Raw genomic sequence first — 144,179 nt, forward strand, 5'->3', positions numbered from 1 at the left:
GGCGTGTGCCACCACGCCCAGCCAATTTTTGTATTTTTAGTAGAGACGGGGTTTCACCGTGTTAGCCAGGATGGTCTCGATCTCCTGACCTCGTGATCCACCCACCTCGGCCTCCCAAAGTGCTGGGATTACAGGCGTGAGCCACTGTGCTTGGCCTGGACTTCAATTTCTTTAATTATAATTCTGAGGCCATCCTATTTATACTCTAAATTTCTGGCCAAGTTCTGAACTAGGAATTTCTATTAAATTACTTCATTGGATTAGGAGAGATGGGGGTTTCACCATGTTGGCCAGGCTGGTCTCGAACTCCTGACCTCAAGTGATCCGCCCACCTCAGCCTCTCAGAGTGCGGGGATTTTAGTTGTGAGCCACTGCACCCAGCCTCTCATTTTTCTTTTTAAATTTAATCTCAAGCGAATGAGTGAGTCTGTAAACAATTTCTTGGTGTTCATCTTGTCCACTTGGTTGGAAAACAAGGAATAGTGAGATTCAGGAAGTAGCCACAAGAACAGAAGGGGACAGAAGAAAATCTAGAAAAAAAGACTAGTTAGAATCTAGGGGAAAGTTTAATATCTACAACTTTATTCTAAAGGGAACGGATGTGTGGATTCCCTTTATTTCTAAGCATTCAATTCCTCTTTTTATATTACTAATGACAAGTAATAGACAAAGTGGAAAAGCCAGTGAGTTTTTGATAGGCCCTCAAAGATACTAAAATCAAGCCTGGCTATCTCTTCAATCATACAAAGATTTTCTGTGTGTTTGTCTTACATTTTAAGAGTAGATTATCAGAATTATATCTTAAATACTGAGCCTTTGAAAGCAAAAAGAGAGATACCAACTATTCAGACTCACATCAAATGGCTGCTGAGTTGCCTTGGCAACAGCCTGGTGCAGACGGCTGGTGGTGTTGCCGCCCCTCTTGACATGTGGCCCAGCACCGAGGACATGCTGGAGAACACTAAATGCATTTGCCTCTGCACTTCCCACAACAGCACTTTCTGCTACAAAAGCAGCATGGACAAGACTGTCTCCATTCTGTTCTCGGATTTCACCTGGGGCCAGGTTAAGGATAGAGAGAAGAAGAAAACGGCTTGTTCACCATTGGTTTCATTCTCCAGTATTTCCTACAATACAGTATTAACCCACGAGTCTTTTCTGCGGCTCGGTGCTTTCCCCTTGCCATCCTGTCCCCAAACACACACAAAACATATGCTCAAAATACAACACCCAAGCCATCCAATTCTGTGCTGAGACTGTTGAGTAGTAAATATTCAGGCCTATTCCACCTCGACATGCTATTCTAGTGGGGAAATGCCCTTCTGATAAATTAACCCTAACAGAATGAAATGCTTACCTCCACGGTATTTGGCCTTTGCACCAGATAAACCAAGCCCACCCCTCATGTTGAGAAACTGTTCAGCAACTTGCTTTAGAACAGGATGACTCACACCTGTTTAACAGAAGCAAAAACAAAGCTAGAACCAGAATTACTAAAACACAGTCATAAAATATTTTTTCCTTGTTTTAAAAATACGATTGTAAAATCCAAACACTACAAAATAAATAAGAGTCTTCCTGCTATAATGCCACACAGAGATACCCAATTAGAGTTTACTATTACTAAACTATTTACTATATACTTAGTATTACTATTCATCTAGAATTTTTTTCTGTGTAGTTAATATTATCCTCAATTTATTTCTAAAATGGTATCATTCTATTGATATTGTTTCTAACTTATCTTTCATAATTTACAAATTTCTAAGTGAGTAGTCTACATCAAATATTTAATGGTTATAAAGAATCCCTTTCTATGGCTGTACCACCATTTATTTGATCAATCCCCTCCTAATGGACGTTAGCATGTTTCTAATAGTTAGCTCTTAAAACAACATTGCATTGTCCATCAAAGAACACTATATCAAAAAAGTAAAAAGAGGACCCATGAAATGAAGGAAAATATTTACAGATAATATATCTGCTAACAGCTTGAGTATCCAAAATATATAAAGAACCTTTACAACTCAACAATTAAAAAAAAAAAAATTAAAAAATGGGCAAAGACTTGAATAGACATTTCTCCAAAGCTGACCGGGCACGGTGGCTCATATCTATAATCCCAACAGTTTGGGAGGCCGAGGTGGGTGGATCACCTGAGCTCAGGAGTTCGAGACCAGCCCAGCCAACATGGTGAAACCCCATCTCTACTAAAATTACAAAAATTAGCCAGGAATGGTGGCACGCACCTGTAATCCCAGCTACTCAGGAGGCTGAGGCCGCAGAATAGCTTGAACCTGGGAAGTGGAGGTTGCAGTGAGCTGAAATTGCGCCACTGCACTCCAGCCTGGGTGACAGAGCAAGCCTCTGTCTCAAAAAAAACAAACAAAAAAAAAGTTATACAAATGGACAAAAAGCACATGAAAATATATTCAATGTCATTTGTCATTAGGGAAATACAAATCAAAACTACAATGACCGCTTCCCACCCAGTAGTACGTTCATAATCAGAAAGACAGACAATAAGTGTTGGTAAGGATGTGGAGAAATTGAAACCTTTGTGCATTGCTGGTGGGAATGTAAAATGGTGCAGCTACTTTGGAAAACAGTCTGGCAGTTCCCCAAATGGTTAAACAGAGTTACCATATGTCCTGGCAATTCTATTCTTAGACATAACCAAAAGAACTAAAAACGGGTGTCCTAAGAAAAATGTACACATGAATGTTTACATTTACGATAGCCAAAAGGTAAAAACAACCTAAATGCCAATGAAAGAATAAACAAAATGTGGTAATGGGGTATTCTTGAGCCGTAAAAGGGAATAAGACATTGACACATGCTACAATATGGATGGACCTTGAAAACATGATGCTAAGTAAGAAAAGCCAGTTACAAAAGGCCACATATCGTATGACTCCATTTATAGGAAATGTCCAGAATAGTCAAATCTATAGAGACAAAGTAGATTATTGCTACTTAGGAGGCTGAGGTGGGAGGATCACCTGAGCCTAGGAGTTCAAGGCAGTGAGCTATGATTGTGCCACTGTGCTCCAGCTTGGGCAACAGAATGAGACCTCCGTCTCTTAAAAAAAAAAAAACAAAGTAGATTAGTGGATGCCACAGGCAGGGGGAAGATGAGAATGGGGAGTGGCTGCTAATGGGTATGGGGCTTTTGGGGGGATGATGAACACACCCTGAAATTAGGTAGTGGTAATAGTTGAATCTATTAAAAATCACAGAACTATTCACTTCAAAAGGGTGAATTTTATGGCATGTAAATTATATCTTAAGCTGTTATTTGCAAAACAAAACAAAAAATATTACAAATGATATTCTCATACAACTACTTTGTAAACTTGATCTAATGTTTCTGTAAGACAAATTCTTAAAAGTCACTGCATCTACGAGTATGAACATTTAGAATTTTATTTTTTTGAGACAGAGTCTCACTCTGTCGCCCATGCTGGAGTGCAGTGGCATGATCTCAGCTGACTGCAATCACTGCCTCCTGGGTTCAAGCAATTCTCCTCCTCAGCCCCCCAACAGCTGGGATTACAGGCATGTGTCACCATGCCTGACTAGTTTCTGTATTTTTAGTAGAGACGGGGTTTCGCCATGTTGGCTAGGCTGGTCTTGAACTCCTGACCTCAGGTGATCTGCTCACCTCAGCCTCCCAAAGTGCTAGGATTACAGGCATGAGCCACCATGCCCAGCCTAGAATTTTAACAGATATATTCAAAAAGATCTCCCAAAATGTTGTACTAGTTTATATTCCTACTAACAATTTGTGAGAGTGCCTATTTCTCCATACCCTGGTTAATTCTGGGCAGAGTCAATCTTTTAATTTTGCCAATATCACAGATTAAAATTTTCTTAATTATTAGTGAGGCTGATCATTTAAAACAAAGATAGTTGGCTACACATATACAAACATATTTCTCCCATGAACTGTCTGTTCATGCCCTCTGCCTGTTTTTCTAGTAAGCTGTACTTCCTTTTAAAAAAGTTTGTAAAAGCTCTCTGCTTTGAGAAATTCACCTTTGTCACAGGTTTTACAAACACTGTAAAGAATTTAAAGCCAGTGGTTTACAAATTTAAATGTTGGATTCTGCCTTCCAAAACAAATGACTAGCAATTAAAATCCTATGATATATTGCCTGTCTGACATAAATAGAAGGCTGAACTTTTCAAATTTTGTTCAATCCTATGTTCACATAATTACAGTTTAAGGAACTGCTCTTAAGGAAGCAAACTGATAGGCAGGCAATACTCTAAACTTACCAAGTCCAATCAAAGCCATTCTTGCACTTGTGAAATGGTTCTGAACGAAGTAATGTAACTGAGGAAGTTAAAAACACTTATTAGGTTATATTAGCATAAATATAAAAAGCTGTAAAAACATAAAAGTACAGCTTGGAAGAAAATAAATACTTAGCCTTATAAGCTGCTGTAATGAACTACAAGGTACTAACTGAGGTGAATTACCCTGGGATTTTATTATAAAAATTATTGCTTAAAAGAACTAGAACCTAATTGTGGTCACGGTTGCACAACTCTGTGAATATAATGAAAACCACTGAATTGTGTACACTTTAAATAGGTTGTATAGTATGGTGAATTACATCTCAACAAAGCTGTTATTTATAAAAGGAATAAAAAGAGGCTGGGTGCAGTAGCTCATGCCTGTAATCCCAGCACTCTGGGAGGCCAAGGCTGGCAGATCATTTGAGGCCACGAGTTTGAGACCAGCCTGGGCAACACAGCAAAATCCTGACTCTACTAAAAATGCAAAAATTAGCCAGGCATGGTGGTGCATGCCTGTAATCCCAGCTACTTGGGTGGCTGAGGCACGAGAATTGTTTGAACCCAGGAGGCAGAGGTTGCAGTGAGCTGAGATCGTGCTACTGCACTCTGGCCTGGGTGACATAGCAAGACTCTGTCTCAAAAAAAAAAAAAAAGGGAATAAAAAGAAATTAGAGCATACATTGGCCTACACTTGAAAAAGTGGACTATGATTTTTATTATAATGTAGCTTACGTAGTATATCAGGTTTCTTTTGTGTTTATATAGGTAGTAATGAAGCACTATTAACATTCTATAACAGGGCTAACAGAGTTTTACCACAACACCCTTCTCGTCCATCTTTGAAGCCAATCTCTACAAAGCTTTTCTGACCATGAAGTCATTGTCTGTACCAGGGTGTCCAAACACTATGACCACAGAATTACTCAGAGAGCTTGAAAAACAAAAACGGTCACTGTCCCCCATTCTTGGCACTTACCCTACAGACTGATATAAAATATTAAATGTGGAATCCTAGAATCCTTATTTAAAACCAACCAACTACCCATCCATCCAATCAACCACTCAGGTGATCTGAAGATTGGTGAGACTTGGTAATCACTGGTTTATATTACCACCTTAGGCTTAATATACAAAAGTAGGGCTAAAACATCTACTTTCAACAGAAATGCTATCCCTTCCAGATGGGTGAAAATTGGTTTGGGGTAACTAAGAAAAAAAAAAAACTCACGACTTTTATGTATAACGTACAAATATACAGTACATAAACTCTATCTGTGGTATTAAAAGTAAGAGGTTTACAAAAAAATGGCTGGAAAGGCTCCTCAGGAAGGAAAGTGATAACGTTTGAGAATCACTGGGCTAAAGTAATGAAACTGAACTTTTAATCAATTTATCATAATCCGTGCCCTAAAATGAATGGTGTCTATATCTATGGAGTAACCTTGGAAAGTCATACTCTTTTTCTATTTATGTTTTTCTATTGATGCTGCCATTGCTCCAAGTATTCTAGCGCCAATTTCTTTAGAGTTTCCTTTAGCCTAGGGACACATTTAAAAAATACTATTAACTTTGAGATAACCAAGTTATGACAGTTAACATCTTGGTATTTGTCTATAATGCATACATACATACCTTTTATTTAAAAAAGGGACCTTTTGGTATGTCCTAATTCGTAAATTGCTTTATGTGACAATATGCTGTGAAGTTTTATGTATCAACTAATATTTTTGAATGGTTGAATACTGTTCCATTCTATAAGTTATTTAACTAGTTCCCTAATGCTGGATATTAACTTGTTTCTAATTTTTCACAATTATAAAACAATATCACAATAGCCATCCTTGTAGATAAACTTTTGCTATGTTTTAGCTAACTTAATAACACATCTTCATGAGGCTGAATTTGATTTCTAAAAAATTTCAAAACTCATTAGAGTCCAGTCTTATGAAAACTGCTGCCTGTTCAAGTTGGATGATACAAGTTAAAATTTGTAAATAAAAGTGCCATATAAATGGAAGGCATCAAATTGTTAATTGATAAGTCAAAAACAGCAAGGGATACAGTTTAGTTTTCTGTAACAGCTAACTAAGAATGAAACGAGAGTAAAAACCTTAAATTTTTGAGTCAGATATACTTTGAAGGTGTTGATAATTCCCAATTTTTCTCTTAATGTCTTTTGATAAAATCTGTTTTTGGGTCTGGGTGGTAGGAATAGGAAATTAAGATTATATGCACATATCTACACTTGTAGATTCAGCATTCAACGTTTCATGTTTTGGAAACAAAGTTCTAAGATGCACATATGGCTGTGGCATGTGACAAACCCCTACAGCCAGCAAACGGAGGCTGGTGTGCTGAAGAACGTGAATGAGCGAGCGAGGATGGATCGGGAGCTAAGGAAGTGGGCTCAAGTCTTATTTACAAATTCAGAGAGACCAAAGAGTTTTAGTCAAAGGACCTATTTTATATATACGTATACACACACACATACACATACACACACACACATTTTTTTTTTTTTTTTGTAGAGACAGGGTCTTGCTATGTTGCCCAGGCTGGTCTTGAACTCCTGGCCTCAAGTGATCCTTCTGTCTTGGCCTCCTAAAGTACTGAGATTACAGGTGTGAGCCACTGGGCCCAGCCCCTATTATGATACTTAAACATTTAAATACTGTTTAAAAAAGATACACAGGCTGGGTGCAATGGCTCATGCCTGTAATCCCAACACTCTGAGAGGCAGAGGCAGAAGGACTGCTTGAGCTTAAGAGTTCAAGACCAGCCTAGGCAACACAGCAAGACCCCATATTTAAAACAAACAAACAAACAAATAAAAAAGATACATACACACAGAAAAGGGTTTAGAAGAAAATATACCAGGTATTAACACTGAGTGCCTTTAGGAATGTGAGATGTTTTCTTTTCCTTCATTTTGTTTGATTTTACTTTTTAATTTTTCTGTAATGATCATGTCCCTTTAGTCATGAAAACATTTCTTAAAGGATATACAAAAATTGTTCAGATAAAATTTTAGTTAAAAAGCAGGTGGATGAAAAAGCAAGCACGTTGAATTTCTTAAGGTTAGAAGATAAAAGGAAAAATTAACAAACAAACCTGAAATGGTAGATGTTCAATTTAACGTGAAAAACAAGCACATTTCAAAATATGTTTTATTGGTACCTCCTCTGATGTCACTTTTCCAATCCTATAGTCAGGACAATACAAGGGATTAGCCAAGGCATTCCGGTAAGCTGCTGCATGCAAATTTTCAATGACATCTGTGAGATAAGTGAAGAAGCATTTAGGGAAATGCACTTTCAGTAAAGACAACATTTTTAAAACCTAGAAAGCAACAAGCCTATACAAATTTGGTCATCTTCTGGCATTCATATGTTAAGAGGACTTAAAATTTATTATTATTTAACCTCTAGTAACTGCCAGTTTCTGCCAGTAGAATGTGCTGAGAAAAAAAAAAAAAAGATTACAAGGCAGCAGCTTCTATATACTGGAGTCCACCTAAACCACTTTTCTAACTTTAACCTAGCTGGTATCACTTGGAAGGTATACTGGCCTGGGTTTTGGGAAGTCCCCATCTAGTTATGGTTCTGCTGCCATCTTGCCATGTGACCTTGGACAAGTCATTTAATCTGAATTTTACTTACTCCTACGTTTCCTCTCTAGGTAATAAGGAGATTGTCAGGTAGCTTTCAGGGGACCAATGGGAGCTTCCACTGGGACTTACTCCTCCGTGGTGCTTGGTGCTTTCCCTGCTTTCTTGCTTCAATGCCTTTTTGCCTGCAGTATTTCCTTCAGTTGCTCATTACCTGGCAACTTGCCTATGCGAGGCACTGTGCTAGGTGCCAGAAATACAGAGATGTGGAACATACAATGCCTGCCCTCAAATTTTAAGAGGAAAAACTGTGAAATAAAGTATTATGGGTACAATGCCGGCAGTGTGTCAGAAGTGCAGTAGAGGTACAAGGGAAGGGCAGTGGGAATTGGAAAACAATTAATACAAGTAATATATGGGATCCATCTTACAGAACGAGCTGGTGTCTCCCAGGGGAAATCATTTGGGAACATCATTTTAGGCATAGGAAGCAGACAAAACAAAGGCATAAAGTATAACGATAATTTGATTCAAATGGGAATTGCAGCTGGAAGAAGAGGGTAGAGCATAAAGTAAGAGAAGTGGGCTGGGGTAAGATCCTGCAAGGCCATATACGTATATGCTGTTTGGACTTTATCCCACAGATAATAAGAAGGCTTACTTTCAAGTCAGAAGGATCACTGTAATGGCCGTGTGGGAGATGGACTCAAGATGTAAACCTGGAGGCTGACACCAGCCAGGAGACTACATAGTAACTGTTCAGGCAGAATAGATGCAGGCTGGTGCCTCACAGCCGCCAGTGGGGAAGAAGCCACTCTGGACACATAGGTCATCTTTTCTAAAATTGTACTATTCTATCTATTTCTTCAGTAGAAATCCTGAGCAACAAAGATCATGCTTCTCCGTGACAGCAAGCATCATCATGAAATAACATCAGTCCCCAGGCCTGCATGTGGAGGGCAGCCTGTCCCATGCTGAGCCACTGAGTTGAGCTATTTCTACTCTTCCTGCACATTTCTGCTCCCACCAGAAGTTGTATGACTCCCAAGAGTCAGCGGCGCTTGTTTACAGACTTGTATTACCAGTTGTACTTGTCAAGATTATATAATTAGACATTATATAAACATAAAATATGAATGCAAAAAAGATTCCTATTTAAAAAAATTAAGTTACTTACTTTGGAAAGACTCAATAAAGAGGAGATGGCTAAACAATAATAGCAACACAACAGTAAGCAATAATAGCAGCAGCAATAAACTGGTACAGGATTTGGGGTAAGCAAAACAACTCTTAAAAATCACTAGGGGTCAGGCACAGTGGCTCACGCCTGTAATCCCAGCACTTTGGGAAGCTGAGGTGGGAGGATCACTTCAGCCCAGGAGTTTGAGACCAGCCTGGGCAATAGAGTGAGACCTCATCTCCATAAAAAAATAAAAATAAAAATTAGCAGGGTGTGGTGGTGTGTGCCTGTAGTCCCAGCTACTCAGGAGGCTGAAGTAGGAGGATCACCTGAGTCCAGAAGGTTCAGGCTGCAGTGAGACTGTGCCACTGCACTCCAGCCTGGGCAACAAGCAACACCCTGTCTCACAAACAAACAAACATAAACAAAACATTGGGAAGGAAACAGGAAAAACTTCTAGGATCTTACAAACAATTTACTTACCATCAAACATGAAAAATGATTATAAATGTTTAGAAACAAAAGAATAATAAATCTAAATAACAAATTTTTGAAAAAGATATTTTCAAATTCAAGTAGTAAAACATTTGGCCAGGCATGGTAGCTCACACCTGTAACACCAGCACTTTGGGAGGCTGAGGTGGGTGGATCACTTGAGGCCAGGAATTCAAGACTGAACTCCAGTCTGACCAACATGGCAGAACCCCGTTTCTACTAAAAATACAAAAAATTAGCCAGGTGTGGTGGTGCACACCTATAATTCCAGCTGCTCAGGAGGCTGAGGCAGGAGAATTGCTTGAACCCGGGAGGCGGAGGTTGCAGTGAGCCAAGATCATGCCACTGCACTCCAGCCTGGGTGACAGAGTGAGACTCTGTCTCAAAAAAATAAATAAATAAAAATAAAAATAAAATTTTGACAGCAATTTTTTTTCTTCTATAAATTGACCTTCTAAAAAACCCAGTATCTTAGAATCAAATGTGATCTGGAAATGTACTTACGAGTCTGCGGATTCTGAAAGGCCACAGCTTTGTCAATCTTTAGCTGAGGCTGAAGGTTAGCTACTTCCCAACGACGAAATTCTGGTGCTGTGGTGACATTGAGCAGGAACTCCATTAGAATATCACTACAGAAGACATCGAGATAAGAATTACGAGTCAAAAATGTAAAGCCAACATTTGAGATTCTACATAGCTGTAATGCTCTCAATGTGAAAGTTTACGTCTTGTGGTAAGCACAGTGTTTTTGAGCAGTTTATGAACAATAATCCAAAATGGAAGTCAGAGGTCATAATGATGCATTACAAAGACCAGAAGTGAGCAGCTTAGTATTTCTTTCAAAGCAGAAGTCCTAAACACACACAGGTACTTACACATCACCCCGCAGGCATTCCACAGTGTAAGCCATGTTTTCCCTTGTTGCGGTCACACTGAATTGGAAAATAAACTACAGTAAATCATCTGAATCAGGATAGTAAGCTTTCCCTTATAATCTTCTGTTATATCAACCAATTCCTTTGGAAAGAAAATTTCTGAAGTATAAAAGGTGCGAACAATAATATAACAAAACTCCACATATTCACCAACTAAAATTCAAAATTTTTTTAAAAACCAGCAAATAATTCAGCCTTAAAAGGAGTGAAATCTGGTCACGTTACAACACAGATGAACCCTGAGGACATTATGCTAAGGATAATAAGCCAGTCACAAAGGGACAAATATTGTATGATTCTATTTATGAGGTACCTGGAGTAGTCAAATTTGTAGAGACTGAAAAGAGAATGGTAGTTGCCAGAGGCTGAGGGGAGGGGAGAATGAGCAGCCATTGTTTAACAGGTACAGAGTTTCAGGTGGGAGAAGAAAGGAAAGTTCTGGAGCTGAATGTTGGTGATGGTTGCTGAATGCCACTTAACTGCACACTTAAGAAAATGATAAATTTGGGCCGGGCGCAGTGGCTCACACCTGTAATCCCAGCACTTTGGGAGGCCGAGGTGGGTGGATCACTTGAGGTCAGGAGTTTGAGACCAGCCTGGCCGACAGGGTGAAACCATGGTCTCTACTAAAAATACAAAAATTAGCCAAGCATGATGGCGCATGCCTGTAATCCCAGCTACCAGGGAGGCTGAGGTAGGAGAATCGCTTGAACCCAAGAGGCAGAGGTTACAGTGAGCCAAGATCATGCCACTGCACTCCAGCCTGGGCGACACAGCGAGACTGTCTAAAAAAAAAAAAAAAAAAAAAAATTTTATGTTATATACATTTGACCACAATTTTTTAAAATGGCAAATAAAGTTGAAGATCTTTTCGTACCCTCCCAAGGCCAATTCCCTCACTCTCTCCCACTCTGGAAACCACAATCATAAGCACTACATAGTATTTTTCTGCTTAAAAAATTAAAATACCTTAAAAAAATCTTGAAACTTGCTTGTTCACACACTATTTTGCCCTTCAGTTGTGCTATGTTGACGTATAGATCTAGTTCATTCTGTAATGGCTGTGTAGCGGTCTCATCATGACTGTCATACTTTACCCATTTCCCTAAAGACGGACACTTAGATAATTTCCAGTCTTTATAAAGAATACCTTTGTGAATGTGATTAAAAACTGTGGGGTTTTTCAATATTACCAGATATTCTTTGATTCTTTCCTAAGTGGTTGTATCAATTTATACTCTTATCAGCAGAATGAGACATTCTCTATCATCTTTACCACTGACAACACAATATATAAAAAATCTGGGCTGGGTGCAGTGGCTCACATCTGTAATCCCAGCATGCTGGGCTGAGGTGAGAGGATCACCTGAGGCCAGGAGTTCAAGACCAGTCTGGGCAACATAGTAAGACCTCCATCTGTACAAAAAAACCCAAAAAATTAGCCGGGCATGGAGGAATGTGCCTATAGTCCTAGCTAATTGGGAAGCGGAGGGAGAAGAATCGCTTGGGCCCAGGAGTTCAAGGCTGCAATAAGACATGTCTGCACCACTCCACTCTAGCCTGGGCAACAGAGCAAGACCCTGTCTTTAAAATAAATTAATTAAAAAAAAGAAATGCTGTTTCTGTCCTGACTGTTCCACTGACCAGCTGCTCCCCAAGTCTCTCTCCCTCTCTTTGGATCTTCCTACTCCTGAGACACAACAATATTGAAATTAAGCTAATGAATAACCTGACAATGGCCTCTAAGTATACAAGTGAAAGGAAGAGTCTCATGTCTCTCACTTTAAATCAGAAGCTAGAAGGGATTAAGCTTCTGAGGAAGTGAAGAAGGCATGTTAAAAACAGAGACAGGTCAAAAGCTAGGCCTCTTGCACTAGTGCAGTTCTTGAAGAAAACTAAAAGTGCTACTCCACTGAACACATGAATGATATGAAAGCAAGACAGCCTTATTGCTGATAATAGAGAGTTTTACTGGTCTGGATTAGATCAAACTGTATTCCCTTAAGTCAAAGCTTAATCCAGAGCAATGCCCTAACTCTCTTCAATTATATGAAGGCTGAGAGAGGTGAGGTGCAGAAGAAAAGTCTGAAGCTAGCAGAGGTTAGTTCGTGAGCTTTAAGGAAAGAAGCCATCTTCTTAATATAATAAAACACAGTGAAGCAGCAAATGCTAATATAGAAGCTGCAGCAAGTTATCCAGAAGATCTACATAAGATCATCGATGAAGGTGGCTACACTAAACCACAGATTTTCAATGCTGACAAAACAGCCTTATATTGGAAGATGCTGTCCAGGACTTTCGTAGCTAGAGAAAAGTCAATGCCTGGCGTCAAAGCTTCAAACGACAGGCTGACTCTTGTTGGGGACTAATGCAGCTGGTGACTTTAGGATGAGGTCATGTACCATTCTCAAAATCCTACAGCCCTTAGGAATTATGCTAAATCTACTCTGCCTGTGCTCTGTGAATGGAACAAAAAAGCCTGGATGATAGTACATCTGTTTATAGCATGGTTGACTGAATATTTTAAGCCCATTGCTCAGAAAAAAGATTCCTTTCAAATTATTACTGCTGACAATGCCAAGAGCTCTGATGCAGATGTACAAGGAGATTGATACTGTTTTCATTCCTGCTAATAGAACATCCCTTCTGCACCCCATGGATCAAGGAGTAATTTTTATTTTCAGGTCTTATTATTTAAGAAATACATTTTGTAAGGCTATAGCTACCACAGATAGTGAAGACGCTGATGGATCTGGGCAAAGTAAATTAAAAAACTTTCTGGAAAGAATTCACCATTCTAGACACCATTAAGAACATTTGTGACTCATGGGAGGATGTCAAAGTATCAACATTAACATAAGTTTGGAAGAAGCCAATTCCAACCCTTATGGGTGACTCTGAGAGGCAAGACTTCAGGGGGGAAGAAACTGCAACTATGGTGGGAGTAGCAAGAGAACTAGAAGTGGGGCCTGAAGATATGACTGAAGGGCTGCAATCTTATGATAAAGCTTGAACAGATGAGGAGATGCTTCTTATGGATGAGCAAAGAAAGTGGTTTCTTGAGAGGGATTCTACTCCTGGTTGAAGATGCTGTGAACACTGTTGAAATGATAAAAAAGAGTATTACATAATCTTGGTTGATAAAAAACTGGGAGGGTTTGAGATGACTGACTCTAATTTTGAAAGAAGTTGTGTGGGTAAACGGCTAAAAACAGCATCTCATGATACAGCGAAGTCTTTCATAAAAGGAAGAGTCAATCAATGCAGCAAACTTCACTGTTGTCTGATTTTAAGAAATTATCAGTCAGCACCACCTTCAGCAACCACCACCTTGATCAGTCAGCAGCCATTAACGTGGAGGCAAGACCCTCCACCAGCAAAAAGATTATGACTTGCTGAAGATTCAGATAACTGTTAACATTTTTAAAGCAACAAAATATTTTAAAATTAAGGTTATGTACTTTTTTCCAAGACAAAATGTCATTGTACACTTAGTAGACCACAGTATAGTGTAAACATAACTTTTATATCCACTGGGAAACCCCAAATTCCTATGACTTGCTTTGCTGCAATATTCCCTTCATTGTGGTGGTCTGGAACAGAACCTGCAACATCTCTGAGGTATGCCTATATATTGCAGATATCTACTCCCAGACAGTTACTTAAATTTTTACTTTAAGACATAAAGACGTTTTACATTTTGATGTACTCAAATTCATCAGTCTTTTCCTTCTTGTGTTGCTTAAGAAATCCTCAACCTCCTTGATAACAGAGAAAAGTTCCCTTAAAATTGAATATTTTCTGGCATTTTCACTATTTTCTATTACTTATTTAACAAACCTTAATTTGCCACCAACTGCTTCAATTCCACGGGTTATCTTGAAAGATGAAGCTCCTTTTGTCGTCTTGAAAAAGAAAAGAATGATTATCTTTGTAGCTTTTCAATGCCAAGTTTGCCAAACATCACACTATATCAAAATCTGTTGTGAGCAGATTTAAAAAGAATTTTACTAAATTCCTGCATCCTTTTTTAGTTAAGAATTATAAAACAAGGCTCAACAAAAAGCTTAAGTATAGATTTTTACATTAAGTACATTCATGTAAAATTTCCAGTGTCAAATACAAGCTTACTGGATTCATTAGTCTATTCTGAAAGAGACTTGTATATGGGAAAAAAAGAGTTAATTTTCTTTCAATTTATGGCACTTCATTTTAAAAATTTGTTTACTGAATTTCTTATGCTCTAACATCAACATTCATATGGATACTAATTTAGTGCTTCTCTGTGGCAAATATCTTGTGGTTTCTCATTTTACATTAGGGGACTGTACTGGGTTCAACAGTGTTCCCCTCCAAATTTATGTCCAGCCAGAATGTTTGCATGTTACTTTATTTGGTAATAAGGTCTCTGCAGATGTAAGTACTTAAGATGACATCATATTGGATTATAGTGGGCACTAAATCTAATATAACTGGTATCCTTATTAGGAGGAAATGTGGACACAGACAGAAGGAAGGCCATGTGACAACAAACGCAGAGACTGCGGTGATGCAGCTGCAGGTCAAGGAACATGAAGGGTTGTGGGCAACTGCTGGAAGCTAGGAACAGGTAGGGGAGGCTATGTGCCTTCCTAGAACCTTTAGAGGGATCACAGCCCTGCTGATATCTTGGCTTGGCTTAGACACCTTGACTTGGACTTCTAGCCTCTAGAACTCTGACAGGATAAACTTATTTGGTTTAAGCTACCCAGTCTGTGGTAATTTGTTATGGCAGGTCAAGGAATCAAATATAAAGACATTGATTTTAGTTTTTCTTTTTCACAGGACCAAGATACCACAGCATTTCCAAACACTTGAGGTAGTGAAGATACTCACCAGACTGGATGTAAGACGCAGCAAATGGGTGGTTCCTAAATTGTTGGAGTCCTCATATCTACTGCCTGCTTTAATGAACAAACCAATTCTTGATATAGGAGCATAGTTTTCCAAAGAAGCAATCACCAAGCCATTTGGTAACTTGGTAAACTGTATTTAAAATAAAGTAGAGATATAATGAATGTCTTCGTATTACCAAGGAGAGTAAGGCATGTATCGCTTCCAGCGAGCAAGTTAGTGGGACTAACCTCAAGGTCCTGAGGTTGTGGCGGTGCTCCTGCAGGCGCAGCTGTGGCTTTAACTTTGGGGGCAACTTTGAGGGAATAAAATCTCTAAACATAAAAAACACAGGTTACACATATTTCTCACAAGAACAGTGCTTTACATAAAAGCATGGTACCTTAGGGTACCCAAACGACAGAGAGTGTTCAGGGGTAAAAGGAGCAATAACCACCTCCATGGGAGGATTTAGCTGCATAACATTTTTTTTTTTTTTTTTGAGACAGAGTGTCCCTCTGTCGCTCAGGCTGGAGTGCAGTGGCGCAATCTGAGTTCACTTCAACCTCCACCTCCTGGGTTCAAGCCATTCTCCTGCCTTAGCCTCCCAAGTAGCTGGAATTACAGGTGCGTGCCACCATGTCCAGCTAGTTTTTGTTTTGTATTTTTTAGTAGAGATGGGGTTTCACTGTGTTGGCCAAGCTGGTCTTGAACTCCTGATCTTAAGTGATCCGCCCGCCTTGGTCTCCCAAAGTGTTGGAATTACAGGTGTGAGCCACTGCACCCCGCCTAGCTGCATAACTTATTATGGACTTATTAACCCACCAGCTTGCCCAAGCCATTCTTAAACCTCTATTTATTAGTGATTTATAGAGTTCTTGATGCTTATTTTTTAAATGATGTAAAGAATCACTGTATTTTCTTATCTTTCAGTTACCTTATAAAAGTTTCATGGTTCTTTGTAGTTCTAAAGCTTTGGCATTTTTTGAAAAAGTGTCAGATCACCCCATCCACAACCTTTTTTGTTGAGACAGAGTCGTGCTCTGTGTCCCACACTGGAGTGCAACAGCGCGATCTCGGGTCATTGCAATGTCTGCCTCCTGGATTCCAGCGCATGCTGCCACGCCTGGCCAATTTTTTGTATTTTAGTAGAGATGGCGTTTCACCCCATAGCTCCGGCTGGTCTCAAACTCCTGAGCTCAGGCAATCCACCCACCTCAGCCTCCCGAAGTGCTAGAATTACAGGCGGGAGCCACCACACCCGGCCTGTGTCCACAACCTTTTATAGGTTTCAGCTTCTTGTTTTTTTTATCTGCCCAATGAATGTCATCCGTTCAGTCTATTTTCCAACTGAAATGGTTTCATCTCCTTAATCATCTTAGAAACCTTTAAAAAAGTCAAACTAGCTGGGCGTGGTGGCTCACGCCTGTAATCCCAGCACTCTGGGAGGCTGAGGTGGGCAGATCACCTGAGGTCAGGAGCTCGAGACTAGCCTGACAAACATGGAGAAACCCCATCTCTAATAAAAATACAAAATTAGCGGGGCGTGGTGACGCATGCCTGTAATCCCAGCTACTGGGGAGGCTGAGGCAGGAGAATCACTTGAACCCGGGAGGCGGAGGTTGCAGTGAGCCTAGATTGTGCCATTGCAGTCCCGCCTGGGCAACAAGAGCAAAACTCCATCTCAAGAAAAAAAAAAGAAAAACACAAAGTATATACCAACTTCCTCCAAGCCCTCAATATTTTCCATTGTATCTTCACTCTCGTGTGCTGTATTAAGACCACACAACCAAAGGTCTTACTTTTTTTGACTAAATAAAACATTTATGACATGTATGTCATCCTGAGATTAACAATGCTTCATCCATGTCAGATTCTCAATATATAAAATGCAGTTACTGGTAGGGTAAAAGGGTCCCATTAAATATTAGATAATGGACCCAAAATGCATTCATTTTATTCAGTTTGTTTTGGCAAATGTTATACAATACCATACAAATCATTCTGATTATGACTAAAATTCATGAGGTTATTAGAGGAGATGATAAGTGAATAAAACTTGGTGCTCCCGAGACCCAATGAACACCTCCTCGCTGGAGTTTCCCAGACATCCCTGCACAGTCTGCAATGCCTCCACTCTGTGCTGTCCAGAAGGCTGTTTGTTGTACATCATTAGTGCTGTACTAGGTTGGCTGCTAGTTATCACTTGCTTTTAGTACTGCTTTTCAGTTATGAATTACAATTAGCTTTACTTTATCGTCATCAATTTAGTTTGCTGGGTATGGTATAGTTAACCTTCTTTGTAATTTTGGCCTATAATTTTCCAAAAAGTAAACTTTTAAGACATATGGGCATAGCAATTCAAATATGAATAATCTATAATTCTGTTAGCAAGTGAGATTTTAGGTGTTTTCCAACCAAATGTGCCCAAATAGTGACTCTTTGTTGGTAATTTTTTTTTTTTGAGACGGAGTCTCGCTCTGTCACCTAGGCTGGAGTGCAGTGGTGTGATCTCGGCTCACTGCAACCTCCGCTTCCTGGGTTCAAGAGATTCTCCTGCCTCAGCCTCCCGAGTAGCTGGGATTAGAGGCGCCCACCACCACCACGCCCGGCTAATTTTTTTTTTGTATTTTTAGTAGAGACGGGGTTTCACCATGATGGCCAGACTGGTTTCGAACTCCCGATCTCAAGTGATCCGCCTGCCTCCGACTCCCAAAGTGCTAGGATTGCAGGTGTGAGCCATCGTGCTCGGCCGGTAATGTGCTTCTTAATCGTCCCATTCAAATCAGCAAATTATCCTAATAACTGTCATGCAATTTTCTAAATTATTTTGTTCTAATAACAAGATATATCTAAGTTTATTCTCCTATATAAAGTGCTAAAATTAGACACATAAATAATTGCTTTCAAGTTCACTGCAATTTGTTTACTTTGGGCCTCTCCAACTGTTTTCTCTGAGCTTTTTCTATTGCAAAATAGAATGGAGAAGGAAATTTTGGGGTCTTTTGCCAATCTAACCGTGCTTCCCTCCAAGGGTAATCACTGGTGTGTCTAGGTATACCTGGAAGGTTAATGCAATTACAGCCTAAATTGATATAGCCCACAGCACATTTATGTAAACATAAAGCATAAGAACATTCCATGCCCAGGTCTGGTCTTCCGCATCTCCATCTAGGGGGGTTTCTCAACACAGGTACTACTACTGGCACTTAGGGCTAGATAATTCTTTGTTGTAGGGCGAAGTTTAGCAGCACCCCTGGCCTCTCCATGCCAACAGCATCCTCCTTACAAGTTGTTGCAACTAAATATGTCTCCAAACATCGCCACCGGTTCCCTGGGGGCATACTGTCCCTCGCTATAATTTTTTTAAGTGTTCCCCCTTACCCCTCTTAATAACCACTGTCCCACAGTGATATAACCCTGGTGTGTGAGTTTTCCCCAAGTGACAGCTATGTTTAATTTAGGCTTGAAGAGGAAACTTAATTAAGGAGCTTTTGAGGACAAACAGAGACGTCTTGGAGGAACCGTCTAACATACGATCAAGAAAAGCAACGTCAGACTAAGACACCACAGTAATTAACAATGAAGTTCCAGGTACTGTGTTAAGTGTTCTACCTGCATTAGCTCCTTTCTTATACTTTTATTCGCTGGGGAAACTGACGCTCCGTGATAAACCAAGGAGCAGAGGCTGCAGCGGATAAAGTGAAGGTGGGGGGCTAATTGCGCCGTCCTCCTGCTCCCCCTGGGTTTCACGGTCTCTTTCTCCAGCACTTGAGTACCGGAGTGACCTTTAGAAGTCTCTCCAGGGAGTCGCTTCAACTCCGCTCTTACGTCCTGCCCCTCTCTTCAGGTTTCCTGGTGTTAGGTCTCTTGTGCTCACAGCATGAGCTGGGCCTCCAAAGCCTGACCCAGTCTGCAGCCCACTTGGCCCGCAGGGTTCAGCTGAAGGGCAGACCGAATCCCAAGGCCCAGACCCCAGGCCAGACATCTCCGCCTCGTATCACCTTGTCGACACACTACTCCGCAGCCCTTTCCCAAACCCGCCATCTGAACTCACCGAGAAGGACCCGGCTCTGGTTAGTAGCTTCATGATTCAAGATTGTTCTGACACACGGTCACTGCCAGATTAAAGGAAAGCAAGATGGTGGCGGAGGCCGGGAGTTTCCCAGCGTTCCCTGCTAACGCTTTCCCACGTCCCCTTCGTGAGGTACTCTCTATACTGCCGCGCTCTACTGCTCCCTGCATAGGGTTAGACCAGTCCAATTCCTCCGAGACTCAGAATAGGGAGACGCACGATTTCCCAAGTAAACATGCAGAGAATAATGTACGTCACTGCTTTTTGCGTTCTTCTCCTGGCCTGAATATCCAGTATGCACCCCTTTTCTAAGTACGTCTGCAGCAGCCCGTCACAACTCCCCCCGCTGTCTTGGCCTCTTCCGCTCGGGATTGTCCAATGGGACGCGCCTCTTTTGGGACTTCGCAGGCGCTCTCCAGGATGACACCTGCACTGGAGGCCCTGGGTTTCCGCGTCCTTGGACATTGGGGGCTTCAGGAGATTCCTGCCACTCCACCTTTCTGCAGAGGTCTTGGGCATCGAAGCCCAGCGTAGTTGCCTCTTGCTGGGTGAAGTCCTTACTGGATCTTTAGCTCCGTGAAACAGGGGACTTGTTCAACGTATTCGCCGCTGTGTCCCCCAGAGCAGGCCCGGGACACACCGGGAGGGTCAACAACCCGGGGGAATCATCACAAGGCTTTTGGTCTCGTGGAATTTACGTCCTAGGCTGGGGCTACATAGAATATAAAAACTGAGCTATAGTTTTTGTGTTAGGAAAATAGAAATGTTTTGGACAAAAAAAAGATTAGCTGGGCGTGTTGGCGGGCGCCTGCAGTCCCAGCTACTCGGGAGGCTGAGGCAGCAGAATGGCTTGAACCCGGGAGGCGGAGGTTGCAGTGAACCCAGATCGCGCCACGCCACTGCACTCCAGCCTGGGCGACAGAGCGAGATTCCGTCTCAAAAAAAAAAAGAGAGTTAGCATTAGACACCACATTTGTAGCACCAGTCTGTTTCATAAGATTACTTTTTTGAAGTAGCAAAACAGACAATAAAAGTGAAAATATAATTGGGGAACATTATTAATTTCAAATGAATGTATTCTGTACTATTTTGTTATCACACAGGATTCAACAGACATTATGTGAAATATCTTCCTCTACTTACAAAATAGAATCTATGCTCTAAATAATTTTGTAAAGGGAAATGAAGGACATCCCTTTTCCGGCCCAACAAAACAAAATTAAAATGTCCAGAAGAGGTAATCACTGTCAAAATGAGCAAGTAAAATAAGGTCATTAAAATAAAACATGTCACCATCAGCAAATATACATGAATACACAGCATCCAGCCAAGAAAATAGTGATTTTCTTCATATTTAGAATACTAGAGTCATTGTATCCACATATATTTATACAAAATTTAAATAATTTTATGCCTTAAAAAGTCTAAGGATAAAAAGAAATTTTGTAAGCATCTATAGCTAAAGATATGAAGGAAGTAATTTTGATTCCTAAATCTACAGTCTCATTTCCTTTTTGCAAAAAAAAAACAAAAAACTGTGAGTTAGTAGTCAATATCATCTTTTACAGAGAAAGAAATGAAAACGTAGAAAGGTTATGGTGTTGCTCAGGGAAACACCTGGGTTAAACCTGAGTCTAAGAAGCCCATGCTCTTTTTGTGACCTCACCATATGCTATGAATGTGGTTTCTTCTCTCTTCTCTCTCTTCTGTGGAGTTCATTCTAGATGCAGTTGTCAATCCCTAGATTTTCATTTCATTCCATTCTTCTCTTTGTCAAAACCTCCTAACTCACACAGTTATAGAGTAACAGTGGATCAAAACCTGAAGAATATGCTTTAAGTTCATTGATTTTAATTCTTTTGATTGAGAAATTAATAAACTAGGGAGAGAAGCAAGGTGACCTGTACAAGTTACAGTAAAGGGAAAAACTGAGAAGAAACTCAAATATCATCCAATCTTGAGATAAATATTATTCTCTTGCTTTGGAACAAAATCCGAACTTTTTCAGTTTATCTTAGAATGCTCCAAATTTCCTCATTTTATATACTTTTAACTTCTGTCTTTGCTTTAAAAGCATTCTTTCTGTACATTATTTAGCTTTCCTACTGTTTTCCTACACATTTGTTTTGCTTCTGCCTCTCTTCCCACCAACTGAAAAGAGTTTGTCTAGGAAGTCAGTTCAATCCATCACCACAATGACCATTTCTGTTCCTCCAATGTTTCTACAGTCTTTTACAGGTATTTTTTCCTTAAGTTTCTTATTAAGCTGTGTCCTGACTGAATGATTTTCCATCTTTTCATTGTCAGTGTTCAAACTTCTCACTTCCTTTGAATCCCCAAAAGCATATGGTATCAAACATACTAGATTTATTAGAAGTATATATTCAAGAAAATTCTTTGAATAAAAGATGAGATACACAGAATAATCTTTAAATGCTGATGTTCTAAAGATCTCAATATCCCCTTCCACAATTAGAATAGGATTGTGTCTCATTAAAAAAAAATAGAATATTTGGGTAGATAGATAAGCTTAGAATGAAAATTGAAGTAAAATAAAAATTTCTTTCTAAACTTAAACCTTTAACGATTTTAACACTATAATTTTTTTACCACTGAAAAGTAGATATTTTTTCTTGTATATAATATTATGACAGGTATTTTGTACAATAAAGAAAGATTGTTACTTGTCCAAAATTATACAGCTAATAAGTTTTAAAGTCAAAACTGAACCTAAAATTCAAACGGCACATCCTTTAATCCATATGGCTCCCTATGTTAGCTATATTATTATAATTATTAAAATAATGTTTACTATGACTTCTGCCACTATTACTACTATTATTATTCGGAAACTGCCATATAAGCAAAGCTTCATTGGCTTCATAGTTAATCCACTCCTGGAAAATAAGTTTTATCAGCAGCATTAACATGTCATACTAAATAAATGAAAGAAATCAGTCTTATTTATAACATATAGAAATGGCATTTTTTTCCACAGCATCTCAGCCACATTCATTTTTACCTTGAATTTGGCTATATCATGAGAGATTAGATGGCTCTGAGATATTAAAGTTAGCAACATAATGAGATGTCAAAAAACACAACATTCATTTAAAGTGGTTAGGTGAATCTTGGAACCAAAGTCACTTTAAAATAACTTAGGCACTGGAAAGTAAATGCAGCAATTAGAGAACTAATGTTAGCATGAAATTGTCCAAGCTGGAAAGACTCATCAGGAGAAAAGTAACAGAAGTCTCCAGAAGGAGAAATATTGAAAATCTGTATCTTAGTCACATATACCTCTATGACTGCACACTTCACATTGAATTATATTCACCCTATGGGTGTATTTCCTCCGCCAGGTTGTGAACTATTTATTCTCTTTTATATTTTTACTTTGTACTGCCACTGTCCACAGTAGACCATTTATGTGAGTAAATTAATGTTGAAATTGCTTTAAATTACTCACTGTGGCACTTACTAACAAGACCACATTAAAGAATGAGAAACAAACAAACACAGTCATATATTTTTAAAACAGTTAATATGAATAATTTTCATAAAATCAATTCTGGATCATTTAACTTCAATCTCAGATAACTACTCCTTCTTACTAAGATTACTGTTATTTGAAAATGTTAAAGAATTGAATGTAAGTTTTAGGAAAATAAATACCTAAGGAAAGTAAAAATTCAAAGAACTAAAATGACTATTCATTGGGCTTCAAGGAAATGTTTTATGTTTTATTTATTTTATTTGCAAATTGGGGTTATATACTTAGGATATAAAAGACTTCAGATAAAATATTAACCTTTTTAGTCACAGTCTTTTAGCTCATCTCTACTACACTACACTTATTGCGCCATCTTTAAATATTCAGTGTTTAAAGAAAAAGAGTCTTAAAACTTGAATTCATTCCGCCAAACACATAAATTGCTTGTCATAATTTGACAATTAAAGCATCAGGAGAAGGCATCTGTAAAAGCAATGTAATACCAGAAATTCAGCAATATTTAAACCGCCTTCCACTCAATTGCGCTATGGTAATTTTATGTTTTATCATATTCAGTTCTACTGAGGAATTTTTAGTGTATACATTCATTCTCAAATAATTTATATGACATTATTAAAATTGAGCATAGGTAAACTTTGGTTCAGATACAACGACGATTAAATACTATTACAGTTTCAAATTTGTTCTCTATTAACCTCCTTTAATCTTGTAACAGAAAAACTTGAATTTTTATACAAGTTGACATTTGAACTTTAAAACACAGAAGAGTAGTGCATATTTCAAGAGATATATTCTCTGCTTTATTATCAAATGATCTAAAATCGCTACTACCTTTAAAAAGCCCATGAATTAAATTTTACCCAAAATTTGTCAAACACAGAAATACACTCTCATCTACATTTCTTGTTTAGTTTCCATTTGATTTAGGGCTTCCATTAAACATTTATTACTAGGAAAAGAAGAAAACCTGCCAGTCTGGGAAAAATCAAAAAGTATTATAGGGCAAATGGATGTTCCCTTATACATATGTCATGGAATAAAATCACTTAAATCCTTTTTTCTACTTAATTATAATACTCTAAAAGGTTCCCAAGTTTCCTAATTAAAACTGTCAAAAAAAAAAAACACAAAACACTTCTGTCATTTGATGTAGCTGTTGAGTGCATACCAAGTTCATTGTGAAAAAGTTCACATCTAGCAGTTTAGTTCTATAGTTGTTGGTTAAGAGAATGTGGGTATAGCGGTTTCCAGTGAGTTAATACAGTTGGATCTTAAATTTCTAATGTTAAAAGACAATGTTTTACAGATAATCAGGGGCAACAAGGAAATTACATATACTTATATTCTAATATAAGGATTTGATTTGAATAGATACAAAAATAATCAAGATGTCCACAGTATAAAATGAAGTATGAGCTATAAAAAGCTCTGATCTTGAAATTTAAGAGATGTGGGTTCTAATTCCATCTTTTGCATTACTTGCAATGTTGAACACATCACTTCACCTTTTTATACTCTTGTTTATTAGTGAAGAAACTTTGTTTATTATGAATAGGTAAAAATATGAGCTCGCACGGCCCCTTCCAATATTAAATAGTATTTATTCTGTCACTGTTTCCTAACGGTTCTGCAATTAATCATCAATAAATCATGAGATTTGTGCTGAATTTGAATGATACGGTTATTTTAGCATGAACTCTCATTCACCAGCTCACACATTAGAATAACAGCATCACAAAAGGAGGAAGAGAGTATTAAATAGAATTATGAAGCTTAGAGTTTCAATTCTCTTATCAATGCCATAACTTTTGAAATTCTTATCATTGAAAATACAAAATTAGAAAAGAAATAGTGGTCACTAACAAGTTGTTTTAATAATTTTTGCTATATGGGAGATAATATTAAGCCAGTCTACATCTTTTAGAAAAGAATATGAAGAAGAAGATTTTAAAATAACAAAATAAGGCAAAATACAATACCTAACAGATTAAACATGCGACTTTTCACAATGTTTTCAGATATATTTGGGGTCAATCTGTTCCAGTGCCCAGGAATTCCTATCATATTTAATGATCATGAAACTGCCAATTAAATAAAAATGTATTTTTAGAAAACAATAATTCTTTTAAAAATTCTTGTTGTCACTCACCTGTAACTTCCAATAATATTACTTTTAATCATCAGGGATTTTGTCTAGTTTAATACATTTAAAGGCTGAAGAACAATAGTATCTCAACAAATATTGCATAATTGAAAGTAAGTTCTTGCATGTAACTGAAATGGGAGAACCTAGGTGAATTAAAACAGTTGTTCTAAATTCTTGAATATTGCCTTTATATTTCATTTAATTTCAGAAAAAAATCCTTAATACTTCTAAGTATAACATTAATTATTTAAGAAAATAAAGATAAAACTTTATATACTTAAACGTAAATTTCTCACAAAATCAACATCCCATTTCTCTACTATTTATATGATAAATACAAACTCCTGCAACTAATGACATATTTGTAAAACTACATTAATAGACCTGGTTGCAGCTCCAGATACTTTATTACTATCATTATAATATCTCTCGATGAGAACATCTCAGTATTTTTAGCCTCATGATGAATGCTTCTGCCAATATTATAACTCACAAAAGGAAGAGAATTTCAATCAATTTTTTATCACCTATATAATCAGCAACATTTCTCTTCCTAAACATATGCTACATTTACTACTGGATAGTAATGGAAGATGAGATGTTCTCCTTTCTGAGTTGTTAGCAGCTATAAGAATGGGATGAAGAACATCTCTACTCCCTTCACAAAATGTTTAAATATATAATTACACTTTTCCAGTCAATGGTTATGAAAGAGAATTTTTGATCATTCAGATAAATGAAATATTCCTTGCCTAAAATGCAATTGCTTATTTGGATACTGTTCAGTTTAGTCACTTTACCTTTAATTGGCTCCATATTTTCTAGTAAAGATACTAACTATCACAATATTTTTCATAGCAAACTCATAAAATGTATTGGCTTCTTGCTTTTTATCTAGATCTCCGCTCTATGTAAATTGAGTGTGAGAAATATTTGGAAACATGACTGGCATAAGAGGAAATAGGTGAGTCCTGTCAGATCTGTTATGAGAAGGTCATTTGTGAAAATAAATAAATAAATAAAAAGTGGTAGCCATTGGGCAACAAGTTATTTAGATCATTATGAGTTTTTAAGAACCACTTCGAAAAAAAGAAAAATCAACTTTACACCTATGTTTCAAAATGTATCTAATGAAACATTTTTTGAAATGTTTAAAAATGGCAGTGATCACAAGAAATTCTAGCTTAAGAAATACATGGGAAATGAAAATGACTGTAATTTCTTAAGATTCTCACGAATGATAGATCTCACACTATTTTATATTAGATTAAAAATGACAGATTCTTTTTTTTATTTCCATAAAACAGACAATCTTGATTTATTTTTCAGAATTACTCGGTGGCCTCTCTGGAAAGTTCCCAGTTCCCTGCACTGGAGAAAAGAGAAACTACCATACTTTGAACAGCTTTGTAACACTTATGAGCTTGTGTTTGAGGAGGGTGTAATGTCAAAAATATAATATGCACTACTCTGGGATATAAAACTAAAGACCTGTGTTTTAATGTATGGGGATTAATAGACATAAAATTATCTACAATTAGCTGATGCAAATATTTATAACAGGTAAAACATAACTGAAGTTATACAGTGTTGTGTCAAGTTCTTGGGATTCAATTCAATACTTCAAAATAATTTTGATGAAAGAAATCCATTGTAAAACCAATTTTCTAAAAAAGCAAATATATGTTTCCCTTTAAAAATTGCTTTTATAGCCACTGTATTAAAACACTATATTTTGTGTCATTCAATTTAAATAAAATAATTAACTAAAAAGCTGTTTAAGTGTCTTGAAAAAATATAAACTAATAATATTCAGTTTATTAGAACCCTTCTAACAATACACATTTGAATCTCCAAAAATCATAAAATAGGAAAGATATCTTACTTGAGTGGGTAGGGAGATGGAACATAGTTCATAATAGTTTTTAATCTTAAATCTTAAGCATTAGGAGTTTTATATACTTCATTACTTTTTAAAATGTACCTGCCTCTAATGTGGAGTTATTGATTACAAATGGTCAGAAAATAGACCTCTGCAGTGATTCTACTGCTTTGAGCTTCCGACCAGTCTCTTTCCTGCTATAAAGTGTTAAGAAGTTCATGTAACATGTTAGCACAGCCTTACAACACTGTTCTTAATATCTTGTGAGAAACGCATTACTCTCTTACTTTATGCTTGGATTGTCAGAAAGAAGAAAGAGAGAATAAAATCAACTCCTGGAGTCAGAATTTCAAGAAAACAAACTACATGAATGTATGAATTTATTATTTAAAGTAAGAGAAATAAATTTCCAACAACTTAGTAAAAATTTAAAAACCCATATTTGAAAAGAAAGTTCAAAGACAATAGGTAAACAAGATACGTGAGAAAGAATGGATTCAGCAAATTACAATATTGTAAATAAATATCTGAGCCTCATAAAATTCTGGATTAGTTTTTGACAGATGAAGGAGACACTGAACTCTGCTATAACTTTGTTTTAGCCAATCAAACTCTCTACAGTCAAATCATATTCACAGTATTACAGCCATCTAGAGAACTTTTCATCATTTTTATTTTAATCTTCATAAATTATGCCTTTATTTTGTCTAGAAGTAAGACAAACTCCAAAACGCTTTGGCCAGACTGTGCGGGCCCTTTGCCCTTTACTGACACCCTCTGGTCCATATTGCTAAGTCAGTTGTGACAGACAATCACACTTGTACCTCTACCCTGAAAGTGGTCAAAATTTTCTAAACTGCAAAGTAAAAGAGACATTTAAAGAAATACATATTAGCCAAACCTGGTACATTTCTAACAGATAGTGCTACTTAATTGGACACATAAGATTGAAGTAAATTTTCACAAGCTACTAATTTTAATGATTCATCTTACATAAACATATTCTATGTATAGATTCATGATCTGATTTCAGTTTGGCTCCCTGACTAAGAATTGTTTCAGACCACCTAATACTTGAAGTACTAACTGCTCACCTTGAGAAACATTCAAGTATTTCAGCCATTCACTTAAAAATTCTACAACTGTAGCTTTTTTGATGTATTTCCAAAAGCACCCTGGTGTACATGTGCCTCACAACTTATAGACAAAGTCTGGCATTTAGTTAATTTATGGGATTATATTTTTATCTAACTTTTGAGAATCTAACTTTCTGTTTAGTTGTCTATGGAATCAGAAAGAAATTAAAATTAGCAGTTTTTCTCCTCCTTTCTCAATTTTCAGAAGTTTTAAATAATTTAAAGGATACACCAATTCCTAAGCAAAAACACTGGCACTTGTAATAATCATTTCACTGACTTTCTATTTTCAGATAGGCTTTAATATTATTCCCTCACACTCCAGCTATTTTTAAAATTCTATTCTTTATATTGCATTTCCCTTTTTGTAACTTTAACTTTTTTTTTTTTGCTTTTTTCCCTTTAATAGACTTAAATGATCTTTGTATGTAATATCTTTAATTTGTTATCATTAGTTTTATATGACATATTCTTAGTCATACCTCTTTTCTATTAGAGTCAGAGTAAACTTATGCCTGTTAAGTTTAAGACTCAGCATACTAGTCCCCACATAACTTAGAATAATTTCAGCATGAAATAGGAGAACATGCAAGCAACCATGAAAATTGCCCAAAATTGACTACAGGCATTTTCAAAAACAGTTAATGACCTAATCATTATTTTTTAAAATACTTAGAGTCATAATATTAATCATAATGAACTCCTTTAAGCTGCCTGTAATGGTCATAAGTACTTCTGTAGTTCTGTTGCAATTCAACAGTAATCAATGATATCTGCATTAATTTTTAAATTTGACTAGTTGTCTATATTTTTAAATGCTAGTATTCTAATGAACATCTACTTCTTTCATCCTTATTTCCACAGTCGAAATTGAGAATCAAAGTAGAAGTATTGACCCTCTAAATGATTTTCTCTTTTAAATTAAGAAACAAATGAATTAAATGTAGGTAAGGCGTTGAACATACAACAGTTTAAAAGTTTTTTGCTTCTCACCTGCATTTAAATTACCACATGAAATTGTATTCTTGGGAGAACGGTTCTAGATTTAAAAGTAATATAATTCTAAAATATTTAGTGGATTCTGGTTCTTTCGCAAATAAATGTAGTTGAAACAACTTATTGTTCAGGTCATCAGAGTAATTCTCAGCTTACAGTACATCAGGTTTATGTATGTGCAAATTGATATTCTCTTCCATATATGTCCACACAAAACATGGTAAGGATTTCTGAACATAATTTTTTAATCTATCACAATCCTATACAACTTTTAGAAAAAAGCTCAGCATAATCCAAGATACAGTTTTTCTCAGTCTCACGAACTTTGTAGAACTCCACTTATACAGCATCCCTACTGAATTTTAACAAGTTATTGCAATGCCAGATGCCCAATTATTTAGTCTCAGAAACTCATTGCTCAAACATAAGGCATACATTCAGTTCCGAACATTTAGTTTCTTTTGTAGAAACATCCTCACTTTATCCTGGCATTTATTGCCTTACAATTTGCGTGTAGGAATTGTTTACTCTTATTTCGGGTGGCATCAGGAGATATACAAATAGGTTATATTTATTCTTGTTTCAACTTTTTGCCATAAAATCCCAGCGGAAAATAAAATCGTGTTTTCTTTCTTTTATTTAAAAAAGCTTCATCTTACAGTTTTTACATTCTGGCAACATGACAAGAAAGGATGGCTTTGCAGAAGAGAGTGTGTCAAAAATCCTAAGTGGCTGGGAGATGAAGTGCACAATCACAGAACGCAGTCACTGGCAAAGGAATGTCAGCCACTTACCAATAAGATGCCAGACTCCACTGTCCTTCCTCTGTGACTCTCAATTCCTGTCTCCCATCCTCCTGCCCGTCAGCACAGTTCAGAGAGAGAGGTTCCTGGGGTCCTTTGCAGCCTGTGGCAGAGGCGAATTGCGGAGTTCTTAATCATTCAGAGGGAATCCTCCAGCTTGCCGTGCCTCTCGCAGCATAGGGGACCCAGGTAACGCATCCTCTCCGCCCCGAGCTTTAATGGCACTTTCGCTGCCGCCTTCTCGCAGTTCCGCTCCCCCACGCCGTAGTTGGTCATATTGGGAAGTAGGTGCGGCGCCTCCTGCGGCTGGTGTGTTTGGGGCTCACGTGTTTTCCTCCAATGGTCCGCGCCCCCGCGCCCCGCGCCTCTGACTGGCTGTGTCCTCCCGGGGCGGCCCCTCGCCCCTCCCCGCCCGCCCGCACTGTCACCGGTGCCCGCGTCCAGCGCCTCACTGCCTCTTGCTGCAAAGGTTCATTGAGCATGTCCCGAGGCTTAACGAACTGTGTGCCTCCAGGAGGGTTCTCTGTGTTTCTCCACTCATCTCACTAGTCAACCGGCATTTTCCTTCCCTGCTAAGTACAGAGGACTTGTCCCCCTTCCCCCAGCGTTTCTGCTCTGCAACCCCTCCGTATTTAACATTCATAGATTACAAAGCAAACGTGCTGGCTGGAGACAGCATGGGAGATCCAGGCGAGAGTCCCTTCCTCCTCTCCTATCTTCTCTCTGATTGATTCCTGTAGTCCCCGGCTCACACCTCTGACAGCAGCAGCACAGACTGACGCGTTCACTTAGGTCGGTTTGAGAGTGGACTTTTTCACTTTGCAGAATTTTCTTAAGTCCTGAATGGGAAGCACTTCTCTTTTGTTTCTGCACTTACGAGTTTCATCTAAGGACTATCAAGCTCTGCCTGTTTATATTTCTCTTTGATTTGGGGTGTTGAGTCAGTTCTTAAAAAAAGCGAAGGAATGGTCTCAGCAACCTTTTTTTTCTGAATTTTTATATTACAATGGCTGTAATTGGAAAAATAACACAGGTAGTAAATCCACAGTGTGGCAGCTTTAGTGCCATTGTTCTGCCAGTCCTCCTCTCTACTCTTTTTTTTTTTTTTTCCTCTCAGTCTTTGAGTCGTTCTCCAATTCCCACGATTGGGTTGATGGTAATTGGGTATTTGTTAAATAAATTAGATGACATTTCCTTTGCAATATATTTCCATAGAGAATGTGGTTTGCACCTGTATTTAATGGAAAGGAAATCCCATGTACTGCTTTCTATTTCTGTGTCTGTATAAGAAACTCTATGGGAGTCTAGGGTCGCACCCCGTGTCCGTTGGTGTCCGTTTTTCATGTGTGTTTGAGAGCAGCCTGACCCTGGACTGACGCTGATTTTTCTGCTCACTGAATCCCCCGATGGGGTCTGACTGGCTCTAATTGGCAAGGAGAATACAGTGCCATGCAGCCTGTAGCTGGAAGCCATCTACCACCAGCTCTGTGTTCTTTCTCTTGCAGTTTTTCTGGTAATTAAAATTAGTCTTTTCCTGTTTCTTGGCTGCTTCTCATTCATCCAATGATGTACAAACACCCAGTCTCTGCTTTTAATCGCTACCCTCAGGATCTAGGCTGATTGCTTGTTCTATAGCAAAGACAAATTTGTGTGCATTTAATGCTTCTCCACTCTTCCATACTTTTTATTTTCGTGTTCCTGCTTTCCAGTAATTAGGTTATCTTCTTTATGTGTTAACTGAGGGATCGTTGTGCAGATTCCGCTTCTGTGGCTTTTTCTCTGTCCCACTGGCTCTTCTCCTCTGTCAGCCTGTCGGTTCACAGAGAGAACTACCAGGACTTTTATAACCACATTAAATACATCACAAAATAAATTCAAAGTGTAGGAGCTCTAACGCATTCATTTTATTGTTCGATGAGGTTTTTGCCTTTAAAAGTGTATAATTGAGCACATGCAGCCTGAAAGAGGGGTCGGGAGTGTAGAAAGCTTTCTGAAAGTTCTCTTCCCTTCTTAGAACACCATTCTATATTACCCATGATCCGACAATTTGGGCATTTTGAGTCATATCACATAATTTCTTTCAACTAGCTTTGCTCTAGAAAGGATGTAAGTTGGCTTATAAAAATCTATTCAGTTTTAAAAAATGAATAAAAAATGTAGGTCAGTGAGATCAAGACAAACGGTAAAGTGATAGGAGGAGAGATAGGATGAAGCCAGAAATGAGGTTTATAGAGAAAACTGCATTGATGTTTTTGTTACAAATGGTGCTAGGTCTGCCATTAACGTTGTTAGCAGCCAATGTAAAGAAGGAAGTGCTATCGGTCACATGATTCGTGGTGCCCTCTTACCATTAATATGAGCAAGAAAATTTACCTTTTACATGATATAAACGGACTAAATATTTCTCCTTTCTTAAGCAAGAACTAAATAAAAGCTTTTAATGTTTTTGCTTTTTATAAGGAGAGCAATATTATCACAAGAATATGGTGTGAATATATTTTTGAAACAAGTAGATAATGTAATAGCACTTTTCCTTGCAGTTATCTGATAATTTAGAGGGAGAGAAAGGTAATGTTGAATCTGTTTAATTAAAAATAGTAGGGTCTATTTCTGTCAGTTCAAATTTAAAATGTTGACTTCAGTCATTATTTGGGGGTGACTAGGTTACCTGGCTACACTTCATTCAGGACCCAGAAAGAGTGACTATATTTATTCTCATGTCTTTTATGACTTTTAATGTTCTAATGTGTAATAATATACAATTATATATTCCCTATTAATATCTATATATGTAATAGACAAACTGTTAGTCTATCTGACTCATCTTTCTCTAGAATTTTGCTGTTATGGAGTTAACTTATGTACTGTATATTTTTACAATTTTCTGCTTGGAGAGTAAGGGCTCTATAGATCAGGTACTCTTATGTATCCTTTTATATCCACAGTGTTCAGGTTTAAGCAGGTCAATGTCTGGAATTAGAAAAACAACAGTGCTTAAAATAAGAAACAAACAAACGAAACTCCTTGTTAGAGTTCCACTAAAAAGAAACAAACTACCTTGTGTTTTCCAAGTAAACATCAAATCTTTTCACATATCATGACCAAGATTTTCTACTATTGACATGTGAAAATGGGATTTTAAGTTATAGTTGTTTTGATGTAAGATTTGTCTTTAAAAGATATAAAAGTATGTATGCCCCATTATTAAATTCCAGTGCTGTTTACTTAATAAAATGGCATTATTAAAAGATCACTGGCTTTCTCTGTTTGATGTTAATGACATTTTTGAATTAACCAGCTCATCCTGTACCCTGATAAAATATCATTTGTACATTAAGTTAATTAAAACATTGTTTGTAAGTGAGTTAAGTGGTTCAGTAGGTCACTTTCTCTATGCTATGGTTATGACACCTCAACCTAGCTGTCATGTTGCTGATCTGATCTTGTTGTCTAGCCATCTTTGTGTAAATGTCTTAATCTCTTTATCTCATCGTCCCCAATGGGCAAGCAAGCAGATGCAGCACATCTGTAGCAGTTGAGGTGTCTCTGAGCTTTTGCCTTATTTGTGTTACAGACTTTTATTTAAATCATGCCCTCCTTTCTCTTTCCCTTCATTTGACTCAGATAAGGTTCTAGGTTCTAGTTAACAGATCATAACTATTATTATGTTCCATCAAATCATAGCATAAATGTAGGGAAGCAGACCAATGGTGAATTCATGTCTAGATCAGTCATCTTTCTTGGATCATCTGCCTTGCCTACTGGAGCTTCTTTTAGCATTTGCATTGTCTGTTTTGATGTTTTAATCCTGTATGTTAATGTGTTACCAATAATGGTGAATGGGTAAGTACTAAGATAAAAATTAAAGGAATCAAAATCTTGCATTTTCAATATATGCCAGTATTCCCTATAAGTGCAAAGTAACATATGAAGAAGCAAAAGTAAACTTTTACTTGAACTGGACAAAATATGATTTTAATTATATTTTGAGTTTCTTAGAAGATGTGTCTTAGTACTCATATCACAGCTGTTTTGTGAAATCAGAAGTAAACATATCTTAATCAGACTTGGAAAATATACCAACTTAATTAATTTAACAGCTGCTTCAGTAAACAACACTAAAGAACATAGTCTACTTTTGGATGTCTCGATAACATCGGCAACCATAACCATTAAGAAGTATGAAAGAGGAGCTCTAATTCAACAGTGGTGGTCAAGCTTTTGGTGGTCACAGTACCAACTCTTACTTACAGAAGCTGCAAATATCTAATCTCCTGCAGGTGGAATTTATGCTCACCCTTTTTGACATTTTGGTCCAACCATTTATGCAAACCATAAACATTTGCAGTTAATTAAGATTTTAGAAAATAGAAGTAAAAGTTGAAATCTTACTAATTTAAAAGTAAAGTTGACTTAGTTTTCATCCAGTAGATTCCTTTAGATATGCATTTCTATTTTTTTTTCTTGGATATATTTTAAGTCTCAGGATCTCTATCAGTTTTAATTCACTTACCTTTACAGATGTCTAATTTCTCTTTTATGTAGCACTCTCTCACCAAGACCTTTGTATATAAAGTTGTTTCCATAAAGAAACAAAACCTAAGATTCATTTGTTCATGACCAGGTATTTCTCTGTATTGTCACTGTTTACATACCATTCTTCTCAGTATGGGATAAAAATATCTAATGGTTTCTTAGAATTTGTCTAATTTGTTCTTTATGGTTTTAAAGAATGGCCATATGTATGTTGCATCTTGATCATTTCCCATCTCTACCCTGTCTCCCAAGTCTGTCAGGTACGTTAACTTGACTTGTCTTTGATATTTGACCCTCCATCAAAATAATCATCCTTCAAAAATATTGCTATCAAATATGATTCTCACCTTTATATATTAGCCATTCCTGGTCTCATCTACAATATTTCCAAAATGTACTTAGAATCCAGCTTAAAACATTTTGTGTAGATCTTTATGTGTAGAACTAGACTGTATGCCTCCTGTGGACCAGGAACTAAATTCTTCCACCCCTCAATCGGATATACTTTGTGTTTAAATTTTTATTGGCTGAGTAGCGTATATATAGGATGTCTCATTTGTTTGTCTGAGACTAACTCCAAGAGACTGCATTATAATGAAGAAGCAGAACATTTTCACCACCTATTTTTTTTGTTCACCAATAAGCCTGTAGTTAGCCATGTCTACCACTAGATGGCACTCATGCTCTAATTAGCAATGCCATTTAAGTTCTGACCTAAGGATGTTCTGATTTTTTAGGGAACTGAGAGGAACCCCAAATTAGCAGTTGAAGCTATAAGAAAAGTTGTATAGATCATATGACATGAAGTATCTAATAAATACATTGGCAAACTGCAAAATTCAGAATGTTTCAAAGGTGCCCTTACACTCAGTGGGAAAACAAGAGCTATTAACATTTGTTGAGGGCTAAGTATACACTAGGCATGTAAGCATGCTTTAGATAAACTGTTTAATTCTGTACTAATGATCTAATGAAACACAAATCTAAGTAGAGTTCCTCCACCATAGTGTTCTTAACTTGTTCACTAAACAAATCCCCATTTTAATTTGAATAAAATGATTAGAACACCACAAAACAAGTTGTTTGTATCAGTCAGATTAACATACCTCACATATAAAGAATCCAATTAATGGGGAATAGTTTTAGCACAAATGCAATGCAAGGTAAAATACCAGATTAAATTTAATTGGCAGTTTGTGGCATTTGCATATACTCACCAGGATATATGGTTCATTCAATTGACATTTATTAGGAATCTACTACTTTAAGAACTGCACAGAGATGAATAAATTTACATATAAGATTTTGGCAAAAACTTTTGTATACAAATGTATAATCTCACATTCTAGTGTTTTACCTGAATATCTTATTCAACTTGCCAACTGGCATATAACAACCTGCAGTTTTGGAGGAAAATACATTGTTTCCACACATGCTGTTTTTTTTTTTTGTTTTTTTTTTTTCAGAAGAGACTACATTTTGTTATATCAGAGTTATTTGCCATAATACTTATTTATATCTAGCTTCCTGTGTTTATGAGTTAGAAGATCTTTTCCCTGTTACCATATCAGGTTCAGCCTGGCACCTGGAAATGAGCTGTGTTCTTTATACCTGAACTACCATCGACCATCACTTATGGTAGTGATAAGGTGATCAGGGCTCAGCTGGGAATTGTTTTGATGATGCAGGAGGCTCCCTTTCCAACAGCTACATTGGCTTTGCTTGCTGACAATGGTAAAAACTTGCTTTGTGTCTGTGAACTCTCAAGATATAATTTATAAGCTATGCGAGTACAGACACACCACCAATATTTTATGCTTAAATAGCACCTTTCTTGTAAGGATCCCAAGCCCACTTAATGTGGCAACAAATATTAATCAATGTATTATAGCTACGTGACACTTCTTTTATATACCTCTTATTATTTCCTGGTACACACATTTTATATGAAAGAAAAAAATCATAGACTGTGAACCTACTGTCATTATAATTGGTGACGAGCTTCTCCTGGTGTTATGAAAATAAATTTCTTCAGGTGCCAAAGTACAATATAGTGCAATTTTATTATCAAACCTTAATTGATTATTAATTATCAGCTCACAAAGGGCTGACAGTCTTCTTGTAGCAAAGAGAAAGGAGGCTAAGTTGGACAGTCCCAAAGAAAGGCAAAAGGCTGAGCAAGGTAGCATCATGTCGGCTCAGGTGTTTCTGTTAAACAATGCTTGCTAATGAGGTAGCAAGATACTGATAAGAATCCAGAGCAGAAGAAATCATATCAGAACCCACTGGAAGCCAATATGAGACAAGAAAAACATGGCAATGCTTACTGAAAAATGACAGCAGTGGGTGTTCTGTATTCATGGCAAGACTTAGAATAATGCCAACAACAGTGACAAGGCCGGAAGGATACAAAGTATGGTCATTTTTCCAGTGGATATCTGCATAATTAATGTGTAACAAAGTATTTGTATTAAGGAAAACTGTATGTTTGACCAAGAGACATTTAAAAACACTAATAGAATAGTCACTAAAACCAGAGCTTTTGGATATAACAAGAATAATGGAAAAAATCAGTTTTCTACCCAGATAGTATTTTTTTTTAAGTTGAGTGATAGTTATACTAAAAGCACAGATTTCAGCACAGGGCAATATATGCATGTAACAAAACTGCACTGCACCTTCTAAGTCTATACAAATAAATTTTTAAAAAATAAAAAATAAAATAAGGGCAAAACTACCTGACTTCTGGCCTCATGGACCAGTCCCTGGGAAGACTGTGACTTTATAGGCCATTTCCACTCCAAGCCCTCATCCCTTATTCCAGGTCTACTTTGCCTGTTAGCTATCCCTTGTGCATGTTCTTCTTGGCAAAGCAGTGCACAACTGTGCCAACCCTCTAAAGTGAGCAAGCTGCAGCTGTCCCACTCATCTTCTCCTCAACATCCAAAATAGAATTGCAGACCTTTCCCCCAACCTTTTCCTTTTCTTTTCCCTTTTTTTTTTTTTATTATACTTTAAGTTTTAGGGTACGTGTGCACAACGTGCAGGTTATTTACATATGTATACATGTGCCATGTTGGTGTGCTGCATCCATTAACTCGTCATTTAACATTAGGTATATCTCCTAATGCTATCCCTCCCCCTTCCCCCCACCCCACAACAGGCCCCGGTGTGTGATGTTCCCCTTCCCGTGTCCAAGTGTTCTCATTGTTCAGTTCCCACCTATGAGTGAGAACATGCGGTGTTTCGTTTTTTGTCCTTGCGATAGTTTGCTGAGAATGATGGTTTCCGGCTTCATCCATGTCCCTACAAAGGACATGAACTCATCCTTTTTTATGGCTGCATAGTATTCCACAGTGTATATGTGCCACATTTTCTTAATCCAGTCTATCATTGTTGGACATTTGGGTTGGTTCTAAGTCTTTGCTATTGTGAATAGTGCTGCAATAAACATATGTGTGCATGTGTATTTATAGCAGCATGATTTATAATCCTTTGGGTATATACCCAGTAATGGGATTGCTGGGTCAAATGGTATTTCGAGTTCAGTATGGCCTGAATGAAAGTTCCAACTTCTACTCTCCTAGAGTACAGTTGATCCTTGACCAACACGGGTTTGAACTGCATGGATCCATTTATACACAGGTTTTCTTCCACCTCTGCCACCCCGAGACACCCCTCCTCCTCCCCTTCCTCCTTCCCTTCCTCCTCTTCAGCCTACTCAACAGGAAGAAAAAGTCTTTTTTTTTTTTCTTTCTCTGAGTGGGAGCCTCACTTTGTTGCTGCCCAGGCTGGAGTGCAGTGACGGGATCTCAGCTCACTGCAATCTCCACCTCCCAGGTTCAAGCGATTCTCCTGCCTCTGCATCCCTAGTAACTGGGACTACAGGCGCCTGCAAACCAAGCCTGGCTTTTTGTATTTTAGTAGAGAAGGGGTTTCAACATATTGGCCAGGCTAGTCTGGAACTCCTGACCTCAACTGATCTGTCCGTTCCAGACTCCCAAAGTGCTGGGATTACAGGCGTGAGCCACTGCGCCTGGCTGAGGATGAGTTTTATGAGATGATCCTCTTCCACTTAATAAATAACAACTATGTTTTATTTTCCTTTTGGTTTTCTTAACATTTTTTCTCTAGTTTATTTCATTGTAAGAATGCCATATATAATACATATGACATACAAAATATATGTTAATCAACTGTTTATGTTCTTGGTAAGTCAATAGTAGGCTATTAATAGTTAAGTTGTGGGGGAGTCAAACGCTATATGCAGATTTTTGTGTGAGGGTTGGTGCCTCTAACTCTTGCATTATTTAAGGGTCAATGGTAGTTGGTAATAACACAAAGCTTATCCTGATTTGTTCTCAATGGCAATAGTTACTACAATATGAAAATACTCTCTGTACGAAGCTATGGAAAATACATTTCTTTTTAAAGTCTAAATTGTTGGCTTTCATATTCTGATATGGAGCAAAACATGTTTGTGCTTCATACCTCACTAACTCTTAACTGCAGATAATGCACACACGTATTGAATAAATGAAAGCACAGGAACCATTATTAATATTAAAGAAATATTAATATGGCAGCCTGAAAGAATTAGGAGATATTCTCTCTGACATCTTAGTCGGACCCAGGTTCTTAGTGGAGGTACGGCTTTGCTTACTGACAGCAAAACTGAATCTAGTACAAATAGCCACAAACATTAAGCTTGTCTTTCTCAAAGTACCTAAATTTGAGGTAGGATATTTTATTGTATATATTTAAGATGTATAACATGATGCTTTGAGAGATACATATTTTTTACATGTGTATATATGTGTATATGTATGTATGTATAATTATTATAGTTAAGCAAATTAGCCTATCATTATGCTGTACAATTTATTTTTATTATTATTTATTAGGCATTCATCCTACATAACTGCAAGTTTGTACTTTCTGACCTGCTTCTTCCCATTTCCAGCACTGCCCGCCCTGCCCCAGTAATGACTATTTTTTAGATGCCACATATAAGATTATGCAGTATTTTTCTTTCTGTGTGTGCCTTATTTTAGTTAACATTATGTCCTCTATTTCTCACTATAAATCAGTGTTAAGATTATTTCCTATAAAATAAAATTTCCAAATAAGTATCTACACTGTTATATAAATTTTGCAAACAAAATAAAAAATAGTTTATTGTTACGTCTCTCAAAGTGATTTGAATTTTAACCAAAAGCCCTCTTAATATAAAATTTTCTTATTAACAGTTTAAAAAGAGCAAAAAGAGGAGGGTGTTCCAACTGTTGCTCAAATTATACTTTACATGAGTAAATATTTATTCCTTCTATTTCCTATATTGTGATTTTTTTCTCACGATAAGTATTACTGAATAACTATATACTTTAAGGAAGAGTTCTGAAATGAATTTTTATTGACAAGATTCTAACCCGAGGTTCTCTATGCCACTGTTACTTGGATAGGCACATTTTAATTTTTTACATGATAGACTGATTTGGTAATTAATAAAGATTGTTATTTTTAAATTCCACATCTTCTTTCAACAAACTTTTAAAATGACTGATTCCATGACAACTGTGTCACATACGAAGATACACCATCTTTACTTTCAAGGAGTTTATAGTCCAGACATGTAAATGCAATGTTCAATATCGTTTAACAGAGATACTCTCAGGCTAGTATAGGAACACATGGTGAACACTGTGCTTCTCAACATGCATAGAGGGGAGGAGAGCTTCATGGAGATCATACACTTGAAGAAGAATTGGCTGGAGGTGATTAAAAATATGTGTATCTGCATCTATCTATATCTGTACATCTACATCTTTTTGATTATGCCAGTATCTATACGTATATTGATGTCTCTAACTCATAATGTCAATATCTATATACATCCCATATGATAGGAGCATAGCGTGTTACCTCAGGTTCATGTGTTTAGTAAATTTAAAATTAGTCAGTGTGGGTAGATGCTGTAGCTCCTGGAAAGTACAGAGTGGGAGATGACATTGGAACAAGTAGCAGCTGCATAAAAAAGGGATTTTTATGGCATCGTAAATAATTGGAATCATTGCAAAGTTTAATCAAGAGGAGGTAAATATAAAAATAGAATTGAAGCAGAAAAAGTGATTGGGAGCTATTATACTATTTGAAGTCACGGATGATAAAAAGAATGAACTAAAAAAATGTGGCTGGGCAAGGGATGGCTTTTTGGATAAGGAATAAGAAGGACTTGGGGACTAACTGATCGTGGGGAAGGGTGACAAAGAAGGGTCACTCTGCAATACATCTTTTCTTCTGAGAAAGTAGAACTACATGAACATGGTGAATAAAATAGATAAGAAACAGACTGTAACCTCACAGAGCTGAGCTTTCATTGGTCTATGTAGACCAGTAAATAAGATGTCCAACACAGTCCATTGTGCTGAGTGGAACAAAAAGGTAATTCCACTTTCTCGAACATAGTGGGTTTAGCTGAGACGGAGACACGTATTTAAAGGATAGAAAATGAGTCCAGTTTGGGAGATAGTGACATAGATTCAATTGTGCAGTACTTCGGAAGCTGTACTATATAATATTGAGTACCTGTAATTAAAGGTCAGAGATGCTGTTTTGAAAGTAGTTCGGTGGAGTTGGTAGCTGACATAAGGAAGAAATAAGATTTACCTTTTCAGAATGACAGCAAGGCAAGAGGTTAGGGCCAAAAATGGAAACTTGGAGAAGGCTTCATTTTAGAGTAAGAGCCCATAATGGACACTGAGAAGGCAATATCACGTAGGTAGGAGGAGAACCGCATAAAATGTTGTCAAGAAAGCCAGGGCAGGAAAGAATTTCAAGAAGGAAGGCATGCATGAATGTGTCCTATTTAAATATAAGTTAAAAAAGGCAAGAAAGGAAAACTGATTTTTCACTTAACAGTGAGGAGTCTGGGAATATACACAGGTGTATTAGAGCTATGAAACGTGCCTCAAAAGCTATGAATAAAATAAAAAGGGCATCAACATTGGGATATATTTGTTTTAATAATAATATAGAAAAAGAAAGAGTGAAAAAAAGTTCTACCTGATGCAATTTTTTTTTTCTGAGTTAAACTTGAAATCAACAATACTATAGTTTTGAAGAGGTTTTTTTCCCCACTAGAGATAAAATAAATCATAACCCATCATCCATCTTATCACCTTTTTCTGTTGTTGGAAGGGAATTCAGTTTCTAGCAACTAATCCATATATGAAGTATATATATAAATTTTGTGTACACATATATATGACACTGTATTCATATATTTTAAGAATGATATGTTCTTAAAGCAAAAACCACATGACAACACAGAGCTGTTACCATCCAATGAACACGATGTTATAATAACACTTGTCAATTCCCAATTGAGAGAATCTAGGCAGCTTGAATATTTAAGGAATACATCTAAGACACAGGGACACTTATTTTCATTTCATATTTGACCCAAATAGAATGATTTTTCTTAAATAAAATCCAGTTAAGATTAATCATATCTTATTACTACCTAATTTCATTATTAATAAGTGAATGTAGCTAAAATATATTGTCACATTCTTAATTGTAAAATGCTCTCCAGTATATGTTCATTGTCACTAATGATTAGAGTTATAAATAATAAAATTTTAAAACTCAAATCACTTTTTCTAGATATGAACAGGATATTATATATAACATTTCTCTAACAAATAAAAATAAGAGCTCTTCATTCAGGACTCAACCTATACAATTTACTCACAAATTATTTGCTAAACGCTGAAATAGCAAAATATAAACAAAAAAAGAAAATGTATTTCAGACTGACTATGAGACCACCAAAACAAATTAAAATATATCCTATGTGTTTTCAGAGAGAAAAAAAAGGCAAATTAATAATGAGATATAGTTCTTTACTCAAATAATGAAAAATGCTTTTCTGAAAACATTTTATTTTCCATACAAAATAATGGACTGGCATGTGGTTTTTTGCTTTAAGAACATATCATTCTTAAATGATTCTGAACTGTTATCATATCATCATAATGAGAAATTATTTTTGCAACCTCTTTTGAGCTCATTATAAGTTAATTTGCCATATGCATTTTTAAAATATATTTTTACTTTCTGGAAATTAATGTTTAAATTTGGTCTTCCAACATTTTTATTTAACATATAAAAGGTGATCAGAATACATACATTTTGGTTTATGCTTGTAGACATGAATTTTAATTAACTCAGCAGCAGCTGATAAGATTAATAGCATGTACAAAGTGTGCAGTTAATAGAAGCAGAACTAGAGGCAATTAGTGGAATTAGGTGTTTTTTCTACCGAGAAAGAGTATCCTAAATAGTAATTGTTTATGCCAGTCCAGTCACTGCAAATATCACTAATAGCATCATTAAATCAATGTAACACTACATTATAAGCACTAAATTGACTTACTGATTTGGTATCAGATTGGTGCAATAATGAGCTTATTAGTATTTTCCATGACTTATGTATATACACTGGGACTACCTGGATATAGTCTAAGAACTTGTCTTCTGTAGTTCTCCTACATAGGGAGATAATTTCTGGGCAGTCTGTTGTCAGTATATGGCCCTTTGAAAATGATGCCTAGTTGTTACTGAAACAGAATAAATTGGCCATTGGGCATTTGGTACAAAAAAAAAAAAAAAAAAAGAGCTTACTCTATACAGGCATTGGGGGCTAAGCAGTGAAAAAAATCTAAGCACCTACACTCAAGGAGTTTATAGTCAAAGTGACTGAAATACAAATAAACTAGCAGTTCTAACAATGAGAAAAGCTTAGGGTTCTGGGAGTGGGGGAGTGATGAAAAAATGCGTATCATATGATAGGTGCACAATCAATACTTAAATGAATTCATGTGTTGTAAAAATGATGACTAAATTGAATCAACAACATACCAGACCCCTTCCTCCAACACAATAAAAAAAAAACAAAAAACAAACAAACACAAAACAAAACAAAACAAAAAACAGTCAAAACAGTCAGGAGGTTTCTTGAGTCTCCTGATATCATCAGCTCGATGAAATGGTACAGGTCTCAGGTGACACTGGACGGGAGGTGTTTGTGGTCTCAGAAAATCATCAACTGGAGAAGGTGGAACAGGTACCAGAAGACACTCGGGAGGTGTCTTCAGGCTCAGAGAATCATCAACTGGAGAAGGTGGAAGGGGTATGAAAAAACACTCAGGAGGTTCCTTGGGTCTCCTAAAATCATCAGCTTGAGGAAATGCTACAGGTCCCAGGTGATGCTCGATGGGAGGTGCCTGTGGTGTGAGAAAATCATCAACTGGAGAAGGTGGAAGGGGTACCAGAAGACACTCGGGAGGTGTCTTCAGGCTCAGAGAATCATCAACTGGAGAAGGTGGAAGGGCTGCGAAAAAACAGTCAGGAGGTTTCTTGAGTCTCCTGATATCATCAGCTTGATGAAATGGTACAGGTCTCAGGTGACACTGTAGTTGAGGTGTTTTTGGTGTGAGAAAATCATCAACTGCAGAAGGTGGAAGAGGTACCACAAGACACTTGGGAGGTGTCTTCAGGCTCAGAGAATCATCAACTGGAGAAGGTGGAAGGGGTGCAAAAAAACAGTCAGGAGGTTTCTTGAGTCTCCTGATATCATCAGCTCGAGGAAATGCTACAGGTCCCAGGCGACAACGCTTGATGGGAGGTTCCTCTGGTGTGAGAAAATCATCAACTGGAGAAGGTGGAAGGGGTACCAGAAGACACTCAGGAGGTGTCTTCAGGCTCAGAGAGTCATCAACTGGAGAAGGTGGAAGTGGTAAGAAAAAACAGTCGGGAGGTTCCTTGGGTCTCCTAACATCATCAGCTCGAGGAAATGCTACAGGTCCCAGGTGATGACGTTTGATGGGAGGTGCCGGTGGTGTGAGAAAATCATCAACTGGAGAAGGTGGAAGGGGTACCAGAAGACACTCGGGAGGTGGCTTCAGGCTCAGAGAATCATCAACTGGAGAAGGTGGAAGGGGTGCGAAAAAACAGTCAGGAGGTTTCTTGAGTCTCCTGATACCATCAGCTTGAGGAAATGCTACAGGTCCCAGGCGACAACGCTTGATGGGAGGTTCCTCTGGTGTGAGAAAATCATCAACTGGAGAACGTGGAAGGGGTACCAGAAGACACTCAGGAGGTGTCTTCAGGCTCAGAGAATCATCAACTAGAGAAGGTGGAAGTGGTAAGAAAAAACAGTCGGGAGGTTCCTTGGGTCTCCTAAAATCATCAGCTCGAGGAAATGCTACAGGTCCCAGGCGACGACGCTCGATGGGAGGTGCCTGTGGTGTGAGAAAATCATCAACTGGAGAAGGTGGAACGGGTACCAGAAGACACTCGGGAGGTGGCTTCAGGCTCAGAGAATCATCAACTGGAGAAGGTGGAAGGGCTGCGAAAAAACAGTCAGGAGGTTTCTTGAGTCTCCTGATATCATCAGCTCGAGGAAATGCTACAGGTCCCAGGCGACAACGCTTGATGGGAGGTTCCTCTGGTGTGAGAAAATCATCAACTGGAGAAGGTGGAAGGGGTACCAGAAGACACTCAGGAGGTGTCTTCAGGCTCAGAGAATCATCAACTGGAGAAGGTGGAAGTGGTAAGAAAAAACAGTCGGGAGGTTCCTTGGGTCTCCTAAAATCATCAGCTCGAGGAAATGCTACAGGTCCCAGGCGACGACGCTCGATGGGAGGTGCCTGTGGTGTGAGAAAATCATCAACTGGAGAAGGTGGAACGGGTACCAGAAGACACTCGGGAGGTGGCTTCAGGCTCAGAGAATCATCAACTGGAGAAGGTGGAAGGGCTGCGAAAAAACAGTCAGGAGGTTTCTTGAGTCTCCTGATATCATCAGCTCGAGGAAACGCTACAGGTCCCAGGCGACAACGCTTGATGGGAGGTTCCTCTGGTATGAGAAAATCATCAACTGGAGAAGGTGGAAGGGGTACCAGAAGACACTCAGGAGGTGTCTTCAGGCTCAGAGAATCATCAACTGGAGAAGGTGGAAGTGGTAAGAAAAAACAGTCGGGAGGTTCCTTGGGTCTCCTAAAATCATCAGCTTGAGGAAATGCCACAGGTCCCAGGTGACGACGCTTGACGGGAGGTGCCTGTGGTGTGAGAAAATCATCAACTGGAGAAGGTGGAAGGGGTACCAGAAGACACTTGGGAGGTGGCTTCAGGCTCAGAGAATCAACTGGAGAAGGTGGAAGGGGTGCGAAAAAACAGTCAGGAGGTTTCTTGAGTCTCCGGATATCATCAGCTCGATGAAATGGTACAGGTCTCAGGTGACACTGGACGGGAGGTGTTTGTGGTCTCAGAAAATCATCAACTGGAGAAGGTGGAACAGGTACCAGAAGACACTCGGGAGGTGTCTTCAGGCTCAGAGAATCATCAACTGGAGAAGGTGGAAGGGGTACGAAAAAACAGTCGGGAGGTTCCTTGGGTCTCCTAAAATCATCAGCTCGAGGAAATGCTACAGGTCCCAGGCGATGACGCTCGATGGGAGGTGCCTGTGGTGTGAGAAAATCATCAACTGGAGAAGGTGGACGGGGTACCAGAAGACACTCGGGAGGTGTCTTAAGGCTCAGAGAATCAACTGGAGAAGGGGAAATTGGTATGAAAAGACCCTCGGGAGGTGTCTTGAGTCTCGGAAAATCATCAGCTCGAGGAAGTGGTTCAGGTCCCAGGGCACACTCGTCTTGAAGTGTCTCTCTTCTCAGAAAATCATCAGTTGTAGAATGTGGTTGAGGTCCTAGTGGACACTGTAGTCGAGAAAGAGTCAGCAGTCTCAGACACCCTTTAACTGATGGATGTGGTTGACCTCTCAGATAACACTGAGTTGGAGGAGGTGGCTTGTGGCCCATCCTTTTTCTTAAAGTTTCAGCCGTGAGGTAGGGCCAGTAGGGCAACCCTGAGGAATGATGGTGCTCCACTGCCGCCATCCTGACCTGTAGGGCCGAAGGAGGAAATGTTTTCACACATATTCATTTGATGGACAAAATTACCGCCACCAACACAGGCTGCACCTTCTGTTGCTGGTGATAGATTTTTGCACCTTTCCATCCTCCAGGTTTCAAAATAGCAGTATCAGTGTCATAATATCACCCTTCCACTGAGTACTGCCCACAGCTGGGGAGTAAAGAAAAGTCATTGGGACACACTGTTGTCTCCACATGCCACTGTGTCTGTTTGCAAATGTAGGCAGGCTGGGGTCCTGCCCCAGGGAAGACAGAGTCATAACAGAGTAATAAAGAAGCATGTTTGAGACACAGGAGTGTCTATGTCTATCCTCTTTCCTCCCTCACAGCCATCACCAGAGCATGTTTCTTACACCAGGTCAACAGAGAGTAAGAGAGGCATGAAAAGCCCATTGTCCACACATGTTGCAGCTTCTTTTTGGAGAATGTTTTCCAGGACTTTTATGTTCTGTCTCTGATTCTCAGAACTCTGCAAGGTCAGTGTGACCACCCTGCTCCAAATTGAAGAAAACAGAGGTTTCCAGAGGAAGGAGAATTTGTGCCCAGGGTCACACAGCTTGCAAGAGGCAGAGTGGAAGTTGATTCCAGCTATGCCTGCGGGACCCTCTCATTTCCCCTCTGTTTCCCTTCTGGACAAAGGATCTTCTTCCCTCTGGAGGTGCCACCCATGAGAACAAAGAGCTCTGGAGAGATGTGGATTCCTGAAGAGCTTCAGGGGAACTGGGAGAGGGATTTCTGACAGAACAATCTTATCTCAAGAAGTCAGTTAGACATGGCTGTAATATTTCTTTTCACTCCCAGGTAATACCAAATTGTAAGTGCACTAGGACATAAAGAATACCCCATGGAAAAATGAGGTGGGAATTCTAAAGAAAGCAAGTTTTAAAACTGTGTTTCACTTCAAGTGTACAAGTCCCATCATGTGTAATCACAGGACTCGGCAGCTTTTGAAGGTACAGAGGCCACACAAGAATCAGCTTAGCCGAGCATCATTTAAGGCCTTCATTTGGAATTGTCCCTGTAGGTAATAAGTTACATTCACTCTTCACTAATTTACAGTCAGGGCCTATTTGCTATTACAAATATGGAACCTCTGACACTTAGAATATTAGATCAGGGGCCCCACTGGGTGGGTATGAAGGTGTTTTTGCACAACACGGTTACCAACAGGGATGGGACTGTGATAAACTATGGAATTGGCCTTGTCAAAGAGCAATCAAAATTGCACAAAGCACAAATTAATGTTAGATTAATGCGTTTTCACTATTTTCACTTCTGGGAATACAGCAGATATTTCAAACGTTAATCACCTACATTATAGCAGAATGCAAACAAAATCACAGCAAAAGAAAATCCCACATATTTCGGAAATGAGACCCCACAACATCTTGGGTAAGGTGGATCAGTCAGAGTTCACCGCGCCATGAGACCTACAGTACTGGAGGTCAGTGGTGCCTCCTCGTGTTATTTCTGGAAACAGAACAGTAAAAGCCCTTCATCCCTCGGTCCCTGAGTTTTTATGGATTCTGGAGGTGCCACCAACGATGATCAGCTGGGAATGGAGAAGGCTGAAAGCTCATGGAGAAGATTTTGCTTCTCAAGAAGTCGAGACAGAAAAGGCACCACAGAACCCACAGAGCAGAGGCCAGGCCAGGAGAGGGTGTTGTCGGAAAAGACCAAAGCGTCCTGATATAGGAAGAGTGAAAACGTCCCCAGCATTTACCTTTGTCTTCTCTGTGTTTTCAGCTGGGACGCCGCTGCTGTTCCTCATGGGAACCCAATGAGGTCCTGAATCTGCTAAGGGCCAGAGAAGGGAATGGGGCTAAATCTGGCTTGCATGTTCTGTGCAGAATAAGAAACCCTCCGCACCCTCCACTGCCATCTCACTCTGCCACACAGGTCCCTTACCAGAGGCACAGGGTTTATTGACCATATGCCTCAGAGGACTCTGGAGCCCTCTGGACCCTCATCCTTGAGGAAGATACCACAGAGCCCTGGTCCAGGGGTATTCTTAACTCTCAACAGGCTGTGAACAGGTCGGGCTCTAACCAGCTGGAAATGAGCTCTAAATCAGTATATATCAGAGGAAATCACTCATCATGTGCGCACAGACTCAAAATTAAAATAGGAACAGCCATGGTTGGAAGAATATCAATAAACCCTGGACAGGAACAGCACTGCTCCTCTTCTTCAAGCCATAGGGACATTTAAAATGCTGTGGATTCATAGTTAATCTAACTTTCATACCTGGCCAGGTATTATCAATACTTATGAACAGAAATGGACATAAAGACATGAACAGTCAGGAGAAAAGGTAAGAGCTACAGAAATTAACTGGAAAGTTTTAGGGTTACACTTCAAATGTTAGAGGAGTAGGATTACATAGAAATTTAACTTACTAATGGAGTTATATAGTTGACAATAAACAAACAAAAAGAATGAAGTTCCAAAAAGTGTAAATAAATGCTTCTTTTCTTAAAGCAGACCTCAAGCTACAATACTGATCCATGAAGACACGGCCAGAAAATCTCTGCTCTCATCAGCACATGTGGCTCCCATTCTAAAGTGCTATTGTTGTTTTCTCAAGTGAAAGAAAAATAAATCCTTCACACTGAGTGAAGGTGGAAAGGGGAGCTGGCCCACCTGCCTTCTAGGCTCAACTCCTCAGTTAAAAGTAACCAAGACATCAGGGTGGGGCAACATCCACAGTCAGTGGAGCGGCCTGAGCTCCACCATTCACAGGGGACTAGCCAAGAGCCATTCAGCTCGGGCACCTGAGAAAAATAGGGTCCTGCCACCCAGCGAGACAACTGTTCTCTTTATAAGTGCTTGGAATTGTTTCCAGGAAACATAACAATCACCCCACCCGAGCCCTCATCCCCAAAAGGAGAAGCAAGGTGTGTGGATTGTACAGCACCAATTAAGCGGCTGCCTTCACAGCAAGCTCCTACCCCTCCAGAAAGGGTTCTCTAGGCCCGGTCGTCCCTGGACTGGCTGCTGACTCATGCGTCTCTCTGGCACTCTCTGCTTTTGCCTCATTTCACACCTAGAAGACATAGAAAGAATTGACTTGAAGAATTAAAACACCAAGTTCTTTACTAGATGCTCAAAGCTTTATCTCAAAACAAAAACATCCTTTAAAATGTCCATCACAATGACCTACCTGTGCCGCTTGTAGGCAGCCTTCTTCTCTGCCATCCACCTTTGCAAGGCTTGAGCACAGAGGTGTGGGGAGAAAAATACATCCATGTCCTGACCTGGCAGACTATGTCCAAAAGCAAGGAAAACAAACAAACTTCCTGAGTTGGCAAGAGGCTTTCTTGCAGAAGGGGCGATCTGAAAAAGCCAACACATGAGAAATTGAATGTTGAGAGAGTCTAAGGGCCGTGGCATCATCTGCATCAGCACTGAACTATCCTGCAACTGCGGGGAGGAAGCTCCTTACTTTGCATCTGTAGCAGTCCTCTGCCTGCCGCTGCAACTCTTGCCTGCGTTGAAACGGTTGCCTATGGATTACAATCACTTTCATCAGATAAAGCACCACTTTCAGGATGACTTTAAATAATCTGCCATGTTTCTGTTATCCTCACAACTGTACCCTTACACAATCTATCTATACCTAGAAAACGTATTTCAGATGGCTGTAAGAGTACAGTCTGAGCTGGTCGCGGTGGCTGACGCCTGTAATCCCAGCACTCTGGGAGGCTGAGGCGGGTGGATCACGAGGTCAGGAGATTGAGAACATCGTGGCTAATACGGTGAAACCCCATCTCTACTAAAAATACAAAAAATTAGCTGGGCGTGGTGGCAGGCACCTGTAATCCCAGCTACTCGGGAGGCTGAGGCAGGGGAATCACTTGAACCTGGGAGGCGGAGGTTACAGTGAGCCAAGATCACGTCACTGCACTCCAGGCTGGGTGATAGAGCGAGACTCCACCTCAGAAAAAATAACAAAAACAAAAACAAAAACAGTACAGTCTGATCAAAACTGTTGCTGTATTGATTCCTCCTCTTTTGCTTATTGCCTGTTGACTTCTGAGTTGACAATTTCCTTCCCCATTCTCAGTATATCCCTAATTCATCCTTCATTGAGCATCTTTTATCATAAAGCTCTATTCTCCTTGTATTAATATCCTTGCCATGTTTCACAGGGCAGAAACAGCTGGGCTTATAAACAGGCATAGTCCTTTTGAAGGATGTGGTTGATCCTACAACAACACACTTTCCTAAGGATGACAACAACTCACTCCACCCCTAGAATAACTGGTAACTGAGTTTCCACACAGTCTAGCTGGCAATGGGGTCAGGAGACGTTTTGCTACTTCACATCTTTTGGTCACTGGTAAATCTTAAGGTACTTTGTTTTCTGTTTTGTCAACTCTCTCTCTCTCTCTCTCTGGATATGCCTTCTGACCATTTGTTTCTATTTCTGCATTTACTGGGTCTAAATATTGTACAAAGGTTAAAAACAACATTCCAATGGGGGTTTCCTAAGAGGGTGGGGTTCAGTTTCTGAACTCACAGTTGGGTGTGTATTTCTTTCATATCCGATTTCCCATTCTCCTCTGCCTCTGATAGCTGCCTCTTGTTTTCTGCTTGCTCACATTCTTTCATGTTTTGTTTCCTGAGATTAGAAGGGAGGCAAATGCACACACATGATCCACCAGCCCATGTGGGATTCCCTCTTCCCTTCTGGCATCTGAAGGCTGTGATTCAAAGATCCCCCCTGCAACCTTCCCATAAATGAACCAACTGAATCTCACAACCAAAGGGAGAATTGACACCTCTCATTGAGGGACAAAGAAATATCACACTCTGGCCTGCTGGCAAGTCACCTGTCATTTCCAGCTCATCTTCAAAGTTCTATAGTTAGTCCTATTCTTTAGTAAATATAAAGACTATTAAAAGCTTCTATGAGGTGCACTATGTGTGTCTCTGGGGTCAGTCTTGTGCTTGACACAGCGAAAGCTCATTTTAGTTCAGTGTGAAAAACCAGACCTCACCAACTCATCACAACTAACTCCATCGGAAGCAGAGGATTGCTCCTCATCTGCCTCCTCCTGTGGGAGACCTGATTCTCAGTCAAAGGCTGATGCCGGAACTGAGACCATCAGCCATAGAGAGATCCTTCCAGAATATGGTGTCATTAACCCTGCAGTTCACTACTGCACTTTGCCATGATTCAGGACTGGAACTCTTGTCATTGACTTTAAAGATCCTGGTTGAGAGAAAACGCAATCTGAATGCTGGGCGCATCTATTGAATTAGAAATGATCGGAATGGCTCCTAAGTCAGGGTGTTGTCCTGAAAATAGATGACAACTGCAAACCATCCACCCTGGTGTTGACTGACTTTAACAAGGTTCAGTTCACAGAGAGTGAGGGCAGAAAAAGGAAATGGCCTAAAAAGGTAAGTTTGCTGTGTTGCCCTCACACTACTTGATTCATGGTCCTGATCCTAAGGACCTCACCTGATACTTGGTTTTATAGGAAGGATGTGTAAAATTCCCAGAACACTAGGAAACAGGGACAAAAACACTTCAAAGAGAAAGTTAATGAACTTGTTTCTGACCACAGGGCATCCTTCAGCACATGCTGTCTGGAGTGGCCTCAAACAAGGAGTGTGTGGTGAGGTGCTGAGAATGCAATGAGAGCAGGGTCCTGTCCCCATGCTAAATGAGCTCACAGATTAATGCAAATGAGAAGCCAGTGAGGACCTCACTACTCCTGCCGTGCACTTGGGAACTACAAACACAAAACCTGACTCTGGAGGGAAGCTAAGGAAGCATTCTAATCTTGAGTTGACATAAGTGCATCTGAAGCTTCCGATCTCCGATGAGAACAATGGGGGACACCAAACAGAATATAAAACCCATGATTGAATACATCAAATTGCTAACATGGCAGTAAACAGACATGAGGTCAAGATGGAGAAGAAGGAAACCCAGGACGAAAGTCAGCCTTGCATTTGGAACCCATTTCCCTGAGTTTCATTGCTGAATTCCAGAAGGGACTACTGAGATGCAAAGAAGCAGAGCAGCTTTTGCACACATGCATGCGATTAGATGAAAAACAAGTGGATTGAGGGTCTGCCAATGAAAGCGACCCGTACTGAAGTCCACTGGCTCTGGTTGAGACCCAGAAGAGTCACACATCAGAACAAAGGTGGATAGGAAATACCCTGGCCTTTGTAGGGACTGAGCCTGCACTGATGACCTCAATTGCAGCCTGTATGGAGGACCCCTGACCATCCCCCAGAAGTAGACTCCCATCTCTTCTGCAACAAGATAACATGCTACTAGGCCTCAATTCATTGCTAAATATTTTTTAACAAGTATCTCACATTTAACAAAAAAAGATCAGTCATATGGCAGCAAAATACAATGTAATATGACCAAAACGTGAAAGACTGTGAAAATGAATCTGGAGGTGAGCCAAGCATTGAATTCAACAATCCAGGCTGGGAGCGGTGGCTCACGCTGGGAGGCAGACGCAGGCGGATCACCTGAGGTCAGGAGTTCAAGACTAGCCTGGCCAACATGGTGAACCCCGGTCTTTACTAAAAATACAAAAATTGGGCTGGGCACAGTGGCTCATGCCTGTAATCCCAGCACATTGGGAGGCCAAGGTGTGCAGATCATGATGTCAGGAGTTCTAGACCAGCCTGGCCAATATGGTGAAACCCCGCCTCTACTAAAAATACAAAAATTATCCGGGCATTGTGGCATATGCCTGTAGTCCCAGCTACTCAAGAGGCTGAGGGATAAGAATCGCTTGAACCTGGGAGGCGGAGGTTGCAGTGAGCCAAGATCACACCACTGCACTCTAGCCTGGGTGACAGAGTGAGACTCTGTCTCAAAAAAAAAAAAAAAAATTGGCTGACTGTGGTGGCACACACCTGTAATCCAAGCTACTCGGGAGGCTGAGGCAGAATTGCTTCAACCTGGGAGGCAGAGGTTGCAGTGAGCCAATATTGCGCCATAGCACTCCAGCCTGGCGACAGAGTGAGACTCTATCTCAAAATTAAAAAAAAAAAAAAAAAAAAGGCTGGGTATTGTGGCTCACGCCTCTAATCCAGCACTTTGGGAGGCTGAGGCGGGTGGATCACCTGAGGTCAGAAGTTCGAGACCAGCCTGGACAACATGGTGAAACCCCATCTCTAGTAAAAATACAAAAATTAGCTGGGCATGGTGGTGGGCACCTGTAATCCCAGCTACTTGGGAGGCTGAGGCAGGAGAATTGCTTGAACCCAAAAGGCAGTGAGTCGACATTCTGCCATTGCACTACAGCCTGGGCAACAAGAGCAAAGCTCCGTCTCAGGAAAAAAAAAAAAAAAAAGAGAGAGAGAAAGGAAAACCAATGCCAGTACTAGCACCTCCTCTTCCCCCGAAAAAATTACAAACAAGAATGTAGGAAGGGAAAGGAATTATGCGGATTAAACTAATCAAGCAGAAAGGACAAACTCGATTTTGAACCCACTGAATTTGCCACAAATATTGTAGAAAATATTCTCAAGGACTTTACAGTTGTCTACTTTGATTGGCACATGGTTCATAACAACAGTATTTGTGTCAAGGCACATCTTACTCTTCCTCGGCAGTCTTCCTCTGTCCATTGATTTTGTAATGACTGTTGACCTTCCCTGTCACCTTACGGACTTCAGCTCGAACTTTGGCTTCCATATGTCTCCATGAAGTAAAGAGGTCTTCCAGGCCAAATTTAATTCCTGGAAAGGAAGAAACCCTTTTCTTTGTGTGCATACTAATGGACCTCGACCCTTGGTGAGAGTGAGGAGAGGAGAAGGTGAGAAACCTGAGGGCAAGAAGCTGTTCTTTCCCTTTCCAGGGCAAACTCATTTCCACACTATGGGGACTCCAACAGAGCCATACCTTCCCGGCTACGGCTATTGGACCTCCAGGCTTTCCGCTGTACATCCTTGGATCCGTCATGTACATTTTGTGACTTTAAGACAGTCTTGAGGAAAGACACCTAGAAAATAATAATTTAAGAATGACGGCTGGGCATGCTGGCTCATGCCTATAATCCCAGCACTTTGGGAGGCCGAGGCGGGTGGATCACGGGGTCAGGAGTTCAAGACCAGCCTGGCCAAGATGGTGAAACCCCGTCTCTACTAAAAATACAAAAATTAGCCGGGCATGGCTGCGGGCGCCTGTAATCCGAGCTACTCGGGAGGCTGATGCAAAGAACCATTTGAAGCCGGGAGGCGGAAGTTGCAGTGAGCCGAGATCACCGGGAGGTGGTGCATGCCTGTAATCCCAACTAGTCGGGAGGCTGAGGCAGGAGAATCACTTGAACCCAGGAGGAAAATGTTGTAGTGACCTGAGACTGTGCCATTGCACTCCAACCTGGGCAACAAGATTGAAACTCTGTCTCAAAAAAAAAAAAAAAAAAAAAAAATAGGCCAGGTGCGGTAGCTCACGCCTGTAATCCCAGCACTTTGGGAGGCCAAGGCAGGTGAATCACAAGGTCAAGAGATGGAGACCATCCTGGCCAACATGGTGAAACCCCGTCTCTACTAAAAATGCAAAAATTAGCTGAGCATGGTGGCGCACGCCTGTAGTCCCAGCTACTCGGGAGGCTGAGGCAGGAGAACTGCTTGAACCCGGGAGGCAAAGGTTGCAGTGAGCCAAGATCACACCACTGCACTCCAGCCTGGTGACAGAGTGAGACTCCGTCTCAAAAAAAAAAAAAAAAAAGACATGAATATACGTCACACAACTGAACTGCAAACTTCAACACGGTTAGATGGTAATTATCATGTTATAAGTATTTTACCACAGGTTAACATGTTTCACAACTTGAAAAGGAAGTAACTACCTTCAGCTCTCTGAGTTCTAGAATTTGTAACATTTCACCCCCTGCTCCTTCCTGATCTGCACTGGAGCATCTTCCTTCTATCCCTGCTCTACTCAGAGTCCACTTTCCCTTCCCTCACATCAGCTTCATTGAGGCTGGTTTGAACCTAACGCAAAACATTCTCACGAACGACTGAATTCCCACCAAGATTTCCATATTATCACAGTATGCTTTTAATCTTCTAAGATATTAAATATTTGTTCTCATCATAGCTAAAATGCAATGCAAATTCCATCTCAGATGTGGGTCAGATACCTATGAATCTCCTGAGGTAGTTATTGAAATAACTTTTTTTTTTTTTTTTTTTTTGAGACGGAGTGCCACTCTCACCCATGCTGAAGTGCACTGGCGCTACCTTGGCTCACGGCAACCTCCACCTCCCAGATTCAAGCGATTCTTGTGCCTCAGCCTCCCAAGTAGCTGGGATTACGGGTGCCCGCTACCATGCCTGGCTAATTTTTGTCTTTTTAGTAGAGATGGGGTTGCACCATGTTGGCCCATCTGGTCTTGGACTCCTGACCTCAAGTGATCCACCTGCCTCAGCCTCCCAAAGTGCTGGGATTACAGGCATGAGCCACCACACCTGGCCTGAAATAATATCTTTCAAATTCTTTGCAGAATTTGTTCTTTTCTGATTTCTGCACATAGGATAAAAAACAAAACATGTACTAGGATTTCGAGAGAAGCATGGGTAATCTAAAAAGATGAAAGAGCAACCACATCTATCCCACAGCTACTGCTAGATTTCATAGGAAAGGTAGCTGGCCCAGTTTGGAGCTAGGAGGAATGTCAAACACATGAAGAAATGAGAAGCAAGGAAATGCCATCATGCATGAATGCTTCATGGCACCCATGATGTCCCTGCTTAGGAGGTAGTGGTATAGATGACCAGATGATAAGGACAAAGATGAGAAGGTGTGAAGTTGTCCAAGTCCAACAGCTCAACTGAACTTTCCTAAATGGAATTTTTAAAAAGCGGTAAATTTAAAAACTTCCCCCGGCTCACGTGGTGGCTGACGCTTGTAATCCCAGCACTTTGGGAGGCTGAGGTGGGCGGATCATTTGAGGTCAGGTTTTGAGACTAGCCTGGCCAACATGGTAAAACCCCGACTCTACTAAAAATACAAAAATTAGCTGGGCATGGTGGTGGGCACCTGTAATCCCAGCTACTTGAGAGGCTGAGGCAGGGGAATCGCTTGAAGCCAGGAGGTGGAGGTTGCAGTGAGCCAAGATCACACCATTATACTCCAGCCTGGGCAACACAGGGAGACTCGTCTCAGGGCTGGGAAAAAAAAAAAAAAAACTTCCTCCAATTTATACCGAAAATTCTCTCTTCAGGACTAAGTGGCATAGAGAATGTTAAATGTGCCTCGATATCTTCATAACTAGTATATTTTCTGTTTTCTACATATCTTGAAAGGCAGTGCCAAATGACGTGTAATTATCTAGGTGGTAAAACTGAAACATACTTCCTCTTCCCTTGAATATAAAAAAGCATTGTGGTATTAGTACTTTTATCTTGGATCATTGTTCAGAAGGAGGTTCAGCCCCCAGACAACCACATTTTTACTGCCATGAATGGCAAGAGAAAATGTAGAGCTCAACTTACCCAATGGAAAAAGGGCTCAAAAGACAAATTATGGCACAACTTAGCCAAATTCTTACCAAGTACAGACTTTTGACATACTGATCTCTCTCCAGTTGCAACTGGGAACATGCACTTTGAATGATGTCATTCAAAATTACCCTGCCCAGACACACTTTTCATTGATTCTCTGGAGGGCAGTTCTAAGAGATTCTCTGGGGCTTTCTCTGCATCATGAGACGCAGTGCAGTTCTGCCCTTCACCTTCTGGCAGTTTGTCACCTCATCCCTATGACCTCAGAGGAACTTTGTCTCAGGCCAATTGTTTGTTCCTTGAGCTCTTCCATTTCCCCTAAAAATCATTTGCTGCCCCTCTAAATGGCCTACATCTCCATCTATCTCCCTCTCCCCTCAGAAGAGGGTGCTCTTTAAGCATCAACCATCCGGCCCTTCTAGCAGTCTCATTTTTCAGCTGGTTCCCATGTTTATGCCTGTTCTATGTTTTTCTTCTCCTGTTAAGCTGTCTGTTGTCAGCTCATTTCTGCAGTGAATCTTCAGAGAGGAGACTGGAAGCTTTCCTTCCACCCATATGCTAGAAATATAAAGCAGAAGAGTTTAGAAACAATTTCCTATTTAAGTGATGAAACCTCATACTCCATTTCTGATAAATAACACTAAGGTTAAAAAAAGTTATTTTTGACCAAAAGCTCTGTTGACATTTTATTAAACAAACACCAACCTATTTAATTTTCATAATGTAAATGGCAGATATTTTCATAATTCTTATGCTAATAAATCATTTCCCTGACTTTTTGGGTAAAACCACATATTCATAATGAAGTCCAGAAACGTGAATTGTTTTAAATAATTTCTTCTTATTTGTGATTACAAGTATACCTCTACAGAAAGTTAGTATACTCACACAAAGGCTAGTTTTCCAGAGGAAAATGGCAAGTGTAGAAATTCCCAGAAACGCAATAATGATAACTATCCAAGGAATTCCACAAAAGTCAGTCCCAGGATGAAAATCATCAGGCAGAGAATTGATAACCTGGAATAATAATAGTTGAAATAATGAAAAGGTCAATGACACTGACAATATTTCACTCAGAAAGAATCATCCTTAGAAACCGTCAACCTCCTCCAAAAGGTAACCACATCCCTCAGATATCACCGTGGGATTCCACTGCTACAAAAAAGAACAGAAGTTAGAAGTCTCATGTTTTTCAGATGGCTGGTAGTGTTTTTAGGCATTGCAAATGTGGGGTGTCGTCTTTCTTGGTATAAAGCAGGGATATCCAATCTTTTGGCTTCCCTGGCTATATTAAAAGAAGCAAAGTTGTCTTGAGCCACACATAACATACACTAACACTAACAATAGCTGATGATCTAAAAAAAACCTCCTTTTTTTTTTTTTTTTTTTTTTTTGGAGACAGGGTTCCCGCTCCGCTCAGTCGTCCAGGCTGGAGTGCAGTGGTGCAATCTCGGCTCACTGCAACCTCCAGCTCCTGGGCTCAAGCCATTCTCCTCCCTCAGCCTCCCGAGTAGCTGAGATTACAGGTCTCTGCCACCATGCCCGACTAATTTTTGTATTTTTAGTACAGATGAGGTTTCACCATGTTGGCCAGGCTGGTCTCGAACTCCTGAAAGGCGATCTGCCTGCCTCGGCCTCCCAAAGTGCTGGGATTACAGGTGTGAGCCACCGTGCCCGGCCATTTTTTTGCTTTTGTTTTTGTTTGTTGTTTGTTTTTGAGATGGGGTCTCACTCTGTCACCCAGGCTGGAGTGCAGTGGCGTGCTCTCGGCTCATTGCAACCTCCGCCTCTCAGGTTCAAGTGATTCTCCTGCCTCAGCTTCCTGAGTAGCTGGGAGTACAGGTGCCTGACAGTGCACTCAGCAAATTTTTGTATTTTTTTGTGGAGATGGAGTTTTGCCATGTTGGCCAGGGTGCTCTCAAACTCCTGACCTCAGGTAATCTGCCCGCCTCAGCCTCCCAAAGTGCTGGGATTAGAGGCAAGAGCCACTGTGCCTGGCCAAAATCTCATAATGTTTTAAGAAAGTTTACAAATTTGTGTTGAACTGCATTCAAAACTGTCCTGGGCCACATGCAGCCCATCACTCATGGGTAAGACAAGCTAAGTATAAAGTAATTATCTTATCTTTTCTTTTCTGTTTTGAGACAAAGTCTTGCTCTGTTACCCAGGCTAGATTGCAGTGGCATGATCTCAGGTCACTGCAACCTCCGCCTCCCAGGTTCAAGCGATTCTCCTGCCTCAGCCTACTGAGTAACTGGGATTACAGGTGCCTGCCACTGTGCTCGGCTAATTTTTGTATTTTTAGTAGAGACAGGGTTTCACCATTTTGGCCAGGCTGGTCTCCAACTCCTGACCTCATGATCTACCTGCCTCGGCCTCCCAAAGTGCTGGGAATACAGGTGTGAGCCACTGCGCCTGGCCAGTAGTTATCTTTTCTTTAAAGTTATTCACTTGTTTTTTAAATTGACGTGTAACATTGGATGCATTTATTATATATCACATGATAAAAGAATCCCTCTAAATAATACTTCTCTCTTGGATTATGTGAATCTTTGTCATTTAAAGCTCAGCATAAGTTAAAAAAAAAAAAATACAATGAAGGGATTACTTCATTCACAAATAAGTATCAAATTTTAGTGCTTAAAAATTAACAAGGTGGGCCAGGCGCGGTGGCTCATGCTTGTAATCCCAGCAATTTGGGAAGCCGAGGTGGGTGGATCACGAGATCAGGAGATTGAGACCATCCTAGCTAACATGGTGAAACCCCATCTCCACTAAAAATACAAAAAATTAGCAGGGCCTGGTGGCACACGCCTATAGTTCCCGCTACTCGGGAGGCTGAGGCAGAAGAATCACTTGAACCGGGGAGGCAGAGGTTGCAGTGAGCCGAGATTGCACCACTGCACTCAGCCTGGGTGACAGAGTGAGACTCCGTCTCCAAAAAAAAAAAAAAAAAAATACCAAGGTGGAGATCACGACAATGGCATGAAGAGTGCGGGATTTCTCTAAGATTGTTCATATTCATTCCATTAGACGCTTATGTGAGTGAAGACGAAGACTTCCCCTGAGTAAGTTCAGACAGCTTGTGATAGCATTTCTACATCGATTCCTCAGGATTTAACTATATATTTTTGAAAACATCTCATATTTTAAATGTTTCTTTCAAGATGGTGAATTAAACAGAGATAGCCCTTCAACAGGTTGAACTCAGCATATGCTGAGTCTGAAATGCAAATGATGGAGTTAGAGAACCATACAACAACGGTAATGATTCAGAAACATGGTGTTGAGCAAAATAAGGCAGACACAAAAGAGTACCTATGGCATGGCATACATCTGTATACGCGAAATTCCAGAATAAGCAAGCTAACCCATGATAAGAAAGAGACTGGCCGGGAAGAGTGAGAGTTCACTTTCTGGGGTGACGTAATAGTTAGATCTTGCCTGGGCACGATGGTTTACGCTTGTAATCCCAACGCTTTGGGAGGCCGAGGCGGGCGGATCACCTGAGGTCGGGAGTTCAAAACCAGCCTGACCAACACGGAGAAACCCTATCTCTACTAAAAATACAAAATTAGCTGGGCGTGGTGGCACACGGCTGTAATCCCAGCTACTCAGGAGGCTGAGGCAGGACAATTGCTTGAACCCCAGAAGCGGAGGTTGCAGTGAGCCGAGATCTTGCCACTGCACTCCAGCCTGGGCAACAGAGTGAGACTCTGTCTAAAAAAAAAAAAGTCGTCAAACCAGATGACACAAATCAAATGATATTTCACTTTGTTTTGGTCCATTTTGTTTTTTTGAGAGAAGAGTGCAGCGGGGCCATCTCGGCTAACTACAACTTCCAGCTCTTAGGCCCAAGGGATCCTCCCACCTCAGCCTCTCCGGTAACTGGGATAACAGGTACGCACCACCAGGCCCGACTAATCTTTTTTGGAATTTTTTGTAGAGATGGGGTTTCGCTATGATGCCCTGGCTAGTCTTCAACTCCTGGACTCAAGTGATCTGCCCACCTCGGCCCCCTAAAGTGCTGGGATTACAGGCCTGAGCTGTGTAATTTCATGCCGCGTGACACAGCCTGCAAACAAGGAAGAAACCCCGCGGGTCCAGCGTCTACTCACATAGGTGGGGTGATGGCTGATAAATCCCAGCAGGAGGAGCCAAAAGAGCAGCCACCACACCGGCATGTCCTCGTCCTCTCAGGGAGCCCTGAGGCGGCTAGGACAGAGGCGGGGGTGGCTTAGGGTGGGGGGAGGGAAGGGGACGGGGACGGGGAGGCGGAGGGAAGGGGGAGGGGAGGGGAGGGAAGGGAAAGGAGGAGAAGGGGGCTGTTGGGCACCTGGAGGTGGAAGAGGAGGAGGAGGAGGAGGAGAAAGGGGTCTGGGAAAGGATCCGGTTCAAATTAAGTTCTCAAGCGCTGGTGGAAGGTTTAGCTACAGGTCACGGAGAAGGTCAATCAGGGAAGCAACAGGACGCGCAGGGCAAGGGAGCGTGAGGCTTAGGAGCAGTTAGAAGGAGACCAAGGTTCTGCTTTCCAGCAAACCTTTGGTCTGGGCCCTCTCTTAGCAACCCTGGGATTTTATACTACCTCTCCACCAATCCCTGACGCCGGTGGTGCGGCCTCACAATGGACATCCCATGAGCGCCCCGCCACTGGACAAGCGCCCCGCCCTTCCAATGCCCCCTCTCCCATCTCAGCCCCCCACGCTCCTCCCAAGGACAGGTCCTCTCTGGAACCTTCACAAACCTGATTTCTGGTCCTCCCCAACCAGCTCCCTGTCCCTGCTTCTGGGCACTCCTTCCTTCCTGAGCTCCCAGGGTTCCTCAAGGTCAAACATGGAGAAACCCTATCTCTACTAAAAATACAAAATTAACTGGGTGTGGTGGCACATGGCTGTAATCCCAGCCACTCGGGAGGCTGAGGCAGGAGAATTGCTTGAACCTGGGAAGCAGAGGTTGCGGTGACCTGATATTGTACCACTGTACTCCAATGGGCAACAAGGGATATTGTGCCATTGCACTCCAGCCTGGGCAACAAGGGAGAAACTCTGTCTCAAAAAAATAATAATAAAAAAATAAAAATAAAAATAATAAAAATAAAATAATGTAGATCTTGAACGGGGGTTGGGTTATGCTGGTGTACGTACTTTCCAAAGTTAGTAAACTTACACTTAAGGTTATATATTTTGGCCGGGCGCGGTGGCTCACGCCTGTAATCCCAGCACTTTGGGAGGCTGAGGCAGGCGGATCACGAGGTCGAGAGATGGAGACTATCCTGGCGAACATGGTGAAACCCCGTCTATACTAAGAATAGAAAAATTAGCTGGGCGTGGTGGTCTGCGCTTGTAATCCCAGCTACTCAGGAGGCTGAGGCAGGACAATTGCTTGAACCCCAGAAGCGGAGGTTGCAGTGAGCTGAGATCTTGCCACTGCACTCCAGCCTGGGTGACAGAGTGAGACTCTGTCTAAAAAAAAAAAAAAAAGTCATCAAACCAGATGACACAAATCAAATGATATTTCACTTTGTTTTGGTCCATTTTGTTTTTCTGAGAGAAGAGTGCAGCGGGGCCATCTCGGCTAACTGCAACTTCCAGCTCTTAGGCCCAAGGGATCCTCCCACCTCAGCCTCTCCGGTAACTGGGATAACAGGCACGCACCACCAGGCCCGACTAATCTTTTTTGGAATTTTTTGTAGAGATGGGGTTTCGCTATGATGCCCTGGCTAGTCTTCAACTCCTGGACTCAAGTGATCTGCCCACCTCGGCCCCCTAAAGTGCTGGGATTACAGGCCTGAGCTGTGTAATTTCATGCCGCGTGACACAGCCTGCTAACAAGGAAGAAACCCCGCGGGTCCAGCGTCTACTCACATAGGTGGGGTGATGGCTGATAAATCCCAGCAGGAGGAGCCAAAAGAGCAGCCACCACACCGACATGTCCTGGTCCTCTCAGGGAGCCCTGAGGCGGCCAGGACAGAGGCGGGGGTGGCTTAGGGTGGGGGGAGGGAAGGGGACGGGGACGGGGAGGCGGAGGGAAGGGGGAGGGGAGGGAAGGGAAGGGAAAGGAGGAGAAGGGGGCTGTTGGGCACCTGGAGGTGGAAGAGGAGGAGGAGGAGGAGGAGAAAGGGGTCTGGGAAAGGATCCGGTTCAAATTAAGTTCTCAAGCGCTGGTGGAAGGTTTAGCTACAGGTCACAGAGAAGGTCAATCAGGGAAGCAACAGGACGCGCAGGGCAAGGGAGCCTGAGGCTTAGGAGCAGTTAGATGGAGACCAAGGTTCTGCTTTCCACCAAACCTTCTTCGGTCTGGGCCCTCTCTTAGCAACCCTGGGATTTTATACTCCCTCTCCACCAATCCCTGACGCCGGTGGTGGAGCGGTGACGCCTGGGACATAAGACATAAGTTCAATTTGGGACAGAAGACTGAGGGACATGGCACCATCCAAGTAGACATGTTAAGAATTAAAAAAATAAAAATTAAAAAGTTATCAGGAAAGTAGCTGGAAATGGGTCTACAGCCCCAAGAGGAGCCTGAACTGAAAATATACATATGAAATGGGAGTTTAAAAACTAGATTCCTGGCCGGATGCAGTGGCTCACGCCTATAATCCCAGCACTTTGGGAGGCCAAGGTGGGCGGATCGTCTGAGGTCAGGAGTTTGAGACCAGCCTGGCCAACATGGTAAAACCTCATTTCTACTAAAAATATAAAAAATCTGCTGGGTGTGGTGGCTGGCGCCTATAATCCTAGCTATTCAGAAGGCCAAGGCAAGAGAATCGCTTGAACCTGGGAGGCAGAAGTTGCAGTGAACCGAGATTGCGCAACTACACTCCAGCCTGGGCAACAGAGCGAGACTCCATATCAAAAAACAAACAAACAAACAACAACAACAACAACAAAAACCCAGATTCCTAATTTTACTCTCCCCCGACCAACCCCCCAAATCAGGTCAACTTGTACATGTATTCTTTCTAAATATCAGAATCAAAAATTAACTACTAAAAGTAAAAACTTTTTGCCCATGCTTTTTAAAATGTTTGAAAATACTGAACTTTTACAGTCTAGGTACTTACTGGAAAATAATCTGGTTCTCACCTTTTCCCTTGTTGCCCAGTGCAGGCTCGGTTACACACCAACAGGACAATCTTGTCGCTGCCTGCTCTTGAGGTGGGCGAATCTATTTTCCCTTGATTTGCTGCAGTTTGTGTAGGAGAAGACAGTCTATGATAATCCAAGCCACATTTCAAGTGGTTTAGGTTGTTGTTTAAATGAATTCCTGAAATAGAATAAAAACAACTCATTTTATCTCTTCAAAATTATTTTTATTCACTCATTATGAAGAAATTTACCCAACAGAGAAAATTTTTTTAAAAAATGTCATTATGTAAATTAAACTGCAATCAAAAAAAGAAACATTCTACTTAGATTACTCATCTAGCCGTTAGAGAATTTCTTTAGCATCCATTATTATTTCCTTTAAACTAGCCTTACCTATCTTAAAAACTGAAAATTAAAACTGCACTTCAGTGAATGTTAGATACAGTTTTAGAAGGGCATGTGTGCTAAGATGATTCACCAAGAAAATTTAGTGAGGTCATGCAACCAGTAATCAAACAAATTTTAAAAAAATAAAGATGAGAATATGTGGAATGTTCTTCAATATTAAATAGCAGTTTCTTCTCCCTGATTAAAGAGCCAGACTTATAAGAAATAAAAGGTAAATTACACACTACACCTACTAGACTCAGAGCCATCAGGAGAATCTTCCAACTTGGAATACAGTCTACTAGACTGGATCAATCCACATTAAAGTTAACAAAAATATATATTTGACAGGCATAGTACTGATCCTCCCAAATGCTCCAAAGCAGAGCTCCCTGTCAATCAAAGTACCCAGCAACTCAGCACCCAGCACAACCCCAATAAATGCCTGACTACCTGTTCATTCCTTTAATCCTTTGGAAGTACAGCCTAGGGAAATGACACCCCAGCTGGAAAATAGAAGAAACCCCTCCTACCACCACCATAAATAATAACACCACCAGAAAGAGAATAAAATACAAATGGCTTACACAAAAGTATTTATAGCAGAATGCTGGCTATAACCTCAATACTCAGCAATCTAAGACTCACTGAACCTGTTAAGATACCTCAACATTATAACAATTTAAAATGACAAGTACATAGTTAATGCCAATATAAAGTCCAGATGGAGTTTAAAAGAACAACACATACAAACTAGAAATAAGAAAAAAGCTGAATCTTTGTCAAGCCACTAGAGGGAAGAAAACTTTTTAAGCTTAAACACCATAAAGAAATCACAAAAGGAACAGGAGTAGATCTTACTTCCTAACCATTTTAAACTCTGGTATGAGAAAATAAAAATAATAGATATCTGAAGTTGAGACAATAAACTCGTTTCCCAGGTTCTTGGCAGAGGTAAGGGTGGGAAGATCTGTTCTCCTAGAATTGATGTGGACTCCTGATGAGATGAGGGGATGCCACATTGTCAACTGCACAGAAATCAAGCTCTGCGTTCAAACTGTGGACACATTTACTGCCAGCTGTGTGAGCTGGGAGTGGTTACTTCATCTCCAAGTCTCAGCTTCCTCACTGGTAATGTGGGGAAAGCAGTAGCCTCATTATGTATTGAACAACACATCTGTTAAGGCCTTAGGATAGAGGCTAACGCACACTCAATAAGGCAGTCTCTGGCTAGAATACAATAACCTTTGGATTCACCAAATTCACTTATAAATAGAAGCTTAGTGTTAACCCTAAGCAACTGGGGTGGGAACAGGATTTTGAGAAACTTTCAGTTGAACAAACATTACCTGGGCTCTTGCTGCATATTAAGAACTATACTGCACTGCTGGGTATAGCAAGATAAAGCAAAATGTGGCCCCAGCTCCAGAGGACTTCACAGTGTGGTGGGAAGGACAGAGAAGAAAACAAATCATTTTCACATAACACACTGGTGTGAGAGATTAACAGAAGAGCAGGAGTTCACCAGCCAGCCTGCAGGTAAAGGGAGTGAGGAAAGGCTCTCTGGACAAGATAATTTAGGTATTTTTTACTGTAATGCAATAAAATTAGAAACAATCCAAACAAAAACACATACGGGGAAATGTAACAACTGGAAAAGAAAGACAAACAAGCACCTGGGTCAAAGAAGAAGAAGTGAAATAATAGACTATCTAGAAAATATTGTAAATATGAGTAGACCAGAGAAAACTGAATTGTAAGCTGGCATTGGAGAAAGCTGGCCAACCCAATATACAGGATCACCAAAAGAATCAGAAACTGGAGGCGCCAGAGGCCTCTGGAAGTAGAGGGTGAAGTAAAAGAGGAATTAAAATAAGGACTTTCAACAAGAGCACCAAGACCATTCAATGAGGACAGTACAATCTCTTCATCAAATGGTGCTGGGACAAGTAAATATTTACTTGTCCCAGAATGGAGTTTGGTCCCTACCTCATACAATTTATAAAAATTAACTTAAAATGTATCAACAACCTAAATGTAAGAGCTAAAACTACAAAACTCAGAAGAAAACACAAGAGTAAATCTTTATGACCTTGGATGTGGTGACGGATTCTTAGATATGACAACAAAATTATCAGCAACAAAAGAAAAAACAGACTTCATCATAATGAAGAACTTTTGTACATCAAAGAACACTATCAAGAAAGAGAAAAAACCCAGAGAATGGAATAAAATACTTGCAAGTCATATATCCCGTAACGGTCTAGTATTATACATCCTTACAAAGAATTCTTACAACTCAACAAAAAGATAATGCAATTTAAAATGGGAAAAAGACTTGAATAGACATTTCTCCAAAGAGAATATGTAAATGGCCAAACAAGCACATGACAAGATGTTCATCATCACTTACTATTAGAGAAATGCAAGTCAAAACCTCAATGAAGTAACACTTCACATTCACCAGGATGGCTAAAATCAAAAAGATGAAAAATCAATGTTGGCAAAGATGTGGAGAAATTAGAACTCTCATCTATTGCTGGTGGAAACGTAAAATGATCCAGCTCCTGTGGAAAACAATCTGGCAATTCCCCAAGAAGACAACCATAGAATTATGATATGATCCATCAATTCCATTCCTAGGTATATACCCAAAAGAACTGAAAACAGGTATTCAAACAAATACTAGTACACAAATGCTCATAGTAGGACTATTCACAATAGACAAAAGGTAGGAAAAAAACAAATGCCCATCAATAGATTAATGAACAAAATGTGGTACATGCATATGTATGTATGGAATAATGTTCAGCCATTAAAAAGGAATGAAGTGGATCCGTTCAAAGATGGCCGAACAGGAACAGCTCTGGTCTGCAGCTCCCAGCATGATCGACACAGAAGACGGGTGATTTCTGCATTTCCAACCGAGATACCTGGTTCATCTCATTGGGACGGTTGGACAGTGGGTGCCACCCACGGAGGGTGAGCTGAAGCAGAGTGGGGCGTCACCTCACCTGGGAAGCTCAAGGGGTCGGGGGATTTACCTTTCCTAGCCAAGGGAAGCTGTGACAGACTGTACCTGGAAAAACAGGACACTTCTGCCCAAAAGACACTTCTGCGCTTTTCCCAAGGTCTCAGCAACCAGCAGACAAGGAGATTCTCTCCTGTGCCTGGCTCGGTGGGTCCCATGCCCACGGAGCCTTGCTCACTGCTAGCGCAGCAGTCTGAGAACAAACTGTGAGGCGGCAGCCTGGCTGGGGGAGGGGCATCCACCATTGCTGAGGCTTGAGTAGGTAAACAGAGCGGCCAGGAAGCTCGAACTGGGCAGAGCCCCCCGCAGCTCAGCAAGGCCTGCTGCCTCTATAGACTCCTCCTCTGTGGGCAGGGCATAGCTGAATAAAAGGCAGCAGACAGCTTCTGCAGACTTAAGGGTCCTTGTCTGACAGCTCTGAAGAGAGCAGTGGTTCTCCCAGCATGGCATTTGAGCTCTGAGAATGGACAGACTGCCTCCTCAAGTGGGTCCCTGACTCCCATGTAGCCTAACTGGGAGACACCTCCCAGTAGGAACCAACAGACACCTCACACAGGCGGGTGCCCGTCTGGGATGAAGCTTCCAGAGGAAGGATCAGGCAGCAATATTTGCTCCTCTGCAGCCTCCACTGGTGATACCCAGGCAAACATGGTCTGGAGTGGACCTCCAGCAAACTCCAACAGACCTGCACTTGAGGGACCTGATCAGTAGAAGGAAAACTAACAAACAGAAAGGAATAGCACCAACATCAACAAAAAGGACATCTACACCAAAACCCCATCTGTAGGTCACCAACATCAAAGATCAAAGGTAGATAAAACCACAAAGATGGGGAGAAACCAGAGCAGCAAGGCTGAAAATTCTAAAAACCAGAACTCCTCTTCTCCTCCAAAGGATCGCAGCTCCTCGCCAGCAATGGAACAAAGCTGGATGGAGAACGACTTTGATGAGTTGACAGAAGTAGGCTTCAGAAGGTTGGTTCTCTGAGCTAAAGGAGCATGTTCAAACCCAACACAAGGAAGCTAAAAACTTGAAAAAAAGGTTAGATGAATGGCTAACTAGAATAAACAATGAAGAGAAGAGCTTAAATGACCTGATGGAGCTGAAAACCATGGCATGAGAACTTTGTGATGCATGCACAAGCTTCAATAGCCAATTCGATCAAGTGAAAGAAAGGGTATCAGTGACTGAAGATCAAATTAATGAAATAAAGTGAGAACACAAGGTTAGAGAAAAAGAGTAAAAAGAAATGAACAAAGCTTCCAAGAAATATGGGGCTACATGAAAAGACCAAATCTATGTTTGATTGCTGTACCTGAAAGTGATGGGAAGAATGGAACCAAGCTGGAAAACACTCTTCAGGACATTATCCAGGAGAACTTCCCCAACCTAGCAAGGCAGGCCAACATTCAAATTCAGGAAATATAGAGAACACCACAAAGATACTCCTCGAGAAGAACAACCCCAAGGCACATAACTGTCAGATTCACCAAGGCTGAAATGAAGGAAAAAATGTTAAGGGCAGCCAGAGTGAAAGGTCAGGTTACCCACAAAGGGAAGCCCATCAGACTAACAGCAGATGTCTCGGCAGAAACCCCACAAGCCAGAAGAGAGTGGGGCCAATATTCAACATTCTTAAAGGAAAGAATTTTCAACCCAAAATTTATATCCAGCCAAACTAAGCTTCATAAGTGAAGGAGAAATAAAATCCTTTACAGACAAGCAAATGTTGAGAGATTTTGTCACCACCAGGCCTGCCTTACAAGAGCTCCTGAAGGAAGCACTAAACATGGAAAGGAACAACCGGTACCAGCCACTGCAAAAACATGCCAAATTGTAAAGACCATCAATGCTAGGAAGAAACTGCATCAATTAACGGGCAGTATAACCAACTAACATCGTAATAACAGGATCAAATTCACACATAACAATATTAACCTTAAATGTAAATGGGCTAAATGCCCCAATTAAAAGACAGACTGGCAAACTGGATAGAGTCAAGACCCATCAGTGTGCGGTATTCAGGAGACCCATCTCATGTGCAGAGACACACGTAGGCTCAAAATAAAGGATGGAGGAAGATCGACCAAGCAAATGAAAAGCAAAAAAAAGCAGGGGTTGCAATCCTAGTCTCTCATAAAACAGACTTTAAACCAACAAAGATCAAAAGAGAAAAAGAAGGCCATTACATAATGGTACAGGGATCAATTCAACAAGAAGAGCTAACTATCCTAAATATACATGCAACCAATACAGGAGCACCCAGATTCATAAACCAAGTCCTTAGAGACCTACAAAGAGACTTAGACTCCCACACAATAATGGGAGACTTTAACATCCCACTGTCAATATTAGACAGATCGACAAGACAGAAGGTTAACAAGGATATCCAGGACTTGAACTCAGCTCTGCACCAAGCAGACCTAATAGACATCTACAGAACTCTCCACCCCAAATCAACAGAATATACATTCTTCTTAGCACCACATCGCACTTATTCTAAAATTGACCACATAAATGGAAGTAAAGCTCTCCTCAGCAAATGTAAAAGAACAGAAACCACAACAAACTGTCTCTCAGACCACAGTGCAACCAAATTAGAACTCCGGATTAAGAAACTCACTCAAAACTGTACAACTACATGGAAACTGAAGAACCTGCTCCTGAATGACTACTGGGTAAATAACAAAATGAAGGCAGAAATAAAGATGTTCTTTGAAACCAATGAGAACAAAGACAACGTACCAGAATCTCTGGGACACATTTCAAGCAGTGTGTAGAGGGAAATTTATAGCACTAAATGCCCACAAGAGAAAGCAGGAAAGATTTAAAATCAACACCCTAACATCACAATTAAAAGAACTAGAGAAGCAAGAGCAAACACATTCAAAAGCTAGCAGAAGGCAAGAAATAACTAAGATCAGAGCAGAACTGAAAGAGACAGAGACACAAAAAACCTTCCAAAAAAATAAATGAATCTAGAAGCTGGTTTTTTGAAAAGAGCAACAAAATTGATAGACCGCTAGCAAGACTAATAAAGAAAAAAAGAGAGAAGAATCAAATAGATGCAATAAATATGATAAAGGGGATATCACCACTGATCCCACAGAAATACAAACTACCACCAGAGAATACTATAAATACCTCTACACAAATAAACTAGAAAATCTAGAAGAAATGGATAAATTCCTGGACACATACACCCTCCCAAGACTAAACCAGGCAGAAGTTGAATCTCTGAATAGACCAATAACAGGCTCTGAAATTGAGGCAATAATTAATAGCCTACCAACCAAAAAGAGTCCAGGACCAGACAGATTCACAGCCAAATTCTAGGAGCTGGTACCATTCCTTCTGAAACTATTCCAATCAAGAGAAAAAGAGGGAATCCTCCCTAACTCATTTTATGAGGTCAGCATCATCCTGATACCAAAGCCTGGCAGAGACACAACAAATAAAAGAATTTTAGACCAATATCTCTGATGAACATCGATGCAAAAATCCTCAATAAAATACTGGCAAACCTAATCCAGCAGCACATCAAAAAGCTTATCCACTATGATCAAGTTGGCTTCATCCCTGGGATGCAAGGCTGGTTCAACATATGCAAGTCAATAAACGTAATCCATCACATAAACAGAACCAATGACAAAAACCATACGATTATCTCAATAAATGCAGAAAAGGCCTTCAACAAAATTCAACAGCCCTTCATGCTAACAACTCTCAATAAACTAGGTATTGATGGAATGTATATCAAAATAATAAGAGCTATTTATGACAAACCCACAGCCAATATCATACTGAATGGGCAAAAACTGGAAGCATTCCCTTTGAAAACTGGCACAAGACAAGGATGCCCTCTCTCACCACTCCTATTAAATATAGTGTTGGAAGTTCTGGCCAGGGCAATCAGGCAAGAGAAAGAAATAAAGGGTATTCAATTAGGAAAAGAGCAAGTCAAATTGTCCCTGTTTGCAGATGACATGATTGTATATCTAGAAAACCCCATCGTCTCAGCCCAAAATCTCCTTAAACTGATAAGCAACTTCAGCAAAGTCTCAGGATACAAAATCAATATGCAAAAATCACAAGCATTCCTATACACCAATAACAGACAAACAGGCATTCCTATACACCAATAACAGACAAACAGAGAGCCAAATCATGAGTGAACTCCCATTCACAATTGCTTCAAAGAGAATAAAATACCTAGGAATCCAACTTACAAGAGATGCGAAGGACCTCTTCAAGGAGAACTACAAACCACTGCTCAATGAAATAAAAGAGAACACAAACAAATGGAAGAACATTCCATGCTCATGGATAGGAAGAATCAATATCGTGAAAATGGCCATACTGCCCAGGGTAATTTACAGATTCAATGCCATCCCCATCAAACTACCAATGACTTTCTTCACAGAATTGGAAAAAACCACTTTAAAGTTCATATGGAACCAAAAAAGAGCCTGCATTGCCAAGACAATCCTAAGCAAAAAGAACAAAGCTGGAGGCATCACACTACCTAACTTCAAACTATACTACAAGGCTACAGTAACCAAAACAGCATGGTACTGGTACCAACACAGAGATACAGACCAACGGAACAGAACAGAGGCCTCAGAAGTAACCACACATCTACAACCATCTGATCTTTGACAAATCTGACAAAAACAAGCAATGGGGAAAGGATTCCCTATTTAATAAATGGTGCTGGGAAAACTGGCTAGCCATATGTAGAAAGCTGAAACTGGATCTCTTCCTTACACCTTATACAAAAATTAATCCAAGGTGGATTAAAGACTTAAATCTTAGACCTAGAACCATAAAAACTCTAGAAGAAAACCTAGGCAATATCTTTAGGGACATAGGCATGAGCAAGGACTTCATGATTAAAACACCAAAAGCAAAGGCAACAAAAGCCAAAATTGATAAATGGGATCTAATTAAACTAAAGAGCTTCTGCACGGCAAAAGAAACTACCATCAGAGTGAACAGGCAACCTACAGAATGGGAGAAAATTTTTGCAATCTACCCATCTGACAAAGGGCTAATATCCAGAATCTACAAAGAACTCAAACAAATTTACAAGAAAAAAACAACCCCATCAAAAAGTGGGCAAAGGATATGAACAGACACTTCTCAAAAGAAGACATTTATGCATCCAACAGACACAGGAAAAAGTGCTCATCATCACTGGTCATCAGAGAAATGCAAATCAAAACCACAATGAGATACCATCGCACGCCAATTAGAATGGCAATCATTAAAAAGTCAGGAAACAACAGATGCTGGAGAGGATGTGGAGAAATAAGAATGCTTTTACACTGTTGGTGGGAGTGTAAATTAGTTCAACCATTGTGGAAGACAGTGTCACAATTCCTCAAGGATCTAGAATTAGAATTACCCTTTGACCCAGCAATCCCATTACTGGGTATATACCCAAAGGATTATATATCATGCTACTAAAAAGACACATGCACATGCACATAAAAAATTAACTCAAAATGGTTCAAAAAACTATAATATAAGAGCTAAAACTATAAAACTCTTAAAAGAAATTATGGGGTAAATCTTTATGACTTTGGATTTGATAAAGTGTCAGATATGACAACAAAAGCACAAGCAAAAAAAAAAAAAATAGATAAACTGGACTTCAACAAAACTAAGAACTTTTATGTTTCAAAGGACATTATCAGGTAGTTAAAAGACCACCCACAGAATGGGAGAAAATATTTGCAAATCATATATCTGATAAGGGTCTAGTATTCAGCATATGTGAAAATTCCTAAAACTCAACAACAAAAAGCAAACAATGCAATTTTAAGATGGGTAAAATATTTGAACAGACATTTTTCCAAATATGATATACAAATGGCCAACAAGCACAAGACAAGATGCTCAACATGATGTCAGTCACAAACACAAATCAAAACCATAATGAGATACCACTTCATACCCACTACAATGGCTAAAATTAAAGAGTCAGATAATAATCAAGTGTCGGCAAGGACGTAGAGAAACTGGAACCCTCAAACACTGCTGATAAAAATGTAATGTGGTGCGGCCACTTTGGAAAACAGTCTGTAAGTTCCCCCAAATGATTAAACATAGAGTTACCACGCAACCCAGCAGTTCTATTCCCAGGTATGAAGAGAAACGAAAACATAAGTCCACACAAAAACTTGTGTGGAATGTTCACAGGAGCATTATTCATATTAGCCAGAAGGTGGAAACAACCCAAATGTTCATTAACAATGAATAAACAAAATGTGATCTATTCAAACAATAAAATATTTTTGGCCACAAAAAGGAATTAAGTATGATATATGCTACAACATGAATGAATCTTGAAAACATCACACTAAGTAAAGCCAGTCACAAAATACCACGTATTTTATGATTCCATTTATATGGAAGTCTAGACTAGGGAAATCTGTAGAAACAGAAAGTAGAATAGTGGGCCGGGTGTGGTGGCTCATACCTGTAAGATTACCAGCACTTTGGGAGGCCGAGGCAGGTGGATCACTTGAGGTCAGGAGTTCGAGACCAGCCTGGCCAACATGGTGAAACCCCATCTCTACTAAAAATATAAAAATTAGCCAGGTGTGGTGGCATGTGCCTGTGATCCCAGCTACTCGGGAGGCTAAGGCTGCAGTGAGCCAAGATCATGCACTGCACTCCAGCCTGAGCGACAGAGCAAGACTCTGTCTCAAAAAGAAAAAGAGAAAGAGAGAGAAAGTAGAATAGTGACTGCTTAGAGCTTGGCAGGATGGGGAGACTGGAAGGTACCTTGGGGAGACAAAGCAGGAGCTAAAAAGAATAGAAGCTGGAGAAGTGAATCCTCAGCACAGCAAATGGTAGGGAACATGGAAAAGCACATGGCATGTCTGAGAAACAGAGTAACCTGAAAGAGAAGACCTGAGGAAGGAGAGGAAATGGGAGTAGACAGACTGGAAAGAAAGGCAAGGACCAAATCATGGGAGGGGAGGAGGGCGTTATGCTCCTTCCAAGGTGTTTAGATTTGATCTTAGAAAAGGGGAATCACTGGTAAATCAATAGCATGTAACATGATTAGAACTGTATATTAGAGTAAGTCTGTGGAGAAATAACTAGAAAGGAGAAAGCTCAGTGGTAAAGATAAAAACTTACTGGAAAAGCTCAGTTGGGACTGGCCTGAACTACGTCAGTGGCAGTAGAATAAAGGTGAAAAATGCAGTGTGTGTCAACAGCTCTATGAGAATTTTGAAGGAGAAGTTATCAAGCTTGGATCCAGTTTGAGTGAAGAGGAGGATAGTAGTGCCATTATTTCTAGAAAAAATGCAGGAGCAACCAATCTAAGAAAGAAATGCTAAGGGTAAGACACCTGTAGGATTTCTAAGTAGAAATTCCAGTAGGGAGGCGGAAGTCAAGGAATGGAACTGGAATCAAAAGAAAAGTTGAGGCTAGGGGGGGAATTCAGTTCAAAAAATCAAGGCGTGGAAAATCCTGATAAGAGCGGCAGTTCTCACTTTAGCTTGCATCATGATCACCTACCTAAAGGGCTTCTTTACCAGAGTTTCTCCTTTACTAGGTGTGGAGTAGGGACCAAGAATTTGCATTTCTAACCAGTTCCCAGGTAATACTGATGCATTAACAACCACTAGGGTAGAGCAAAAGAAGAGGAGCCCTAGGAGGAACCCTGAAGAATGCTGTGGCCAGGAGCAAAGTCTGAGTTGCTTGGTAACTCTTAAAATCAGAATAACCCCATAACTCCAGGCACAGTGAGGAGACAAGCTAAGTTCCAAATCACAGCCCAAACCACAGTAAGAGGAACAATACTGTCCAGGGCTTTACTTCATTTTGCTGCCTATCGATGAAGAGTTACATGCAAATTTCTTAAAAGCAGGTACCAAGAAAACATTCCATAGCAAAAATGTTAGAATCTTAAGAGGTGATAGCAAAATTAAAAAGAAAAAAAAAAAAAAACCTATGGCATAGTATATCCTCCTGAATGTCATGATAAGATGCCAAAAAGGCTACTTAAAGGAGGTCACAGTCAGTCCTGAATCTCAATAAGAGGTTTTCCCAACTAAACTATGGATATATCTTTGCCTAAAACAGTAAGAGCTGCCTTCTTCTAGGAAAATATTACTGTAAGATTTTTACCATTATACCATCATAAAAAAATTATGTGTATTTTACCACAATTAAAAAAATGTATATCATTATATAATAGACAACTAAAAGGGTAGACTATAGTTAAACCTGCAAACCCAGGTGGCATTATGGAAACAGGAGCTCATTTACCTCTTTGACTGAGAATTCCTTCAGGCCTAAATATTTCGGGAGTCTCAAAGGCAAAAATGCAGTCGCTTTCATGGACTGTTTCCAGGTCATCTGTATCATAAAATGAACGATGGAACCCATCATAGTACATTTCTGTTAACACAATCTAAAAATAGGAAAAATGTAAACAGTTGGGTAACTGGAAATTCGATACTAATTGATCTCCCAATTCTATGAACTTCTCCAGACCATCAGGACTGGCAGTGGTCTGAGAGAGCTCTGAAACATCTCACAGAGCCCACTTTATTTGCCTTTAATGAGAGAATCCTGGAAGCACAGTATCCTCTGTAATTATATAACAATATACAGTCACCCCTCCATATCTGTGGGTGCTACACCTGTGGATTCAACCAACTGCAGATCAAAAATATTCAGAAGAAAAAAAAAGGATGATTGAATGTATACTGAACAGTCTTTTTTTCCTGTCATTATTCCCTAAACAATATAGCATAACAACTATTTACATAACATTTACACTGTATTAAGTATTGTAAGTTATCTGGAGATGATTTAAAGTATATTGGAGGTACAACTATTATGTATCTATAAAATAAAAAGTAAAAATAAATAAAGTACACAGGATGATATGCTCAGGTTCTATGCAAATACTGTGCCATGTTATAAAAGGGATTAAAGCACTGTGGATTTCGGTATCCTAGTGCAAGGGTTCCTACAACCAATCCCATGGACACGGAGGGAAACCTGTACTCTGATGCAGAACTCCATGACTCTAATTCCAGAGTTTCTCTAAGTTTTAGTGTAGAAGAGAACCAGGAGATCATAATGTCTAACCTCCATTTCACTGAAAGAAGAGATGCCAAGAGACTTGCCTGAAGTTCTACAACGATTCAGCCTCATGTCGAGGACAGAGTCCACATCTGACTCTGAGGCTTTCTCCCATATCATTTAATTTTCTATTTTTCAAGGCTAAACCATGGATATTTGTATTGAAAAAAAAAATCAACTCAAATGTCCAAAAATACTAACTAATTAAACGTAGTATAGCCTTACTGGAATTATAAAGCTACTAAAAAGAATAAACTATATATATTTGCACTAACATGCAAAAATCTAAGTAAATACAAAGCAAGGTAAAAATAATATGTGTAAATGATTCTACTTATATAAAATAATGTATATATGCACGGAAAAAATCTAAATGAATACTATATAACATAGTATTAAAGTTAGTAACCCTTAGCATTAAGATACCTAGTATGAGATACTTCCTCTTTCTGTTATATTTCAAGAAATGGTTATTTTACAATAAAACAGAAAAACAGGACAGGCATGGCGGCTCAAGCCTGTAATCCCAGCACTTTGGGAGGCCAAGACAGAAGGACTGCTGAGGCCAGGAGTTCAAGACCAGCCTGGGCAACATGCCAAAACCTTGTCTCTATGAAAAATACAAAAATCAGCTGGGTGTGGTGGCATGTGCCTACAGTCCCCACTACTTGGGAAGCTGAGGTGGGAGGACTGCTTGAGCCCACAAGGTTGAGGCTGCAGTGAGCCATGATTGCACCAATGCACTCCAGCCTGGGCAACAGAGTGAGACCCTGTCTCAAATAATCCATCCATACATACATACAAACAAACAAACAAAACAGAAAAACAAAAGATGGAGAGGAGAACACGGGAGACATTTAAAGACTTCATTATATGCTCAGCCGTGCTGTCTAGTGAAAAAGCACTGGATTGGGCATGCAGGTTCCAGTTCGGCCTGTCACCAACCAGCCCTGCAAACCTGAACAAGTCCCACGGCTTTTCTGAGCCTCTTTCAAATAAGGGAGTTGGACCGGACCCCTGAGGTCCCCTCTACCAGCACTAACATTCTGCGAATCTACCAGGTAAAAGGGGCTGGTGGTATATTCTACAAATAGTCCAGCAAAAATGTTCCTGGCACATTTTCCTTCTAATGAATTTAATGACCATGTTGTTCTTCTGCCGGTGAACATGCAAGTAAAATTCACTTTCTTCAGCAAACTGAGGTCAACAGCAAACTTGTAATTATTTCACCAATTTAAACCACATGCAAAAGGAGCCAGACAGTGCTGGAAGCTCTAAAGATGCAACCAGATTTGCCCTGGACACCACCGAAGCCTTGCTCCCTCCCTTTCTGCCTTTCCCTCATCCTGAAGGGAAGAAAGAGCCAACGGGCTTTTCAGAGTAGGAAAGAATATGAACATTTTATCAACATGCCAGTACTTGGCCTGCAAAAATATGAGATATTTGCCATATTAGGGCAACACTGCTGGCTGTGTTTGTTTTACTGTGGTAACTTCCCAAATGACGCCACATGAGGCCGAAGTACAAAACACCTTTATTAGTCCAGGGATTACACAGTAGCTTCCAGAAGCTACTATCTAGGGAAAGCAATTTAGCTACTGAGTCATCTTTCCTTAATAAATCTTAAATAAGGAATGTTTTTCCAAATAAAATAATAATAGTAAATTGAGTAAAAGCTATCTGCAAAAACATGTCAAGTCCAAACAGGTCAAAAGTATTTTTGGTAAATTTCAACATAACTGCTTATCAAACATTTACCCCAAAAGGGATGCGGCATGGGCACAACTTCCCTTTCTCTTCTCTAAACAAGGTAAGAGACTCTGGTCCAGACGTAATGAGAAAACAAAACGTATTGAGCATCTATTACATACAGAACACTGTACTAGCAAGATATCCACTCTTATCACCACAATGGGAAGGGGTTTTCTAGTGTCACTCCTTAAGTTTTCAAAGCCTCTTTGAGTATCAAACACTGTGAGGACGCTCCAGTGCCCACATACACATCCACAGGAATGATTTAAGAAGGGTTAAGTAATTATACCTTATGAACAAAGCTACAAGAAGGTCTTGGTGTAAAGTCACAGCTTCTTTTAAAATTACATACACAATTAAATGAAACATGAAAAGTTTCTCTATAGATTTTAGTCTTTGGGGTCTTGATTTTTTTCCCTCAACTCTAAATGCAACTGGTTTTAAATCTCTATCCAACCATACTTGGCAAAGAACTATAAAAAATTCTAAGAGAACAGAAAGCAATACTTTTGTGGCTCATGTGTAACTGGTCTTAGCAGACTTATTACCTGATCAGTGGGGACCTTTGTTTCCATAGACACTGCTTCCCGAAGTCTGGCAACAGTCCCAGACAGAGGTACGGCCACACCAATCCTCATGCAGTGAGAACATTTGCCTTGATACACTACAGTGACATAGAGAGGCCTGTACAGATCAAAGTCAGATCTTCTCATTAGTCACTTATTTCAACTAAAATATAGAAGATGCAAAATAAACCTGAGATGAAATCAACAAAAAACTAAAGCTAACCCACACTGTTACTCGGAAGCCCAAATGGAAAAATTTCACTTGGCTCTAAGCAGAACTATCAATCATCGAGATCTTTGGAAAAGGCAATCTTCATGAAATGAACATTCTATGAAGCAAACAAAAATATATCTACACTTGATTCTGTGCTTTGTATTTTCTTTAGAACAGCATAACTCCTGGAAATGTTGAGAAATTGTTCAAAATAAAGCAACTAAGAAAGAAGAAATGTAAAGTAAGGTCTCTAGAGAATCCTGAAGTCACTCAGCAGCCCTGCCCATCCCCCGATACTATGTGTGGATGACAAACCGGGCCAGACTACACAGCCCCTGCTTGCCTCATGTGCCTGCTCATCCTGCAAACTCAGGAGGGCATTTATTCTTGTAAGGTTGTAGCAATGACTGTATTCAATCCCATTATTAATCCCATTACCTGTCTAAATAAGTAAAAAGACCTAATAGGAGCCTACAGAGGAAAAGGGATACCATAAGAAAATACAGTCTTCATTTTACTAAATCCATTCTTACCTTGTGTGGGGTAGAGGAATTGGCAAAGGAAAGGATCAAAAGTGTTGCTCTGTTTCTGACAATGAGGACACGTCAAAGAAGATCTTCAAAACAAAAAGGTAAGATGCTTGATATTAAAATCACCCAGAACGATGTCAGGTAAACAAAATAAGTGGAAACATCTGATTTTCTCATACCTATATTGGGCTTGAAAGAGTTCTTGTACAAAAGTGCTACAGACAGGAAAAGATGGTCCCTCAGGCATCATATCAGTCTCTGACGGTGGCTAAAAAAAAAGAAAGTACAATTTCACAGACTAGAAAGACCAATTCTTGGTTGAAGATGAAGCTAGAGAATCACAAATGACCTTGACTTCCTTTACAAGCTATGCATCAAGTGCAGATACTTCAGTGACGGGCACCTGCTAAAGGAGCCAGAACACAGCAGGTAGGATGTAGGTCGCGTGGACTCATCCCCTCACACAGACTCTGCCAGCGATCGTCTCTGCACAGCACTCAGCCGGGCAGCTCCCCTTCCCCAGGATGCTCCAGTTTCCCTCCAATTCTCAAAGCCCCCATCCCAATCTCCTCTAAGAAGTAATCCCCAACCACTTTAAAAGTACTAATCCTGGCCAGGCACAGTGGCTCATGCCTGTAATCCCAACACTTTGAGAGGCCGGGGTGGGTGGATCACTTGAGGTCGGGAGTTCGAGACCAGCCTGACCAACATGGAGAAACCCCATCTCCACTAAAAATACAAAATTAGCCGGCTGTGGTGGCACATGTCTGTAATCCCAGCTACTCAGGAGGCTGAGGTAGGAGAATCACTTGAACCCAGGAAGCAGAGGTTGTGGTGAGCCGAGATTGCGCCATTGCACTCCAGCCTGGGCAACAAGAGCAAAAGTCCGTCTCAAAAAAAAAAAGTACTAATGCTTCCCATGCCTAAATTCCCTAGTACCTATTAGTTGTGCTGTGTATGTTGGTGCCTAATCACACTCTACTTCATGTTGTATTTAACTTTTCATGTCCCTCCGCCTAACAATTAGTTACTGAGCACCTGCTACCACATGCAGAGAGCACTGTACAGAACATTAGGATACAAAGATAATAAGACCCAGTGCCTGACCTTGAGGATGTCTCAATTTGGTGGGAGAGTCAGCCACACGCATATAGTCATATGACAGAATAGAGTGTTCAGGCACAAAAGGACCTTGAATCAGAATAATTTAACAACTTACCAAACTTAGAAATTTAAAATTTGAAGTACAGAGCAGAATTATCAAAAACTTTAAAAGCTGCCCAAGGGAAGCAACTCTTTAGTCTAAATTTTTTCCATTATATAAGTCATTTTATCCATATTTGTAAGACCACATGTATAAAATTAAGAATTAATTGCTATGTTTCTCAATAAGAACATTCTGGGGCTCCTATGGTCAAATCCAATCCCAACAGCAGAGAAAATCCATACGTTTCCTTTATGATTGTGTATTCATTCCAGTGAACTACAGAGTATGTGTCTTACTAGAATAGAAAGCAAACATATTCTGCTTTAAGAACAGTTTAGTGAAATGGAATCACTTTTTTTAATCTGAAGCTCATCATACATGCAAATGTTTCCCCTCACCAGACTATAAATTCCTTGGGGACAACAGCTCTTGTATCTTACACTGCCAGCACAGTAGTAAACAAAATGAAATGTCCTTTAAGTAGCCATTGAATCTTATACTCACCCAGAGCTTAGTCAATTTCATTGTATTAACGCAATGCAACAAGTCCTCAGTAGAAAAATCTACACACTCTCATGGCTAGCTGACTGCCCTAGGGCAGCATGCGTCCTTACCTTCAGAGGAGGCTGGCCACTCTGCTTCACTGAATGGTTGAGGTCTTCATGAACTCGGTCCAAAAGCCACAGCAGAAACTCCTGGGCATCATGCTGGGAATTTCCCCGGTACTGCAGTGCATTCTTTGACACAATAGTCTATGCAGGTAAATAAATCAGCATGAACAGCTGTGAGTTCCTGGCTTTAAAGAAAAACTATTTATTCATAATCCCAAAAGGGATGCAAGATCTCAAGGGTGTTAGAGAGTACTTCCCAGAAGGAGTGAAAAGTAAAAACAGATGCCAGTGTAAAAACCTCACCCCTAGAAACATGTACCAGAACCCTTAAAATGCACTTACTCCAGCAATTCTACTTTTAGGAGTGTAACTAAAGAAATCATCAGAACAGCCTGCCAAGACTTCTAAGAAAATATTAATCAGGGTTTATAAAAGCAAATAATTGGTAATAACTTGGACATCTTAAAAAAGAGAATTGGTTAAGAGTAGGAGGAGCTGAAACAGTAAAGACAGTTAAATTATGATACAACTACATGACATCCTTAAGAAATACTATATTAAGGGAAAAAAGGTTATAAATAAGTAGTGTGAAATGTGAATGTATTCCTGTAAAAATTGTTTAGGGGGGTATAGACATATACATACAAAGAAAAAGTTCTAAAATAACACATACCTACATATTAAGTATTATCTCTGGGTGATAGAATAACAGGTGCTTTTTTTCCTTCTCACTTTTCATATTTTCTACAATGAATACATGTTACATAACAAAGCAGTTAAAAGTTTTGTTTCAAACTTTACAAGATTGATTTACATTGCTTTTGCTAAAATGCTAAACTTTTATTAGGTAAGATACATAACAGCTTCAAGATTCATCACTCATCAACAAAGATTTAATAAGTGTCTAAGATACTAACAGCCTAGTGACGGGGACAGGGAGAAAGTCCACGCTTACAGTGTAGTTACTGGGATGGTGGTGATGGATGCCAAGTTTCTCATAGTCAGAGAGGGAAGTTACAGATAAGCAAGGAGGGAAGGCAATGAATCAGCTGAAGTTAGTATAAACTCCTATTTAGCTTAACATAGAGATGAACAGATAAATAATTACAGATATTTATATAAACTTGGGTTCACATCCATATATCTGTACACTGAAAGGCGAAGAAGTAGTGACACCCCAGTAACAATGTACACATCCAGTGCCCATATCTTGGTTTCTAATACCATTTTCCAATATAAAACTAGGGCTCCTTGGAGAAATGGCCGATTCAAGAACATTGGGACAGGGGACATGTCAAAGGGACACAGGAACCAATCTAAAAGAACTCCCAACAGCCAAAGCTGGAACAATCTGATCAACAGAATAAACAATATTGGGTTATAACCCAAAATATAAAAAAGTATTAATTGATATAATTAAATGACTGAATGAATAAATAGGGAGAAGAGACAAATCTTCCTTACAGAGGAATTCCAAATAATTTATATCAATAATCCCCCCTCCAGGAGGTAAAGCTTACCACCCCTACACCTTGAGTGCGGTTTGGGATAGTGACTTACTTCCAAAGAAAGGAGAATGGAAAGAGGAGTAGAAAGTAATTTATAGTTACTAACACAGTAACTAACACTGCTTCAGAGAGCTGGGCAAGGTTGACATCATCAGTGGTAAGTCACGTTGCTAGCATGTGCACTTGATATGTGATGAAAAGAACATTTTACCTCTGGTCTTCCTCCCAAAAACCCATGGCCTCAGTCTAATCATAAGGAAAACATCAGACAAAACCCAAACTGAGGGACATTCTGCAAAAAAAAAAAAAAAAAAAAAAAAAAAGTGACTGGTGCTTCTCAAAACTATCAAGGTCTTCAAGGATAAGGAAAGTCTGAGAAACAATCACAGACCAGAAGAGACTAAGATGATGTGACGACTAAATGTAATGTGTTATCCCATGGGAGCCTGGAACAGAAAAAAGGCACAAGAGAATAACTGGGGAAACCTGAATAAAGTATCAAATTTAATCAACAGTAATGTACCAGTGTTAGCTTCTTACTTATAACAAATGCACTACAGTGACACAGGATATTAACAAAAGGGAAACTGAGTATGGGCTTCATGGGAACTCTATGCTACCTTTGCCACTTTTCTGGAAATCTAAAACTATCCTAAAAGTTTATTTAAATACGAATATATATATTTACAAACTTTCTATAAATATAAATATGGCAGTTGTGTATATGCGTATCATGGGAAAAGAAGAGAGGCTAATTAAGAAGTAAGAGGATGGTGGTGTTAACTAATAGACAAGAAACCCTTCCAGGAGATGTCATTTGAGCTGGGCCTTGAAGATAAAGAGGCAGGGATTCAAGGCTGAGGAAGCAACATGCACAAACACACAAAGGTACAATATGACACCTTCAAGGAAGACCAACAAGGTAGAAATAGGCCTGAAATTCCAGATCTATTAGACAGAATGGGAGGAGATCAAACAGTAAACAGATTAGGCAGAGTAGGAGGATATGAAACAGTAAAGTCAGATGCCAGCTCAGGAAAGATTTTAAAGGCCACTCAAACATGGCACAGGGAGCCATAAATGAAATGGTAAATTAAGATCATGGGCTCTGGAGCATACAGCCTGAGTTCAGATCTCTGTTGCCCCACTTCCTATTTGTGAGGCCTGGTACTACTCTCCTCCAAAGTAAAATGGATAATAATGACTCAGTGTGATGAACAGATTTTGAGAATGCATGCCAAACATTTCACTTGTAAATGAGATAAAACCAGCACTCAAATTTTAGCCATATTATATATGGGAGTAAAGACAAATCAGGGGGCCGGGCGCAGTGGCTCACACCTGTAATCCCAGCACTTTGGGAGGCCAAGGAGGGTGGATCACGAGGTCAGGAGATCGAGACCATCCTAGTTAACATGGTGAAACCCCGTCTCTACTAAAAATACAAAAAATTAGCCGGGCGTGGTAGTGCCCGCCTGTAGTCCTAGTGACTTGGGAGGCTGAGGCAGGAGAATGGCGTGAACCTGGGAGGCAGAGCTTGCAGTGAGCCAAGATCATGCCACTGCCCTCCAGCCTGGATGACAGAGCGAGACTCTATCTCAAAAAAATAAATAAATAAATAAAAATTAAAAAGAGAGAAAGCAGGAGAGGCAACTGCACAATGGGAGAGTAGTTAGGAAACAAACTAAAGAGGCAAGAAATAATGACAGTCTAAGCTAAAGCAGTGAGGACAGAATGGGAAGGCAGATTTGGGAGAGATTTAGGAATTTGAGTGGTAGAATCAATAGGATTTGTGACCTAATGAATGTGGAGAGGGAGGAAGGAGGCATTAATGTCACTCAGGTGTCTTACCTAGATGATGAGCAACTGGTAGTACCCTGTATCAAGATAGAAAATAAAAAAGGAGGAAGTCCAGGAAAGAGTTCCCAGAATGAGTCCCCCCTTTCGAATCCATTGTAGCTAAAGTTCTATGGAAGCTCTGAATGGAAGTTACCTGGTAAACAACTGAAAAATACAGATCTGTGGGCTCACTGGAGGAGTCTTGTGCTAAGGACAAAGATTTGGAATTCAACAGATAGGTGGTGGTAGAAACCTCAACTAAGGCTGAGAGTGCCCAGACATCATCTATAAGAGATCGAGCCAGAGGCCAGAATGCAGAGGTAACCTATATTTAGGTGGGGGGCTCAAAGAAGCCCAAGAAAAACACCATCAAAGATGTAGTGAGAAAATCAGGAGAATGGTGTCTAAGAGTCAAATGAAGAGAGCTTCATGAAGAAAAGGGTGATCAACAGTGTGAAATGTTGAAGAATGATAAAGGAGGCCAGAGAACGAAAAACTGTCTACTATATTCCAATTAAGACAACGATAACAGAGGTGAAAAGAAGGAACAGATTTGCGATTTGCATCACAATCTGATGATCAGTTTGATGTGAATCAACAAGAAAATATTCATTTATAGATCTTGAGATTCAGATTCGGGAGGAAAAAAACAAAGGGATATCACAGAGAATACGGAGGTGTCACTGACACAACTTACTGAATAAAATGAGCAAGGGAGAAGGATCCTGATAGCAACAAAGTTTCAAATACCTGGAAGGGACCACTGGATGCCATCTCAGAAACAGGTACACAAGGAGGAACAGGCGTGATGGGAAGTCTTCACCACGGTACAAAACCTCCCCACTAAATCAACAAATCCAAGTGCTTTTTCCTCAGTCTTCATGTCTATCTCCCTTTAGCATTATATATATGTAAACGGCCCAGGCATAGTGGCTCACGCCTGTAATCCCAGCACTTTGAGAGGCTGAGACAGGTGGATCACCTCAGGTCAAGAGTTCAAAATCAGCCTGACCAACATGGTGAAACTCCGTCTCTACTAACACAAAATTAGTCGGGCGTGGTGGCACATGCCTGTAATCCCAGCTACTTGGGAGGCTGAGGCAGGAGAAATGCTTGAACCTGGGAGGCAGAGGTTGCAGTGAGCTGAGAATGCACCATTGCACTCCAGCTTAGGAGAGAAGAGTGAAACTCCATCTCAATAAAAAGAAAAATAATTTTTTAAAAAAATCTTATTCCATCTTGAAATGGTTTGGCTTATGGCCTTATGTTCCCCTCATTTAGAAGAATCAAAACCAAAGGCATTAGTATGTATAATGGAAGAATGTGAGCTACAGAAGAGAAGATTTCCTAATTTTAAAAAAATGAATAGCCGGGTGCGATGGCTCACACCTGTAATCCCAGCACTTTGGGAGGCTGAGGTGGGCAGATCACCTGAGGTCGGGAGTTGAAGACCAGCCTGACCAACATGGAGAAATCCCGTCTCTACTAAAAATACAAAATTAGCCGGGCGTGGTGGTGCATGGCTGTAGTCCCAGCTACTCGAGAGGCTGAGGCAGGAGAATTGCTTGAATCCGGGAGGCGGAGGTTGCGGTGAGCCGAGATCACGCCATTGCACTCCAGCCTGGGCAACAAGAGTGAAACTCCGTCCCCCCAAAAAAAAGAATTGATAAAAAACATCATTAGCACTAATGAAACCTTGGTTGACTCGGGATGTAAGACAAACATGTAGGTGTCACTATACTGACGGATCGAAAGAGGAAAGCAGATGACACCAAGGTCTCCCATTTCTGACTTAAGTAGGTAATGAAAGAGGAACAGAGGAAGAGATTAGGGGACCACAGTTTTGAACAAGCTGCGTTTGAGGTATCAACATGATTCCAAGTGAGGTTAAATCTGGTGCTCAGGAAACAGATTTGAGCTGGAAATTTGAATCAGAGCAGCACACGCCTATCACATGAGACAGAACCCAGGGAACATCTGGTAAGAAGAGGAAGCAGCCAGGACAGAATCTTGAACACTGGAAAAGGTCACAGAAAAGCTGCCCGTGAAGAAGCAAAGAGGTGGCAGCCAGGAGAGAGAGAGTGGCATCATACAAGTGAGGACAGACAAACCTCCACGGAGGCAGAAGGAACAATGAAAACTACCGCAGAAAAGGCAAGTCAGGCAGGCTCTGAGGCAGATCCTCTAGAATAGCAAATTAAGAGGTTGCTTGCTCATGTAATCTCAGTGAAGCAGAATATTTATCAGAGAGGGTTAAAAGAAACAAAGCAAGGGTTTGAATGGCTGCCAGAGATCATTCTTCATCACCAAGGAGCTCAGTTATAAAAGGATGGAGGAAAGATGCTGTGACCATCTGGAGGGGACCTTCAGGAGCAGAGGGACCCACAGGCTAAGGGAAGGAGCTAACAGAAAGGAGATATCTGAATAAAGATGATTCTTCAGGCTGGGTACAGTGGCTCAAACCTGTAATCCCAGCACTTTGGGAGGCTGAGGTGGGTGGATGACCTGAGGTCAGGAGTTCAACATCAGCCTCATCAACATGGTGAAACCCCATCTCTACTAAAAATACAGAAGTTAGCCAGGCATGGTGGTGGGCGCCTGTAATCCCAACTACTTAGGCGACTGAGGCAGGAGAGTTGCTTGAACTTGGGAGGTGGAGATTGCAGTGAGCTGAGATCGCATCACTGCACTCCAGCCTGGGCAATGGAGCAAGACCCTTACTCAAAAAAAAAAAAAAAAAGGTGATTCTTTGGTAAGAGGAAAAGGAGAGATTGATTTAAAAGAGGCTGCAGAGGAACTGGCCTTAAACAGAAGGTAGGTAGGAGAGATGGAAGAGAAGAAGGTAAAGATAGTCCTGGATGCAGATAAACTAGAGATAGGAAAGCAGGGAACCTGGTTTTTTGAGTTTATTTTGTAAAGAAAGTAGAGGACAACTGCCAAGAGGAGCTCTTAGGTGTAACAGGGGTAATGACAATCCCATAGCATAGAGTTGGGCCACACAAACTGTCAGAAGTACAGCAAGCTTCTGTTCTGAATCCTCTCTCTTAATTGACTCCCAATGGGGAAAAAATAGAAAAAAAAAAAGTCTCAGCATAGACATTCCTAACAAATTAACTGAAATCAAACTCTTCCTTACATTTCAAAGCAGATATTTTATACACAGCATCCATTCAGATTTCAGGGTGGAGACTACATTCAATTATCAAGACTGCATTAAATTTATTTACGCTTCTGTCCACTATCACTTCAACTCATCCACACTTATCCACCAACTGCTGTGTTCTAAGGCAGAGTGCCAAGGCTGCTCAACAACATGTTTGTTGGGCACGACCAAACAGGTAACAGAACGTCCACAATCCTCGTAACTAGGGCAAAAACCATTCTGGGTCAACCCCACCCTAAATCACTATATCAGACCCTAAAGGAAATTTAAGGAAAAGAAAATCTCAATACACAAACACAAAAGGTCCTCTTTCTGCCTCTTTTTACCCCTCACAATGGTAACTTATTCCCACTGCAGACACCCAGGGGACTACTTATCTTACCTCTTCCCCAGACAAAACAAAACACAGAAGAATCTAATGGCCAATCCTTTAGTATGTATCATAGAAAAAAAAAATCAGTAGGAGTCAAGAATCCTAAGCTCAAGCTCCGGCTCTGCCACAAACCACTGGTTATCAGAGGCAACTCACTGAACCTGTGATTCGAATCCTGGTTCATCAAATGAGCAGATGAGACCCCTGCATCCCAAATCTTCACCCAAGCCCTTCCCCAAGAGTCCCGGCAAGTGATCTGGTATACGTTTTTGGTCACATCTGATGTTGCTTTGATTTGCCTTTTACGATCTTTTTTCATAATTAAACCTTAGTTTATTTGATGTCCTAAATTAATCTTTCTGTATGTTTGCAGTTTTGAAAAAGTTGATTATCAATGTCCTCTGTAAATAGAAGCATTGCTACAATCTGAGAAATTATTTATGTCATTTCTATAGAAAACAGAATGTGGGCCAGGTGTGTTGGCTTATGCTTGTAATCTCAGCACATTGGGAGGCCAAGGCAGGAGGATGGCTTGAGCCCAGTTCTAGACCAACCTGGGCAACATATCGAGACCCTGTCTCTATTTAAAATAAATAAATAAAAAAAATAGAAAAGAAAAAATAAAACATGCACCTTCTTAAAATTAATCTTACATATTTGTGTCTATTTTACAGAATTTGGGTATAGTGTTTCTGTTTGGAAAAAAATATTAAACTGAGTCTCTTGGTCTCCTGGCTTAAATCCTGTACATCCTACTATAAAACAAGTTTGACCCCTGCTCCTATTTTCCCCTCAGTTGGGATGATCCTTAGCATATAGTTACTAAATAATAAAGTAAAAGGCAAAACACTTACCAGGTTTTCAAGTTTCACAAAATTTCTCCTTACCCTTCAAAGAGAGAATGTTTTTATTTTTTTCCCTTAAAGAAAAAAAAAAAAAAAGAGTTGGAAACATGGGTCAGAAAAGAAAAGAGCCATAAAATGAGACATGAGGGTCTTTCTTCCTGTAGAGCCCTAGTAAAGAGGTCGAAGCATCCCAGGCTCCAGGGAAAAGATACTGACTGGTCCAAGACATCCTTCACCTAACTCCAGGAAGAAGAAGAAAAAGCAACGGTCAGTCACTGGTGACTTCCACCCATGGGAAATGGATGTGGCAATATTGGTCTGACATGAATGATCGGGAGTTGGACTTCTCTTTTGGGAAGAAGGGTAGCTTGCAAGACTCAACAAACCCAATCATTGCCCACTTTCTTTGATTCTATGCCAGAAGAAACACAAAATTTGTTTCCAGTGATCATGGACAAAAACAAAAACAAACAAAAACAGAAGAACTCAGGAGGACAATAGTATTTACATTTTTAGAAAAAGAAATAGATGAAATGCAAACAGCTGGGTGGTATCTAAAAGTGAAATCTGGTTTTTGGGCTGCTGCTGGAAATAAAATAATAAGCGCTTGTCTTGAGAAAAGTTTCACCTTTTGAATTTTACTTTCAGGACGCCTACTAAGTTGATGAAGAATAATTAGCTAAAACATAAGGGATAAAATTTGTACAAATAGATGAACACTGTAAAAACAGATACGACTCATGAAAAAATGGTAATATAGTGTCCATGCAATAGTATGACATACTAGGACACAGAATAAATAGGGCCTTCTGTGCCCTTCATGTATTCTTTCTCATCTTCTCCTCTGAGGGGAAAGGAGACAAATAAGACTGAGAGGCCCCTAATATTTGCTGGCTGGGGCAACAGCCCCTTGAAAGGGACCCTAAGGCCTCTAGGCTTTCATATGTACTTCCCCTAGGGCTGGAATGCCCTCCACCACACCCTTCAAACCACTCTCCCTCCTCAGAAAGATAAGCAGGGGACCCTGGTGGGAGAGGAGAGAGAAATGAGGCACAGGGAAAGGGGGCTTCCATCCAGGATGGAAAGACAACCTGATGAGGACAGGAGCAAATGCCACACACATTCCTTGGACTCTGTTCACATTTGGCCACAGAGAAAAGCATGTTATTCCTGGTACAGGTTGAGTATCCCTTATCCAAAATGCTCAGAACCATAGGTATTTCAGAGTTCATGTTTTTTTCAGATTTCTGATTATTTGTATTATACTTACCAGCTGAGTATCCCAAATTTGAAAATTCAAAATCCAAAATGCTCCAATGAGCATTTCTTTTGAGCATCATGTGAGTGCTCAGAAAGTTTCAAATTTTGGAGCATTTCAGATTTCAGATTGTCAGATTTAGGATGGTCAACCTGTACAGAGCTCCTGATCCTTCCAGGCACGAGGGCCAAGCATAGGATAACTCAAGTATAGGTGTCCATCATATCCAAGTTCTCAGGATCCAAACTCAGGAACCAAACAGATTTGCATAGCAAAGAATATCTGCACTGCTGTAAGATTAGTGTCAGATTTTAAGCAAATTCATATGTACCACAAAGACCTAGTGGCAAAGACTCATTGCTGAATAACGACTAGTAAAGTATGCATTCCTCACCTAAAAGAAAAGGCTATAATAAAGGGGTTGAGTAATGGTTACTGCATTTCAAGAAATTATAACTGACTCGTGAAACCACATAACTAAGGGTTGAAGTATGGTCAAGAGCCAGGAAAAAAGGGAGAAATAGTGAAAGGAATATCCTATAAGTGGATTCAGCCAGACAAACAAGGAGCAAAAGTTGTCCCAACTGATTATACAAGTAGCAAGAGAAGACCTCCAAGTAAGTATTTACACAATGGTAAAAACTTTCTGCTAGAAATGCAGTAGAAAAAGAAAGACTGGATTATGAATACCAGAGTTCAAGTTCTCATTCTACTACTTTTGATTTTTTTCCTTTTCTTATTTTTGTTGTTGTTGTTGTTGTTGTTGTTGTTGTTGAGATGGAGTCTCTCTCTGCCCAGGCTGGAGCGCAGTAGTGCAATCTCAGCTCACTGCAACCTCCGCCTCCTGGGTTCAAGCAATTCTCCTGCCTCAGCCTCCAAGTAGCTGGGACTACAGGTGCACACCACCACGTCCCGCTAATTTTTGTATTTTTAGTAGAGTTGGGGTTTCACCTTGTTGGCCAGGCTGGTCTCGAACTCCTGACTTCAAGTGATCCTCCCATTTCAGTCTCTCAAAGTGCTGGGATTACAGGTGTCAGTCTCTGCGCCCAAACTTTCTACCATTTTTTACTTAACATGTGCTTCTCTGAGCCTCAGTCATCTTTTCTGCAAAATGGGAATGGTGATAGTAATGCTTTTCTAGAAGGATTACTATAAGGCTTTAATGAGATCATAAAAGCATTTTGTAAAGTCTAAAACTCTGTACAGATGCTATTATGTTAGTTTTGAAAAACAGAATAAAAAAAGAAAAGAATCACCCTATGATACTACACAATCCTTAAAAATGCCAAAGAGAAAGAAAACGAGAAAATATCTAAAGCATTAGTTCTCTATCCTGGCTGCACATTAGAATTACCTGGGGAAAGTTAAAAATAAAAACCATGTCCTGGCAGCAGCCCACTGCTAATTTTTTTTTCAAGTGTGACTTATTTTTAATGACTATTTCTAATGTGAAGCCAAGTCTGAGAACAAACACAGCCACATTGGAAAAGCTCCGGAGTTTCACTTCCAAAAGCACCAAAACTTATGGGAGGCTCCTTTGTCATAAGCGCATTATATGACTTCTTACATTACGTTTTATTCATATCTCCAGGACATACCATCTCACATGCATCACTAGACAGTGAACAGGAATAATGTCTTACTCAATATTACTTCCCCAATACCTAGCAAATACAATGCTTGGTGCAAAGGGTAACAATAACAGTTAATACTTATTGAGCGCTTATACTGTATCAGGCATTACGCTTATTGCTTATAGATGTTATTTTCTATAAAATTCACCCTTAATGGCTGGGTGCAGTGGCTCATGCCTGTAATCCCAGCTACTCTACAGGCTGAGGCAGGAGGATCGCTTGAACCCAGGAGGCGGAGGTTGCAGTCAACTGAGATCGCATCACTGCACTCCAGCCTGGGCGACACTGCAAGGCTCTGTCTCAAAAAAATAATAAAATAAAATAAATAAATTCACCCTTAGGAAATTCCCTATGCTGTATTCTTATTTATGGATGAAAAAACCTAGCCTCAGAGAAACAAAGTAACTTTTCAAAGTTATCACTCTTCTTTTGTTCTTTTTTTTTTTTTTGAGACAGTCTCACTTTGTCCCCCAGGCTGGAGTGCAGCGGCACAATCTCAGCTCACTGCGACCTCCGCCTCCCGAGTTCAAGCGATTCTCCTGCCTCAGCGTTCCAAGTAGCTGGGATTACAGGCGCATATCACCATGCCCAGCTAATTTTTGTATTTTTTGTAGAGACGGGTTTTACCATGTTGGCCAGGCTGGTCTCAAACTCCTGACCTCAAGTGAGCCGCCTGCCTCAGCCTCCCACAGTGCTGGGATTATAGGCATGAGCCACCGTGCCCGGCCAGTTACCACTATTCTTCAACCTCAGCTGATTAAAAAAGCCTTAAAATATTTTTGCCCATAATCCTTCTTCAACAAAGTACCTTAAAATGATTTGTCCCCATATAGGACTCAGCATCATACAGGGCTCAGGTTCTTCATTCTAAACGTCAATTCTCAGTTAGACATAAAGCACGACTGAACTACAGCTGCACCAACCCTGAGGCTTCAGGGAATTTATCTGCTCTTAAATAAATCCTTGTTAAGCAGTTTTTGTTTTGTGGCAATTTGTATTTCTTCCTATGACTGAAATATGGCCCAGAAACAAAAATGCCGTTTATCTAATTGGCGTGTTATTTGAGAAATAAGGAGGAATGCAGACAATGTAGAATGATCAAGTTGCAGCACGTGAAGAACTATGTCCTGCCCAAGTGTCCCAGGATGCTAGAGAAAGCAAACACACCAGAGACAAAGATCTGGCTTCAGGGGACTCCATCCGTCTCTCATCTTGCAGCATGTAAAGAACTATGTCCTGCCCAAGTGTCCCAGGATGCTAGAGAAAGCAAACACACCAGAGACAAAGATCTGGCTTCAGGGAACTCCATCCGTCTCTCATCTTGCAGCATGTAAAGAACTATGTCCTGCCCAAGTGTCCCAGGATGCTAGAGAAAGCAAACACACCAGAGACAAAGATCTGGCTTCAGGGAACTCCATCCGTCTCTCATCTTGCAGCATGTAAAGAACTATGTCCTGCCCAAGTGTCCCAGGATGCTAGAGAAAGCAAACACACCAGAGACAAAGATCTGGCTTCAGGGAACTCCATCCGTCTCTCATCTTGCAGCATGTAAAGAACTATGTCCTGCCCAAGTGTCCCAGGATGCTAGAGAAAGCAAACACACCAGAGACAAAGATCTGGCTTCAGGGAACTCCATCCGTCTCTCATCTTGCAGCATGTAAAGAACTATGTCCTGCCCAAGTGTCCCAGGATGCTAGAGAAAGCAAACACACCAGAGACAAAGATCTGGCTTCAGGGAACTCCATCTGTCTCTCATCAGTAATGTAAAGGGGGTGTGTTCTTCACCTTAAATGCTCAAGCTGCTCTTCTGGTGGAGATTAATTCCACCAATAGTTCATCCTTCCCCACACAACTTAAGTGGCCAAGACTTGCTGACTCCAAGTTTAGAGTCAGCTCAGGTCACCAAAATGTATTTAACTACCCAATCAACTAACTCAAGTAACTCAAAAATATCTTCTTTTTGGACTCTTTCTCATTTTTCCAACACAATCTACCATTCAAAACTATAGTAAAACAAACCCTTTTTTTAAGGAGGAAGGGGGGAAATTTTGACTTACAATCAACACAAAAAAGCAAACGTCCAGTCCCAATGCAAGTTGGTCATCATACAGGAAGAATGATAATCTGAAAGAATTAAAGTTAAAACTGAAAAGCCACCTAAATATCTAATAAATTATTATATATTCCTGTCATGAAACATTACAAATGGTTGAGGGTTTAAAAAGCATCAAGTTGTACACTTTAAATATACACAATTTTTATGTGTCAATGATATCTCAGGCTGTTTAAACACAAGAGACAGACCTATGGAGCTTTAAACCAAAGTTTTCCATTTATAGTAACTCTAAACCCAAAGCCCAAACCAACCTCTGGATCTTAACCACTGGGGAAAGAGACAGCAGCCAGCATCAAAGGAAAATTAGAGAGAGAAAAAGAATGTATCCCTACAGCTACATCCAGTGGCCTTTTCAGGCCATCCTGGCTTGCCAGGTGGCGGGAGATGAATGCTTAACCCTAGGAAGAGAAAAAAAGAATGGCAGTGGCAGCTTTCTGAGCAAGTAAAAGAAGGTAGAGGAGGAACATACAGACTTACGAACTCAGCACAATGACCCTGTCCACAGCACAAGAGCCAATCAATGTTCTTCACTGAGTGGTGCTCCTCTCCGAAGTGGAAGTAAAGTGACCTATACATCCCAGGAGGCAGAATAAGGTGGGAAAGGCAAGGACTAGAGGAAAAATGAGATAAGGCCTTGAACTACCCCTAAGCCAAAGATGCATATATTTCTTCTATAAACACACACAGATTATATATACACACACAAGAGGCAAAATCCTCTTGATTTTGAATATATTGACATTTTATTACAACAGACCTAAAATGTTTTTGACTGAAGCCGATTTTATAAGGGGATCCAAAATATTCTGGAAATAACCTTGCGTTGACTCATTATTCTGCTATTGCATGTTTATAACTGCAACATCACTTAGTAGTAACTAAGGGAGACTATTCATAAGCAGATCCAGCAAGTTTCACTATAAATTATGCATTCACATCGCCATAAACCCAGAGTACTCCCAGTAAATTGTAACTGCCTGAGACGCTTGCAAGTCACAGACCTGCTGTGGCACTCTACACAGCCAACCCTATGGATACTTGACAGGCAAGCCAGGCTGACTCTTAGGCCTCCAATCAATCACAGCCTCCGCCCATTCTTTCAATCCTGGACACAAGAATCAGAGCTCCTAAAAACCAGCACAGACACCTCCAGCTCATCCTGGCTCCAGTCTTCTCCTAGCAAAGTACAATTTAGAACCTTCCCAGCCTAGGCCTGGCCTGGCCCGGCCTAATCTTTACCAATTCTAGTCGGTTCAGGCCTTGGTCATCTGCCTGTCTTATGTGGATGCTAAATGGATGAGTGTGTGAATATACAGACAGTAAACAAAGAGAAGAGTGTGAAATCAAAATAGGGCAATTCCCTAGTATCAAAATGCTACTATCACATAGTAACTTCAAAGAATATATCAAGCTGTTCTCCCTCACTACTAATCAAAGAAATGCAAATTAAAACAATGAAATGCTATTTTCTACTTAGCAACTTAAAGATTTCTTTTTTAATTACAACAGTGGGGTACCACACATTCTTAACAATGCTAGTGGTAAAATCCTTCTGTAAATAAGGTAATAATATGATTTAAGAGCCTTTGAAATAGGTAACTACTGAAAGGAATTTCGTTCTATATAGCCTCAAGAAATAATCAAAAGTGAAAGATTTATGTACAAAATACATTCATTACAACCATAAGCCATCTACATGCCTAAAAATAGGTTATAGTACCTTCATAAAATGATCTGAAAAGTTTTTATGATGAAAATTACTCATAAGACAATACGAAATAAAGATCACATGATGAAAATCTGGATATATGGTTTGATATCAATTACGTTATACACACACAGGGGAGGGGAAGGCAAGTAAGTCAATTTTATTATTTCAACTTGCATATATTTTCCATGTTTCCTACAAAACTTTAGACACTACTCTTACAGAAATAGATGTTATCTAATATCAAATTTTAGCAAAAGAACCCAGACACAAAAGAATATATACTTACTGCAAACCAAAACCACAATGAGGTACCACTTCACGCCTACTCAGATGGCTATAATGAAAAAGACAGACATTAACAAGTGTTGATGAGGATATGGAAAAACTGGAACCCTCACACAGTGCTCGTGGGAATAAAATGGTATAGCAACATTGGAAAAGTGCCTGACAGCTCCTCAAACAATTAAACACAGTTACCATATGAAACAGCAATTCCATCTCTAAAATATATCTGAGGAACAAAAACACATCTCCACATAAAAATCTGTACGTGAATGTTCACAGATTTCTCTATACCAGGCACCATATTAGGCACTTTACATACATTTCTCACCTATTCCTGGTTATCAATCCTATGAAGAATGCATCACTTGCCTCAGGTCTCAGAATCTGAACCAAAGTCTCTGATGCTACAGCTCTTTCCCTGTGTTCCTCTGCCTTTCCGGGACAGGCGGGAAGACAAGGTTTCATCATGAGAAAGCTTAAATACCAAGCTAAGAAATTTACATGGTAGTTTCTGTATAAAAAAGCAATGGCAATTTTTGAAAAGAAAAATATGTAATTTCAAGTAAACTTTAATAAGATTCATCTGGCAGCAACCAAAACTATCAATTAGGCCAGGCATGGTGGCTCACGCCCATAATCCCAGCATTTTGGGAGGCCAAGATGGGAGTATCACTTGAGGCCAGGAGTTCAAGTCCAGCCTGGTCAACAAAGTGACACCCCATCTCTAATATTTTTTAATATAATAAATAAAATTTTAAAAAAGAAAAACTACCAATTAGAAAGGACAGAGTTTAGCAATAGTGGAGGGGCTAGAAGACTACTGCAATTGTGTGACTGAGACATAATGAGGGCCAGAACTACAGGAGTTGGAATTATGTGCAAAGACAAATGCTTTCTCTCAAAGTAATCCCCTCTCCCTGCTGAAAGATTCCCCTAGGGAGTCTTCCACCACCAACTCTAGACACGCTACAGTTTGTCAGCCCAGAAATTACATGATATCCTAGGTTTCCAGAATGACACGTAAACATAAAATCCTAGGTGTGGTCTGACAGGAACAGCACTATCACTCACCACCCCACATCAAGATACTTCTTTGAAGGTAGCACAAAAACCTTAAACATTTTTGACAGATACATCAGCGTAAGTCACGTGCTAGTAACACACCCAGGTCCTTTCACATAGGTGCTGTGGGGTAGTTAGTTCATTTTTGGATCCAAATGCAAGATGCAGGATTCTATTCCATTTTAGCCGTTAATTTTAATTAAAGATCTTAATGGACTTGCATTCTCTAACTTGGAGTATACGCTATACCTGTCAAGACATTTACAAATTCAGCTGGGCGCTGTGGCTCACGCTTGTAATCCCAGCACTTTAGAAGGCCAAGGTGGGAGGATCACTTAAGGTCAGGAATATTTGAGACCAGTCTGGGCAACATACCCCACCTCACAAAAAAATACAAAAATTATCCAGGCATGGTAGTGTTGTGCACCTGCAGTTCTAGCTACTCAGGAGGCTGAGGCAAGGGATCTCAAGCCCTGCAATTCAAGGCTGCAGTGAGCTATGATCGTGCCTCTGCACTCCAGGCTGGGCGACAGAGCAAGACTGTCTAAAAATAATAACAATTTAAAGTTGTATTTTATTTTACTTTTGTAGACACAGGATCTTGTTATGCTGCCCTGACTGGTCTTGAACTCCTGGGCTCAAGCAATCCTCCACCCTCACCCTCCCAAAGTGCTGGGATTACTGTCATAAGCCACCATGCCCAGTCAAATTTTTGTAGAAGACATTTACAAATTCAATTAATATACCTAGGTGAGGTCCTCATCCAACTCACTGGCAAAAATGTTGTTGGGGACAGGATCAAACACAGAAACCTCTTGCATCACTAGAGTACTAAAGGACTGAAATGAGCAAGCAGTAAAATGAGCGTAGCAACGAATGGGAGGGCATTTGATGCTGAAGAACTCTAATGAACCATAAAAGGCACATGGAACCTGCCATCATCAGCTTGCTTTTCTCTCTGGGCTTGTGTACATGAAATCACTTTGTAAATGATATGGCCCTACACAAATAAGCGGCATTTCCATCACTGTGATTATTATTGTTTCTTAAATCTCCTGACAATCAGATGGCTCTCTGCCTTGCTCTTCAAGATCAAAAAAATACCAAAAATTAAAGCCAAAACATGTACTGAGCTAGTAATGCGTTTACAAAGAAGGGTTCCTTCCAGTAGAAGCAGATACCAACAAAGGCATTTGCTGACCAGTCCTATGAAATCTTCTACAGCGTGAACTGTTTATTTGTGGACACACTGTTTGCTACCATCTGAACCCAACAGCTGGAGGGAAGAAGCAACAGATGTTCAGTGACTGGCCAATTGCGCTAGGAAATGCCACAGTCCATGGCTTAAAACAATGATTTCTAAATAGAGAAAGATGACAATCAAATGAAAGACAAGATATCCCGACATGCTCCACTGCAAAAATGTTGTTAAACATAAAAGGTCATTTGAGGAACAGCCAATGAACAATTAATTAGCACAGCAAACAATAATATTTTTGAAGGAAGAAGCAACAGAGGACATAACTTTAAATAGCTGAATTTTGAATGATTTCTTTTCCCCTACTAAATATAAAAGGTTTTTTTTTTTTTTGTGGAAACTATGAGGTCATTGTTTTCCAGAGTCTTTACTATAGGAAACAGCTGTGGGGACTACACAAACAGAGAACACTGCCCTATTTAGCAGCCCCTCATTGTGAGAAGTGTATAGATGGGGACAGGAAAAATCCATCAAGCCACGCACAAATAAAACAAAAGTAGCAGAGTCAAACTAAAAACTTTAAGTCACACAAAGGAAGATGTAAAACAACTAACTCAGGAAAAGCATCTATATGATTACAGCTGTATCTTGATTTAAGAGATAGTTCCATGTTTAGACTAGATCAGTTCCTTTCTACACGGGTCACCAAAAACTTAAATGATTCACATTGCACAGTACCTGAAAATGGTAACATTCAATAAATATAGCTTTTAATAAAAGTTTTCTTGGGATTCTTATGTTCAAATACTATATGACCCAACCAAAACGAAACTTATCCACCCAACTCCAGAATGGCTTTCCATTTTATTTTTCCAATCGTCAAGAGTGCCATCCCCAAACGCCCTGTTTCAAAACCTCTGTTATTTTCATCTCCTCCTCCTTATCCACTCTTCACACGCCCATAAAGCTGCCAAACACTGTCAACACTGCTTCTAACATACATTTTTATAAGCTCAAAAGTCAGAAGAAAGCAGCAAGAGACAAAGAAAAGAAAGTAAGTGAATCCAGCCCAATCCACTATGAGGCATGTGACTGCCCCTCTACAGTATCACCCAAGACTCTGCTTAAGCTTGTGCAATGATAGGAAAAATACTATTATGTGAGGCAGCTCATCCTATTTTCAGACAACCTGCTCATAAATCCTGTATACGAGGCCTGCCATTTCCTTTTCTAATTTCTCCTCTCCTCTCTCAAAGCTTAAAGCCCAAGAGTAATCACAGTCCTCAAGTGAGGTCTGACCCAAGCCCACAACAGAACTGGCCCACCACCAGCACATCCACATTTATAACATCAGAGGCTGGGGCTGGCTGCTCTGCAAGCTGTCTTTGGTTGTGCCATGTTCCTCTCAGATTAATCAACACATTGTGCACCTCCTACAAACCAGGCACAGAGATTCGATGTTGAATAAGACATAATCACTGCACATGAGGGAGTTGGGGGGAGACGGCAATGGATTTAGGAAACTGAATCATTTTGCCTCTGAGAGTGATTTTTCTGTGTTTTTAACCAGTTCATACAACATGGGGATTATCTGATCCTTGAAGAATGTATGAAAAAATCCATCCAATCCTGCTACCCTTTGAGGGAACAGGCAGTTCTTTAATAGCTTTCCATTTCTTCCTCAGTTATCAGTCAATTCAGGCTTTCCTACTATAGCATTTTTAGTTGATATTTTGTGGAAAGTTATTGATTTTATCAGTGACAGGCAGGCATTCAGCAAACGTGGTTACCTGCCCCAAATTAATGCATATATTTAACATTAAAATTCACACAGATTGGCCAGGCACAGTGGCTTATGCCTATAATCTCAGCACTTTGGGAAGAAGAGATGGGCAAATCACTTCAGCCCAGAAGTTCAAGGCCAGCCTGGGCAACATGACAAAATCCATCTCTACAAAAAAATACAAAAGTTAGCCAGGCGTGGTGGCATGCACCCGTAGTCCAAACTATTCGGGGGGCTGAGGCGGAAGGACCATTTGAGCCTGGGAGGTCAAGGCTACAGTGAGCCAATATCATGCCACTACACTCCGGCCTGGGCAACACAGTGAGACCCTGTCTCTCACACACACACACACACACACACACACAAAATCGAACAGATTACTTTGTTTTTGAAACTTGACGAAATGATTCTAAAATTTGGAGAAACTTTAAATAGCATGAGAAAGAAGAATAAGCAACAATAACACCATACAGCACCAGTAAAAGAATTGATGAAACAGAATACGAAATTCAGAAATAAACCATAACTCTAAATACAGAGAAACCTTTTGTAAATAAGCAGGATGATCTTAAGGTTGGAGTAACAATGGTAACAACATCAGTTAGCTCTCAGTGAGCCCTGATGGCATGCCAGGCCCCCTGCCAAGTTTTTCTCTCATTTGTTTTCAAAACAGCCTTATGAAACAGATATACTCTTATCTCCACTTTACAGATGAGGAAATTAAGCCCAAAGAGTTAAGTGCCAAAGGTCCCGAGGCTAGCAAGTGGTGCAGCCAGGATCTGAACACTAACCACTCACTATACTACACGAGATGGGAAATACCAAACCTTAAAGGAAATCCTCACTGTACACATGCACCAAAGTAAACTCCATATTCTAAAGAGATAAATATTTTAGAACACAGTAGAAAAAAAGCTAAAAAAAAAAAAAGAAAGAAAAATTATCCTATATACAAGAATACCATTTTCAGCTATACAGTAACAAAAGCAGTAAGGGAAAAGGTCAGGTTAAAAAATATAAATTAAAACTTTCTGTGATATACAAAAGTACCAAACTAAAAGAGCAAAAGAATGAGGGAAATATTTTTATCAAATGTACCAAATGTTTAAGTTGTTACTTTATAAACACACACACACACACACACACACACATATATTCTATAGAGAGCTCTTATAACGTTTAAAAATCAAAAACAGTCTTCAAAATCTAAATAGACATCATAATCAAATGGGATTTATTTCTGGAATGAAAGGAGGTTCAACATATGAAAATTGATCGTAACATGAACAAAATAATGAGAAAAAAGCACACCATGATCATCTCAGTTGATGCAGAAGAAAGCATTTGACAAAATTCAACACTCTTTCATGATTAAAAAAAAAAAAACACAACAAATTGAGAATAGAAGGAAACTTCCTCAACATGATAGAAGCAGCATATAAAAAAGCCCCCAGCTAACATCATACTCAATGGTCAAAGACTAAAAGCTTTTCCTCTAAGCCCAAGAAAGAAGACAAGGATGCTTACTTTTACCACTTCTATTCAACATAGTATGAGAAGCTCTAGCCAGAGCAATTAGGCAAGAAAAAGAAACAAAAGCCGTTAAAAATGAAAAGGAAGAAGAAAAATGATCTCTTTTCACAAATGACATGATCTTGTATGTAGAAACACCTAAAGATTCCACACCAAAATCTGTTAGCACTAATAAATAAATTCAGCAAATTGCAGGATACAAAATCAACATGCAAAAATCAATTGCACTTTGATATACTAGTAATGAACAATCCAAAAATAAAACAAAATAATTCCATTTACAATAGCATCAACAAGAATAAAATACTTAGGAATAAATTTAACCAAGGGAGGAAAAAAACGGTACACTGAATACCACAAAACATAGTTGAAAGGAATTAAAGACATAAATAAATGGAAAGACATCCCATCTTCATGGCTTAGAAGACTTAATATTGTTAAGATGACAATATTACCCAAATCAATCTACATATTCAAGGCAATCTCTGTCAAAATCCTAACAGCATCTTTTTGAAGAAATAGAAAAGTCCATCCTAAAATTAATATGGAATAATCTCAAGACACTGAAGCAAAACAATCTCGAAAAAGACAAAACTGAAGGACTCACACTTCCTGATTTCAAAACTTACTACTGTACACAGCTACAGCAATGAGAACAGTGGGGTAAAGATACCTAAAGACAACGCCTAATAAAAACAGACACATAAATCAATGGAATAGAACACAGAGTCAAGAAATAAACCCTCGCATATATGAGCAATTGATTTTCAACAAGGGTACCAAGATCATTCAACAGGGAAAGCACAATTTTGTCACCCATGGTATAGTCCTGGGAAAACTGGACAGCCACATGCAAAAGAATAAAGTTGGACCCTTACCAAAAATTAATACAAAAATTAATTCAAAATGGATCAAAAACCTAAACATAAGAACTAAAACTATAAAACTCTCAGAAGAAAACATAGAGGCTTTATGACACTGGATTTGGCAATTATCTATTGAATATGACCAAAAGCACAGGCAACAAAAGAAAAACTACAAAAAGTGGACGTCATCAAAATTAAAAACTTGGCTGGGCATGGCGGCTCACACCTGTAATCCCGGCACTCTGGGACGCCAAGGTGGGCGGATCACCTGAGGTCAGGAGTTCGAGACCAGCCTGGCCAACAAGGTGAAACCCTGTCTCTACTAAAAATACAAAAAATTAGTTGGGCATGGTGGTGGGCGCCTGTAATCCCAGTTACCCAGGAGGCTGAAGCAGGAAAATTGCTTCAGCCCGGGAGCCGGAGGCTGCAGTGAGCTAAGATCGTGCCACTGCACTCCAGCCTAGGCAACAAAGCAAGACTTCATCTCAAAAAAAAAAAAAAAACACTTTTGTGCCTGAAAAGGCACTACCAAGACAGTGAATGACAGAATGGAAAGTAATAGCTGCTATTCATATATCTGATAAGAAATTAACATCTAGAATACATAAAGAACTCTTACAATTCATCACCACCACTAACAAAAAACTAATTCAAAAATTAGCAAAGACCTCAATAGATATTTCTCCAAAGATATATAAATGACCTATACGCACTTGAAAAGTGCATCATTATTCATTAGGAGAATGTAAATCAAAACCACAATGAGGCCTAGTGTGGTGGCTCATGCCTGTAATCCCAGCACTTCAGGAGGCCAAGGCAGGTGGATCACTTGAGCCCAGGAGTTCAAGACCAGCCTAGGCAACATGGTAAAACCCCATCTCTACAAAAACACAAAAATTAGCCAGGCATAGTGGCACGCACCTGTAGTCTGAGATACTCAGGGGAACTGAAGCAGGAGGATCCTTTGATCCCAGGAGGTTGAGTATAGAGTGAGCCATGACTGAACCACTGCACTCCAACCTGAGTGACAGAGCAAGACCCTGTCTCAAACAAAACAAACAAAAAAAAAGAGATACCACTTTACACCCACTAGGATGGCTATAATCAAAAACAAATGGAAACTAACAAATGTTGGTGAAGATGAAGAAAAATCAGAACCCTCATCCATTATTGGTAAGAATGTAAAATGGTACAGTTAGTGGAAGATAGTTTGACAGTCCCTCAGAAAGTTAAACATAGAATTATATGATCTGAAAAAAGTGAAAACAAGAACTCAAACAGATTAAAGAAAACAAGAACTCAAACAAGGACATTCGTAATACTGTTTAATGTTTAATGATTTATATGGTATTATCACATTGCTAAGTGATAATTTACTTATTCTGTCCTCTTCCTTTGGACGTTTTCCTCCCTACTCTTTTTTTTTTTTGTTTGTTTGTTTTACTATAATGAACACGAATCGTGTTAATAGCTTTTTGCTTTGTTGGATTGTTTCTTTAGGATACATTTGCAGACGTATCCTTAGAACATCAAAAACGTATGCACATCTTTTTGATTTCTCATGTGTTATATTACGTTGCAAAGAAAAGAAATTACAAAAATTACAGTGCTGCTAGTTGATAGTAAACTCCTACATCAATATTCACAGGATCATTATCCACAATAACCTAAAGGGGGGAACGATCCAAGTGTCTACTGACAGATAAAAGAATAAAAACCTGTTACATACAAATGATGGAACAGTATTCAGCCATAAAAAGAAATGAAATTCTGATACATGCTATAACATGGATGAACTTTGAAAACATTATGTTAAGTGAAATAAGCCAGACAAAAAATTTTTGCACATTATATTGTAGAATTCCCTTTTTATAAGACACCTAGAATAGGCAAATCCATTGAGACAGAAGAAAAATAGAGATTACTGAAGACTAGAGAAGAGTTACTGTTTAATGCATACAAAGTTTTTGTTTGGGATGATGAAAAAGTTCTTGAAATGGAGAGATGGTTGTACAACATTGTCTGTACCTAATACCCCAGGATTGTGGTTTTTTTCATTTGTTTTGTTTTGTTTTGTTTTGTTTTGAGATGGAGTTTCGTTCTTGTTGCCCACCTGGAGTGTAATGGCTCAATCTCAGCTCACCGCAACCTCCACCTCCCAGGTTCAAGAGATTCTCCTGCTTCAGCCTCCCTAGTAGCTGGGATTACAGGCATGTGCCACCACGCCTGGCTAATTTTGTATTTTTAGTAGAGACGGGGTTTCTCCATGTTGGTCAGGCTGCTCTCAAACTCCCAACCTCAGGTGATCCGCCCACCTCGGCCTCCCAAAGTGCTGGGATTACAGGTGTGAACCACTGCACCCAGCCGGATTGTATACATAAAATGGTACATTTTATGTTGTGTATATTTTATTACAATTAAAAAAGTTTTTAAATGCTAAGAGATAAATGAGCAAAGAATGGATATACCAAATTTAAATTACAAAACCAAACTCATTCTACGAATGGTTTGAGTAACCAACATGTACCATTTACTGTGCTGGGTGAAGTTTATTATCAACTAGCAGCACTGTAATTTTTGTAATTTCTTTTCTTTGCAACATAATATAACACATGAGAAATCAAAAAGATGTCCATATGTTTTTGATGTTCTAAGCATATGTCTGGAAACGTATCCTAAAGAAACAATCCAAGAAAGCAAAAAGCTATTAACACGATTCATGTTCATTATAGTAAAACAAACAAACAAAAAAGAGAGTAGGGAGGAAAATGTCCAAAGGAAGAGGACAGAATAAGTAAATTATCACTTAGCAATGTGATAATACCATATAAATCATTAAACATCGAACAGTATTACGAATGTTCTTTAGAAACATGTAAAAAATGTTTTACAAGTTGCATTTAAAAATCATAATCCAAAGTGGTCTGACCAGAATAACAACCATATAAAATATCATAAGTGGACAAGAAGTACAAAAATGTACATCAATGGCACCTCTTAGGGCAACGTGTTCCAGAGTAAGAGCATGTATGTCACACTGCCCTAAGTTCAAGTTGAAGCTCTGCCCCTGCAAATGTGTAAAGAACCAAACTAGGTCAAATCAGAATGACAGATTTAGTGCTAGTTTACATCGTTGGTTGGGAAGACATTTTTTAAAAATCTCGGAATTGGAGTTTTATAACAAATAGAAATCTCTAGCCAAAACTCTATCCTAAACTACCAAATATTTTCCCTCATGAATTACCATGGGACCACAAATAAAACTTGTCTAAAATAGAATTTATCATCTTTGAAAAGTTCTAAATTGCTTCAGTTTCCTAAATGTAACCAGTTTCAAAGAGGCTAAGATATATACTGTTTGTCCTGAACCAGGTTCTGTCCCTTCCCCTCTCTCATCATCACTCAACCCATCCTCCATGTCCCTAGCCTCTGAGTGACCATTCTTTAAAAATAAAAGAAAAAAGACAATCATACCACAAGCTTGTCTAAAATTATTTGGTGCCTACCTTTGCAGAATGCCATTCTGCAACATAGCACCGAAGGACTTCCAGATCCAGCCCTGCTCAAACCATCACTCAGTGGGCCTCTCCCATCCTACCTTGTACCTTGTACCCTTCTGCTACAACCACCCTAGACCTTGAAATTTTCTGAAGAAGCCATGTCGTTTGAGGTTCCAAACCTTTGCACTTACAGGGTTTGCTGCCCTTCAAAGGACTTTCCCACCTTTCCCCTATCCACCTAGAAAGTTCCTACCAAATCCTTGAAGACATGGAGCAGGCATTGTTTCTTCAGTCACCTCGCAGGCCCCATTCCTCCCTCAGGTGACCTCACCCCCAGGTTTGCACAGCACTCGTCCTATCCTATTGCAATTATTTTTATACCCATTTGTCTTCCCTTCTAAACCCTGAATTCCTTGAGGGCATGGGCCACTTCACTCATCTTCATATCCCCAGCGCCTTCTAATGCAGGACCAGCACAGGAAATGCGCTCAATAAATCTGTAGACTTAATAAATCTATATCCAGTCTGCAAAATACCAACCTGATTTGTTTCTTAATGGGTATAAATTGATATTTCAGGCTGGGCACAGTGGCTCACGCCTGTAATCCCAACACTTTGGGAGGCCGAGGTGGGTGGACCACCTGAGGTCAGGAGTTCGAGACCAGCCTGGCCAACATGGTGAAAACCCACCTCTACTAAAATACAAAAATTAGCTGGGCACAGTGATGCGCACCTGTAATCCCAGCTACTCAGGAGGCTGAAGCAGGAGAATCACTTGAACCCAGGAGGCAGAGGTTGCAGTGAGCCGAGATCACACTGATCACACCACTGCACTGCAGCCTGGGCAACAGAGCAAGACTCTGTCTCGAAATAAAAAATAAAGTAAAATAAACTGATATTTCTGCAGCTCTACGCTGTATTCAGCGCTAAGAGCAGGTAGTCAAACTGCAAAGCAAACCAGGTGTCATGACTGTGCCTTCCTGGTTTTCCTGCTGCCTCTCTGACTGCCCCTTAAGAGGTCCTCTCTCTCCTCCTGTTCTCTCATTTTTAGTTTCCCTCAAAGGCTTAGTCATGGGCCTCAGACCTTCGAAATATGCTCCTGGCTTCAATGATCACCTCTATGCAGCTGAATCCAAGTCTATACAGCTAGTCCTAAATTGCACCTGATTTGCAACTGTCTATTAAGACTTCCTCTCTCAAGTGGGAAGGTCATATCCTATGGTTCCCAACCCCACATATTCAAATTAAATGCACAATCTTTCTGCTCCTCATGCTCCACAAACCACTTCCCTTTCTAAGTGCTCAATTTCTATCAGCTATTAAATTTATATCAAATATCCCTATTATTTCTTTATCACCTTGGCCTGAAATCTCAGTATTCCCTTTACCACTCCGCCTCTTGTAGTTTTCTTCATAATGTCCAATGTCCTCCAAAATGTCACTTGGATTCACCTTTCCTCCTCCTTTTCCTCACTTCATTCCTGTGACTGTTTTCTCCCTGTATTTATCTTCTCCTCCATTTGATTCATTTTCACTCACCATCAGACCCATTTTTCTAAAATCATTTTCATCAAGTCAATCTCTCTGCACAACTCAAGAAGGCCCAATTAAATCACTACTGATTGCAGCCTCAAGGCTAAACTGCTGTGACAGACTCTCAAAGCCATCCATCATGTGCCCCCTCTCCTCTCCCCAGTTATCTAAATTTATCTCCCCTTCATTCCAAATCAGTGGTTCTCAATTTTGCTGCCCAGGGACATTTGGCAGTATCTGGAGATGTTTTTAATTGCCATGACTTGGAGTAGGGGGGAGTACAACCACATCTAGTGGGTGAAGGCCAGGGATTCTGCTAAACATCCTACAGTGCCAGGACAGCCCCCAACAACAAAGAATTAGCCAGCCCAAAATAGCAACAGTGCCAAGGCCGAGAATCTGCTCCAAATCAAGGCTCTCTGTCCCCAGACCATGCTATATCTATACCTCTGCTCAGAATATTTCCCTAGCAACCTAGAATGTCGTCTCTCTTCCCCTTAACTATCAATGTTTTATTGATCTTCAAATCCCATTCTAAGTCTATAGTCCATGGCTTTAAATACCATCTACTGGTGACGCCTCCAAAATGTTTATCTTATCTTCCAAGTTCCTTACCCAGCTGCCTACTAGACATCTCAGGAGTGTACTATTTAACATATCTGAACCTGAATTCCTGACTCCCCCAAAACTGCTTCTCCTCAAATAGGTATACAGCCCCAGCAATCACCCAGTTGCTCAGGAAAACAGGTGGGAGTTATTCTGGATGCTCTCCTCAACGTTCTCTGCTCCAGTGTCTTGCCACAAATCAATCCATTAACAAGTTCTGTCAAGAGTCTACCTCCAGACACATCTTAAATCCATCCACTTCTCCATCTCCCTCCACCATCCCTTTTACCCAGTCCATCACAAAAGCCTCCTGACTGGTCTCTGCCTCCATTCTACTCACTATTCAGTGCCCAGAATGACCACTTCACATTTTCACAAGATCATACCAGGACTCTGTTTAAAGCCTACAACAGCCCCCATGTCTCTTGGAATAAAATCTAAACCCCTTACTTTGGTCTGTAAGGCACTATAGCTACACAAGGCAGACTCAGCCTCTGCCTACCTGGCCCTGCCTCTCCACCTCCTCCATCCCATTCTCCTCCTGGCTCTCTAGCTGCAAACAACATCTGTCAGACTTTTAAGTGCACCCTCAGCTCTTTCCAACTACAGCGCCTTCTGCATTTTATTCCTCCTGCCTGGTCACACCCATTATTCCCTCTCATACACCTATTTCTCTTTAGCACTTATACAATAATTTTTTTTTTTTTTTTTTTTTTTTTTTTTTACACAGGGTCTCACTCTGCAGCCCAGGCCAGAGGGCAGTGGCACAATCTCAGCTCACCACAGCCTTGACCTCCTGGCTCAGGTGATCTTCCCACCTCAGCCTCCGAAGTAGCTGGAACCACAGGTGTGTGCCACCACGCCTGGCTAATTTTTGCACTTTTTGAAGAGACAGGGTTTCGCCTGTTGCCCAGGCTGGTCTCCAACTCCTGGGCTCCAGCTATCTGCCTACCTTGGCCTCCCAAAGTGCTGGGATTACAGGCGCATGCCACCATGTCTCGCCTACTGTAATTTTTAATTTCATATTTACCAGTGTTTATTGAATAATATCTGCCTCCTCTGTGGCAATAAAAGTTCCGTAAAGGAAGGGACCACATGGCCTTTTACAATTTTTTTACCATTATCATATCACTTTGTTTTCCACTATACAACAAATGACTTGTACAATATGTGGCATAGAGTTAGAAAGTCAAATTTGTAGACGCTTAATTGCTGACAACAAATAAAAGGATAAATAAATGAAATCTTTCTACTTACACTTTCATACACAATGATCTCACCTCTCTCTGAGCTCCCAGTGAACTTTCCTCATCAGTACAACTTAAAACAGCTTCTCTATAAGCAGCTAAGTTCTCTGAGGGCATGAACCTAGTCCTATAACCTTTGTACTCAATCCTGTATTCCCAGCCCCTTACCTAAACTAACAATAACTGTGCAGCAAATGTGATTCAGGTCCAAAATATGGAGTTCATAATTATCCCATGTATTTTTATTCCTCAATTAGTCCTCTTGGAAAATTTATTGTAATTCTTACACTTCACTTTTACCAAACTTGGTAAGATGTGGCAAACATCAGCTCAAAGCTTACTGGAGAGAGATCCACATGTGTTGATATACGTGTTGAAACAGTCTGAAAGGAATGTGTTTTAAGAAAGACTTCCAAAAACACCTAAGCCTGAGGAGCAATGGTACAAACGTGAAGCTAGCTGCAGATGACCTTATTTTCACTCCAATTCAGCACCACATTCTCAGAGGAAAAAATGTCACGTTTCAGCACATCCCCTCTGCCCATGTATGTGTTATGTTGAAACCTGTCGTTTCATTGCTTGTACTGATAAGGCCACCCCAGGCCCAGGACCCAGTTTGTGCACCAGCAGTGCAGGGGCACACAGAGTTCACAGTCAGTGGAAGTCAGAACTCTGGTTCTGTTCCCTCAACCTCCAGCCAGTGGGTGAACTCACTTCCCTCATCCTGAAAGGCTAGGGACTACTCACACCACATCCAAGTCTCCTTCCAAGTCTAAAACTTCATGATTCTATCAACCTTCTCCCTCAGAGATGTGGAGCTTTGCTAAAACACAAGTGATGGCATTTGATAGACCAGAGAACTGACCAGGAAGGGATGTACTTTTTATTTTATACTCTGTCAAAAAGCTAAATGTGACCTACACAATTTCATTTTTTCCCCCAAGGGACACCCTGAAGTCAGTGTGCTTTGTGGAAAACACTGAAATATCAGTATACTAAAGAGCTTGACACAAACCAGAAAAAAACTGTGTACCATGGGTTTGCAGCATAGCACCAGAACCCCCAGCATGCATGCATGGAAAAGCAGGCTGGGAAACTCAGCAAGTGTGAGCCTCCGATTGCCAGGTTGTTCACCACTAGTCTCTTATACAAGTTTATTCCTTTTGTGACTTGAGAATGCTGACTAATAAATAAGCACCACAAGGCACCAAAGTTCAAGGAAAAAAAATATGGGAAAGAGAATTCTATTCATCAATTACTATTTGTTTCACTGCAAATCTGGAAGGAGTCCCCACAATTCTTTTATCAATAGATCACTCTGTGCTAGCTGTTCTTCGCCAGCACAATTTAAAAACTGCTGCCATAAAATTTATCTTTCTTGCTTGAAAGATTACCATCCATCTTTTTACTTGTTGCAAAATGGCTCTGAGCTCTAAAACTCAGAAAGCATTTGTAAGAATCTGGGGCACCCATGCTCCTACGAAAGGAATAAGCTGATTCCCTTTAAAACGGCATATCATGTATTCAAAGTGATTTATTTACTCTCACTATTTTACTAAGAAAGTGATGCAAGGGTCCTGCCAGTGAAGCCCAAGTTTTACCCTAGTACTGCTGCAAACACATATACACACTCAGAGACAGAGAAGGAGAAAGAGAGAGGGAGAGATTGGGGGGGAGACAGAGAGAGAGAGAGAGCGAGACATAACAACGTAACCATTTTAAAGGCTGGGGAAGTAAAAGGAAACTTGCTCTGAGTCTCCAAACTTTCCTCCAAACAGTTTCTCAGCCTCAGCACTATTGACACTTTGGGGTGAAAATCCTTTATTAAGGGGGGCTGTCCTGCACATTGTGTGACATTTAGCAGCATCCCTGGAATCTACCACCACATGCCAGTAGCACCCTGATCCCAGCTGTGACAACCAAGTAGGGTTCCAGACATTGACAAATGTCCCAGGGGATGGGACCAGGGTGGGGTGAGGACAGGCAAAAGTGCCCGTGTTGAAAACCAGTGCTCTAAGAGTAGGAAACAAAAAAAAAAAAAAAAAAAATCTGTGTAAAAAGAGAAAGAATAAAGGCAATGGCTAGAGACATTTTTTAAAGCATATCAAGGTGGAGCTAGTCAACTCATTTCATCCTGGGAAATGAAAACCCAACTTTAACAACCATCTAGCCCATCCAAAACCAAAAACCATCTACTTGGCAAGCTCCTAAAACTCAAATCAATGTGGTTAGAAAGGAAGAAAGAATTCTAACTGAAAAACTTACAAAGAAAAGCATTAGTAACTTAAAGTTTTTAAGATAATAAAAGCACAAAGATGTAGTAAGTGCTTTTCTAACCCCAAGGTAAACTATCTCAAGATGGCAAATTGGTTTTATCTCCTCTGCCAGCTTCAACTAGGTGGTGGTGGCTGCCTGGAGCCCTTCTAGAACGGAGCAGGATTCTAAGGCTGAATGTGAGCGATCTGAAAGTGAAGAATATCTGAATGAAATAAGGATGTCCACCCCAAGCAGGCAAAGCACAGTGAGGTATGACTCAGATCCATCTTCTGGTGTTTAACTTTCTTTTTTTTTTTTTTTTTTCCTTTTTTGAGGCAGAGTCTCACTCTGTCACCCAGGCTGGAGCGCAGTGACGTGATCTCTGCTCACTGCAACCTCCACCTCCTGGGTTCAAGGGATTCTCGTGCCTCAGCCTCCCGAGTAGCTGGGATTACAGGTGTGTGCCACCACGCTCGGCTACTTTTTGTATTTTTTTAGTAGAGATGGGGTTTCACCATGTTGTCCAGGCTGGTCTGGAACTCTTGGTCTCAAGTGATCCACCCACCTTGGCCTCCCAAAGTGCTGGGATTACAGACATGAGCCACTGCATCCTGCCTTAGCATTCAACTTTCTTTATACTCAAAATAATACCCATCAAATTTAGCTAAAATAAAACCTTTTTTAAAAAAGTAATCAATTTGCTAGAGTTACCTAACTGGGGGAATAAAAAGGGGAAAAGAATCTAATTATATCACTTCCTTGCTTAAAAATCACCTCTGGATTTTCAACTTGCAGAGGATGAAATCCAAACCAGCATAGCTCACGAAGCCCTTCACAGTGTGTTTCCAACACTCTTCTCCCAGGCTTCCTGCACCCCCACTGCTCTCTATGGTGCAGACAGCCACTAAATGTCTATTCCCCAAAACCACATGCCCTTTCATGCCACTCCACCACTTCCTCGCCCCGCAAATTTCTATTCATCTTTCAGAACACTACTCAGGAGCCACCTTTTTTGGTAATGCTTTCCTTGTTCCTTGGTGCCTGCTATACACAGGATGGTCCTTGAGCCAAAAGCACTGGCATCACCAGGGAGCTTGTTAGAAATGCAGAATCTTGGGTACCACTCCAGCTCTACCGAATCTCAATTTGCTTTGCAGCAAGATCCCCAGGTGAATTATGTGCATACTGACGCGTGAAAAGCGCTGTCTCAGGGAACTTCCTAGATCCTACTAGACTCAGCTCTTCATAGCTTCCTGGGAGGTAAACCCCTCCTTTACTCATCTCCTCTATGAAGACAGGAAAACCCAAACACCCACCCTCCAGCCTCCGTGACAGCCAGCTGACATGGTTATAGCCAATGAAATATCAGCAGAAGCCTGCTGAGGGGCTTCTGGAAGAATTTTTATTTCCCTAATGACTTCCTGCCGTCCTGGGTAGAATGCCGGGTGCTGTGGCTGCCATCATTGGACGACCATGAGGTGACAAACTTAAGAACAAAAAGCCAATGATAGCTAAAAAGACAACAGGTGGAAATACAGAAATGGTCTGGATCCTTGTTGGGCCCAACAAGCCAATGAACCATAGAACCATCCACCTCCGGAATCACTGTGTGTGCCAATTGCCAATTGCCAATTGCAACGTTTTTATTGCTTAAGGCACTATCATTAGGGATTTTCCTTTCTTGGGCTGAAGGCATTCCTAACTGATTAAGTAAGCTTTCAATAAATGGGAGGTAAATGAATGAATGTAGAGTGAAACCTACTAAAGGTTCAGGAGATTACATTTTTTAAAAAGCCAGGCCTCTAAGAATCTGTTCATGTCTGCCAAAGCATGCCTATAAATCAGTCTCTGTACTTCTAGAATTATTGACCCATTTCTGTTCACAGCTTAATGGATTAAAAAATGAACACAAACTCATAAAAAGCAATGGAAATGTTCACATACAAAGATGCTGTAGAAACTGATTTTCACATTTTGGAAAAGAGGAGAAAACCAAAATTAAATACTAGGCTCTGACCTCGAAAAGTTTACAAATGCTGTGGCTACTTACAGGCAATTGTACGCAAAGAGGGGCGGGGCGGGGGGGGGGGGAGGGAGGGGAGGGTGGACCTACAGTAGTCAGTTCTGATCATTCTCCCTTTCTAATTTTGAGATCTCAGCTGGGCACGGTGGCTCACGCCTGTAATCTCAGCCCTTAGGGAGGCCGAGGCAGGTGGATCAAAAATTAACTGGGCATGTAGCGGGCGCCTGTAGTCCCAGCTACTTGGGAGGCTGAGACAGGAGAATTGCTTGATTGAACACAGAAGGCAGAGGTTGCAGTGGGCCGAGATCAGGCCACTGCCCTCCAGCCTGGGCGACAGAGTGAGACTCCATCTCAAAAATAATAATAATAATTTTGAGATCTCTGACATAGATCTCATTTTTTTCCAGTCCCTATCTCAGGCAAGTACTTCCATTCAAATTGCCAAGATCAAACGATTTTTTTCCAAGAAAAACAACATTGAGCAGCATAAAATATAAGTAAAAAGTATTAAACGGGGAGAGATGCACACTGGCCATGTAGTTCGTCAGCAAGAAAGCTGGACCTTAACAAGTGCAGATCCTCAGCTAGATCACCTTTTTATATTTTAACAAAATCATCTCCTTTTACTTAAATGTTGTTATAAAGAAGCTTTATAGCACCAATGGGAAACCAGTACCTTTTGCCATGAATTGAAGACAAATGGAAACCCAATAAAAACATAACCTTATTAAATTCTAGCTACTGTTGCCTGCCAACGCTTCTAGACTTGAAGCTTGTTCTCTCTGTTTAAAAAAAAAATGGGTGGGGGGTGAACAAGAGGTGTTAAAAACAGACTAACATCAAGCTGAGACTTCGTCCTGGGCAAGATCAGGATAGGAAAAAAAAAAGGAATTAATCTCCTTCTCCCTGTGTGACTTCACGCTGTTTTTGTTTTGTTTTGTTTTTAGAGATAGAGTTTCCTGTTGCCCAGGCTGGAGTGCAATGGCGCGATCTAGGCTCACCGCAACCTCCACCTCCCAGGTTCAAGCAATTCTCCTGCCTCAGCCTCCTGAGTAGCCAGGATAACAGGCATCAACCACCACGCCCGTCTAATTTTGTATTTTTAGTAGAGATGGGGTTTTTCCATGTTGGTCAGGCTGGTCTCGAACTCCCGACCTCAGGTGATCCACCTGCCTTGGCCTCCCAAAGTGCTAGGATTACAGGCATGAGCCACTGCGCCCCACCCGATTCCATGCTGTTTAATACCATATTCATGTCCCACCTAAAAGTATCCCTTACACAATCTCACATCATGTTCCCCTTCTGCTTAGAGTAACAGCCCAATTTCTTAGTGCATTCTAAATGGTCCCATACCATCCAGTACCAGTCCACCACTCGGCTCTCAAATCTCACCGTCACTACACTTGCAGCCCCACCAGCAGACAGCAAAGGAGGGCTTGGCCAAGGGCCATACATACCCCCAGGGATGTATAGCTCACCCCTGTAATCCCAGCACTTTGGGAGGCCAAAGAGGGGAGGGTGGCTTGAGGACAAGAGTTCAAGACCAGCCTGGGCAACAGAGCAAGACCCTGTCTCTAAAAATAAAATAAAAATAAAAAGTAGCCTGTCAGCACATCAATCACATCAGCAGGTTTTCTTTCTTCAAACCACTATCTGATATTATGTTAACTACTTCAAGTCTTTAATAACAAAAATAATAGCAGCAAATACACATGATAGTGAAGTATTTTACTTATCAGGTTGAACCCTATAAAAGTGCCAATCTGTAAATAAAAAACGGTGAAATATAGGTAATTCCACAGTGTTCGACCTAATATATCAACTGTTTGCAGCTCACAACTACCTTATAAAGTAGGTCCCAGATGAAGAAACTGTAAGCACAGAGAGGCTGCTTAACTTACCCGAGGTCACATTGCTAGTAAGTGGCAGAATCAGGATTTGAACCCATGCTCAACACTCCCACCCCACAAAAATGCAAGTTCCATGAAGGCGGACAGTCTTGTTCATTGCAACGTCACTCCCATTGCCTATTATCACAGAGTATGGGCACATATGTAGTAAGCTCTCAATAAATACATGTTGAGTGAGTGAGTGAGTGAGTGAGTGAATAAATGAATGAATGAATGAATCTCCTTACAATCACTGGTCGATTGCCCAGACCACTCAGAGCAACCAATGCAGAAGCCTGCCAGGCCAAGAGGAACCGAGGGAAGGAAGACCTGGGTGGGCAGGTGCCCCAGGGGCTCCGGGTGCAGTCGGGGCGTGGCGGCGCGGGCTCACCTTGAAGTCGCGGCTGTGCTGCGGGGTGTACTCCAGGGTCCAGAGGGCCCGCACCAGGTGCGCCAGCTGCTCAGTGACCTCGCCCTGACCCTGCGCGCGGCGGCCCGTAGGCTGCTCGGGGTCAGGCGAGGGCTCAGGCCGCCCCGCCCGGTACTGGCCCAGTACCACGCCGGGCACCTGCTCGGCGGCGCGGGAGAGGCGGGCGACGCGGGAGAGGCGGGCGGCGGCGGGCACGGCGGCGGCGTGGGCGCGGCGGCCGCCCGGGCGGGAAGCAGCTGCGGAGGCCGCCGCGGTCCGGGGCGGCGCCCTCAGAGCTAAAGTGCGAGAGCGTGGACAGCGTCTTGAGAACGCGGCTCATGAAGCTGCCCACCGAGCGTGCAGAATAGAGCAAGGCGGGCACGGCCGGCCCGGACGCCCCGGAGCCCCCCTTGCCGCCGCCGCCAGCGCGGCCGCTCGGAACCAGCCGCTTGCTGAAGGAGCGCTTCTTCTTCCCGCTCGCCGCCGCCTCCGGCCCGGACCCGGGCGCCGTTACCTTGGACATGGCGGCGGCCGCAGACACTCATCACCGCGCCCGCCCGCCTGGCCCGCGGCCCCGCCACGGCCGCCGCCGCATCCCGCAGCGCCGCGCCTCACCGGGCCCGGGTGCTCGACGCCCCACACACCTCAAAGCGCACCCGCGCCAGCGAGCGAGCTGGAGCCGGCTGGGCTACCGGGCGCGCGCTCGGTCCGCCTAGCTGGGCCGCTCACGTGACGCGCCTCCCGGCACCGCCCGCCCCGCGCTGAAGCCGCCTCGGCCGCCATGTTCACTGTGGGACGATAGCTGCCTCTCCAGCCGGACGCCATGCCTGGAGGCTGCGGGCGCGGTCCTGCTGCGTGAAGCCCGAGGGAGGCCATGTCTAGTGTGGGCGCGGTCCCGGCTTGGAGGAAAAGGCTGGGCTCCCGTTGGATGGTGGATCCCTGGGGTGGGTCTCTGTCTTTGCTGATCAGATGGCAGAGGCGGGAACGTGCAGGAATCAGGATGCTGTCAGTTACCAGACCGCGCAAGAGCTGGTGGACATGGCCCTGACAGGTCCTGGGCAAGTCAGCCCTGTCTGGCTCCCAAGGGACGTTGCAGATACCTACCGTCTGGGTGCCAGCGGAGCGCAGTCACAGACCCTGGCACGTCCCAGCGGGCTTTTCTTCCTGGCTGCACCTTGGAGTCCCAGCGGAACGCTGTTATCATAACTACCTTCCTTTTCATTCCAGCCTTTAAAACTCCGCCGGGCTCTCCCATCATCCATCCATCCATTCATTCATTCAGTCATTCATTCAACAGTTACTGGGGATATTGCAAAGAATTAAATCTATTAAATTAGAATCAAATGTCATATCCCCAGCGGATTAAATTAGCACGGTTTCTACCTGCCCTCTTGCAGCTTACATTCCTACTGGGTGTTTACAATACCTGTTGTGTTCCACACATTATGCCAAGCATGCAATATTTTCTTCAATCTTTAATTCACCATCTTTGAGATTGGTACAGTTCTTATCTGATTCAAACACAAGTTTTATTCACAACCCCTATACTTGACCTCTAAACCAAAGGTCACGAATCCACAATATCACAGGTCACAAACCCACAAATGAGTGAAGAATCCTGGTGTTTGAATTATCATATTGACTTTCAAGTGACTTGGGTCTCAGTGTTGGGGGAAATATAAGGAATGATGGAGACTATAGCAAACTTCAAATTAACATCTTTCTAAAGAGATGGCTGCCACTCAGCTCCAGCCAGTTGTTCCCATGTGAGAACAGGAGCTCAGCGTTACCAGATCATCTGATGTTTTAAGAGAAGGCAGAAATCCTATTTTTAAATGTTGGTTCCATTAAAAAAAAATAGTGCAGGGAGCAAAAAATAGTACATCTTTGGGATGCCTTTAGTCCAAAATCAACTAGTATATGACCTCCTCTCTATAGGCTTCCCTCTGCTAAAAGGGCTAGTCTGAGTCCTGAGGCAGATGAGAGAAATCAGGGAAGGGAGAGCCCTTCCTCCTTTTTAAAACAAGAAGGCCACCTTACACCACGTTTCAAAGTAAATGGTTTTTACCTTTGATCTCCCTCCCCATTGTAAGTAGGGCTCTATGATGACATCTCCAGGGTGCTCTGCACTGTCCCTAATCGCCTCCACTCTCCTCTTAGTCAAAATTCTTATCCGGACACCAGGAAGAAAGCCATCTGATTCTTCACACTAAAATGTGAATGCAATGGCCCTCAACTTCTGGGCAGTTTGATCCAGACTCCAGGGCCTTTGCTGGAGCTGTTCCCTCTCCCTTGAACCTTTCCTTAGCTAACTTAGAACCTTTCTACTTAGCTAACTTCCCTTCATCCTTAAAGTCTCACCTTAGATATCACCCCCTCCAGGAGATGTCCCTTCCACAGGCTGTCTTGGCACCTCTCATTCATGACACTGACTTGACCATATTGCAATTCAGTTTACAATCATCACCTTCACTAATATGTGGGCTTCAACCCAGCAGAGACCCATCTTACTCATTACTGGGTACCCAGTAAGGTAGCCATCATATAACAGGTTGATTATTTGGCAACTTTATACCTAAACAATGTCGTGTGTGTGTGTGTGTGTGTGTGTGTGTGTGATGGAGTCTCACTCTAACACCCAGGCTGGCGTGCAGTGGTGGGATCTCGGCTCACTGCAACCCCCATCTCCTGGGTTCAAGCAATTCTCCTGCCTCAGCCTCCTGAGTAGCTGGGATTACAGGCACTTGCCAGCACACCTGGCTAATTTTTGTTTTTTGTTTTTCATTTTGTTTTGTGAGAAGCAGCAAGATTTATTGTGAAGAGCGAAAGAACAAAGCTTCCACAGCGTGGAAGGGGACCAGAGCGTGTTGCCCTAATTTTTGTATTTTTAGTAGAGATGGGGTTTCACCATGTTGGCCAGGCTGGTCTCGAACTCCAGACCTCAAGTGATCCACCTGCCTCAGCCTCCCGAAGTGCTGGGATTACAGGCATGAGGCACCGCGCCTGGCCTCTAAACAATATCTGAACTTCTTGGTGGGATACCTAAGCAACTGCCTTCCCAGTCTGGGCCCCTCTCACTAAGCTTATAGGTCTTATAGGTCTCCACTGAGCCTCAAAGTTTGACACAGGCTTGAAAAAATTCCTCATTGGAATGTTCAGATGATCATTCTTAAAGACTCACCTTGAACATTCTGTAGTGAATCTTTCATTGTCCCTCTCTGTACCACCCCTTACCCCTAAGCTCGGGAAACATAAATTAGAAACAACAGTGCAGTGAATATTATCATGACCTATACCTTGTCCATCCTGTAGCTATCTCCTTAGGCTGAAACCTTGGACCAAAGGGTATGCGTATTCCATATGTGACACCTATTGTCAAGCTGACCCCCAGAAAGGTTTTATCCTGCCAGCAATGAATGGGAAACGCACATTTCCCAACCCCAACATACTGTTGAGTTTTCCAGTCTTTTTCACATTGACAAGTTTGATGAACAAAACATGGCATATTAATGCACTTTTTGTTTGTATGAGTAAGTTTGAACATCATGTGCCAGTCTCTCTGCTATCCAACATCTAAACCAACTTCCTGTCTGCAGGGGATACCAAATTAGGCAGGACAACTCAAGATCCCATTATGAAAACTGGGTAGGGTGGCAGGGAGCAGGTATTCCCCTTCCTACCCCTGGAAGCTACAGCCCAGGAAGATGACCTAAAAAAGACCACCGCCGGGTACAGTGGCTCATGCCTGTAATCTCAGCACAGGCAGACAGAGACGGGAAGAGTTTGAGACCAGGCTGGGCAACATCACGAGATCCCGTCTCTAAAAAAAATAAATAAATAAGCCTGGTGTGGTGGTGCACTTCTGTAGTCCCAGCTACTCAGGAGGCTGAGGCAGAAGGATTACTTGAGCCTAGGAGGTGGAGGCTGCAATGAGCTATGATCGTGCCACTGCCCTCCACTGCCCTCCATATAGAGCAAGACCAACTATATGTTCCTATCTAGACTTTGGCTCTAGAAGTATTGATACTTGGTTCATTGGAGATAATGCAGTGAATCAATGAATCTAGCAGCTATATATTTAGCAGTGTGACAGTACGGTGGTATACAGTGTTGGGGTGGTAGCAGCAAGTGTCCAGCTGCTACTCTACTGGCAAGTTCTTACTGGTGTCTGCCTCCCTGGGTTTCTGCCCAAGCCTGTTTCTCCAGCTCTGTTCTTTCTTTGAGCTAACCTTTTAGGTTTCCTGTAAATTCCTTTATTGGGGAAATAAACCAGTGTCAGTTTCTGCTGTTTGCAATCAAGAAAACAACTAGGAATACCTTTTAATTAGCGATTTTATTTTTACTGGTGTGATTCACCTACACACACCATTTGCCCATTATTCTTTTTGGTGTATTCCTTTATAGATATTATCTCATAGAAGTTTTTTGTTTGTTTTGTTTTTGAGATGGAGTCTCACTCCATCACCCAAGCTAGAGTGCAGTGACACAATCTCAGCTCACTGCAACCTCTGCCTCTTGGGTTCAGGCCATTCTCGTGCCTCAGCCTCCCAAGTAGCTGGGATTACAGGCATGTACCACCACGCCTGGCTAATTTTGTATTATTATTATTATTATTATTATTTTGAGACAGAGTCTTGCTCTGTCGCCAGGCTGGAGTGCAGTGGCACGATCTCAGCTCACTGCAACCTCTGCCTCCCGGGTTCAAGCGACTCTCCTGCCTCAGCCTCCTGAGTAGCTGGGACTACAGGCACTCGCCACCACACCCAGCTAATTTTTGTATTTTTAGTAGAGATGGGGTTTCACCATGTTGGCCAGGATAGTCTCAATCTCTTAACCTCATGATCTGCCCACCTCGGCCTCCCAAAGTGCTGAATTACAGTTGTGAGCCCCTGCGCCCAGCCAAATTTGTGTATTTTTAATAGAGACAGGGTTTCACCATGTTGGCCAGGCTGGTCTCGACCTCCTGACCTCAAATGATCCGCCTGCCTTGGCCTCCCAAAGTCCTGGGATTACAGGCATGAGCCACTACGCCTGGTCCATAAAATTATTTTCTATATAAATTATATTATTTTTCAGTCTATACCATTCCCTACTTCCCTTTCAACCATGTTTACAGTGTTTTCATATTGTATAGAGAACTTAAATTATTATTTTTATTTTATTATTATTTTTGAGACAGGGTCTCACTCCGTCATCCAGACTGGAGTGCAGTGGTGTGATCATGGCTCACTGCAGCCTTGACTTCCCAGACTCAAACGATCCTCCCACCTCAGCCTCCTCAGTAGCTGGGATTACAGGTGCATGCCACCATGCCCAGCTAACTTTTTGTATTTTTAGCAGAGACAGGGTTTCATCACGTTACCTAGGCTGGTCGCAAACTCCTAGGTTCAAGCCATCCACCCACCCAAGCCATCCACATGCCTCAGCCTCCCAAAGTGCTAGGATTACAGGTGTAAGCCACTAAGCCCAGCCTAAATTATTTTATATAGGAAAACAGATTAGTCTTTTTCATAAAGATTTACAATCTTTTTGACATACTTAGCCTTCCCCCACTCCAAGATCATAAGAATATTCATCTGTATTTTACTTTAGTGCAGTTCTGGGTTTTTTTCTTATTATTATGCTCTCCATCTGGAATTTATTTTTGCATGAGAAATGAGATAGGGATCTTGCCTTTTCTGCATGCTACATGGCTAGCCAATTGTCTCAGCAGCATTTTTAAATGTAATTTTCCCACTACTTTAAAATGCTGCTTTTATCACCTATTAAATGCCCCGTATATTTAAGATTTTTAAAAATTCTGTCCTATCCCATTGATAAGCCTCTGTATTCCAGGATAGCATAGGTTTAGAATATGCTGAAATGTTTGATAGAGCATTATCTCCTAGTATTTTATTACTGTCTGTTTGCTTATCCTCTCAAATGAATTTAATCCTTTAGGGGGGTTAATTTATATAGATTAAGTTAAGGAAAACTGGCATCACCACGATATTTATCTTCTTATCTGAGAATAAAGTCTGTCTTCAAAAAATTATAGAAGCGCTTTTAATGCCCCTCCCAGTACTATAGTTTCCTCCCATAGGTCTTGCATAATACTAGTAAGTTTATTCCTATTGGTTGTTATTATGAATGGGATATTTTATGTCATTATATTTTCTGTTGTTTGTCTACAGGAAAAAAAAATATTTTTGTAACCATCCACCTTGATGTACTTTAGTTCTTTCTCATAATTTTCAGTTGATCCTGTTGGGTTTTTCAGGAATTTATATCAACACACTGGATAAAAACTTTGCCACTTTGTTTATAATAGTTGTACCTTATCTTTTTTTTTCTTGTCTAATTGCCCTTCCAGAATTTTGTCTGTAATAGTAAGGAGAGTAGGAAAGCCTGCATTGTTTCTGCCTTTAAAAGCATTTCATCCAGTGCTTTACCATTAAGCATGCTTGCTTTTGATTTGAGATATATATTATTTATTGCGTTAAAGTGGTATCCATGTATTCCTATTTAAGGAAGGGTTATTATCAGGAATTGGTCTTGAATTTTATCAAATGCCTTCTGGGCATCAACAGAGATGAGCCTTTGCATTTTTCTCCTTTGACCTGTATACCCATCATAAGTTCTTAGTTGCAAACAACATAAATGACTTTTGCTAACTTAAGCAGAAAAGGAGATCTTTAGAAGGATATCAACAGCTCACATAACTGCTAGAAAAGCTTCAGAATCAGACTTAGGAAACCAAGGAAGACAGTACGTAGCCAGGACTCTGCTCCAGAAAATGCTGCTTAAGATGTCACTGTTGGTGCCATCGGTGAAGCTGGCATCACCTTCAGACAGTGGTAGCCGCACCACTTGCCTCTTAGTTCTGCTGTAGCCACTATGTAACCTTGAATAACTTCCAAATGTCTCTGAACTTTTGCTTTCCTATCTGATATAGTTTAGATATTTTTCCCCTCTAAATTTTATGTTGAAATGTGATCCCTGGCCGGGTGCGGTGGCAGACACCTGTAATCCCAACACTTTGCAGGCCAAAGGTGGGAAGAGTGCTTGAGCCCAGGAATTTAAGACCAGCCTGGGCAACATAGAGGGAACCCATCTGTACAAAAAAATAAAATAAAATAGCCAGACATGGTGGTGCATACCTGTAGGCACAGCTATTTGGGAGGCTGAGGTGGGAGAATCACCCGAGCTCAGGTAGTCAAGGCTGCAGTGAACTGTGATCATGCTGCTGCACTCCAACCTGGGTGACAAGAGCAAGACCCTGTCTCAAAAAAGAAGAGAATAGAATAGAAGGGTCGAGAAGGGAAGGGAAGACAGGAAGGGAAAGGAAGGGAATGGAAGAGAAGGGGAGGGGAAGGGAGGGAAAAGAGAAGGGAAGAGAAGGGAAGGGAAGACAAAAAAGAAAAGAAAAGAGATCCAGGAAAGGAAAAAAGGAGAGGAGGGAGAGGAGAGGGGAGGGGAGGGGAGGGTCCCTGATGTTGAAGGCAGGTCCTAGTGGGAGGTGTTTGAGTCATGGGAGCAGATCCCTCATGAATGGCTTGGTGCAGTCCTCGAAGTAATGAGTGAGTTCTCACTCTGTTGGTTCACAGGAGATCCAAATGTTAAAAAGAGCCTGGCACCTCCTCCCTTCCTTCTTGCTCCCTTTCTCACCATGTGATGCAGCTGAGTCCCTTTCACCTTCTGCCATAAGTGGAAGCATCAGACTGTCATGGTGCTTCTTGTACAGCCTGCAGAACCATGAGCCAAAAGAAACTCTTTTCTTTGTAAATTACCCAGTTTTGGGTATTCCTTTAAAACAATGCAAAATGGACCAATATAATACCTTCAGCATTCTGAGCTCAAAATGGAAGCATCCATTTGGTTGGGCTAGTTCCTAGGTCTGGTCACTAGCAGCTGGAAAGTAGGGAAGGAACCATCATCTTCCTCCAGCTTCCATAGTGGGAGACAAAGCTGGGGACAGGCTGGACGCAATGGCTCAGGCTTGTAATCCCAGCACTTTGGGAGGCGGAGGCGGGAGGATCCACTTGAGGCCGGGAGTTACAGGTTGCAGTGAGCTGTGATTGTGTGGCTGCACTCCAGCATAGGCGACAGAGCAAGATCCTATCTCAAAAAAAAAAAAAAAGATTTTGGGGGTGTCACAGTGAAAATACAAAGTATTTTCCATGCTAGGGGAAGACAACAGAAAATGAGCAAACACACAAATACTGTGTGTAATATAATTTCAGCTACTGTTAACTGCTTGGAAGAAAAACTAAACCAAGAAAAGAGACAGGAAGTGGTGAGCAGAGAGTATGTTATGTAGAATGTTGAAGATAGCCTCTCTGAGGAAAGATATTTGAGCAGGGAACTGAATGAGGTGTGGCAACAAGCAGCTATGGAAATCTGGGGACCATCCAGACAGAGGCAAGAGGAACTGCAAAAGGCCCAAGTTGGAAATAAGTCTGGCCTGTTCCAAGAAGAACAAGCAGATCAGAGTGGCTGCCATGAACTGAGCAAAGCAGGAAATGGCCAAAGATGAGGTGGAAGAGACAGGCAAAGGATCAGAAAATGTAAGACCTCGTTCCAGGAGTTTGAGACCACCCTGGGCAACATGGTAAAACCCCCATTTCTAATTTTTTTTTTTTTTTTGAGACAGGGTCTTGCTCTTTCACCCGGGCTGGAGTGCAGTGGCACAATCACGGCTCACTGCAGCCTCTACCTCCCAGGCTCAAGCAATCCTCCCAACTTAGCTTCCTGAGTAGCTGGAACTATAGGTGCCTGTCACCACACCCTGCTAATTTTTTGTATTCTTTTGTAGAGACAGGATTTTGCCATGGTGCCAGGCTGGTCTCAAACTCCTGAGCTCAAGTGATCCTCCCACCTCAGCTTCCCAAAGTGCTGGGATTACAGGCATGAGCCACCATGCCTGGCAGGCAAAAACAAAAAAACAAAACAAAACAAAAGAAGAAAAAAGAGATTTGAAAAAATTAGTCAGGTGTGGCAGCTAATTAAAAAAATATATAACTATAGTCCCAACTACGTGGGAGGCTGAGGCAGGAAGACTTCTTGAGCCCAAGAATTCGAGGCTTCAGTGAGCTATGATCGCACTGCACTCCAGCCTGCAGACAGAGCAAGAAATAAAAAATAAATAGGCAGGCGCAGTGGCTCATGCCTGTAATCCCAGCACTTTGGGAGGCCAACACAGGCAGATCACGAGGTCAGGAATTCAAGACCAGCCTGGCCAACATGGTGAAACCCCATCTTTACTAAAAATACAAAAATTAGCCCAGTGCAGTGGCAGGTACCTGTAATCCCGGCTACTCGGGAGGCTGTGCCCGGCTGTGGGCTATTATCTTTAACAGTGAAATACTAAAAGGTTGTGCTTGTGAGGTGGGGCTTTTCGACTCAGAGGACCAAATGTAAGATGTTCAGAAGGAAGCCAGCCATTTGTGTCAGATCCTCAAATGTCACCACATGCAGACCTTTTCAGAGCCTTGTCTATTTCTCCTGAAAAGAATGCCCAATTTCCTGCTGTTGCCTACACCAGTCTGGGACCAAAAGGCAGAAATAGATTAGGTAGGGGCTGATGTCTTAATCTTTAGGTTGCAATCTTCTATTGGTTCCCCAGTTTTCAGGATTATTTTTCTTTCCAGCCCTTTACTAGGTAAAGGACTTGCTTGCTGAACTTGGAGCCTTGCTTCTCCGAACTTGGAGCCTCTCTAGTTTAATGTCTTTGTTGACTGCACTTCATGCTGGAGGGTGGGGGCTAGAAGTGTAATTGCCTGGATGTGTGCGATAAGTGAGGTTCCCTAAGGGTCTAAACATATAGACTTTCAACTAGGGTCCCTATGTTAAGCCCCATGCTTAAGCTTACCCAGGTTTTGCTGCATCTGATGCTTCCAATTCCCGACTATGTTAGTTAGGGCTGTGTGATGGTTAATACTGAGTGTCAACTTGATTGGATTGAAGGATGCAAAGTATTGTTCCTGGGTGTGTCTGTGAGGGTTGCCAAAGAGATTAATATTTGATTCAGTGGACTGGGAGAGGCAGACCCACCCTCAATCTGGGTGGGCACCATCTAGTCAGCTGCCAGTGTGGTTAGAATAAAAGCAGGCCACAGAACGTGGAAGGACTTGACTTGCTGAGTCTTCCGGCCTTCATCTTTCTCCCGTGCTCGATGCTTCCTGCCCTTGAACATCGGACTCCAAGTTTTTCAGCTTTTGGACTCGGACTTACACCAGTGGTTTGCCAGGGGCTCTTGAGCCTTTGGCCACAGACCGAAGGCTGCACTATCAGCTTCCCAATTTTTGAGGTTTTGGGACTTGGACTGGCTTCCTGGCTCCTCAGCTTGCAGATGTCCTATTGTAGGACTTCACCTTGTGATCGTGTGAGTGAATTCTTAATAAAATCCCTTTCATATACACATCCATCCTATTAGTTCTGTCCCTTTCAAAAACCCTGACTAATGCAGCCTCCCATAACCAAAAATCACAGATCGGGTGGCTTAAACAACAGACATTTATTTTTTCACAATTTAGGAGGCTGAAAGTCTGAGATTAAGGTGTTGGCGGGGTTGATTTCATCTGAGACCTCTCTCCCTAGCTTGTAGATGGCCACCTTCTCATCCCCAGGTCTTCACATGGTCTTCCCTCTGTGTCTGTGTCCCAATCTCTCTTCTTATAAGGACACCATTCATATTGGATTATGGCTCACCCAAATGACCTCATTTAACATGAATTTCCTCTTTAAAAACTATCTCCAAGTACAATCATATTCTGAGTTACTAGGGGTTAAGACTTCAACATATACGTTTTGAAGGAGGCCAGGCATGGTGGCTCATGTCTGCAACCCCGGCAATTTGGGAGGCCAAGGCAGGTGGATCACTTGAGGCCAGGAGTTCCAGACCAGCCTGGGCAACATGGCAAAACTCTGTCTCTATTAAAAATACAAAAAAATTAGCTGGGAGTGGTGGCGCACTGTAATCCTAGGCACTCAGGAGGCTGAGGCATGAGAATTGCCTGAACCTGGGAGGTGGAGCTTGCAGTGAGCCAAGATCATGTCACTATACTCCAGCATGGGCAGCAGAGTGAGATTCCATCTCAAAATACATAAATAAATAAATAAAAATAAATGAATAAATTTTGGAGGAACACAATCCAGTCCATAACACTGACATGTTAGAGACTCTGTGAAGATGTGTGTAAGAGTTAAAGAAAAAGGAAAGAAACATGAAAAGTGGCTCAACAAAGACAGGTTTATTTTGGAGAATAAACCTAAGAGGGGCTTCTGGCTGATTTCTGTCAGAAGTGCTCTCTCTTACAGACTAAGAGTATTTTTCAGTTTTAGGGTGAGAGAGATTATTACAGGCTTATGGGGGAGAAGTTCATGGCAGGGCTGGAATTTCTCTGGTCAGAGGGGAGGTTATCTTGGGGCTAACATCTCTGTGGTCAGAGGGGAGGTTATCTTGGGGCTGGCATATCTCTGGTCGAGGAGGGGTTTGGAATGTTTCTGGTCAGAGACATCATTTGTGGTTTATGTTCATGCTGACCTTAGCCATTAGGTTGATGCCCTTTAGAATTAGGCAGTTTTTGATCAAGGGAAACTTTAGAATGGCAGTGCTTGTCCAAGATGGCGATGCTCCTGCTCTGTCAATGTGCATGCTGTTGGCTTCCTCTCTGCAAGTATTTGAGAGTCACAATTCCCAGTACTGCTAATATCTTTACCTGACTTCCAGCTTTTTGAAACCTCTTGACATCTCTCTGCTGGATTGTCTGTTATTAACCTGACAGCATTCCCTCCCTCTTCTACAGTGTTCTCTGCATCACAGAATTTCATTTTCAAGAATCTCTTTCTTAGAGTTTGCCAATGAGAGGTACTTGCAGAGATTTGGAAGACAAAAGAAACAGCTGTTCTTTGGCAGCAGTTGTGGGCAGACTGGATGAATAAAACTGCAGACCTGAGGTCTCATTGGCTTCCAGGCATGCTGTTGCAAATGACCCATCTCAGGGCTGTGGGTTGCCAAGAAGACAGTAACTCAGTCTTCACAGAGCTCTTGAGCAGAGATGAGATGAGTGAGACGTGAGTGAGAGAGGGTTGTGCAAGTGCAGGATTGGATGTTGTTTTTACTCAAAATTTGGACATTTTGTTGATCATGGATTTTTTTCAATTGTTTGTTTTTAAAAAATATTGCAATGAAATGTTAATTAGCTGGATTGGTACTTTCTGCAATGCGTGCATAGATCAAAACATCACATGGTACTCCATAAACACATAATTATTCCTTGTCAATGAAAAAAAATTTTTTTGATGGGCATGGTGGCTCGAGCCTATAGTCCCAGCTACCTGGTAGGCTGAAGTGGGAGGATTGCTTGAGGCCAGGAGTTGGAGACCAGCCTGGGCAACATAGCAAGACCCCTCACCTCTATAAATAAATAAATAATGCTTCAAAATATATTGCATGGCTGGGTGCAGTGGTTCACATCTGTAATCCTAGCACTTTGGGAGGCCAAGGTGGGTGGATCACTTGAGGTCAGGAGTTTGAGGCCAGCCTGGCCAACATGGTGAAACCCTGACTCTACTAAAAATACAAACATTAGCCAGGTGTGGTGGCGGGTGTGTGTAATTCCAGCTACTCGGGAGGCTGAGGCAGGAGAATCACTTGAATCCGAGAGGCAGAGGTTGCAGTGAGTGAAGATCATGCCACTGCACTCCAACCTGGGCAACAGAGTGAGACTCTGTCTCCAAAACATATATATATATATATATACATATGTATGTGTGTGTGTGTGTATGTGTATATATATGTGTGTATATATGTGTATATATGTATATATTGCACTAAAATATTCTTTGATGCCTCCTTAAAACTTGTACCTGAGAAGACTGCCTCACTAGTCCTACTCCAGTTCCAGCCCAGCCCTTAAAAGATGCACAGAGTTTCCATGGGAGGCCATGAGATTCACTCACTTCAGTGCTATCGTTTAAGACTGGTGGCAGTGGCTTGCCTGCCCTTCATTTCTCCAGCCTTCCAATGGTGGGGTAAGCCTGAAATTCCCCATATTCAAACCTTTCCTACTTGAAATATACAAGTTGGTTTCTGCTTTTCCAGTGGAATCTTGACTTACACAATCTCTCATTGACTGGGTTCTCCTATTCTGAGCTCTCTGTTGTGGATCTACATCTTTTTTACTCTTTTATTCTGATTTTAGTAAAATTCTGGCACGGAGCAGAAGAAAATTGATATGTTTAACTGACACCAGTTTTCTAAAAATTCCTCCTCTATCCTCAAATTTCATTTCTAAAGTTTTGAATTCAAGTACACATTATCCATTGCATTATATACATGGTCACTGACAGCATCTTCTAAATTTTTGTTTTTGCCCAGGTAATCTTCAGCACTCTTTACCAAGTCCCCATGAGGTCCTTTTTTTTTTTTTTTTAAAGACAGAGTCTCACCCTGTTGACCAGGCTGGAGTGCAATGGTATGATCTTGGCTCACTGCAACCTCGGCCTCCCAGGTTCAAGCGATTCTTCTGCCTCAGCCTCCCAAGTAGCTGGGTTTACAGGTGTGTGCCACTATGCCTGGCTAATTTTTTGTATTGTTAGTAGAGACGGGGTTTTGCCACGTTGGCCAGGCTGATCTCGAACTCCTGAGCTCAGGCTCAGGTGATCTGCCTGCCTTGGCCTCCCAAAGTGATGAGATTACAGGCATGAGCCACCGCACCCAGACTAAAGATTTGATAGAAGAGGGAAGAAGAGTTGGAAAATAAACTTGCAGAAATCTCCTAAAAAGTAGAATAGAAAAAAAAAAAACAGATGCAAAGAAAAGAGAAAATCATAATAAAATTAGATAATTCGTTGAACATTAAAAATCACCTGACAGGAGTTATACAAGAAGAGCAGTAATCTCCATCAGAAAATAATAGAAGAAAATGTCCAGAACTGAAGAACATGAGCGTCCAGATTAAAAGCATCCAGCGCAATGTATTTTTAAAAGACCCATGCTGAAGCATGAATTATTTTGATGCTAAAGTAATGGCAAAACCACAATTCCTTTTGCACTAACCTAATAGGAAATTTTAGAACACCAAAAACAGACATATCTTCGAAATGTCTATAATGAAAAAGCACAGGCCACAGAGTTACATTAAAAACTAACATTGGGAGGCTGAGGTGGGTGGATCACTTGAGGCCAGGAGTTTGAGACCAACCTGGCCAACATGGTAAAACCCTATCTTTACTAAAATAAACAAAAAATCAGCCGGGCATGGTGGCACACCTGTAGTCCCAGCTGCTTAGGAAGCTGAAGCATGAAAATCCCTTGAACCCGGAAGACGGAGGTTGCAGTGAGCCAAGATGGTGCCACTGCACTCTAACTCAGAGTAAGACTGTCTCAAAATAAATAAATAAGTAAATAAATAAATAAATAAATGTGACAATCAGAAAAAAAGACCATCAGAATGTCCTCAGACTTCCAAAAGCAACACAAGAAGCAAAACACAATGAAATAATGCTTTCAAAATAAGGAGGAACTAGTATTTCCAATATCCAAACTATCAATCAAGTGTTAGGATGGAATAAAGGCATTTTCATGCATTGCCTCAAAAAATGTACTTCTTATGACTTCTTTGTCAGGAAGCTATTGGAAAATATGGTCAACCAAAATGAGAGATTAAGCCATAAAGATCAGCAGGAGAGCCAGGGTACAGAAAACATAACACAGAGAGAGGCCAAAGAAAATTCCAGAATGCTTAGAGAACAACCAGTTCAGACTGAGTAAAATTATAGGAGGCCCTAGGAGAGATATGTCCAGGGAGGGGGAAAAAAAAGAGAAACTTGATGTGCCTGACTACATGAAAAAAATATTTTTAGCAGACTTTTGCAATTCTGTTGGAGAGCTTAGAAAGAATTAGAGACAGCAGCCAGGCACAGTGGCTTATGCCTGTAATCCCAGCACTTTGGGAGGCCGAGATGGGCAGATCACCTGAGATCGAGAGTTCGAGACCAGCCTGACCAACATGGAGAAACCCCGTCTCTACTAAAAACACAAAATTAGTCGGACATGGTGGCATATGCCTGTAATCCCAGCTACTTGGGAGGCTGAGGCAGGAGAATCTCTTGAACCTGGGAGATGGAGGTTGTGGTGAGCCAAGATCATGCCATTACACTCCAGCCTGGGCAACAAGAGCAAAACTCCATCTTGAAAAAAAAGAAAAGAAAAGAAAGAATTAGAGACAATGACAGACAAAACTGAGCAAACAAAAAGAGGAAGCCATAATTCCAAGGAAAATACAGAAGTTGACCAAAAGAGGAGATGTAATCATAGTACTTGACACAGATCAGTAGGGAATAATATTTGCATAGTCATAATAACATAGAACATTAAATAAAAACTGTGCCTTAACGTTATTGAGAGAATGGTAGGAGTACATGGTGCCATGAAACTGCTAAATCCTTTTCCACGTTGTGGCTGACATTGCTGGTTTCCCACCTAATATCTATTCCCCTCTTACGATTTACCAATAGAATGCTGATTTTGTTTGGAGCAGCAATGTACCTAATTTTAAAATCCCATTTTCATCCAGGCACAGTGGCTCACACCTGTAATTCCAGTGCTCTGGGAACCCAAGGCGGGAAGATGGCTGGAGGCCAGGAATTCAGGACCAGCCTAGGCAACATAGTGAGACTCTGTCTCTATTAAAAAAAAAAAAAAAAAAAAAAGCTGGGTGCGGTGGCACATGCCTGTAGTCCCAGCTACTCAGGAGGCTGAGGCAAGAGGATCACTTGAACCCCAGAGTTTGAGGCTGCAGTGAGCCAATCACTCAAACCCAGTGATTGCACCACTGCACTCCAGCCTGTATAACAGAGTGAGACCCTGTCTAAAAATTAAATTAAATTAAATTAAAAATTTAAAAATCCCAGTTTGCCTTCTAATGACTGAAATAGAACAGAAATCTGTAGTGACTTCTGAGAAAGTTTTTCTTTCTTGATCTCAGTGCTCTCCTTTCCACCTTGTCACTTGCTGCTTCTTCCTCTTGGGAAAGGGTATTCCAGGCATGGGGGTGCAGTTGCCATTTAGTGACCCTGATGATGAAAACCACATGCTAAGGATGGAGAAACCACAGAAAACAAGAGGCTGATTCTTGACGACATCCTTGAACAGCTGCAATAACTCCAATGTATTAGTAACATACAAGTAGAAAATCAAATTAAAGACCGGGTGTCATAACTCACACCTGAAATTCCAATAATTTGGGAGTCCAGAGAGGGAGGATTGCTTGAGGTGAGGAGTTCGAGACCAGCCCGGACAACACAGCGAGATTCCTATCTTAACAAAAAAAAATTAAAAATTAGTGAGGCGTGGTGGCTGGTGCCTGTAATCCCAGCTACTTGAGAGGCTGAGATGGGAGGATCACCTGAGCCAAGGAATTCAATCATGCAATGAGCCATGATTGTTCCACCACACTCCAGCATGGATGATGGGGCAAGATCCCATCTCTAAAAAAAAGAAAAAGAAAATGGAATGGAAAACACAATCATTTGTAACAATAGCAAAACTCATCAAATACCTAGAAATAAATCTGACAAGAAACATGTAAGACCCCTGCACTGAAAACTACAAAACATTGCTGATAGAAATTAAGAAGCACTAAATAAATGGCAAGATATACCATGTTCATGGTTAGATGACTCAATATTGTAAAAATGTCAGTTCTCACAAAATTGATCTGTAGATTCAGCACATTCTCTACCAAAATAGCAGCAAGCTCATTTTTTATGTGTGGAATTTGACAAGCTAATTCTAAACTTTATGAGGACATGCAAGATACCTAGAATAGCTAAAATAATCTTGAAGAATGAGAACTTACACTACCAGAGATCAAAACTTTATATTAAAAAACTTATCTTCATTACTTTGTTGATCCCCACTCTTTATTATTTTCTTCATTCCAACTTATTTGGGTTTAATTTACTGTTCTTGTTCTAGCTTGAGATGGAAGCTTAGATCATTGGTTTTCAATTTTTTTTAATTTAACTTTTTATTTTGAAATAATTATAAGAAGTTATAAAATTAGTACATAGAGTTTCTTTTCTTGGTGTGTTTTTGTTTTGTTTTGTTTGTTTGTTTGAGAAAGGGTCTCACTCTGTCACCCAGGCTGGTGTGCAGTGGCCCAATCTTGGCTCACTTCAGCCTCAACCTCTCTAGCTCAAGCAATCCTCTTGCCTCAGACAACTGAGTTGATGGAACAACAGGTGCACACCCACCATGCCTGGCTAGCTTTTGTATTGTTTTGTAGCGATGCATCTCCCTATGTTGCCCAGGCTGGTCTCGAACTCCTAGGCTCAAACAATTCACCCACTTTGGCCTCCCAAAGTGCTGAGATTACAGGTATGAGCCACTGTGCCTGGCCCTCATACAGTTTCTTGAGCCCTTCACTCAGCTTCTACTTATGGTGACATCTTACATAACTAAAGCAAAATGTCAAAACTAGGAAATTGACATTGGTACACAATTGTTGACTAGACTACAGATTTTATTTCACCAGTTTTAACATGCATTCATTTATGTGTGGGGTGGGGAGGGGTGTCTGTGCAATCCAAACTCATGTATAGATTCATGTAACCGTACTACAATCAAGATACAGAACTGGTCTATCATTATAAAGGAACTCCCTCCTGCTGCCCCTCTATATTTCCATCCATATGCTTTTACCCTAGTCCCTGTCCCTTAGCAACCACCAATCTGTTCTCCATCTCTATAGGTTTGTCAGTTTGAGAACGTTTGTAAAGGGAGACATGTGGTACACAACCTCTTAACATTGACGTTTTTTCGCTAAGCACAATGCCCTTGAGGTTCATCCAAGCTATTGCATGTATCAATATTTCATTCAGGACTGTGGGGTCTGTAGCTGCAGCCAGTCATCTCACCACAGCTTCTCAGCCCTGGAGCACCTCCGCCAGCTCCCCTAGCTCCCTTAACTTGGGCATCACTTCTCTGGACACCCCTGGTGCTGGGATGGGGACATCACTGACCATGCCTGTGTTCTCTCCTTATGAAACCCCTACCCTCCCCAGGCCTGTCTTCGCTCCTGCTTCCAAGACCACATGATCCGTAACTGCAACTGTGGCCACTACCTGTACCCACTGCCCCATGGGGAGAAATACTGCAACAACCGGGACTTCCCAGACTGGGGTGAGCAGAGGCACAGGGGGATCGGCACTCCAGCCAGCTGGGGCCACAGAGGCTCTGACACAGAGGAGGAGACAGAGCTCAGTGCCCTCAGCAGAGTCCAGAGATGTGCCCAGGGTGGCTCCTCCACAGTCTGAGGTCCCTCCTACTGCAGGAACCCAGGCCTCCTTTCTGCAGGAACCCAGCCTTCTCTCTGCTCCTCAATTTCATGAAGCATGGGCTTGAAACACATAGGCATAGGATGCACGTGTCCTTGTGGGCCTGTGTCTGTGTGCCACACAAATGCTTGCACATGCGCAACCCTGGGCATGTGGCTACTGGCGAGTGTGCACCTGCTCTCATGTTTCCAAGTGCACAAGTGCAAAGGCATTTCCATGCTTGCGTCCAAATGCACAGGAGCCGTTCGTGACTGCGGTGGGTTGCTGTATGTAGTTTATGCACAGGCACAAATCACTTCCAGGGTCTGCATTTGTGCACTCTGGCTTTTGGGCACTTTGCGTGTGTGTGTGCACGCGCATGTATGTATAAGGCCACGTGTCCATCTTCAGCAGGTGTGTTCATGTCTATGTGGGCTCACTGGGTCTCTCTGCAAGGCGCTGGGTGGGAGGGGAGGGTGAGGAAGACATTAGCATGATGGTGGCCTCCAAGGACTCGAAACCTGGAGTCACAGCAGGAAGAAGAGCCCTGCTGGGCTCACAACCAATTGGAGCTGGGGCCTGGGAGCCCTGGTGGTCTGGAGTCCAACCACCGACGAATGTTGTCAGCAGGGTGCAGTGGCTCATGCCTGTAATCCTAACACTTTGAGAGGCTGCGGCGAGCAGATCACTGGAGGCCAGGAGTTGGAGACCAGCCTGGCCAACATGGCAAAACCCCGTCTATAAAAAAAAAAAAAAGAAAGAAAAAAAAAGTAAAAGAGAGAGAGAATAAAAAGAATGCTGTCAGCAAGAGACTCACCACTTACAACCAACACAAACTAAATGGGAAAACGTTATTCCTTCCAGTCACCCCCCCTTTGTTCATGACCCCATAACTCTGTCCACCAGGCAGGGATGGGGATGGCCGGCAAAGGGAAAGCCCTGAGCCTCCTGACCCCCCTGAGCTGGGCCCCAGGCCAGGCTGGGGTGAAATGGCTGGAGGTCAGGAGCTGGGTGGGAAGCCATGATTTTTCATGACACCTCCTCCCGCCACCTAACCACAAGGCCAGGACAGCAGAGGGGCCAGCCAGAGGCTCAGCAGGGGACAGGGGCACCTAGAAAGCCCCCTTAAATCTCTTGGCCGCCTCTCTGTCTCCTGCGCAGCCCATTGCTACTCAGATCTGCAGATGAGCATGGCACAGAGAGAGACCTGCATTGGCATGTACAAGGAGTCCTGCAAGTGAGTGCGGGTGGGCGGGCACAGCAGCGGGCAGGCATGGAGGGACATCACTGACAGGGATCACAACAGGCCTGGCCTTCTCTTTCAGTGACACCCAGTACAAGATGACCATCTCCATGGCTGACTGGCCTTCTGAGGCCTCCGAGGTGAGACAGTTGGGGGCCAAGCTCCTGGCCCCCACTTTTGGCTGGGGACAAGTCTGGGCATAAGATGTGGGCTATTTGGAAATTTGGAGGGGGTGCCTTTTTCCCACCCTCCTTCCCTCCTTCTCTCTTTCCCTCCTTCCTTCCTTCTCTGCTTTATTCCTTCCTTCCTTCCATCTTCTTTCCTTCCTCTCTTTTCCCTTCCTTTCTTCCTTCTCCCTTCCTTCCTCCCTCCCTCCCTTCTCCCTTCCTTCCTCCCTCCTTCTTTCTTCCTTCCTTCATTCCTTCTCCCTTCCTTCCTCCCTCCCTTCTTCCTACCTTCCTTTCTTTCTCCCTCCCTTCTCCCTTCCTTCCTCCCTCCTTCCCTTCTCCCTTCCTTCCTCCTTCCTTCCTTCCTTCTTCCTTCCTTTATTCCTTCTCCCTTCCTCCCTCCCTTCTTCCTTCCTTCCTTTCTCCCTCCCTTCTCGTTTCCTTCCTTCTTTCCTCCTTTCTTCCTTCTTTTCTTCCTTCCTTTTTCCTCCCTCCCCACTTCCCTGTTTCCTTCTTTCTTTCCTTCCTTCCTCCTTTCTTCCTCCCTCCCTCCCTTCTTTCCTTCCTTCCTTCTTTCCTTCCACCAGTATTCTCCCAGGCACTGTGCTATGTACACAGCACAGAATTAGGCAGACATAATCCTTTTAATAGGAGAGGGCCAAACACAAGCAGAAATAAAATCATTTCAAAGTGTGCTTATGGCTGTGAAATAAATAAACAGGTTATGGGAGAGAGTAACTGGGGGAAACTACTTTATTTTTGTATTTTTACTTTATTTTTTATTTTTGGAGACAGGGGCTTCCTCTGTCGCCCAGGCTGGAGTGCAGTGGTATGATCACAGCTCACTGAAGCCTCGAACTCCTGGGCGTAAGTGATCCTCCTGCCTCAGCTGTGGGCCTCAGCTGGGGCCACAGGCACATGCCACCAGGCCTGGCTAATTGTTACACTTTTTGTAGAGATGGAGTCTCGCTATGTGGCCCAGGCTGGTCTTGAACTCCTGGCCTTAAGCGGTCCTCCCACCTCAGCCTCCCAAAATGCTGGGATTACAGGCATGAGCCACCGTGCCCAGCTTCTGGGAAAGCATGTTAGGTAGAGTGGTCAGGAAAGGCCTCTCTGAAAAGGTGACATTGGGGCTGACACCTGGAGGCAGACGCTGAGCCGTCATAGGCAGAGCTGGGGAGGATTCTGGGCAGACGGAGCAGGAAGTGTGAGGACCAGAGGCGGGAGAGAGCCGGGCAGGGTGGCCAGGCCCGCCGGGGAAGAGTCTGGAGGCCCGAGTCCTTTCTCCCTAGAACAGCAGCCACAGCTTCCACTACGACCTTCCTCCTGCTCCTCATCCAAATTGTGATTCCCCCGGGGGCCTCGGGAAGGGACAGGGCTGTGGTCTACCTCCCCCAGGGAGCAGGGCCACGACTGGGAGGGATGCTGCAGATGGCAACTTTTGCAGCCGCCTTCTTGGGTTCCAGGACTGGATTTTCCACGTCTTGTCTCAGGAGCGGGACCAAAGCACCAATATCACCCTGAGCAGGTGAGCCTGAGCCTGGGCGGGGCTGGGGAAGACAGGGAAGGGTCCAGAAACTCGGGGCAGGAGTTTGGACACAGGACAGCTCCTCAGACACCTTCTCACATGGGTCAGACCCAGGAGCAAGTCTCGAGGAGGAGGCACTAGGAGTGAGAGAGAGGAAAGGCAGCCACGGGGACTCTGAGTCTACCACCTGCTAAGGAGGAGCCTGTGCTTCCCTCTGTCACTGTCCATCCAACCAGCCATCCATTCATCCTCCATCATCCACCCACACACCCAGCCATCCTCCACCCATTCATCCTCCATTCTCCCACCCACACACCCAGCCATCTTCCACCCATTCATCCTCCATCATCCACCCACACACCCAGCCATCCTCCACCCATTCATCCTCCATCATCCACCCACACACCCAGCCATCCTCCACCCATTCATCCTCCATCATCCACCCACACACCCAGCCATCCTCCACTCATTCATCCTCCATTCTCCCACCCACACACCCAACCATCCTCCACCCATTCATCCTCCATCATCCACCCACACACCCAGCCATCCTCCACCCATTCATCCTCCATCATCCACACACACACCCAGCCATCCTCCACCCATTCATCCTCCATCATCCACCCACACCCAGCCATCCTCCACTCATTCATCCTCCATCATCCACACACACACCCAGCCATCCTCCACTCATTCATCCTCCATCATCCACACACACACCCAGCCATCCTCCACCCATTCATCCTCCATCATCCACCCACGCACCCAGCCATCCTCCACCCACTCATCCCTCCATCATCCACCCTTCCATTCTCCCACCCACACATCCAGCCATCCTCCATCCATTCATCCTCCATCATCCACCCCTCCATTCTCCCACCCACGCACCCAGCCATCCTCTGTTTATTCATGGATCTCTCCATCCACTCAACACAAACACTAGTTGAGCACAAGAAAGACACACAGTCCAAGCTGGCAGGAGTCTAGGGGGCAAACATATGCAAAAAGGGCTTAAGGAGAGGAGGGTCTGTACAAGCCCCCTACTCTAGGAGTACAGCAGGGAAGGAGCCTCAGTCTGCCTGAGAGATAAGGGAGGTCTGCGTAGGGAGGTGGCTTTGAGTGAACTCTCCAAGGAGGAGTAAGTACTGTTCAAATAAGAAGAGGTACCAATGTCCAGGCAGAAGACAAAGCTTGAAAGTCTGGAGGCACGAGACAGCACAGCCTTTCTGAGGACCACCAGGTGGGAGCAGAAGCCCACACTGCCACCTTTCTCTGTCCCAGGTGCAGTGAAGGTGCTCAAGCCTCAGTGAAGAGCTCTGTGCAGAGTCACTGTGTATAGCCCAGGCCACCCTGAGGGTACAAAGTGGGGAGCTCAGAGCAGATCTTTGGGGCTGTCCCAGGCCAGAGTGTCCTGTAGGGAACTGGAAGGCAAGGGATGGAGAAAGGGGGCCATAGGATGGGTGCTGGGCAGAGATGCCCAGAGGGGCTGGGAAGGGCTGCACTTGCAGTTCTTGTCTGGACTTCCCCACTCATGGGGGCATGCATGAGAGAAGCTCAGGACAGAGGAGGGCTGGGGCGGCCATCCCTGGCTGCCTTCCTGTGGGCGTGTGTGCACATGCGCATGTGTGCACAGGTGTGTGGGTGCATGTGTGTGCATACATGTGGGTGTGTGCACGTGCATGTGTGTGCATGTGTCTATGTGCATGTGTGTGTGTCTGTCTGTCTGTTTGGAAGGGGGATACATTAGTCCCGGCCCTTCTCGCTGCCTCCTGCAGGAAGGGAATTGTCAAGCTCAACATCTACTTCCAAGAATTTAACGATCGCACCATTGAAGAATCAGCAGCCAATAACGTGAGTTTAGGAGGCTCCCGATACCCCAGCCCTGCCCTGCCCTGCCCTGACCCCTGCACCCTGAGGGTGGGGGAAGGGTTCTGAGCCCTAGGGAGGAATTAGGAAGATCCCTAAGGCAGTCCCAAGTTATTCCCCTGGGCCAAGATGGTCACCCCGTCCCGTTCCCACCCAAGAATCACCTCCCAGGAAGCTGTGAGGCTGGGCTAGAGGCAAGAATGTGTGGCCTGAGCCCACCCCAGCTCCCCGTTCCCCACAGATCGTCTGGCTGCTCTCGAATCTGGGTGGCCAGTTTGGCTTCTGGATGGGGGGCTCTGTGCTGTGCCTCATCGAGTTTGGGGAGATCATCATCGACTTTGTGTGGATCACCATCATCAAGCTGGTGGCCTTGGCCAAGAGCCTACGGCAGCGGCGAGCCCAAGCCAGCTACACCGGCCCACCGCCCACCGTGGCTGAGCTGGTGGAGGCCCACACCAACTTCGGCTTCCAGCCTGACATGGCCCCCCGCAGCCCCAACACCGGGCCCTACCCCAGTGAGCAGGCCCTGCCCATCCCGGGCACCCCGCCCCCCAACTACGACTCCCTGCGTCTGCAGCCGCTGGACGTCATCGAGTCTGACAGTGAGGGTGATGCCATCTAACCCTGCCCCTGCCCATCCCGGGCGGCTTGAACTCACTGAGCAGCCAAGACTGTTGCCCGAAGCTTCACTGTATGGTGCCCTCTCTGAAGGGTTGGGAGGGGAGCTCTCCAGGCCAGAGCTTGCATCCTTCAACAGAGAGGCCAGCAGCAACTGGCCCGTTCCTGGCCAAGGGCTGTGTAGAATCACGGTGCTGGTACAGGATGCAGGAATTAATTGTATCTTCACCTGGTTGCTACCCTCGTCCCTACCTGTCCTGATCCTGGTCCCGGCCAGGCCCTGGAGACCCCTCGGAACACCCTCTCCTGGTGGCAGGCCACTTCCCTCCCAGTGCCAGTCTCCATCCATCCCAGAGAGGAACAGGCGGGTGGGCCATGTGGTTTTCTCCTTCCTGGCCTTGGCTGGCCTCTGGGGCAGGGGTGGTGGAGAGATGGAAGGGCATCAGGTGTGGTGACCCTGCCAAGTGGTACCTGATTTACTCTAGAAAATAAAAGTAGAAAATACTGAGTCCAGCTGTGTTGTTTGTTTGACTGGGCAGCTGAGGTGCCCTGATGGTGGAAGGGCATCCATAGTGGCTTGAGAGAGACCCAAACTGGTTTAAGGGAAAGGGTCTCAAGCCCCTCCTTCCACTGCCAGCTCCCAGGCCGACACTCACTGATCCCTGCCTGGGTTGTGTGCCCATCTCTGACCCAGTCAGTGTGGCCAGTTAGATAAACTGCTCTGATTGGTCACACCTGAATTCATCTGCCCAGACCTGAAGCCAGTTTGGCCCCCAGGAGAATCACATGGTCCAAGGGCGGTTGGGGGCACAGTACCCAGGGTTGCCAGATAACAATCAGGCTGCTTGGTTGAATTTGAATTTCAGATAGACAAACTGATTTTTTTTTTTTTTTTTTTTTTTTTTTGAGATGGAGTCTCACTGTCATTGCCCAGGCTGGAGTGCAGTGGCACGATCTTGGCTCACTGCAACCTCTGCCTCCTGGGTTCAAGTGATTCTCGTGCCTTGGCCTCACGAGTAGCTGGAATTACAGGTGCATGCCACCATGCCCAGCTAATTTTCATATTTTTAATAGAGATGGGGTTTCACCATGTTGGCCAGGCTGGTTCAAGCTCCTGGCCTCAGGTGATCCACCCGCCTCAGCCTCTCGAAGTGGTGGGATTACAGGCATGCGTCACCGACCCCAGCTGAAAAACTGATTTTTTAGTATATGTACATCCATGCAATACTAGAGACACATACAAATAAATCATTTGTTGTTCTTCTTGAGCATTTTATACATATATATTTTTATAGAGATGGGGTGTCACTGTGTCGCCCAGGTGGGAGTGCAACGGCATGATCATAGCTCACCGTAGCCTCAAACTCCTGGGCTCAAGCCATCCTCCCACTTCAGCCTCCCAAGCAGCTGGAATTACAGGTGTGTAGTACCATGCCTGGCTGATTTTTTTAAATTAACATTTAATTTTAATTTTTTTCATTCTGTATTTTTAATTGCTAAATACAGTCCCCCAAAATCTTAAGGTCCCCAAAGAGAGATCAGAGAGCTGTCACCAGAGTACGGTCTGGCAGGTGCACACACAGCACTGCAGCACCCTGCTGTCACCTACCGGGCCCCTGGTGATGAAGAAGAGGCTGGCTTAGAGCCTGAGCCTCTGAGGGCCCAGCCTTCCTGGCCTAGGTCACCTGCGTCCCTTGGTCTGGAAGGTAAACAAGCTGGCCTCCCATCAAGTGCTCAGGATGGCACCTGTGGAAGAAGGAGGTGCCACAGAGTCGGTGCCACTTCAGTCAAAGGCAACGTTGCTAGGGGCTGAGTAGGGAGGGCTGAGTAGGAAACCGGGTTTCCCAGCTTGGGCTTGGCTAGTCCACAGGCTGGGCCCACAACTCTTGGGGGTTACCACACTTACTACTGTGATTACCGCTTTTATTACTAGCAGTAGTAGTTGTGGCCACAATCACTGTTACCATTTGTTGTTATTAAACAAGGACTACATTGGATCAAGTACTTATCATATGCCAGGCACTATGCCAATAACTTTTTAAATCTTATTTCGTTCTCATAACCACTGAGAAATAGTATAATAGCATCCCATTGCACAGGTAAGAACCCTGAGGCTTAAGAGGTGAAGTAAGGTACTCGAGGTTTTTACGTGACAAAGCTGAGACCCCAGCCTCACCCTCTGGGTGCCAATGGTCATAACAATACCAGTCCCTTACAGGAGCCCAGAGCTTTCGTATTTATTGTCTTATTTGAAGTTATGGGGCATTATTATCTAGCCCGCATGACAGCTCTTCAGTTACATGTCAATTTGAACAGGCTTAAGCTACAAAGGGAATTCATTAGCTCTTGTAGTAAAAGGGTTTCAGGCATGGCTGTATGCAGGGGCTCGCCTAGATCTGGGGTTTCTTTTTTCTTTTTTTTGAGTTGGAGTTTTGCTCGTTGCCCAGGCTGGCGTGCAATCATGCGATCTCGGCTCACCACAACCTCCGCGTCCTGGGTTCAAGAGATTCTCCCGCCTCAGCTTCCCAAGTAGCTGAGATTACAGCCGCCCACCACCACGCCTGGCTAATTTTTACATTTTAGTAGAGACGTCCTTTCACTATGTTGGCCAGGCTGGTCTCGAACTCCTGACCCCAGGTGATCCACCCACCTCGGCCTCCCAAAGTGCTAGGATTACGGGCAAGAGCCACCATTCCCGGCCTAAGGTTTCTTTTTTTCTTGTTTTGAGACAGGGTCTCACTCTGTTGCCCAGGCTGCGGTGCAGTGGCACAATCACGGCTCACTGCAGTCTGGACCTCCCGGGCTCAAGCAATCCTCCCACCTCAGCCTCCCTGAGTAGCTGGGACTACAGGCATGCACCACCACGTCTGGCTAATTTTTGTATTTTTTGGAGAGAGGGTGTCTTCCCATGTAGCCCAGGCTGGTCTTGAACTCTTGGCTCAAGCAATCCACCAGCCTCGGCCTCCCAAAGTGCTGAGATTACAGGTGTGAGCCAACACGCCTGGCCCTATCTGGTGATTCTGTGTTGCCGTCCTTCTTAGAAAGGTTTCCTCTATGTGCTGTTCTTTCTGAATATCTCTTTACACCTACAGTTGCAGCCCTGTCCCCTTAGCACAGCAATCCCAGGGGGAAGAAAGCTCTTCCTGAACATTTTCCCAGCAATAGCCCCAAGAACGAGGCTTGTTTGGACCCACCCAGGGCCCACGATCATCCTGAACAGGTCACGGCAACAGGGAATGGATGGAGATGCTGCCTGGCTGGCCCTGAGTGAATCTATGGAGGGCGGCCCTTTACAGACACCTGTAAGAGGTCCTGTCCAGAGACACTGTGGAGCTGCCTGTAGATTGTGAAGTCAGGACCAGGCTGAGGGTGAGCATCAGCTTGCCATCCCTGCTCTCAGGGGGCCGTGAGGGCCAGGCTGTGGTGCAACGGCCTCATCGCTAAAAGCAGGCTCCAAGTCATTCCCCTGCCCTCAGGAGCTAGCAGAGAGGAATGCTGTCCTGCTCCTACTCTGAGATCCCTTTTTTACAGCTGGAAACTTAGGCTGGCAGAACTCAAATTGCCCAAAAACAGCATTCTGTAATTCCCAACTCTACCCCAAAAGGAAAGGTGGGTTACAGATGCCAGAAGACTATGAAATTAACATTGTGGGCTGGGCGCGGTGGCTCACACCTGTAATCCTAGCACTTTGGGAGGCTGAGGTGGGCGAATCACTTAAGGTCAGGAGTTTGAGACCAGTCTGGCCAACATGGTGAAACCCCATCTCTACTAAAATACAAAAATTAGCCAGATGTGGTGGCGCATGCCTGTAATCCCAGCTACTTGGGAGGCTGAGGCAGGAGAATTGCTTGAACCCGGGAGGCAGAGGTTGCAGTGAGCCGAGATCACACCACTACACACCAGCCTGGGCCACAGAGCGAGACTCTGTCTCCAAAAAAAAAAAAAAAAAAAGAAATGAACATTGTGTACATGTGGCCACCACCACTGTATTTCAGTGGCTCTTCAAATAACCCTATGAGTTACGTACCATTTTGACTCCTAGCTTTCAGATTAGGAAATGAGGCGCAAAGAGGTGAGGTGACTTTTCCAAGGTCACACAGCAGCTGGGAGGTGGCGAAGCATTGAATCAAGCCCAAGCCTGTCCCACTCCACAGCCCAGTAGCTCTCATGAGCCCAGCACAAAGCTCACCACAAAGCTTCCACTTTCGAACAGCATGTGTCACCTTCCAGGTTTCTGGCTCTCGCTTCTTCGAGGCAATAGCCAGGCTCAAACCCTGCCAGGAACAGCCTGTGATCCACCACATGAGAAACCAAAATATTTTTCTTCGTGTGGGTTTGAAGCTGATGCTGT

General features: G+C 41.8%; 4 protein-coding genes and 1 long non-coding RNA gene across 18 annotated transcripts in view; 2 read left to right on the forward strand and 3 right to left on the reverse strand.

Annotated features, from left to right (window-relative positions):
- The window catches only part of PDZD9 (PDZ domain containing 9), a 43,740-nt gene extending 28,167 nt beyond the window's left edge, over positions 1 to 15,573 (forward strand). The window contains exon 5 of one of the 3 annotated variants that reach the window (XM_054455641.2): positions 15,347 to 15,573. In XM_054455641.2, the coding sequence (XP_054311616.1) occupies positions 15,347 to 15,379 (33 nt within the window). In that variant the 3' untranslated portion in view covers positions 15,380 to 15,573. Of the gene's footprint in view, positions 1 to 8,782; positions 9,053 to 15,346 lie in introns of those variants that run through there. The other 2 variants (XM_054455644.1, XM_054455646.1) reach the window with 2 other exon arrangements.
- LOC129016311 (cytochrome b-c1 complex subunit 2, mitochondrial) overlaps positions 1 to 20,089 on the reverse strand; it is a 30,501-nt gene extending 10,412 nt beyond the window's left edge. Inside the window, exons 1-10 of the mRNA XM_054455639.2 lie at positions 19,452 to 20,089; positions 15,646 to 15,729; positions 15,398 to 15,547; positions 14,363 to 14,427; positions 10,463 to 10,519; positions 10,092 to 10,216; positions 7,483 to 7,580; positions 4,282 to 4,339; positions 1,358 to 1,453; positions 856 to 1,055 (exon numbers count right to left, since the gene is read on the reverse strand). Coding sequence (XP_054311614.1) covers positions 856 to 1,055; positions 1,358 to 1,453; positions 4,282 to 4,339; positions 7,483 to 7,580; positions 10,092 to 10,216; positions 10,463 to 10,519; positions 14,363 to 14,427; positions 15,398 to 15,547; positions 15,646 to 15,729; positions 19,452 to 19,484 — 966 coding nt within the window. The 5' untranslated portion in view covers positions 19,485 to 20,089. The remainder of the gene's footprint in view (positions 1 to 855; positions 1,056 to 1,357; positions 1,454 to 4,281; positions 4,340 to 7,482; positions 7,581 to 10,091; positions 10,217 to 10,462; positions 10,520 to 14,362; positions 14,428 to 15,397; positions 15,548 to 15,645; positions 15,730 to 19,451) is intronic.
- Positions 20,090 to 39,632: 19,543 nt separating this feature from the next.
- LOC129016313 (nuclear pore complex-interacting protein family member B13) lies at positions 39,633 to 79,003 on the reverse strand. 10 transcript variants are annotated; one of them, XM_063654067.1, is made up of 12 exons: positions 78,887 to 79,003; positions 75,762 to 75,851; positions 64,052 to 64,232; positions 57,855 to 57,983; positions 54,361 to 54,460; positions 54,059 to 54,197; positions 50,995 to 51,096; positions 49,918 to 49,978; positions 49,636 to 49,808; positions 49,424 to 49,518; positions 48,196 to 48,269; positions 39,633 to 46,442 (listed from the first exon to the last, which is right to left on the reverse strand). In XM_063654067.1, exons 6-12 carry the CDS (start codon positions 54,151 to 54,153, stop codon positions 43,383 to 43,385), a joined length of 3,660 nt encoding a protein of 1,219 aa, XP_063510137.1. In that variant the 5' UTR covers positions 54,154 to 54,197; positions 54,361 to 54,460; positions 57,855 to 57,983; positions 64,052 to 64,232; positions 75,762 to 75,851; positions 78,887 to 79,003; the 3' UTR covers positions 39,633 to 43,382. The 10 variants fall into 10 exon arrangements, with proteins under 10 accessions (XP_063510137.1, XP_063510138.1, XP_063510139.1 ...); XM_063654068.1 differs by lacking the exon at positions 75,762 to 75,851 and having other exon boundaries at positions 78,887 to 78,973; XM_063654069.1 differs by lacking the exons at positions 75,762 to 75,851; positions 78,887 to 79,003 and adding an exon at positions 78,345 to 78,415.
- Positions 79,004 to 79,692: 689 nt separating this feature from the next.
- On the reverse strand, positions 79,693 to 116,137 carry LOC129015099 (uncharacterized). 3 transcript variants are annotated; one of them, XR_010124236.1, is made up of 6 exons: positions 116,086 to 116,137; positions 81,470 to 81,651; positions 81,098 to 81,150; positions 80,756 to 80,839; positions 79,828 to 79,916; positions 79,693 to 79,734 (listed from the first exon to the last, which is right to left on the reverse strand). It is a non-coding gene; the product is annotated as an uncharacterized LOC129015099 (long non-coding RNA). The 3 variants fall into 3 exon arrangements; XR_010124237.1 differs by lacking the exon at positions 116,086 to 116,137 and adding an exon at positions 82,140 to 83,291 and having other exon boundaries at positions 81,470 to 81,607; XR_010124238.1 differs by lacking the exon at positions 81,098 to 81,150.
- Positions 116,138 to 134,877: 18,740 nt separating this feature from the next.
- LOC129015101 (amiloride-sensitive sodium channel subunit beta-like) lies at positions 134,878 to 140,333 on the forward strand. The gene is made up of 5 exons (XM_054452737.2): positions 134,878 to 135,643; positions 135,732 to 135,789; positions 137,283 to 137,344; positions 139,120 to 139,195; positions 139,452 to 140,333. Exons 1-5 carry the CDS (start codon positions 135,591 to 135,593, stop codon positions 139,830 to 139,832), a joined length of 630 nt encoding a protein of 209 aa, XP_054308712.2. The 5' UTR covers positions 134,878 to 135,590; the 3' UTR covers positions 139,833 to 140,333.
- The last annotated feature ends 3,846 nt before the right edge of the window (positions 140,334 to 144,179 follow it).

The sequence above is a fragment of the Pongo pygmaeus genome, chromosome 18 (assembly GCF_028885625.2).
Source record: "Pongo pygmaeus isolate AG05252 chromosome 18, NHGRI_mPonPyg2-v2.0_pri, whole genome shotgun sequence".
Classification (NCBI taxonomy): domain Eukaryota; kingdom Metazoa; phylum Chordata; class Mammalia; order Primates; family Hominidae; genus Pongo; species Pongo pygmaeus.

What these genes read in the sequence shown, in the direction of transcription:
- LOC129016313 (XM_054455648.2), bottom strand. Translation starts at nt 62,249, where the DNA reads ATGTTCGCCAGGATAGTCTCCATCTCTCGACCTCGTGATCCGCCTGCC. An exon ending in TCTGGAAAACTAGCCTTTGT is followed by an intron (nt 54,461 to 57,854) that starts GTGAGTATACTA and finishes ATTATTTTCTAG; the next exon opens with GTGTCTTTCCTCAAGACTGT. An exon ending in AAAGAAATACACACCCAACT is followed by an intron (nt 49,979 to 50,994) that starts GTGAGTTCAGAA and finishes TGTAATCCATAG; the next exon opens with GCAACCGTTTCAACGCAGGC.
- LOC129015101 (XM_054452737.2), top strand. Translation starts at nt 135,591, where the DNA reads ATGAGCATGGCACAGAGAGAGACCTGCATTGGCATGTACAAGGAGTCC. An exon ending in ACCAATATCACCCTGAGCAG is followed by an intron (nt 137,345 to 139,119) that starts GTGAGCCTGAGC and finishes TGCCTCCTGCAG; the next exon opens with GAAGGGAATTGTCAAGCTCA. An exon ending in AAGAATCAGCAGCCAATAAC is followed by an intron (nt 139,196 to 139,451) that starts GTGAGTTTAGGA and finishes CGTTCCCCACAG; the next exon opens with ATCGTCTGGCTGCTCTCGAA.